The 130,042-nt window shown below is 42.3% G+C and overlaps 1 protein-coding gene across 4 annotated transcripts; it reads left to right on the top strand.

Moving 5' to 3' along the window:
- Positions 1 to 47,378: 47,378 nt before the first annotated feature.
- On the top strand, positions 47,379 to 126,293 carry Camsap2 (calmodulin regulated spectrin associated protein family member 2). 4 transcript variants are annotated; one of them, XM_029476035.2, is made up of 18 exons: positions 47,379 to 48,164; positions 66,194 to 66,453; positions 89,038 to 89,199; positions 95,582 to 95,665; positions 96,091 to 96,123; positions 99,987 to 100,128; positions 100,389 to 100,528; positions 106,422 to 106,515; positions 108,330 to 108,423; positions 110,409 to 110,443; positions 111,587 to 111,656; positions 111,962 to 114,155; positions 117,150 to 117,286; positions 117,731 to 117,951; positions 119,575 to 119,674; positions 120,597 to 120,712; positions 122,872 to 122,990; positions 123,409 to 126,293. In XM_029476035.2, the coding sequence occupies exons 1-18, from the start codon at positions 48,026 to 48,028 to the stop codon at positions 123,712 to 123,714; spliced, it is 4,446 nt and encodes a 1,481-aa protein (XP_029331895.1). In that variant the 5' UTR covers positions 47,379 to 48,025; the 3' UTR covers positions 123,715 to 126,293. The 4 variants fall into 4 exon arrangements, with proteins under 4 accessions (XP_029331895.1, XP_029331900.1, XP_021031633.1 ...); XM_029476040.2 differs by having other exon boundaries at positions 47,380 to 48,164; positions 119,602 to 119,674; XM_021175974.3 differs by lacking the exon at positions 96,091 to 96,123 and having other exon boundaries at positions 47,380 to 48,164; positions 119,602 to 119,674.
- Positions 126,294 to 130,042: the final 3,749 nt, after the last annotated feature.

The raw sequence follows: 130,042 nt of genomic DNA, 5'->3' as shown, positions 1-130,042 counted from the left end.
TGATCAAATGTGTTTCCTTTCGGCCTTTGCCCTGAAGCCCCTCAGTGTTCAGTGGAAACGGCAGTGGCCAGTGACATCATCTGTCTCACGGTCCTTCTCAGGCTCTGAGGCCTGACACGGCCTTCCCTGCCTTTGAACACAGCCTGCAGCCACATTTTACTTGGTTCCTTTTTTTCCACATTTGGTTAAATTTCTTTCTTTTTCATTTAAAAAAAAATATGCACGTCTTGCTGTGTATCCCAGGCTGTCCTCAAATGCTCATCCTGCTGCCACGGCCTCCCAAGTGCTGGAGTGACCTTGCAGCTCAGCGCCAGGTTGATTGCCAGGTTGTGCTGTTTCTTAAGTCTGAGTGGATTTATATTTCCTTTCGTTCATTGTCACATGAGGTTAGTGATTACTTTCAATTCAGCTCATTCTCTGCCTTTTCTTCCCCTGTCCATCTTGGAGGCCACAGTGCTTTGTTTGTATAGAATGTAATTATAGTCATTGTACATGTATGATATAATGAGTTTTTGTAGCGTGGTAAGGCTACTTGGTGTTATTACAATGCAAATGTTCATATCTCATTTCTATTTTACCATGTTATGTAAATAGTCTTACAATAAGACAGTTTGGGCTAGCGAGCTGGCTCAGCAGGTAAAGGTACTTGCTGCCAAGCCTGATGACATGAGTTTGAACCACAGAACCTACATGGAAGGAGAAACCTGATTCCTGCAACTCGTCCTCTGACCTCCACATGTGTGCTGTGACATATGCACACACATGTACACCCATACACTATGTATGTGTGTGTGCGTGTCTGTGTATGTATGTGTGTGTATATATACATATAAAAAAATAAAAAAATTAAGCTTCTTTATGATACATATTTTAATTCTTTTAACAGAATAGCTCTCAACTAGAGACAATTTTACTCCTAAGAGATCAAGTGCCGTTTGGAAATATCTACAGCATTAATTAATCAATTAATTAATTAATTCATTCATTCATTCACTTATCTTGAGTCAGAGGTTCACTATGCGGCCCAGGATGGGTTGCTCTTGAACTCAACAGTCCTCCTGCCTCAGCTATCTAAGAGCTGGGCTTAGAGGCATGAGTTATCATGTAGTCATCTGGGGTTAATACAACTAAAGAGAAACTATTGCTAGTCTTTCTTTTCAGACCATAATAAACATTTGAATTTTCTTTGAACCACCTTCAATTTCTTTTTTCTTTTTGAGTTTTTCGAGATAGGGTTTCTCTTTGTATCCCTGGCTGTTCTGGAACTCACTTTGTAGACCAGGCTGGCCTCAAACTCAGAAATCTGCCTGCTTCTGCCTCCTGAGTACTAGGATTAAAGGCATGCGCCACCATGCCCGGCGAACCACCTTCAAATTTACATTATGTGATTTAGATGTGAAGCTATGGGCCTGACCATTCCTAAGCCTGAAGGGCAGAGCACTTGACATTCCTCCAGGCTGTATACTTACTAAGGGATAATCTGAAGGGGCAGTCCTGCAGGAAAGCCCAAGCCATGGAACTCAGTGCACAGTGGAATGCACACGTTCTGAGTGCTGCACACATATAACCATCAGAGAGGCCAGGATTGAGAGCAAAGCACAGAAGCTGAGGGCCTGGGCTGGGAAGGAAGATCTGTCTGAATCGGAGCCACAGGATGAAAGTCACTGTGAATGGGAGGAGAGTTCCCAAAGCTCTGAGACCACTCAAACCATCACCATGGCCCACCAAAGAAAAGGTGCCGAGCAAGGCTTCCTAGGCCCCGTTGGTTACACTTTGGCCTCAGGATGCATATTTAAGATGACTCTGGTGATTTCTAAAATATCTTTTCAATGTTTGTTTACTTTTAACTTCCATTTGTCAATAATGCAGAGAGGTGACAACTCTTAAAGTCACAGGCTTGTGAGCAGATGCAAAATACCAGCAGCAGACTCAATAACAGGGATCGTTGTGGGTGGGGTTTGAGGTCTAAAGAAAAACTGGACTGGGCAGAGTCAGGAAGGGAACAATCTAGAAAAATCCCTGAGATGTACAAAGAGAAATTGGGGGTTCAGAATGGGTTAATGCTTGGGTTGGAAAAGTGCTCAGGGGTCTCAGTGCCTGATGGTGACTCTGTGCTATACAGCGCCTTACTCATGGAAGAATTTAATGCATGGTTTTTCTGATTTTTGATTAGCATTTTGCTTCTAACTACTGCTCTTAAATTCAAATTATAGCTTTTTGGAGGATACAAAAAGAAAAAAAGAAAAAGAAGAAGAAATATGCTGACGTTCGCATGAGATTAAATAACCATTCCTTTCTAAACCCGTAGATCCCGTCATGGGCTGGGTTTCTGTGCCAGGGCTGACATTTTCCATGCTTAGTATCTGCGTATAAACAATCACCTCGGAGAATTTGAGCAAACCCCTTTGGTTGGTTTGAGCTCTGTAAGGAATATGCAAAATATTCCATGAAATTCTGTTTCCCAGTGCGTTTTATATTCACATGGCTCATCAAGTCTTATTTTGTGCATTACCCATTTAGAACAAATCCATTCCCATCTGTATGGATATGGAAAATGATTAAAATATAGATATTAAAACAATATTAAATATCATTATATAATACATTACTTATATATTAAATAATGTTAAAGTACAAATATTAATTTCAACTTTGTGCAAGGGGAAGATGGCAGTTCAATGTCTCATATTCCATCCATTCCCACCCCTACCCCAAATCCATCTGCAGTGCCATTCAGGCTAAGGATGGCAAACCTGAACCTATGGTTCATACTGTGGGCAGAACAGAAGCCAAATTTCTGTAGGAGAGCTCCAGTGTAGACAGAAGTGGTAGCTGCTGGTGCTTTGACTCTCTATGGTTCAATGATGGCTAACCTGCCCAGGGTCTATCTGAAGCCTGTATGAGTATGCGTATGCTCCCTGACCCCCAGCTCTTGGCAAAGAAGCAAACTGAGGCCTGAGGACTCCCCTCTCTTTTTCCCTCTTCCTTCTTCAGATCTATCTGCCACCATAAAGACCAGGCTCCACTGTCCTTGCCACCTGTAGACCACTGCTGACATACGCTACTCCTAAAGTGTCCAAACAAGAGGGAGAGTGATGGGTCAGACAGCACAAGCCCCTTAGGCAAGCATTGCGGGAAGAGACAGGCAACACATTTACAGCAAGAGATACCCACAAGAACACTAAAGAGCCCAGAGCAGAGCGCATGAGGCTCCGGAGAGAAACATTAGTAAGAACACTAAAGAGCCCTGAGCACAGCTTAAGAAACTCTAGAGAGAATCAGTCGACACACTACATCACTCTGCTGATTCAAAGCTAGATATTAAATACAACCCACATTTGGAAGACAAGAGTTAGATTCTACCTCTGAAGGAGATGTTTGTAAATAACATTTAAGATATATGTAAATATATTTTAAGATCATCATCTAAAATAATACTAATAGCAATGCAAGAAAGCCCTAGTAACATTTCAATTAGGTTGATAAAGTTCAATATTGCTTTTCAGAGTTGGACAAATAAATTTAAAAGAAAAAAAATGGCTGGGAATACAGCTCAGTGACGTAATGTGTGCTTAGCATAAACAAGGCCCTGAGTTCTGGGTTCGATTGACAACACAAAAAGCAACAACCAAAAAAACAAACATAGAAGAAACAAAACAATATATTATACTTAACTACATATACACAAAATCTTACAACTCCCCAAAGACATATACATTCATTTTTAAAAACTTTTTATTGATTCTTTGTGAATTTCACATCATGTACCCCAATTCCACTTTTCTCCCCATCCTTTCGATATATCTGTTCTCTGCCCTTGCAACCTCCCCTCCAAAAGAAAATAAAAAATAAAACCAACAATAAAATATCTCATTCTGGAAACTGCACTGGGTCACAGTGTGTCACACAGTCTATCCCTCTGTCCACACATCTCTACCTGCAAATGAGTCATTGGTCTGGTTCGAGGCCCCTGGCTTCTGCTACACTATCAATACTAGATCCTTATAGGTTGCCCTGTGCCATGGGGATCCTGCACCTTGGGATCTGTAGGACTGGTTCCTTCACGGCTCCTACACTTCACAGATGGGGTAGATGCTGGGCTGGGCCAACTCAAAGCCCTAGATCTGGGCCTGGGTAGCAACTGAGTCGGTCTGCTCATCGGTTCTTCTGCAACCACAACATCAGAATTGCCCAGGCTAGTTCACCCAAAGCCAATGCCAGCAAGGGGAGGGCCAGCTTTCCCACTCTCACACCCTTGGCAACTCACCCTCCCCCAGGCGCCAGGACCAGATCTATTGTGCAAAGTCAATACCCAAAATTGAGTGCACATATGTATATGAACAATTACCAAACAAGGGCTGGGGAGATGGCTCAGCAGTTAAGAGCACTGGCTGCTCTCCCAGAGTTCCTGAGTTCAATTCCCAGCACCTGCATGACAGCTCACAACTCTCTGTAACTCTCGTTTTAGGGGATCTGATGCCTTCACACAGACATACATGCAGGCAAAACACCAGTGGACATTAAATAAATAAATCAACAAGCCAACAAAATTTCTGTTCACAACCACTCCAAAAATGAAGTGAGATAGTGAGATAGTGCTTAACAAGACTCACGCATCACCTTCACACTGATGCTGATGGGAGAGACCTAAGTAAGTAGGGAGACATACAGCACTCATTGGCTGGGAGACCAAAGTAAGAATGTTATTTTTTCCCAAACAATCTGCAGATTTAGTCGGGCAGTGGTGGTGTACGCCTTTAATTCCAGCACTCAGGAGGCAGAGGCAGGCGGATTTCTGAGTTCGAGGCCAGCCTGGTCTACAAAGTGAGTTCCAGGACAGCCAGGGCTACACAGAGAAACCCTGTCTCAGAAAAAAACAAAAACAAAAAACAAAAACCCAAAACAAACAAACAAACAAACAAAAACCAATCTGCAGATTTAGTTCAATTCCTATCAGAATGGAAAAGTATTTTTGAGGCATGGTTTAATATTATATTGAAAGGAATACATTCTAGAACAATTAAAATAATGTCTAGAAAGAAAAATGACACAGGAGGGATCACAGTGCCTGGCAGAGGGCCTCATACTGTACTTTGTGACAAGGGTATGGTGTTCATGGGAGGAGAGACAGAATGAGGAACCTACACGCGGAGCCATGCAAATGTACACTGGGATAACGGGAAGGCAGTGCTGTGGAGGAAGCTAAGCATTCGGTGGTGGGGTGGAGCAGGAGCAAGAGGAAAAGGGGAAAAAAGAAAACAAAAATGGACATAAATCTTACACTTTATGTAAAAAATCGTATCAATGGGTTGGAGGTTTAGCTGTAAATATAAACTTTTTGAAAAATTAGTGAGACATAGGAGTAGATAGAGTTCTTACATTTAATATTGAACTATTGGATCTCAAAAATCTGTGGAAAAGGATAAAAACTGATCAACTGCATCCCATAAAAATAAAAAATTTATTCTGCCAAAGACCACATGAAGAACAGAGAAAAGTCAAAGTCAGACTGAGAACAAAGACTTCCAAATTCCTAACCTGGCAAAGAATTAACATGTAGAATATAGAAAACTTCCCTTTACATCCAACAGTAAAAATCCAGGTAGAAAATAAGCAAAGACATATGTGTTCTGTTAAACAGACCGTGGGCAGCAAATAAGCAGGTGAAAAGTCAGGGAGGGAGCTCATTCCAGTACGCCTAGCACTCCAGGGGCCGAGGCATGAGGATTCCCATGAGACTGAGGCCAGTCTGTGCTGTGCCTGTATAATAAGTTTCAGCCTGGATTACAGAATTAGACCCTGTGTAAAACAAATATAATTCAAACGCTGGCAAAGGGAGGGAGAGAGAGAGAGAGAGAGAGAGAGAGAGAGAGAGAGAGAGAGAGAGAGAGAGAGAGAGAGAGGGGAGGGAGGGAGGGAAGGAAGGAAGGAAGGAAGGAAGGAAGGAAGGAAGGAAGGAAGGAAGGAAGGAAGGAAGGAAGGAAGGAAGGACCTATTGCTGGATTGCTGGTTTGAATGCAAAACAGTATAGCCACCCAGGAATGGATTTTCTTCCTTTCTTTTTCCCTTTCTTTCCCCTTTTGCTTATAAAACTAAACTTGCAATTACCATACACTAGTCAACTGTACTTTTGAACCTTTATTCTAGGGACTTGAAAAACGTACATGTTCACTCAAAAATCTGTAAGTGAATATTTATACCAGCTTTATCCCTAATGAACAAAACAACCCAAAACCTGTGTACAGCTAAGACAGCCGTCAACAGCTGAATGATGATGGAATAATACATGCCATCACTGTGGCATACCCAGCTATAAAAACAAAGAACAAACCTGCATGAATTACCAGGGAGTTTTGTAGAGGGAAAAAGCCAGCCGCCAAAGCTACATGTAATTCCATGTATTTGACACTTAAATGATACAACTTTAGAAGCAGAGAACAGATCATTGGGTGCTAGGGGCTAGGGCTCGGCATCTAGAAGGAGAGTCACCAGGGAAGAGCATCTTGGGGGAATCTTGTGGTGGGGGAAACTCTTGCGTCATCTTGATCATGGTGAGCACATGGTCCCACAGATGCAGCATCTGTGCAGCCAGATGGATGGGCACAAATGGATGCAAGGAAACTGGTACAGGTACAAAGTCAATATTCTCATGCCAGTGTGCATTGTAGCTGTACAATGTTACTATTGGGACAAATGGGTAAAGCATAAGCGATCTGTCCAATCTGTATCTTTTTGAGAGGGGATCTCATCTAGCTTAGGTGAATCACAAACTCCCTATGTGGCTGAGGGTGGCCTTGAACTTCTGATCTTAGTACCCTCACCTCCTAAATACTAGAATTACAGGCATGTACTGCCACTGGACTCAGCTTATGAAGTGCTGAGGATGGAAGCCAGGGCTTTGTACATAGTAGGTGCATAGTAAGCAAGCACTCTATCAACTGAGCTCCTCTGTCATCCTTTCTGTACTGCTTCTTGTGTGCCTGTGTGTGTGTCTGTCTCCACACAAAGCCTGGAACTCTGTGTGTGCATGTGTGTGTGGTATGTTATGTGTACGTGTATGTGAGAGAGAGAAAGAGAATGTGTGTGTGTGTGTGTGTGTCTGTCTGTCTGTCTGTCTGTCTCCAGGAAAAGCCTGGAACTCTGTGTGTGCATGTGTGTGTGTGTGGTAAGTTGTGTGTCTCTGTGTGAAAATGTGTGTGTATGTCTGTATGTGCATGTGTGTGTATGGTATGCTGTGTGTCCATATGTGTACTCTTGATTTGAGCGTGTATGTGTTAAGATAGAGTTCAGGTATGTGTATGCCACTGAGTATACATGGAGATCAGCTGACCAGTTTGCGTGTTGGTCCATTTGAGACAGGCTCTCTTGCTTACAGCTGTGTTGCGCAGCTGCTTCTGGGTTCCTTTGTTTCTTCTCTCTGTCCTGCCGTAGAACCACAGAGACAACAGATGCATAAGACTGTGTTCAGCTCTGCATGGATGCTGGAGATTTGAAGTCAGGTCTTCATGTTTGCACAGAGAGACCTTTACCTGCTGAGCCATTTGTACCTACAGAGAAATCCATCATTAATGCAATTAAAATTTTTATGAAAAACAAGAGTCTTGATTTTTTTCTCAAAATTTCAAGGACAACAACAATAACAACAATACCATCTCTTATCTCTTAGGAAAGATGAGCATCAGCCTCCCAACCCCCAAATTTTTGTTGTCTGGCATGCCTGGCTTTCATTTGAAAAAATAAATAGGTAGAACCTCTGCTATACTGTGGGAATCACAAAACAATAGCACCTGCCAAGACACAGGGTGTGTGGGGGCTGTGGCTAGAGAAATGCTCAAATGGTTAAAGCACTTGTTGCTCTTTTTTGTTTGTTTGTTTGTTTGTTTTGGATTTCTTTGGGCAGAGGGTTGAAACAGGATCTCACTGAGTAATCTTGGCTGGCCTGGAACTCACTTTGTAGATCAGCCTAGTCTTGAACTCACAGAGATCTGCCAGCCTCTGCTTCCCAAGTGCTGGGATGAAAGATGTGCACCACCATACCCAGCTACATTTATTGTTCTTATAGAGCACTGGGGTTTAGTTCTCAGAACCCACACAGTGACTCACCACCATCCAGAACTTTAGTTCCAGGGACTCTGACCTGTTCTGATTTCAACCAGCAGACGTGCATACAGGTAAAGCACTGATATAAAAATAAGATGAATAAATCTAAAAAAAACCTCTCCCAAAACATTAGACTACAAGACATGAATTCAAAGCATGTCTTTCAACTAAGGTAGGATCCCTAGATGCTAATTTTTCTTTTTAAAGTCACATTTGACAACATAAAGATGTAAAACTTTTGAACAGCAAACTGCAAACAAAAGATTCAAAGAAAATTTAGCAAAGAAATAAAGAAAGAAAGAAATAGAATATTCTCAGTGATTATAAAAGGAGAGCCTAGTGTCTGCACATGAAAACCCCCAAGTTAAAAGAAACCAAGAGGAGAGAGAGAGAGAAAGAAAATCAAGCAGAAGCTCTCAACACTTACAAGAAAGGACAAGCATCTACACACATAAAGAACAGCAACAATGGGAAAGGAGCCCGCACCAAAACGGTCAAACAGTAAATCAGGCAAACACTTACAGTGCCTGACAGCATAGGTACATTCTCCATACTAAGCATAGATCTCTAACAGAAAAGGAGTCCACGCATATCCTAAACCGGTCAGAGGCCATACCATCTCCAGAAGAGTCATAAATGCCACGGACCACGGGTAAATATGGTCAGACTTTCTGGTATTAGGAAAATATACCTTAAAACAATAAACTATACTATTTTGTCCATTAGACTGTAAAAAGAACAACAGTGACCATGTTGTTTGGAAATAGGAAGAAAAAGATAGCCATTAAGTATCTTTTTTGAGTTCTTTGGATAGGGATCCATTACTGTCTATTTAAAGCCACACACATGGCTTCAATGAATATGGTAATCTTTCTGGAAATCTGTTGCCTAGAAAGAAAAGTCCTGGGATCTATGTGTAATGCCATTTGGTACACTTTAGGTCTCAAAGAGACTCTGTCTCAGAAAACAAGGTGGCTGGCTTCTGAGGAATAGCATGTGAGGTTGGCCTCTGACCTTCACACACACACACACACACACACACGTAAACACACAGACACAATGCACCCACATAAACAAACATACGCTAACTTGTGCACACATGCACACACATTAATATTTTGTAAAATATAATCCAGTTTTTATAAATTATCAGTCATTTTTAACCTACATATCTGTTCATGGTTATAAATCTGGAGAACTATTTCAGATTGTATATACAAATTCTCTGCTCAAGAAGGGGGCGGGGTAAGTGAGGGGAACAGAAGAACAGGGAAGGAAAAGTAAATGATACAGAAAGATAGATTGGTGCTAGAGATGATAGTGGATGGACAGACTATAGGTAAACAGGCAAAACCAAATGAGCATGCCTAGGATATGTGGCATTAACTCTCGGGAAATACTGTGTGTGCATGTATGCATGTGTGTCTATGTATGAGAGAAACAAAGACATGGAGAAATCATAGAGTTATTTAGAACCAGGCATGCTGGCTCATGTCTGAAATTCCAACATTTGGGAGGTTGAGATAGAAGACTTGTAATGAGTTCAAAGCCAGCCTGGGATAACAGTAAGACCCTCTTTGTTACAAAGAGGAAGTTAAAGACATTATAGATCCACATTTACTATTTTCAGAGGTACTTATGATGCTCTGACAGGTGAAAAACTAAGTTAGGCTATACAGATTTGAACAGGAACACCTGTAAGAATGCTGGAAGTGGTATGTGGCACTCCAGCACTCCAGCATGCAGCAGGCTGAGGCAGGAGCATTGCAAGTTTCATGCAGGGCAACAAGAGAGACCCTGTCAAGAAAAGAAAGAGGGGAAAGGTAAGGAGAGAGGAGAAGGGAGAGTGTTAGACAGTATTAGAAAAAGACGAAATATTGCTACCCAGTACGGGATCTTCAGAAGCCTACATGAAGTATGGTTATATATGCCTATGATGACCAACAAACACGTCTCCAACGCATCTGAATGTGTATTTGAGTATTTAACAAGACATAGGAGCTAAAATGGAAAGACACTGAGGCAGCATGGAGAGGCAGCATGGAGAGGCAGCATGGAGAGGCAGCATGGAGAGGCAGCATGGAGAGGCAGCATGGAGAGGCAGCATGGAGAGGCAGCATGGAGAGGCAGCATGGAGAGGCAGCATGGAGAGGCAGTCTTGGCCTTGTCTTTCCATATACTTGTGCCGTGTTATTGCAGTTATTAATGGTAGCCTGTATTATTACCATGACATCTTTAAAAGTCGAATGTGGAGCCTCTGAGAGAAAGTCAGCCCACCCCTTTCCGCACTGTGATACCGGTGTGCATTCTAGCTGCACGGAGAGCACGTGCCACACACTCATTCTGAGGATAGCACCTAGGCATGATGGGCTTAAAAGAATGGACATTAGAAAAGAATGTAGCAGCATCCAAATTTGGGTGAAGAAATGTGCATTGAAACTTCTTGGGAAAATATTATATAGCAAGTGATAGAAAAGAAAACATGCCAGTGATCCCTAAGGCAGAGTTCAGAGAAAGGCTGACTCCACTCAATACGACTGGAAAGATGCTGTTCACAACAGAGGCAAAACCACAGCCTTTCAGGCCTAAGACCAAGACTCAACTCAGTTCAGGAAGCCAGAGAACCAGGCAGCAAGCCAAAGCTGCATTCAAGACGCGCTGCAAAGGCCTATGGGAAAGCAACCAGGGCCCCAGATCCACGGCAGAGATCTGCCCTCTCCCTAGCCTGTCTTCCTTCCCTTCCACAGATGCCTGTAGCCTCATCACAGGATGTAGAATGGGAGGTGTTTTCCCTCTCAAAACCTGAGCTTAAGCCTCAAAGCTGTGGACAATAGGTAACAAATGCCCCTAAGCCCAAAAGGAAGACCTAGAAACAGCCGTGGTGGCACTGAGAGTGATCGGTGCTATCACCATTTCCAGCTTCCGGAAGAAGAGATTCCACAATAAGATTCTTGGTAGCCAGAGAATTGTTGTGAGCAGGAAGCCTTATGTTTTCTATCACACCAAATCAAAGACTGCCTCTTTTGGAAGGGGACCAAGTGACCTGATTTAGACGTTGGCTCTGACTACAAGAAGGGAGGGCTGCTATCTTATTTTCCAGCTGGAAGCTGGATGCCCCACTACCACAATGAACCACATAAGCACTTGGAGCACAAAATGTTTCCAGGAAACTGGATCCTATGAGATGAAAGTAGAGGCTGAGAGCCTCCCTCCCTCAGCGCAGGGATGTTAGCTAGCCATGGAGGAAGAGGGTTCAGTGGGAACTGCTAACCTTTCCATCCAACAACAGAGTGTCCTGTATAAACTCTATAGACACAGTGGTGAGCCACTACAAGGGTCTGACTTGAAATCCTGCACCCCAAGAACCATTTGCATAGGTGAGGAGAGTCCCTCAGCCATGGGTGACACATCTGAGGACTGAGTCGAAGAGGCCAGGGACAGTATTATGTGGAACACGGAAGGGGTTAGCAAGTCTTTACCTCTATGTGGTGTGAAGCACAAGCATTCGAATGCCTGCCAAGCACTGGCTACCAAAGAAAACTACAGCCATGACCTTTGCCTCCGTCCCTCTCCACCACTGTCTCCAACCCTAAGGAGGCAATGAATGACAAGTGGCATGGGTTGGGGGTGGGGTGGAGCAGACCTCTTACCCAGTGCTGGTTCCAAACTCCTAGGTCTCGCCTTTGAGAGCAGTTTACATTGGAAGAAGGATCCTATCCTCTGATTTAACTTGGATCTAGGTGAACACCCTAAAATTGTTCTGAGAACTACAGATCTTGCTCAATAAAAGTAATCTAAGAAGCAGAGAGTAGTAATCTTATTTAGAGCATGCTTGATAGGAAGTGGTCAATAGAATTGCTTCCTAACCCTACAGGTGTCAGCCCCTCCAATGGTGGCGTTATTACCTACACTATCTTTTGCCTTGACCAGCACGAACTGTCCTTGACCACCTGGACCTGAGACACTCTTCAACTTTATTTCATACTTTCCCCTCCATTCCAACCAAACAGTACACGTGAGTCCCAGTGTTGGTGACATTTCCTCCTTTTGGAAAGAAAGCACTGCTGGCCGCCTTCCTGGGCCCTGCTCCGTCTAAACCCCACATCCTTCACAAAGCTTGACTAGCTGGCCGGGATTCATAGAACAAAATAATAATAAAAAAATACTGCTTTCTTCGCATATCATATTGCTGACTGACTGGCAATGTGACAATGTGTTCTACCCCACAACTACCTTTCAGCCACAATCCAATCGTCAGTTGAAGAATGTGTCCACCGCACGTCGCCTTTGTGTGTTGTGTTGGTCCTCACCTTCACACCTTGGCCTGTAGCTCAGCATGGGACCCCTAAGGACAACACGGTTAGCTTTCACCGCTCTCCGCATCCTGTTGCCAGTGGTGGATTCTGGGCAAGTGTTTGCTGTGGGTGTTTATGTTGCTGATGATTCTGGCTTTGCTCTTTTCTCCGTATCAATACCTCACTTCCTGTGGCCCCTCTCAGTGCTGATTGCCCATAAGTTGTCTTCTGGGTGACCTGGGAATGAGCTCCGAGCTGGCCGCTGGACCACGTTCTATGGACCAGGTTTCTAAAAGGGGTCTGTGCCACTTTCTCTATTTTTTTTTTTAAACGGGAGCAACAGTATGTTTTCCTCTGCACAATCACTAATTATATTAGCAGAGCCAAACAAGATGACGTTAATTATATTTCTCTGTAAATCTGATTATGTATCATTAGTGCTCTGCAGGATCATTTCTGGGGAGATACAGAAATAACTCATCTAAGAGGCTTCTCAAAGGACTTTCACTTTTATCCTCTTTTCAGTTTAGAAATGAAGATTTCAGTCCTGTAGGAATAGAATAGCCGGGCCACGTATCGATTGTAATTCATTTCAAGGATTTGGGTAACGTAAGAAAAATCTTACCTCATCGCTCACTCTCCAAAGGTTAAAAAAACGATGACAACCTATTTTCTGTTTCCCGACTCTCAGCTAGTCCCAAGGAGAAGCCCCCTGGGCCCTCCATCAGCCTCAGGTAGTTGAAGTAACAAGACTGACTGTCTGTTTTCAAGGAAATCCAAGTGTCCTATTTCATCTGGAGATGAATATGTGCAGAAGGGAGTTGAGATCATCTGGTGGGTTTTATTCACCATGCTAATTCCCTAAATGACCCAGCAAAGTCAACCCAGCAGTTAAATGACCTAACTCACCTGCCCGCATCTGACTGGGTTCGCTGATTCTGCAGATTCATCAACCAGGCCCCCACCTTCCCCCGGTTGCTTAAAAATAGAGCAAGGTAGCCAGAGTGTAACTGTTCTCCCACAAGGGGGGAGGAGATACTATTTTAAGAGACTTTGGGCTGGGGGTGTAGCTCAGTGGTCAGCTATGCTTGCCTGACTATGGGAGAGGCTAGATTTCGGAGACAAGGTTTAAAAGACAGCAAAAGCATGGCATTGACAGAGAGACTGCCAATGTAGGTGGTGCTTGCCTAGAATGTGCAAGGACACAGATTTGGCCACCAGCACTGCAAACACAATGACGATAACAAGAAACAAGAAACAAGACTGAGAGGGATGGCGGCAGAAGAGGCTGATAAAGCATTTGAACTATGGGACCAGTGAGAGGGCTGGGGGGGGGGGGGGAGATGGATCCCTGGAACCCACAGAAAAGTGAAAAGAGAGATTGCACCCCCAAAGTTGTCCTCTGATCCCCACGTGTGCACCACACACACGAACCATACCCATGAGTGTCCAGTCACATCACAAACTCATGTAATAATAATAATAATAAATTTCACTTTTTCTTTTTCTTTTTTCCCTTTTCCTTTTCTTTTCTTTTCCTTTCCTTTCTTTTCTTTCCTTTTGTTTTGTTTTGCTCTCTCTCTCTCTCTCTCTTGAGACAGGGTTTCTCTAAGTAGCCCTGGCTGTCTACTCTGTAGACCAGGCTGGCCTTAAACTCAGAAATCTATCTATCCCTGAGGACTGGGATTAAAGACATGTGCCATCACAGGGCAAACATTTATTTTCAACTTGTATTATTTTTGATGATGATGAGAGAGAGGGGGGGGGAGAGAGAGAGTTTGTGAATGTGTTTCTGAACATGGCTTCCTGCAGAACTTAGAGATGTTGGATCCCCTGGCATTGGAGTTACAGGTGGTTTTGAGCTGTCCTATGGAGGTGCTGAAAATCAAACTAGACCCTCTGCAAGAGCAGCACATGATCCTAACCACGGAGATGTCTCTCCAGCTTCTAAATAAATATGAAATTAAAAAATACTTTGCAGTGCCATGGAGGGAAACAGGTAATATTAGTACAAGTGGTGAGAAGATTGGAGTCTATTGTTCTTCCATGAACAATGCAGTTGGATGTCGTACTGGCCATGCTTCTTCTTGCTTGCTTTTAATGTAATATTGCATTCATTGTGGACAGAGACACCAAGGGTTTAGAGGACACTATTGTTCTTTACATGCTTTGACTCTAACAGATCAGGAGCCCAGTGGGATAAGAGGTCCTGGATTTTCTACACAGTGTCACCCCTGTTCTCTTCTATTATGCTAACCTGTTAGGTTTATGACTAAATAGTATTTACTGTTTGTGTCTTTGCAAATTCTTTTGCTTCATAAATTATTCTTTAATGAGAAGAAAAGTTTGCCCTAGAGAGTATTCCGATTTGGGATTCTTTGAGACTTTGGTCAAAATATTCAATGAAAAGAAAAGTGAGGGTATTGCATCTCTTTTGAGCTTTCCTGCCTTGAGTTGGGTCTCTCCTCAAGACCTTGACAGGCTGCATGGGATATCAGAGTTCACGAGATGGAGTCAGGAGAGGCAGCAAGCTCTAATCAAGCACGTGATTCTGAGCAGTCAACAATATCGGCCAAGCTGGACTGCGGTAACCACCCACATGAGGACTACTGGTGGGGTCTGTTAAAGAGGGCGATAGAAATCTAAATGGGAGGGTGTGTCTTAGTTAGGGTTTTACTGCTGTGAAGAGACACCATGACCAAAGCAGCTCTTACAAAGGAAAACATTCCATTGTGGCTGGTTTACAGTTTCAGAGGTTCACTCCCTTATCATCACGGCAGAAAGCATGACAGCATGACAGTGTGAAGGCAGATGAGGTATTGGAAGAGCTGAGAGTGCTACATCTCGATCCAAAGGCAGGGAGGAGGAAACTCGGCTCTGCACTGGGAGGAGCTTCAACATAGGACCTCAAAGCCCACCCCCATAGTGATGCACTTTCCTCCAACAAAGCCACACCTCCTAATAGTAGGACTTCCCATGACCAGACCTATTCAAACCACCAAAGAAGGCAATCTTCAGATGAATTAAACATATGTCTAAATATTTTTATCTATACTTACTTACCTACTTTTATAAACTCCTGAAAAAAATAAAATAAAATAAAATAAAGTAAAAAAAGAAACTCTTGCTCTTTTTTTTTTTTCTTTCTATCACACTTCACATTTTCTGACAGCTGTGGTGTGTTTTTCATACAGGCATTGCATCCCCCCAAAATTATCCCAGATTTAAAGAACCCACATTAATGACAGAGGGACTGGGTCTGGAATAGAGTGGTTCTTGTTATTTCGTCCTAATTTTATTCCACCCTTCCGTCTATTGGACCTGCTTTAGCAGCTAACTGCAGGACCAGTGGCAGTGGAAACACGACGCACAGGAACTTGAAGTCAGGGGCTCCTTTAGTTCCCTCTCCATTACTGTCACAGAATACTTGAGAAAGCAAGGAGGAAAGAGTCCGTGGTTTCTGTGAGGTTGCCTAGCTCACTACTGTGGCCCAGTGGCAGGCAGAACGCAATGGTAGACTGGTGGGCAGAGCCAATGGGCGGATAGCCGTGAATACCAGCCCTAAGAACACATCTCCAGTAACCTACTTCCCTAAGTCAGGTCCCGAGCCGCAGCTCCTACCACACCTCAAACAGTACAGTCTATTTATCCCCCAATCTGTGGATTAATCCATTGATTAGGTCATTGCCTCTCAATGATTGATTAACAAGTAGGACACCATACATTTAACACATGAGGCTTTGGGGGATACTTCCTACCCCAAACACGACAAGACTTCCATGTAGAAAAGAGACTGTTACAAAAGCAGTTCTGGACCTGTGCTATGGATGAACTGAGCAGGGAGTCCTGTCAGTTCTGGGATGACAGGGCCAGGGTAAAGCTGAAGTGTCTCACCTAAAACCTGCTGCTATACAATCAGTACTGCCCCACACGACTGTGCGGAGTGGGCACTGTCCCAGACAACTAGCTGTGCTGAGCGGGTAAGGCCCCAGGGCGGCGGTGCTGATCCGAGGTGGGGGTGGGATGGGGGTGAGATGGGGAGGGGCGGGGGGGGCTTCTTTTTGTTTGAAGACAGTGATGACTCAAGTTTCTGATATAGTGAACACTGGTGAAGAAGTGGATCTTGTGGATATCATTGTGATAAGGAGCTGTCAGCCTGCAGAGCTGATGCCTTCCCTTTTGTGAGGATGGAGAATAAAATCTTTAATTAATTGGGTTTTGGTGTTTTTTGTTTTTTTTTTTTTTGTAACTGATTCTCCTGTATTTGTATACAGTATTACATGGGAGTTTTGTTTTGTTTTTTCAAACTGTCTCAATTTGTCCTTTTGCTCATTAGAGTCTAATGGTTGGTGAAGTGCGGTTACCCGAAAGTGCAACCACAGCACAGAATCTTTCTAGATGCTTGGCTTCCACATTCCATGTGACTGCGTTTTTAAAGCTTAGCTGTTGGTTTATATTTACTGGAGTCTGTGGAGCAGAGTTCGTTGCTTTTAGGCCCCAGGAACAGACTTGTGGCAATCTCAGAAAAATGAACCCCCTGAACTTGTTTGGAGTTTGTTCAGATCCACAAGAAGACTTAGGGTCCAGCTTTGGAATTGGGTCACTATGGTGATTGGCTGGCAGTGCTGGGGTTGGGATCTTTGGCCATATGCATCCAAAAGCAAAGGCTCTTGGTCCCCGGCCTGCGAGGTGGCTCAGCAAAGACACTTGTGAAATGACGCACAAGCCTGACAACCCAAGTTCACTCCCTGAACCCACATAAAGGAGAAAGACGAAAACCAACTCCACAAACTACTCCTTTGACCTCCACACAGGTGTAGCCTATACACCCCTCCCTCTCCTGTGTCACCTACACACACAATGATAATTAATTCAATTTAAAATAAAACTAAAAAGTAGAAGAGAAGTTGGTCTATTGTGAATGGGAGAAAAACATGAAGCCAACATGAGGCCGTATGGTCCCTTTCCTTTCCTTTTCCCCTCCGCCCCCTTCTCTTCTTCTTTCTTTTCTGACAAGGTCTCATCTAGTCCAGGCTGCCTTCAAACTTACTGTGTTGCCAAGGATGGCCTTGAACTCTGACCCTACAGGACTATGTCACTATATCTAGTTTTATGGAACCTAGGGCTTTGTGCATGCTAGCATGCTCAGCAGGCACCCTACCAACTTAACAACTGAGATACATCCCCAACACACACACACACACACACACACACACACAAACACACATGCGCGTGCGCGCACACACGCACACACCCTCTGGGATCTCACGAAGTAGTTCAGGCTGTCTCAGAACATGTGTAGTCCAGGATGGCCTAAACTTAAAATCTCCCTGCTTTAGCCTCAGGGGTGAAAATATCACAGACAAAAGCTGGGATTACAAATGTGTGCTACATTTTCTGATTTCAAGTGTCTATTTTAAGTTCCTGTTTCCAGCCCTTTATGCTGCTTTATTATTGGATGTTCCTTATAATAAGTCTAATTGCAATACTTAAAATAAACCATCTATAATACATTTATTCAAGGTAGATTGAAGATGTTTTTAATTATTTAAACAATAAAACAGAGGCCTGGAGAAATGGCTCAGTGCAGAAAGACATTTGCCACCAAGCCTGATAGCGTGAGTTCCATCCCAGGGATGCACAGGATGGAAAGAGAGAACTAGCTCCTACAGCTTACCCTCTGACTTCCATTATTGTGCTTGGGCATGTGCACCCACCCTACTGACCATATTGAAAAAAATGTAATAGTTAAAAAAGATCCGCCTGGCAGTGGTGGCACACATCTTTAATCCCAGCATTCGGAAGGTAGGGGTAGGTAGATGTCTGAGATTGAGATCAGCCTGGTCTACACAGTGAGTTCCAAGACATCCAGGTTACACAGAGAAACCCTATCTAAAACAAAACAAAACAAACAATCAAAAATTTCAAATCAAAATAGACCTTCTTAAGAAAACTTAACACCATTGTGTCTGAGTAGTTAGCAACCAATTTCATCCAAGAATTACTTTAAAACTTTTCTGAAGTATTGTTACTCTAGAACTTTGAGCTCATTCAAGATTCTGGTAGGGGGCTGGAGAAGTGGCTCATAGGATAAGAGCACTGGTTGCTCTTCCAGAGGACCTGGGCTTGATTCCCAGCACCCACACGGTGGCTTCTAACAGTTTATAACTTCAGTTCCAGGAGATCTGTCACCCTCTTCTGGCCTCTGTGGGCATTGATTGCATTGGGTGTACAGACATGCAGTCAGGCAGAATGCCCTGACACACAAAGGATTAAAGAATAACACATATTTTAAAGAACTGAAAAAGAAAGAGAGATCTGGGTAGTCATGCTGTTTGGTAGGTAGTGTTGGCTATGGAAAGGAATGGATATAATCCATTATAATTAAACATACAAAATACTTCCCACAGAGTGCTTATACTCATGTCTCTCAAAAATAGTCTCCTCCGAATAGTCAATAGGAATAGTTATTGCAAATTGCCTTTAAAAGACTTTGGAATTTGGGGTTAACACTTGTCGTTGGTATTTAACTTCTAGGAATGAGTTATAGAACTCATCCTTAAGACACATTTCCTCAATGAGAACCTTCTCTTAGTTAGCATGGTAATTACCGACTTATTAAATTGCCTTGCCAGGGCTGGGGTATATACACCTCAGGGACAGAGCACTTGTCTAGCATGCATAGAGCCCAGGGTTCTAGTCCCAGAATAACAAACAAAACCCCAAACCAGATTTCCATGCCAAAACTATTAGGAGAAATATTTCCTATTGATTCTGATAAATGCTCTGAATTTGATTACAGAAATACTCTCACATCACTTACTTAATTTTTCAGTGTTTACGTTGAAGGGTTTTGTTTTTCCTCCCCACCCTTTGTAGAAGAACTCCGCATTAAATGAGTCTGACAGAACATTTGGTAGAATCTTCAGGCCACTTACGCAGCTTTTACCAGTTGCTGACTGTCAGTGCTGCCTGCCCACACGGCCGATGCCCTCAGAAGTGGCTGGTTCAGGATGCTACCCACGTTGTGAACTGTTCTTTGCTCAAATAAACTCTGCTCAACTTAATTTCACTAAAGTTTTTTGTCTAACACCCAAGACTGTGCTTTCTTTGAACTGTCACCCTCTTTGCTTCTTGAGAGGCAATAAAGACATTGTAGAGAGAGTACAGGCTCTGTTGCCGGGTGGCCCGACATTGAATACTGACTCCAAACCTTACCAGCTGTGGAAATCTTAGCAGGATTATTTAAACTTTTGTGTCTGTTCCATTACCTTCACTGTGGAAATAATAATCGTACCCAGCTCAGTACAGGGTCAGATTAATGCATGCAAAACACTTAAAAGAGTACTGGCTGGTATTCAGCAGCTGTGTTTGCAGTTATCAATCTATTAAATGCCTGGCTCATTTCTGAACTCTTGGTTTGGCCTTAGTTCTCCCTGCAGGCTTCTCTTGCTCCCAGCTCCTCAGCCTTTAGTCTCAGCAGTTCTCCTCATGACTTCTTACTTTCTACTCTCCCTGGGCAATGGGCAACAATTTACCTGCTGAAAGTTCCTTATGTTCAGCCACCTTCCTGAGCTTTTGACATAAGCTTGAGACTCACAATTTTAGCTGATTGGTAAATGGCCACATCTAGAAGTCTCCCAGGCACAAGCTTAAAACATAACAAAGCTAATTTCCCTCTTGCCTCCATCTTCCCAAATCTTCCCATGTGCCAAAAGCCAGTGGGAAACCATAGTAATAAGAATAGGTTGTTCTTCATCTACTGCTAACTGAAGAGGGTGTTGTAATGTTAACCAAGGTGGGCAGTGTTGTTCACATTTATAGGTAAAAATAGTTATCCTTTGCGAACTGTCTTTAAGGTTTTGGAACCAAATAGGAAGTTTCGAGAAAAGGTTGTGTGTGTGTGTGTGTGTGTGTGTGTGTGTGTGTGTGTGTGTGTGTGATGTATCTGTATGCATGCATTAGTCCAGAGAGTAGGGACTCTTCTATCTTCCCAATCATGACAGCTAAAGCTCATTATGCCTTCTGAATACAACAAAATCCAGAGAAGGACTTGGACAGAGTAGAGGGGGGCAAGCCTGTGCAACATACTGAACACAGAAAAGGACCCCTTTTCTTCCTCTTCCTCTTCTTCCTCTTCCTCTTCATCTTCTTCATCTTCTTTGTCTTCTTCTTTCTTCTTCCTCCTCTTCCTCTTCTTCCTCCTCTTCCTTCTCTTCCTCCTCCTCTTCTGCTCTGCTTCTTTCTTCAAGAAGTGGAAAGTCTAGAAAATGGAGGAGGAAGGGTCAAGCTATAAGGAAGTGTTGTGTGACACTATTCCTGTGGAACTGTGAACAAGAATCTACTCACTCCAAATAGGAAACTGATGGCAGGCCAACGTAAGGATACCACCAAAGTCCAACTTGGAGAGGAATTAGTTTTATTGGGGTTACTTACAGGACCCAGTGACAGCTGCATCACCAGAGTCTACCCCATAATGGACTCATAAAAACTGGAAACTTAAGAGTGTCTTGCACAGCCTGAAGGCAGCTCAAAAGGTTGGACTGAATGTTCTAGGCAGCTCAACTGTTCTCTTTTCCTGGTCTCTCTTTCTTCCAGATGGCTTGGTCTGAGCCTCTCCCAGGCAAATCAACTTGTCTCTGCAGTTCTTACAGCTTATAAATGCTCTGGGAAGGAGGAGCATAGTGAGTCTGCTTGGTTTCAGGGACTTCCTGAAGCTATTTTGTGTTATGTCTTGAGTTTAAGGAACTTCCTTGCAGGATGGAAGGTTCCACCACCCCTTTTGTTTCACCTTCTTATAAACATTCTATCTCAAAATATTTAATATTTCATCTCCCTGTAAACATTCTATGTCTTAAGGATTTTCATTCCAAAACGGAAGGTTTTAATCCAGGAAGAAAATGCTACATAACAGGAAGAGAGGTTAAAAGGGAACAAATACATGAAAGGAACAGATTGGATGCAGGAAACAGGAGAATATACCTGGTAGAACCACACAGTGGCATCTCAAGCCCTGACTGCCTATAAGAGGATAAGCAAACCTATGGGGAGGGGACCACACCCACTTTTCTACTTTCTAACTCTATGTGTCGTGTCCTAGATTTATCACTGGAGGCTTTGTATGGAGACCCTGGTAAACATTCTTCAAACTCCAATTTTAATTCAGTTTTAATTTAAAACAGTCAGCTATCCAGACACACTCTGGATAGATGAGGGAACCATCACCCTTCATCCTGAGTCACCAGCATCAGTGTCTGCTTGCCAACATGCCACCAAGGTGGAGCTGCAAGATCGCCTTCACGGAGGAGCTTTCCTGCAGCCTTTGGAGAAACAGCACCTACACTGGCAGGTTTCTGTGAAGTTACTTTCCCCAAACTCCTTGCTCCTACAAACTTACAGAAGCTTCAAGCTGTGCAAGAGTGGAGTTTGATATCCCCTCTCCTCAGCAGTCTTTGAAAACATTTCCTCCATGATTACAGTAATGGTGAGGTAAAAATGGCTCTTGTAGAGAAACAATCATGTAAACCCCTTAAAAGATTCCTTTCTGAGAGGAGTGTTTGATACACACACCTCTCTGGAACCAAACCAAACCAAACCAAGGACAAATCTGCCTCCTATATGAGATTACAGGCATGGGTTAAAGCACCACCTATCTCTCTTAAGGGTGCTTTTCTTGCCCCATCCACATCTAATGGTCCACAAAGTCCTAGCATTCTTCCCTAGAAATGTGCTCCCTCTTCCTCCACAACAGTAAGAGTCAGTGGTCCTCAGTTTCCTCTGTCTCTCTGTATTGGCCTAACATGGACCTCCTTGCTTTGAGAGGCAATACCTCACTACGCCATTTTCTCCTATGACCTCTGTTTCTAACACAGTCTTGTGAGAAGACATGTCTATGTTATCCCCTGGCTTCAACACACCCGGACCTCTCATCACTCTCACAAAGCTATTCTTCAGCTTACACTGGGAGTTCCCAGAACAGGAGCACATAGAGGACATTAGATGATTATAGTTGGTCCCAAGTATGGATTATTCCATTTCATAGTCATATTAACGTGTGTCGTTAAATCCACGCTTCAAAACCATAACTTCACGGCTATTACCACCCACAATGAAGCTAAGGCCACCAGCAGGGTGGTAAGCTGCTTATGCTGACGAGGAGAAAGGAAGGGTTCACTGTTTCTTATCCAGAAGCATTTGCTGCCACTCCTGAGAGACGGGCATGACAGCTTATGGCAAGCACAAAATGCCATTGTTCAAATTCTCTACAACACTGAGAGGCAGTGATGCCTGAGAACTGCTGTAACCTAATAATGAAAGTCATTAATCCTCAAATTTGGGTACAACTGGGAACCCTAAGAATGTTTGTTTGTTTGTTTGTTTGTTTTTTAAATCACCATTTAGGCTCTTGGTAGTAAAACTGTAATTCTTCATAGTCAAGAAAAGATATTCAGTGCAGAGGGGAGCTGACTCATCGGCAGGTCCATGCACAGAGAGCTGATAACTCCAGGGGTGGAGGTGGGTGCCTGGGGAAGTCTGAGACTGGAGCTTCATACGTAACTCTAAGTGTGTGTGTGTGTGTGTGTGTGTGTGTGTGTGTGTGTGTGTGTTGAGTGTCTAGAAGCAGGTCTCCTAAGGGGATTGACCAAAGGCAGAAAGAGATTATGCACACAGGTAACCATGCTTAAAACAAAAACAAAAACAAGAAACATCCAAGATTAAAAGAAGCCAAGGGTCATACATATCTGTCACCTCAACCCTTGGAAAGTGGAGGAAGGAAGGAAAAAGGCTGTGAGTTCATGGTCATCCTCACTATCTACTACAGTAAAGCCCAAGGCTAGTCTGAGTGTAGTGAGACAAGGAAGAGAGAGTACGTGTGTGTGTGTGTAAAAAAATTAGTGACCGAGTGGAAATAAAACAAATAAACAAAAACAAAGGCGGTAAGGGGAGAGAGTGAGAACATGGCTCACTCGTGAAGTGCTTGTTGTAAACCCAGGAGGAACTGAGCTTGGACCTCATAACTCTGGAAAGAGTGTCACTTGACATTATGCCTGTAACACAGGCACAGGAGAGTGTGGCTGACATAGGCAAATCATTAAATTTCACTTTCAGACAGTTTAGTGACAGATCCTGTCTCAATCAAAAAAAAAAGTTGCAGAGATTGAAGATAGACACCCAAAATTGACCTCCAGTCACCACATGGCATTCTGCGCTCACACCTGCACATACAGGCATACAAAACCACACTAACAAGTGCACACACAACATTGACAGACAAATACATACACACATACACAACATACACACAACAATGACACACACATATGTGCATACAATAAAAATAAAAATTGAAAAGCAATGAAGCAAACACAAACCAAGAATCAAGTATGGGAAGGAGAAATAGACCAGCAATAAAGAACACACACTGCTCTAGCAGATGACTCGTTCATCACTACTGCCTGTCACACCAGTGCCAGGGCATTCAGACACCCTTTACCTCTGTGAGCATCTGCATTTGTGTGTACATACCTCCCACAGAAGCACAACTAAAACCCCAATAAATCTTTAAAAATGACAAGGGAATACTAAGAACAGGTATATTCATCTCATTAAAATAGAGATTAAAAAGGAATTTTTTTCCTAGAAAAATACAACCAATATAAATGGAACCAAGAGAAATAAAAGGCTTGATTAGACTTTCAGCCATTAATAAATTGATTTAAATGTTTAAAATTCTTCTTACAAAACCACCAGTACAGGATGGTTTCACCAGAAACTTCTGCCAAACCTTCAGCAAGAAGATAATCCTATTTCATACAATTTGTTCCAGAGAGAAGAAGACAGAATGCCTTCCAACATAATTTGTGAAACTAGCATTATATTCATGCCACAATCAGACAAAGAAGCATATAAAGGAAGTTCACAGCTAACCTCATGTATAAACACACTGGAAAACACGTTTATGCATTAACATTCCACACCCAAGCTGATACCTCATAGTTAAAAGAAAACAAAAGGAATGTTTTTTAGAGTAGAAAGAAACTCCTTTAATCTGGAAATGTTGTCCTCCCAAGCCCTACACAGGCAAGATACTAATTATGAACTGTTACTCTTACTTTCTGTCAAGAGCAACCCATAGAAACTCGTTTTCCCCGCTTACAGTCATTCATTGAACAGAAAATTCAAGCCACACCAGGAAGATGAAGGAAAAAAGGAAAGACAGGAATGTGGAAGGCAGGAAAGGAAGGAAGAAAGACAAAGCTAGATTTGGGCTAGAGCGATGGATCAGTGGTTAAGAAAACTGGATGCTTTTCCAGAGGACCTGTGTTCAATTCCTAGCACCCACAGGGTGGTTCCCAATCATCTATAACTCAGGTCCCAGGGAATCTGAAGGCCTCTTCTGGTCTCTCACAGGACTTTACACCAGTGGCACAAAGACATACATGTAGGCAAAACACCCATATACATTAAATAAAATGAAAAAATATTTTAAAAAAAGAAAAGGCTGGGAAGATCGAGATTAAACTAGCAGCTCACAGGTGACCATTTTCTCACAGAGAATCTATAAATTCATAGATTATTTACAAACTGAGTCGTAGTTCTGTATGAATCATGAGTATCAAAATCCTTAAAACTTTTAGGAGCAGATCTTGCAGGAGAGGTCAAAGAACTTTTAGGGGAAAATATGGAAACACACACACACACACTAAATATGTGTAATTAAAAATTAGAAGAAAACCTCCATATGGGTGGTGACATACATGTGCAATTCCAGCCCTTAGGAGGAGGAGGGAGGAAGACCAACCTGGGTAACAAGAAACCTTGTCTCCAAAAAAAGAGCTGGAGAGTTGGCTCAGTGGCTAAGAGCATTTGTTCTTACGAAGACCTAAGTTCGGTTCCCAGCACTCACATGTAGGATTACTACATCCTCAGCACCGGGTACACATGTGGTGCACAGTCATAAATGCAGGCAAAACACTTGAACCCACAAAATAAAATAAATCGTGTATATATTTTTTTCAAAAAAAAGGTAATGGGAAAAATAAAAGACTAGAGAAATATAGAGAGAAATAAAGGGATATAGCTTGCTAATTAGAAAAGTCAGTATTGTTGTTAAATTGTAATTGTCTAACCTCATGAGTAACCTCATGTAATTGTCTAACCTTCCAAATTAATCTCTGAATTTGGAATTTGGTTAGTGAATTCTAAAATTTGCATGAAAAGGTGCTTTTGATAAAAATTCAAAGGCAAAAGGAGGCATATGGCCTTTCCCTGCAGCCCCGGGATTTGGGTAGCAGAGGCATCAGACCCATGAGCTTGTGGCTTGACTGGACTACATGCACAGACCACATCTTTAAAAAAAACAAAAACCAAAAAACTCACCCCCAGTAGATAAGCATAGCCCCCAGTTGAGGAATGGGGCCACCCACTCATCAAAAATTTTAACTCAGAATTGTTCCTGTCTAATGGAAACACAGGGACAAAGACTGGAGCAGAGACTGAAGGAAAGGCCATCCAGAGACCGCCCCGCCTTGGGATCCATCCCATCTGCAGACACCAACCCCCAACTTTATTGCTGATGCCAAGAAGTGCTTACAGACAGGAACCTAGTATGGCTGACCTCTGAGAGGCTCTGCCAGCCTCTGACTAAGACAGATGCAGACAGTCACAGCCAATCATCAGACTAAGCCCAGGAACCCCAATGGGAGAGTTAGGGGAAGGACTGAAGGAGCTGAAGTGGATGGCAACCCCATAGGAAGAACAAAATATCAACAAACCAGACCCCTCAGAGCTCCTAGGGACTAAACCACCAACCAAAGGGTATACATGGATGGGTCAATGGCTCCAGCTACATATGTAGCAGAGGATGGCTTTATCTGGCATCAGTGGGAGGAGAGGCCCTTGGTCCTGTGGAGGCTTGTTGCCCCAGCATAGGGGGATGCTAGAGGGCTGATGTGGGAATGTGTGGGTTGGGGAGCAGCCTCATAGAGGCAAAAGAGAGGGAGGATTGGGGGGTTTCTGGAGGGGAGGCCAGGAAGGGGACAACAATTGAAATGTAAATAAATAAAATAACCAATTAATACAAAAAATACAAAATATATAAAAAAAAGGCAAAGAATTTTTCTCTACCATGTGGGAAAACTTACTGGGAGGCTATAATACTTAAAGCCTGCAATATCGTGGGAACAGGAAATCAGATCAATAGCATCAAGGGTTGTAAAATAGGATAGACCATACATTAAAGGTACATCTACTTGACACGGAATTCAGCAGGAAAGGTAGCAGAACTGATTAATCATATTGGAAAGAAAAATGCACACCTATTCACACAATCCAGAGAGGAAACTTTTCTGGTAGAATGGAGATGACCCAGAAGAAGAATAGCAAGAGACATGGGCAGGAGGACTCACTAGTACAATACTCAACACAAAATGAAAACACACTTGTGATGGGAAAAATGTCAGTCATACGCAGAAATCATGTGATGATGCCAAGTCTCTGGGTTGGGGTGGACCAGGAGAAACTCCTACACTAACTGCTGGGACCTTGAATGAGACCAGTTGAGCTTGAGAGCAATTTAGCAACGTAAAGTTAGCTTGAAAACATGAATGCTCTTACCAACTCTTACACGTCTGAATAAATAGGACGTTACTTTTGCCACTGTTTACAACAGGGAAAACTTAGAAACCATCTAAGTTTATACTAATAGTAAAGTGGTCAAATGAGGGCGGGAAAGACTGTTGCAACTTTTTTTTTTCTCTCAGAATTGACACATTCTTTCCTTTGACTTGACACATTTCCACCCAGAAGGAGGTGGAGGCCCTTAAGACTCAGGAAACTAAAAGCCTTAAGAGGTATAAGCAGCTCAGAAAGTCGCCAAATCACACAAAGCAGGTCCCAAGCTTAGGAAGACAGTGAACTGATCTAGAAAGAGGACACTTCAGTGAACTGTCTTCAAGCTGGTGGGGGGCACCCCCAAAATGCACCTCTCTTAAGTTGTTGCTCAGCCTGGGATGGGCTTTTTGATGATGCAACCGCCTTTGAAGCAACCATGTTCCTATGCATAGTCCCTGTCTTAGTCAGGGTTTCTATTCCTGTGCAAACATCATGACCAAGAAGCAAGTTGGGGAGGAAAGGGTTTATTCGGCTTACACTTCTATACTGCTGTTCATCACCAAAGGAAGTCAGGACTGGAACTCAAGCAGGTCAGAAAGCAGGAGCTGATGCAGAAGCCATGGAGGGATGTTCTTTACTGGCTTACCTCCCCTGGCTTGCTCAGCTTGCTCTCTTATAGAACCCAAGACTACCAGTCCAGAGATGGTCCCACCCACAAGGGGCCTTTCCCCCTTGATCACTAATTGAGAAAATGCCTTACAGTTGGATCTCATGGAGGCATTTCCTCAACTGAAGCTCCTTTCTCTGTGATAACTCCAGCTGTGTCAAGTTGACACAAAAATAGCCAGTACAGTCCCCCATCATGCTCCTGCAAGCATGGTGACAAATTCATTGGCTCATCAAAGCTCTTTTTTTGCCTTGTCTGGTGTGAGGCAGTCACACAATTTATAGAAAATAATTCTACACAACACCAAGATGAACAAAGTTGAGCCAAATGTGTCAACACAGGCAAATCACAACCTGCATTGCAAATGCTATGGTATTATTAATGTGAGATTTGAAAACACACATCAGTAGGTTTTATTATAGTCATGTGTCCTAAAACTATAAAGCGAAGAAAAGAAAAAGACATCTGATATAAAACAGTGTTAGGTGGAGGATGAGCATAGCATGAAGATATGAATATTCATAACTCTTGAGTAACTCCCACATGTGCACGCACACAAATAGGGAGGTAAGAATATGTGCAGCTCAGTGGTAGAGCACATACACTTGAGGCCCTCCTCTCACTCCTAAAGGGTGTGTGTGTGTGTGCGTGTGTGTGTGTGTTTGTGTGTGTGTTGCTAAGATTAGAATCTAGGGCTTCATTCATTGCTCAGGGGTTCTACACTTCCACGTTACTCCATCATTGAGGGAAAGAGGCCAGTGGAGGAGCCCAATCAAGGTAGAGTCAAGAACTGACGCAGAGACCACAGAGGAATGCTGTGGACTGGCTTGCTTCCCTGGCTGGCCCCGTTACCTTTCCTATACAGACCATCTGCTCAGGGGTGAGACAGCCCACAGTGGACTGCCCCTTCTCCATCAACTAGCAATTCAAAAAGAATAAAAGAGACAATTAATGTCTTAGTTAATTAAGGGTTTCTATTGCTGTCATGAAACACAATGACCAAACAGGAAGTTGGGGAGAAGAGGGCTTATCTGGCTTATACTTCCACATTGTAGTCCATGATTGAGGAAAGCCAAGACAGGAACTCAAACACAGCAGGAACCTGGAGTCAGGAGTTGATGCAGACGCTGTGGTGAGTGCTGCTTATTGGTTCCTTCAGACTGCTTTCTCATAGAACCCAGGACCAGTAGCCAGGTGGTCTCTGATGAGCTTGTGTCAAATTGAGATAAAACTAGCCACTACAAGCACAATGCCCCAAGACATCCACACAGGCTGGCCTGCTGGAGGCAATTCCTCAAGTGAGGGTCTCTCTTACTACGTGTCCCTCGTTTGTACTAAGTGGGCAAACACTCACCAGCTCACCAGCCCCCAATATTTGAATTTTACCTTATAATATTATTTTCTGTAAGTTTGGAAAGGCATTTTAAATATAGTAAAAAAAAGTCCTGCTAAATCTATAACATCAAATAGTTACACGCATGTCAATATAATAATGACATGCTATGTGATGTTAGAAATATTTTACTATTTTGAACTAAGTATGTCTTGTGAAACATTGATTTAATAACAATGTTTTTTCCACAAGAAATGAAGAAAATATTTAAAGCTAAGCAGAGCTTTCTAGGATTGCTTTACAAGGGTAAAAGAATACAGACAGAAACGTTTAGGAACATGAGGGAATGAAGAAGAAAAGGTGAGGCAGGCTGCAGGGACAGCCTGTAACAGAGAGGAGGGTTGCTGTGGTCAGGGGCACACAGAAGCCGACAGGAAGAGGAAATGAGGAGAAAGAATTTGAGTACAGACCTACAAGGGAGGAAACCGGAACGTGCAGAAGCCGGACAATCCTTTATGCAGAAACAAGATTAAAAGGCAGACTCACGAGCGGAATGTGACTTAACTCCCTTAGACTGGAGGATTTTACAGTTTCTATTGTCTTCTACATGCTTATTTCAGAACGAGGAAACTGAGTCTGAGTTACCTACATTAACTGTGGTGAAGTGTAGACAGAAGATCAAATTCACATCGTCAGAGCACCTCAGAAAACTCCTACTCCACAGTATCCTCTCTGATCTCCTGCATCTCCACATGCTAAACTGGTGCGAGAGAGAACCATAAGACACCCAGCCAGGGCAGAAAACTGCACTTTTTCTTTCCCTTGTGTGTGGTTTGTGGATGGGATGGGATAGGATGGGATGGGATGGGATGGGATGGGATGGGATGGGATGGGATGGGATGGGATAGGATGGGATGGGATGGGATATGTGTGTGTATGGTATGGCTGTGGATCCCCAAATGTCATGGTACATGTCTGAAGATAAAGAACAGCTTCAGAGATGGTTCTCATCTTCCATCTTCTTTGATACAGGGTCTCTCTTGTTCATTTTTGCACAGTTTAAGTGAGCTTTCAGCAATTTCCCCATCGCTGCCTCCCTCAGGGGCACACTGTGACACCAGCTGTCATGAGGGTTTGGGGATCAGATCTCAGGTCTTTGTGCAACTTTTTACCTCCTGAGTCCCCTCCCCAGTCCTCTTCAAGGTTTTGAAGAAACAGGGCTTGTGTGGTGTGGGTTCTCTTCCTAGAAGTCGTTTAGTAGACTTGGTATTGGCAGCTAAAGTGGAGAGTTGAGAAGGAGAAATGTGAGACTTGTATATTAATCTACTCTTCAAACTCAGTTTGGTGCTGGGCCTTGTGAGCCTAGGTTCAGTTTTCTACTGAGTTATGCACACAGCCAGCCACGCATACTAATCCGCTGCTGAGAGGTTCTGATTTGTTTTTAACAGTCCCATTAACCATCACGTCACTGCCTTTATCCTCCCCCCCCCCGGCCCCCCAGTAGAGTGAATGCTAGCACATTCTAACAGCAATTTGGTTTCTCTTCTTTAGAAATGATATATGCCTGAAGAAAAAAATTACGAAGTTAAAGAAAACACAACCCAAATTGGTTGTAGGATGCAGGGAGCTTGAAATTAGTCGTATTAGACTGTAAATACAAATGTCTCCTGATTCATTCTGCTGGCTAGACCAAAGTTTGATTCCTAAGCAGTCTGGGCATCGGGAGACACCAGGTACCGGTTACCTTCCTTTCAACGGCTCTGAATTCTGACAGTGTTCCCTGACAGCTCCCCCGGCAGTTTCGTTGGCCACAGCCTGGAGCTTGAAGGCTGAGTAGACCCATGAATGCCGCTTTGTTTGGGCAGAGTCCTGCTACAGTGAGGGCATGGACCAGCCCAACACTTGCCATTTAAGCCTTCCTTTGCAGAGCTTTATAACTTGGCTGGAACGCCCAGTTTACCATGTGGCTTAGCGGCGAAGGATTACCGTTTACACTCTGAAAACAGATATACCAAGGGAGACAAACCAGACATTTGGGCTTCATTTTCTTCTTGTTTGTGTTCCCATTTTGGGGGTGGGGGACATTTTAAGAGTACTTTTAATGAGACATTTGATTCAAAACCATACCCTGGGCCAGGCTGCATTACGTAACATAGTTTTGCTCCTGTTCGGGATCTGGTAAGAGCTAACATTTGCTTGGAAAAAGTGAGGCAACTTGGTTTTAGACAATTTTTTCAAAGAGGTACCTGGGGTTCTGTTAACACGATTTAAAAAACATCTTGGGGTTTAAAAACATCACTTAATGTTCTAAGCTAAAAAAAATATATATTTTAAAAATAGCACAGACCCCTGTTTTTTAATTCCATAAAGCTGTAACTAACTACTGAAGTGCTGGAGGTCTCAGGATGAACAGCCTTGGAGGTCTCTTGGCTCACCCTTGAGCTTCCACTTGGCTTGCCCGTCTGTTGCAGAACTGTCCCTGGCATTGTTTGCTTGAGCCCTTTCTCCAGGCCCACAGAATGTCTGGAGAACAGGATTCAATGCTATGAGTTATGATTTTTTTTTGCAGCAATTTATCAGCTGGAGCAACACAGAGTCCAAATGAATTTTTTTTTTTCTAAATTGAATGCTGCTTTTAATTTTCCTCAAGAGCTTTTTAAATGAAGACATGGTGGGTATGTGTATATGTGTGTGTGTGCGTGTATGAGTGTGTGTGTGTGAGTATGTGTGTGTATGTGAGTGTGTGTCAGTGTGTGTGTGAGTGTGTGTGTGAGTGTGTGCGTGCGTGCCTTGTGTGTGTATGTGCGTGTGTGTGTGTGTGTGCGTGTATGAGTGTGTGTGTGTGAGTGTGTGTATGTGAGTGTGTGTGTGTGAGTGTGTGTGTGAGTGTGTGTGTGAGTGTGTGTGTGCGTGCCTGTGTGTGTGTATGTGCGTGTGTGTGTGTGCGTGTATGAGTGTGTGTGTGTGAGTGTGTGTGTGTATGTACGTGTGTGTGTGTGAGAGTGTGTGTGCGTGCCTGTGTGTGTGTATGTGCGTGTGTGTGTGCGTGTATGAGTGTGTGTGTGTGAGTGTGTGTGTATGTGTGAGTGTGTGTGTGTGTGTGTGAGAGTGTGTGTGTGTGTGAGTGTGTATGTGCGTGTGTGTGTGTGTGTGTGTGAGTGTGTGTGTGTGTGAGTGTGTGGGCACATGTACTCATGCACACAAATTTGAAGGCCTGAAGAAGACCTGAGTTGTCTTCTATTGCTCTCTGCCTTATTGCCTGGGTCCCATGCTGAACTGAAGCCTTCCATTATAGCAAGGCTGGCTGGCCCGTGAGATGCCAGGACGCTCCTGCCTGCCTCAGTACTGGGGATAGAAGCACACACAGCTATGTGTAACCTTTTGTGTGGATGCTGGGAATTTAAAACCAGGTCATGACGTTTGCACAGCAAGGATTCTTCCTCTCCGAGTCATGTCCCCAGTCTCGGCACTGTTTATGCCTGGGTGTTTGGTGTGTGTGTACAGGGGACAGAATCCGGGGTCTTGAGCATGAACAAGGGCACCATCACTGAGCTAAATAAACCCTTAACCCCTTGGCACTCCTTTAAGAAATGGAATGTTTAATTCCTGCCAGGTGCTGTTCATTCAGTACTCCAATTAAAAACTAAGCATTGGATGAGGCTTTTACAGGTTGTTCTTTTTTATTTCTAGGACTGGGGATTGAATGCAGAATTTCACACCTACTAGACCAGTGGTTCTCAACCTTCCTAATGCTATACCTTTAATGCAGTTCCCCATGTTGTGGTGAGCCCCAATCATAAAATTATGTTCATTACTACTTTATAATTGTAATTTTGCGGCTGTTATGAATCAGAGTGTAAATATTTTTAGAGATAGAGGTTTGCCAGAGGGGTTTGGGACCCACACATGGAGAACTGCTGTGCTAGACAAATGTCCTACCACAGAGCTCTATCTTTAGCCTACAATTAGTTTTTGTGTTTTAGGAGAGATAGCCATATGGAGAGCCCATGAAGTCCAGATAAAACACACTCGACCTGGGGAGTTTATGGCTTTATCACATGCAATTATGCCATAAAATGATATGCAATCCGTTAGAAATACATTGGAAGTGTTAAGTGCGAAATAATTTATTGACTGAAATGAATTGCCCGAGATAGGACACGAACTGAAACTGGTGACCCTTCATGAATGATTGCTGAGATATGTACCCCCCCCAAAAAAAAGAGTTAAAAAGTGATTAAAACCCATTATTTGTGGAGCCACAAGAATAAATGTTAAGGCAAAGATATTGCATACACTACCAAGATCCTTTTCTTTTGGAAATACCTGACTGGCAGGTACAATGGACAGTTCTGTAAGAAACATTGCCATGGTAATGCAAATGTTTGGGAAAGCAATACAAATAGTCCCTATTTGACTGTTTTTAGCAGTTTGTCTCATCTCTGTCAGCAATCTTGGCAAAAGACATGAGGCCTTGATGATACATTCTTTTTGTTTGGTTCATTAATAAAAACAACAACCTATAATTGGACTACTCATAGTTGTTTCATTTTGTGGTTGATTTTAAATGCTTCCTAAACCTCCACTGTGCAATTGACATTTCCAGAATATTATTAACATATTAATAATAGTAACCATTATATTAATAATGTAACCAATATAATTGTATTAATTAGTAATATTGTTAATTATTATGTTAATATGATTTTCTCTTTTTAATTTACATTTCAAATGTTATCCCCTTTCCCGGTTTGCCCTCTTATCCCATCTCCCTCCCCGTTTCTATGAGGGTGTTCCCCCACCCACTCCTGCCTCCCTGCCCAGGCATTCCCCTGTGGGGCATAGAGCCTTCACAGGACCAGAGGTCTCTCCTCACATTGATGCCTAGCAAGGCCATCTTCTGCTACATATGCGGCTGGAGCCATGGGTCACTCCATGTGTCTATGGGTCCCTTTTTGGTTAGTGATTTAGTTCCTGGGAGCTCTGGGAGGGTCTGGTCGGTTACTATATTAATATGATTACTATATTTCCAGTTTTTTCAGAATCCGTGTGCTGTCCATCCACAGTGGGCACAAAAAAAGAATGGACAGGCTGCAGTCATCTGGGCACCGGACATCCTCCAGGCCCATGTGTTCAAGGCTTAGTCTTGAGATCTTGCAGTTGGGAAGAGGTGAAACTGTCAGAAGGGGCCTCCTCATGGGAGGTCATTGAGAGATGTCCTTGCGGGGTGGTGGCAGTGGGCACCTCTCTTTTGCTTCCTTGCTTCTGGTGATTTTGCTCCACCACATGCCCCTTCTATGTGTGCTATTTTGCCACAGGCCCAAAATCAACAAGGTCATCAAATCATGGAGAAAAGCATCCAGAGCTATAGGACAAGCTCTTTTCCCTTTAAAAGTGTATTTAACATGGGAAGATTGGGAGTGGGTGGAGAACATCTGTCATATAAACGCATCATAGAATTGGAAGAACCTGGTTAATAACATACTCATCAAAGCTGTTTCCTTTGGACCAAATAATCCAGAATATTTCCTACAGTCATTTTTTTTCTTCCCCTGAAGTGAGGGTGTGAAGGTTATGTGTGTAGGGTATGAGGGTGTGTGGGAATGCTAAGCAAATGTTCTACCCCTGCGTTACACTCTCCAGCCTTTCCTATGCTACTCTATATTGATATTAGATTAAGCAAAGGAAGCAGAAAGTTGCGGGGGAGAGAGACTGAGACAGACACAGAGAGAGACAGGGTAAGGGCAGGGAAGGAGAGGAAGGAGATCAGAAAGAGTTGCTGAGCGAGCAGAACAGTAACTCAAAAGGCGCACTTGCGTTGTCATTGATGGGAGAGCACAACTCAGGTATCTCCAGAAAACTCTCTTCTGACCCTGCCTTCTGGCTTACTGCTTTAGTCTCTTTATTAGTCATCTATTGCTCCATAACAGATTCACCCCAGCAATCACTCACAGTTTTTGTGGGTTGAGAGTCCAGGAGCAGATTAGTTAAATCACCAGGGTCCAATCTCACAGGAGGCAGTAGAGTAAACTGCTGCCCTCTGAAGACCCAACAAAGACAAACAGATTTACTCATCACATGACTGTTGGCAGGCAGCCTCATTTCTTCACCAAGTGTGCCCCATGATGACTGCTGAGTATCCTTCCAATACAACAGCAGGATTGCCCTAAGGGAGACTGATTTGAGAGATCCAGGAGGAAGCGAAAATGCTTTTTACAGCCCATCTCTAGTGGCTATGTCATGAACACTGTCCTTAAGCATCTTTCTGAATCTTTGAGACTGCATCTTTTGGTACAGCCTACACTCAAGGCAGAGACTCAGCCTCTACCCTTTTAAGGGAGTATCAAAGTCCTTGTGGTCCTAATTCAACCTGTCACTTCACTAACTCATCCTAAGCTTGCCAAAATATTCAGCTCTCCATTCTCTTGTGGGATAAAGAAGCAGATTAAAGTTATCACATCAGCTTTTATCCTAGCAATCTTCTATATAATGCATAATGAAAATTACTGGCAAAAAATTTCCTTTCATAAAAGCAAAAAAGCAAGCATGGCTTAAGCAGCACACAGCAAACACTGTAATAGATGAAAAAGTCATTTTGCCCTAGAGAACCACTCTTTAAAAAAAAAGGATGTTATAAAAATGTAACTCAAGAAAACTAAACTTATTTTTAAAAAAAATAATGGCCACAAAGAAAAACTTATAATAGTAGAAGCTCTTATGAAGATTCAATGCAAAGGACACCGCTGTGTAATAGAAACCAAGGTCAGAAGTAGCAGAAGGGGATTGCAACCCCATAAGAAGAACAGTATCAACCAACCAGACCACCCAGAGCTCCCAGGGACTAAACCACCAACCAAAGAGAAACTTGGAGGGAGCCATGGCTCCAGCTACATATGTAGCAGAGGATGGCTTTATCTGGCATCAATGGGAGGGGAGGTCCTTGTCCTGTGGAGGCTTGATGCCCCAGCATAGGGGTATGCTAGAGTGGTGAGGCAGGAGTGGTTGGGTGGGTAGAGGAGCACCCTCATAGAGGCTAAGGGAATAGGGGATGGGATGGGGCGTTTGTGGAGGGAAAACCCAGAAGGGGGATATCATTTGAAACAGACAAACAAACAAACAAACAAACAAGAAGTCAAGGTCAGAGGGCAGGGTCACTGGTTGAGAGCACTTACTGTTCTTGCATAGTACCCAACTTCAGTTCCTAGTACCCACATCTGTCAGCTCCCAGCTTCCTGCAACTCCAGGCCAGGGAGATCTGACGTTACTGCCTTCCGTGGCCACTCATGAGCACACACCCATATCCCGACAAAGGCAGAATTAAAAATAACAAACCTTTTTATAAAAAAATTAAACCTCTCCTGTTATTTCACCTGGAAAAAAATTAATACCAATATAGATATAGAGAGAGTCTCAGTAAATCAGCAAAAGAAATAGAAAAAGGGGGGAGTTTAATTGCAGAATAGAAGAAAAAAGATCTATCAATTTAACAATACTTTGAAAACACCATCTCCACAATCAACTTTGTTAGGACAACTTTGATTAAAATCTTGTGTCAGTGACCTGGAGCAAAACTCCTTAAGATTAGAACCCAGGTATCTAAGTGTCAGTGGAAACAAAATGTTTGCAACAGTACTCTTGTTCATTCACATGTGTATATAAATAGGGTAGAAGGTTTCTGGAGGAAATGTTTTCTAAGGATGAAATTTAGAATAGAAACTGTTGAAGAACAGATTGACAAGGAGGCCAGCTCAGTGGTAAAATGCTTGCCTCCCATACTTAGGCACCCAAGTTCTACCCCCAGCATAAACAAAAAGAGAAATTGGTTTTTCACTTGACTCTCAAAAGATAAGAACAACATAAATTAAGTTGATAATTATAATTTGTCTTTCACAAATCAATATGAAAAGATGAAGATTCTAACTAAAAAATTAATGAACCTTCTAACTGAAAAATAAGAAATTGATTTCATATGAGAAAAAGGCAAATAAAATTATGAAGAAATCTTTAATACAGCTAGTTAGCAATTAAAAAATATAAGTAAAAATATGGACTCAGCTGGGCAGTGGTGGTGCATGCCTTTAATCCCAGCACTTGGGAGGCAGTGGCAGGCGGATTTCTGAGTTCAAGGCCAGCCTGGTCTACAAAGTGAGTTCCAGGACAGCCAGGGCTACACAGAGAAACCCTGTGTAGAAACCCTGTCTTGAAAACAAACAAACAAACAAACAAACAAAAACAAAACAAAATGGACTCTTACAAATTACTGTTGTATATAAAACTGGTGCAACCAATATTTTTCTTTTGTTTTTGTTTCTGAGCCAGGGTTTCTCTTGTACCCTGGATGTCCTTATACTTGTTTGATAGACCAGGCTTCTCAGCCTCAAACTCAGGGATTCAACTGCCTCTGCCCCAGTGCTGGAATGAAAGGCGTGTGCCATTATGCCCTGTTCTTTCTATAAAGCTGAAGACAGGGATGAGTCAGTGATTTTTATTCCCAAATTTATCCACATCTGAGACTAATAAGCAAAGTAGGCACAGATGTAACAGATGAGTGTGTAAGGGTGTTCCTTATAACACACACTCATAAAAATGAAATTAGAGAAGTATCAAAATATATGTTAACTAAAAACTTGGTTATAGTAAAAAAAAAAGATACATTTACACAATCAAATCTTATTATGCATTAAATTGGTGTTTCAGAGAGATGTTTACTCTTATCAAAGATATCACTGTCCCTTCTTATGTGAAATGGAGTGTTTGGTATGATAGAATCTCAGTGCAAACAGAAATGGAAGGACATACAAAAAATACCCAACACCCCTGGGTAATGAAGCCACAGGCCTTTGGTCCTTTCACTTTCCTGTAGTTTCTGCATCAAGTAATTCAGTATGGATTGTTGTCATCATGAGAATAGAAGTTGAATTGTAAGTATAAACATTCTCCACTGTAACCAGGCTTACTGTTCTAGGTTTACTTTTTTTTTTTTCTTTTCTGGACTTTATACAGAAGTCTTTTAAGTTGTTTATATGGCTTTCCCTCTTCCTCATTGAAAAAAATATATACTTACTGGGCAATATTTAAATACAGGTCATAGTTCTTGTGTATCCACACCTCTGCTCCCATTCTGGTTCCTCCCTCCCCCTACAAAATTGACTGAAACATCTATGTGGCTTATACAAAGTAAACAGTAAATCTCATTTTCAACAAAGTAAACAGTTACGCAACACACAGGAATAAGCCCAGGTGAGCCCCCGTAGGTGACATTCACGCACAGGCTTGCTAGACAAGAGTGGTGATGTTGCCTTTTGCAGACAGTCAGGCAACTATTAGTTTTTACTTCTATTTATAAATGAATAAAATGTCACCAGTTTTACTTACAAGTGGCATTTATTATCCTGAATGTGCTCATTTAATTTAATCTAACAAATGCTCCACAGTGCCAAAGAAAATCTGCTTAAGCTGATCTCTAATGGATTAACAAAAGCACTCAGGGATTTTCTGCTATTTTAAAGGAACCTCTTTAGTTTGGGAATGGAAAGGGCTACCTCTGCACATCTTTAACCCTCTAGGCATTTTATTGCTTTGCTATTCTTGCTAATTCCAGCTTGTATTTTGAGCAATATAAAAGCAAAGTATTTCTCAAAGTTATCTAATTTCTCTGAGTGGTCTACGTCCTGTAAAGAGTTATCATTTCAGGGGCCAGGAGCTTTTGTCTTGTCAAATTTCCTCTTCTAGTTTTCCCCAAGGCCTTTAAATGGACAGCAGAAGACATTAAACAGGAAGTTACATTCCTCTGATCTCGAAAATTAGGAGGAAAAGAACCAACGACAAACGGAAGTCAGGAGATGGAAGGCTAATGTTTTCTTTCTGTGAATTCCAAATTCTTCTGGTATCCTAGTTTAAAGATCAAACACTACAAAGAAGTGTAGTGTATCTTTCCAGCTGGACGGAACAACATGAGCATTTCCTATGATCCGCTGATGGTTCAAATTCTATTTTAAAAGAGGTCGACAAATATTTACGCATAATTTTCACTCTTGCCTTTAAAAGGGGATTTGATTTGTATTTTGAGACACCAAAAGTAGAGAAAAACTCAGCTCTTGTGTTATGACTTGGTCCAGTAGCAACATGTTAGGAATCATTACAATAACAATTTCCATAGCAAACACACATAATTGATTTTTGCTTTGCGTTTCTGGAGGCAATAGGGGCTACTTTTGTTTACAATTAATAAGCAGTATGCCATCTGGTTCATTTACTAGATTACTGGCTTCTGAGGTCTCACAAAGTAATCAAGTTTGTGAACGAATGACTGAACCAACTGGAGAGGACGGAACTTTGTCAATCATTTTGTTTTATGAAATGAGGACAGACTACAGTTGAACCATTATCTATAACTACTATTATTTCACAAGAAATGGATATTTTAATGAGAACCACTCATTTTTAATTCCCACATAAGTCAGCTATATTATCACAGTACAGAAATGTTAACAAACATCTGGGGGTCCTTATGAATTTTGTAACTTCCAAGACCTCCCTGAGTCTTGTAAATTTTACTTAATAATTTGTTGACTTATTTATTGGCAAGTGTTAGGCAAGTGTTATTTATTCCCAAGTGTTAGGAGCCTCCTTCTACCATTTACTGATGGAATGTTTCAATTAAGGAGAGCTACATGACATTTATATATGCTCTACTTCATGGCCCTAGAATGTATGTTAGCATATATTTTGTTGTCTTTGATCTTTTCTTTCATTAATGCCTTCATTTATTCAACAAATAGTTCCTATGGCTTGTTATATATTAGGCATCGCTGAAGATTATTAAGTAGAATAAGATCATCTCCATCTTTGGCAAGAGGTGTTGTGTGTGTGTGTGCACATGTATATATGTGTGTGCTTGTGTATGTGTTTATGTATGTGGTGTATGTGTGAGTATGTGTGTATATGTGAGTGTGTGTATGTGTGTATTTGTATGCATGTGTATATACATAGTAGGTGTGTATATGTGTGTATCTATGTTTGTGTTTGTGTGTGTATGTGTTTATGTGTGTGTGCAAGTGTGTATGCATGTGTGTTTGTATGTGCATTGCATAAGAGAACACTGGCGACAAAAGCCAAGGGCAGGATCAAGAAAGTGTCATGGAAGAGGTGTGGCTGAAGTTGACTACTGGAAGATGGAAAGATTTTGATAGCTCACACTCTCCAAGGCATCACTGAGATTAGGCAAATCAGTAAGTCTTGGAATGATTGACTATATCCGAGGTTTTGAGGATAGTTTGCCTTTGTATGTACAGGCAAGTTTTGAAGAAGGCAAAGACACACCATCTTGTAGAGGAACCTCAAAGTCAAGACACATGTTTAGAACTTTGTCTGCTAGGGAGCAGGTAGGAAATTCTGGAACGAGATACCAGGGGACAAAGGTTTGAGAACTGGTGCTGCTGTCCTCATAAAATCTTGAGGAATGTCTCAATCCTTGCAACCCTGCATCTCCCGTCTACACGATGAGGCTAATGGCTACACTGTGTGATAGTTTATGATCGAGCTGGTTGAGAGTCGGAATGCAAAAGGCCTGACGCGCATACCTAAACTCACTGAGGTTTGCTGACACTTCAGGATGAGGAAGATTAGGGGCTAGCCTGTGACTGCGAGAGAGATGGACTGAGAGTGAAAGCAAAAGGGAAGACTTCAGGAATGGAAGAGGGTAGGTAGAAGTGAGAGATGACTTTTTAAAGATGTATTCTTCTGTCTGTCTGTCTGACTGACTGACTGACTGTCTCTGTCTCTGTCTCTGTCTCTGTCTCTGTCTCTGTGTGTGTGTGTGTGTGTGTGTGTGTGTGTGTGTGTGTGTGTGTGTGTGTGTGTGTGCATGTATAGACCATGCTGGGAAGTGAACTCCTACCCTCTGCAACAAGAGTCTTTAATCTTAATGAGCCATCTCTCCAGCCCTGAAGCAGAAGATATTTGAATTGCTTCGATGGTGTGGGATGAGAAAGGAGGAGGCTGGAGGAGAGAGAACACATTTTAAACAAACACAGCATCATTAGCAGAGTTGAAAAGCCAAGTTAGAGGCCCATTTTATTTTATTTTATTTTACTTTATTTTTTTAAAAACCTTGTTGAATTTGAAGTCCTAGGGCTATTGTTGATAAACATGTGCAGCATTCTTAAGAAGTTAAAATAGGGATCAGGAGCTGAGATGCACATCAGCAAATTGTGTAGGAAGAATGGACTGTGAAGATGTCATTTGGAAAAACTCTGTGGTGGCATACACATATAGCCCCAGCAATGAAAGGAGGGACAGGACTGAGAGTTCAGGGATAACCTGGGCTACATAGAGAGACCCTGTTTCAAATTTTCCCACCCTAATACAGGTCACTGTGATACCAAGGGAGAGAGAAAAAGAGGGAAGAGGAGAAGGAGGAAGAGGAAGAGGAAGAGGAAGAGGAAGAGGAAGAGGAAGAGGAAGAGGAAGAGGAAGAGGAAGAGGAGGAGGCAAACAAAGATTGAGTTTTGGGCAATTCCTCAACAGAGCCAAGGAACAAATGAAGGGGGTCAGAAGGGCAGAGGGAGGGAATTGAGAAGTGAGAGAACCAGGTGCTGAGTGGAGAGCCACAGAGCCTGTCAGGAGACAGGTTTCAGAACAAAGGGACATTCATCAGTCCTGCATGCCACAGAAGTCAAGGGAACAAGAGCACAGAGTCACACCAAGATGTGCTGGCTTGTGGGGGCAGTCTCTGCAGTGTGACAAGAGCAGGAGACACATTCCCAAGAAGCAGGGAAGGGTTAGCTCAAAGAAATGATTAGTTATTTTGGATAAAGATGCATACGGATTAAAACAAAGCAAAAGCAATCAAAAAGTGGTGCCCTCTTCTCCTTTAACACTTTGTGTATCAGTGAACTATCCAGGCTGTTTCGTATATTTGTTCTGCAGTGTTGGGGGTTAAACCTTAAGCCTCTTGCAGGCTAGAAGCAAGTATTACCACTGAACTATATCCTTGGCTTAAAAAAAGAAAGTATGTGTGTATATATGTATATAGAATGTGCCATCATCCTAAGGTGTGTGTGTGTGTGTAGAATGTGCCATCATCCTAAGGTGTGTGTGTGTGTAGAATGCGCCATCATCCTAAGGTGTGTGTGTGTGTGTGTGTGTGTGTGTGTGTGTGTGTGTGTGTGTGTGTATGTATATAGAATGTGCTATCATCTTAAGGTTGTTCCATATCTTTCTCCTTCTACTTGAGGATCTGGTGTTTTAGCGATCTCTCAGTATGCTGCAACAGACCCCTCCATGTACCATTTCTTATCGATCTCTACTAGTGGACATTTGACTTTTTCCCATTAAATTGATAAAAAAAGAAAACTCTTCCCAGTTAAAAAGAAGCCACGCTAGAGCTCTGACCCTTGTTGCCTGCTGCAGACTTTGAGGATGTGTTGACTAAACTCCAGGGGATTCTGTGTTTATCCAACAGCAGTTGCATTCATGTGCCTCTCTCCAGCATTCTTCCCTTTTGCACTTGCATCTCTAGCTTGGCTGGAGGCTCCTAGTTCCTGCTCTCTAATCTCCCTTAAACTTTCTGCACCATAAAGCTTGGCTGGAAGTAACTGCAGCTCTAAAGATTCAAAGCGTGGATGCCAGGCACATGACTGGTTTGACCTTCATTTGTAATCTGGGAAGATATATAGATGCTGTCTCCATGGTAACTGTTGACACAGGGGGTTCCTTAGATGTTGCCTGGGCCCACCTACTTTTATAGCAGTGAAAATCTGAAAGCAGAGGAACTGTTCGGGCAATCACACAGCACAAATAAAGAGCAGTGCTGGCCTGGGGCTTTACTTGTAGCCCCAAACACTCTTACTTGCCTTCAATGGTGTTTAAAGATGATGGCCACTTGACTTGTTACCAGTGACTCAGGGAAGTTGGTCTGCATAAGGAATAAATAATTTGTTATAGGATCTGTGGAACTCCAGTGCTGGACCTGGGAACCTGGAGGTAGGTTTCTCCCTTCTGTGCAGACACTGATTCATGGTGTGGCTCTGGGAAGTTCTGTGGCCTCTGTATGTTCCTGTCATTCCACACACACACTAGAACTGTTGTCAAGATTAATGAGGTAATTCTTGTAAAAGTTTGTTAGTTCTTTAGATGAGAGCCACAGCTGCATCTAGAGATGATGCATGGCAGATGCCTCTGTCTCACGCTGGCTTTTCAGAGGCAGTTAAACAGCCAACTAAACCCATTTATATCATCGATTAGCTAAGAAATCCCTCACATCCCTTTACTTGGTGTGTGTGTGTGTGTGTGTGTGTGTGTGTGTGTGTGTGTGTGTGCTTGTGGTAGAACCTAGGAGCCTGTGCATATTGAGTGATCTACCACTGAGTTGTATCTCTAATCCCTATTCTTTTTTTTTCTTTTAATAAAAATTGTATTTACTTAGAAGCATTCAGAATGTCAACAAAACAGCCACATTTTTTTCAACTACAGAGTGGTATTCAGTTAACAGAATCCCTATTCTTAACCTAGATGATCCAGTTTATTTATAACCTAGCTCCTAAGTTTCAACAACCTAAGGTCTTCTAGTTACTTAAGCCTTCCCAGTGGTTTCATCTACCTAATGGGGATAGTAGGGCTGTGATGAGATTAAATAAGTTAATGTATGTAGAGCCCAGTCTGGTGCACCCACGTGCCCTGTAGCTAGCTGCTTCTCTGTAACTATGAATGGATATATGGATATGATTGAGATCTCTCTCTCTTTCTCTCTCTCATGATTTAAAATATTTCTCCCTCTCCTCTCTGTCTCTGTCTCTCTCTGTCTCTTTGATTCTTCCTCTCCCCTCCTTCTTGTCCTCTCCCACCCTCTCCTTTCCTTTTGAAGAGAATGGTCTTGTGTGACCCTGGCTGGTCTTAACCTCATACCTCTCCCAGGATAGTCTTGAACACCTGACCTTCTTATCTACACTTCCCAAGGGCTGGGATTCCTCGTGTGCTCCCCCAGATCCAATGCTGAAGGTCAAATCCAGAGCTTCTTATGTGCTAGGAAGTCAACTGAGCGAGACAACAGTGAGGTTTTCTGTGGGGGAAATAACAAGACTGTTAACCTCTGGTGACACAGACCTGGCAATGAAGAAAGCCAGGCTGTTAGATCCTACAGGCTCCATGTTTCCATTAAGAATTTGGTGTCAGCCAAGTGGTGGTGGTGCATGCCTTTAGATCCAGCACTCAAGAGGCAGAGGCAGGGGGAATCTCTGTGAGTTTGAGGTTAGTCTGGTCTACAGAGTGAGTCCCAGCATAGGCAGAGCCACACAGAGAAACCCTGTCTTGAATAACCAAAATAAACAAACAAAAAATTTTGGTGTCATTGTCTCCTCCTTGTTTTCTTTCTTTTCCTTTTTGTTTTTCTTGTTTCTGAGATGGGTCTCATGTAGCTCAGGCTGGCCTTGAACTTGTTATGTAGCCTAGGATGGTATTGAACTCCTGGTCTTTCTGTCTTAATCTCCTAAGCGCAATGCTGGAATTGTGAGCCTGTGCCAGCGTGCCCAGTTTAGGAGGCCGCTTCTTCAGCTGTCTTGTTCAATATGGACTCCTCAGCACTTGGGAGCTCCATCAGTAGGGGCTGATGAGTGAATGAATACACTTCTACATCTGTTCAAAGACAGAGCTTGACGATGACCACAAGGAAAGAAGTCTGCTTGGCGTTTCAGGATTTCCAGGAAACTGGAAAGGGAGCAAGATAGAGAAGGGAGCTGTGTGTGCATGGCAATCAGAGCCTAGGTGGACTGACACCCCAGACCTGGAGGTAAAAAGCAGAAGGCATCTATGCAGCTGGAAGAGCAGGCCCAAAGAATCGCCTGGCTTTGGTTTTTGCTTCAAACAAAGTCAGTTGTCTTCAGAAGGTAGAGGACAGCATTTCTTCTTGACAGCGATAGTCCACAGAGACTTCCAGCCTTAAAAGGGATCATTCTGAAGGTGTCACAAAGAACACCCTATTAGAGTGTCTGCCGCCCTGAAAATGAATCCTCCCTCTTTGTACTCAGGGTGTTTCCCTGTTAATAACAGGCTCCAACTATGACCCCAAGTTGTTTCACAGCCTCCCTCAAAGTAAAAGCTGCTCATTGTTCCCAAGGTGCCCTCCCTCCTCATTGCTAAACACACTCCTTCCCAATTGGGGTCATAGTAATGCTATCCTTAATAAAGCTTCACCGTTGTATGTCGTATCGAGGGACAAGCCAGAGCAACTGCCTTTGTCTCTTCTCTTCCTCATGTAGTCTATTGAGGTTGAAACAGTTTTCAATGAGATTTGACACACATTTGAGAATGCTGCCTGAGCACAGTGCTGGGCTAGAGCACAGGTAACACAAAGCCTGCTTGCTGCCCTCGAGAATCTTCCATTTGCTTGTGGATTCACATAACAGACATAATATTTCAGTATCACTTTCTAATTTTTCTAGCCCATAGATTTCTCTTAACTTGGTATGTATGTGCTGGAATCCTGTTGAAGTTGGATTCAAGAACATTATATTGGACAGCAGTCTCTAAGACATCTTCCAAGTATCCTACCCATATATTTTTGCTGTGATTATTTTTTTTTTGTCTTTTACAGCATGTACCTTATTTATGATATGTTCTCTTTATTTGTATATGTGCTAGCCCCTATTCAGAGAGGGAGCAGGAACCCAGAAGAGTGCCCCAGGAGTGGAGACAGAAGACCTGGGTTTGAGTTTGAAGCCAGACTCCAATACAAATGGAAGGAGAAATCTCGGTCACGGCACCTGGTCTCTCTGATCCTCAGTCCTACAGCTAGAACGGGAAGACAATTAGTGCTTAGCTCATCAAATAAATATGGAAACTAGTTACCATTTGAATGCGCTTTGACAACCAGTATTTACATGTTAATACACTAATTTTTCAAAGGGCCTTGCCCATGAGAAAAACCCTATTAATATTAATTGAATTACTAAAAAATATGCCAATCACCCAATGGCATATTATTTCTAGTGACTTTTTTCCTGCCTGGCATTGTTAGTGGGGCTTATCTATAATGCCTTATTGGGTTCAGGGAGGAGTGTTTCTGGGGATTAAACAGAAATCAAAAGGGAGGGGCTTGCTACTGGAGCTGCCCTTTTCGATAGTAGGGATCAAAACGCCTCCCCTCACGTTTCATATGTCTCCCATCTTAACGGCTGATGATAATCGGGAGGCCCTAGTCATACAAAGTAAGATAGTTCTGGGTTCAGACTGTGACTGTGCCTTTACTATATGCAATTTAAGAGGCTTTTCTGACTCTTAGCTCTCTCATCTGTAAAATGAAAACAACACAGGATTACATAAATTAAAATCAGATGTGTTAAAACAAGAAGTGGGGACTTAGAAAGTTAACCAAACTCAGTGTTAACTACAGTAACATTCTCCCTTTGACCCTAGACATTGGCAGAGCAATACTGTGAGGTTTAGCATCATATAGGTGTCAGAGACAGGGCAAGTCAGCTTGAAAGCTAAAGACAGTCGGTGGTTGGAATGCAGTGTGACAAGTTATGACATAAAGGACATACATTGCTCTGGAATCAGTTCTGCATGGGAAGTTGGCAGTATCAGGGAAGGCTTTCTGGAGGGAGTGACTACTGTGGACAGAGACCACAGAGACAGGCAGCGCACAGGTCTGAGAAAGCATACCCATGTGGGGGAACAGAGAGGGTTCTGGCAAGACGAACTGTGACAAATCATAATTGTGTGGATGTTCTTTGTGGAAGGGTTTATGTTTCTTTCTACGAGGAAACAGAAGGTAAAACAAACAAACAAACAAAAAAATCAAACCTGATCCTTCACTTAGAAAACTTAAGTGGGGAGTATCAAGTTAAAACGTCATGACGTGAAATGTATACAGCTTTGGAGAGTTTAAACCTGACCTTCAACCCTGGTTAAACCCCATGGGTGACTTAAGATACTGCATCTCTCCATAATTTCGTGGTCAACCAGCTGTATCACCTCTCTCAGGGTTACTGCAAGGATTAAATGGGTGTGCAAGGCAAGTTCTCAGCAATACGCGTGTGACATAAGCAGCATTTGAAACAAATATCAATTCTCTTGACTGAACCACCTGTAGCGGGAGGAGAAAAGCCTCTCCCCTCCCTTTCTTTCCTTCCCTCATCCAGCAGTGTCGGCGGCAGCAGCCCAAAGCTGCGGATGTACAGAACGTCCACTCCAGCCGGCACTCTGCTGATTAATGGATAGGGGCGCGGAGCCCGTCGCGGGCGGCAGAGAGGCTGGGCATGCTCAGTGCGCACGGCGGCGCAAGACAGCGGCGGGGGCGGGGCCGGGCGCGCCAGGCGCATGCTCAGTGTTCCCATCTGCTCTTTCCATCCAGTGCCGCAGCCGGAAAACCGCAGCGACGGCGGCGGCGGCGGCTCAAGGGGAGCGAGGCGTCCGGCCACGGGAGGGGTAGCGGAAAATACGAGGACAAGCCCGATAAGGCAGGAGCCGAGGGCCCGTGATTTGATTTGCGGCCTTCTCCAGGCCGCTGCCTTGGCCCTGAGCTGCGCCGAGGAGGCGGGCGGCGGCGATCGGAGCGCCGGAGAAGCGCCGGGCCGCGGGCGGCTCGCGCGCTGCAGCGATTCTGACGTTTTCCGCGGCGGGTCCCGCGGCCCGAGGGGCGGCCGTGAGTGAGGCGGGGCGTGCGCGCTCCGCCATGGCGGGGACACTGTCCGCGACGTGATCGTCCAGGCTGCCCCCGCCCGAGCATTCCGGGCCCTCTCAGCCGCCACCCTCCTGCGAGCCCGTGTGACTAAACGGAGACAAAGGGGAGGCGGCGGGGCAGACCCGGGCCGGAGCGAGCGCGGCCGGGTGCCGCCTCACGTCTATGCCCGGGGCCGCGGCGGCTCCCGCGGGCGGCGGACTCGCGACGAGCACAGCTGAGCTTTTCCGTGCCCGGCGCCCGGGAGGGCCGCGACCGGCGCGGACGATCTGAACTCCTCTCTCCGCCACACCATGTGAAGGCCGTCGTCCCTCCATCCCAACCAGCCGCCGTGAAAGATGGGGGATGCTGCAGACCCGCGGGAGATGAGAAGGACGTTCATTGTTCCAGCCATCAAACCCTTTGACCACTATGACTTCTCCAGGGCCAAAATCGCCTGCAATCTGGCCTGGCTGGTGGCCAAAGCCTTTGGGACAGGTAAGTGGTGTCGTCCCTTTCCTCTTCCTCCCGATGCTGTCCACATCCCAGTTTTTGTTCCTGATTCCAGCCCCCCTCCCCCATGTGTATCTTCCGGTACAGGTTTAGGGAGATGACGGGAGACGAGCTCTAGGAGAAAGAAAGAAGGCAGGTTTGGTCTTAAATGAGGTGCCCTTGACTGACGCGGGAGGGGTTGACCGGGCTCCTTTTATTGAATAGCGTGTGTCTAAATTCCGCGAGCAAATTACCGTGTTTTCCCAAAATGGCTTTAATGTGTGGTGTTTTCCTTATTATCTTGGATACGTTTCCCTTTCGGTCATAATTGTGGTTACCATACAAGAAATCTGAGCTTATTACTGGAAGAAGGTGGGGTACTATATTGATCTTGACATTTGTAATGGTGGTTGCTAGTCAGGCTATGTAGGATGAAAGGTGGTCACTGTTGAAGTGCAGTATCTTTTGTAGGCATTCCTTACTCCTCTCACAGCCTTTCATACACATTTCAAATTCGCGTTAAGCCACCCATTAAAACCACTTTTAGTTTTCTGACTGGATAGTGCTTTTTCACTTAATGTCACTGAGGCAAATTGCCTTTTCCAAATGGATTTTGACGTCATAAAATCAGATAAACAACCCCTCCTTCCTTTGAGTTTTTCTTTTTTGAAGTAGAAGTGTTTTTTTTTGGGGGGGGGGGCGCTTGGGGCGGGGATGTGTTGTTGACATAGAAATCCTGTAGTACAGCAGTAATTAAACACTCCCTCTCTGACCCAGCCTTTGCAGAATAACAGGAAAGGGGCCTCCTGCTGTCATTCCTCAGCTCTTGCTTTAGGAACCCTTGTTGTGGAATGCTTTAAAAAAAATTACAGAAGTTCCTCCATGCTTGCAAAATTGTCTCCGGGTTGTTTGTGGGGGATGACTGATTTCTTGTTTTAGGACTGTGAAAATATGTGGCTAAGTGGTTTAATCCAGCTTTATTGTTTAACTGTATACATAGGCAAGTGTTTACAGAGCTTGTATATCTAGGCTAAAGACTAGATGAATCTCCCCCCCCCCCCGCCCCACCACTGTCAGTAAAAGTATTTGAAGTCATTTAGAAGAAATTTTTATGTTTATGTCTGTCTTAATTTTATTTTCCTATACTTTGATAGAGAGCTGACATCAGGAATGAATGGTTTTTTGAACTAATTTAAATTTTAAGTGGAAAACAATAATAGGAAGCACAGATAATACTTTTTAAAATTTCGATATAAAGAATGGGAAGCAGTATCCTAACTATCCACTTGGAGAACAAATGGGGCTCTCTAAGTGTATAGAGAACGGGGAAATTGACACAGTTTCCTGTGTGGAAGCTGGAAGACAGAGGAAACCAAAGGCATTTCTTACCATCTGAAACGGAGAGGGCGCTTAAAGTGCAGAGGTGAATGTATTGCTGTTCATTCTCACAGAGGCTTCTGAGCAGAAACGCCCTACTTTCTGGATGTGTGTCAGGCTGGTCACTGGATTCTGGAGTGCTTGAACACACTTGAGAAGAAAGAAAGTAAGGGTGTATACTATCAGTGGGATCCGACTTCTTCCAGGCCCTCTGTGGCCCTTGGCATTGTTTTAGGTTAGGATCCACTCTGATGGCAGTGTGCTCTGCATTAAAGCAGGAGGGAGCCAGGGCAGCAATTGGCCCGGAGAAAAGATCTAAGTAAGTCCTTAAGAGAGTGACAAATTGAAACAGTCTTTAAAATGACTCTGTGTGTGTGTGTGTGTGTGTGTGTGTGTGTGTGTGTGTGTGTGTGTGTGTTTTCTGAGAGGGTCTCACTGTGTGTGTTCAGCTGACCTGGTACTTGATATAAAGTCCAAACTGGCCTCAAACTCAAAGCAATCCTCTGCCTTAGTGCTAGGATTAGAAATGTATGCCACCATGTTCCACGTTTGCTTTGCTTTACTGAGAGTCTTTTTTTTTTTTTAAATGATTTACTTACTTTTATTTTATGTGCATTGGTGTTTTGCCTGTATGTGTGTCTGAGGGAGGGTGTGGGATCTCCTGGACCAGACGGTACAGTTGTAAGCTGCCATGTGGGTGCTGTGAATTGAGCCCTGGTCCTCTGTGAGAGTAGTCAAGTGTTCTTAACCACTGAGCGTTCCCTCCAGCACCCTTTGGCAATCTTTAAAACATGTAACATAAACTTGTTTTCTCTTATTCAAAATGTTAACCCAGCTTTTTAGGATAATGTTGTTGTTAGAAATAGTTTGTTGTCTCATGTATTATTTATATATTGTGTGTGCTCGGGTGTGTCCTTGCTCCCTCTTCCTCACCCATGAGAGGACAACTTGCTGGAGTTGGTTCTCTCTTTCCCATGTGGATTCCAGGGCTAAGACTCATGTTGTCAGTCTTGGTGGCAAGGGCTTATAATTTGAGCAATCTTACGGGTCCCTTTCTAACTTGATACACAAAAAATGATCAGTTTTAGAGCTGTATGTTGGAAAAGCAATTTATAGTGGTTAACGCACAGTCAATTGTGGGCAAAGAATAAATTAATTGAATTGTAACTCCAACAAGACACTAGCATCTAGAAAGCAGATACGAGGTATTTGTGTGAATAATATTCTTGTTCTGAAAAGTAGTCCAAAGGCCTCATCTTTGGAGTAGGATGTGTTTTCATTAGTTTTTAGTTTTTGAAAGGCAGTGTCTCATGGGATCTAGACTACTAGCCTTGGCTTCACCGTATAACCAAGAATTACACTGAACTCTGCTCCTCCTACCTCAGTTTCTAGAGTGTGCTGGAGATTACGGGCTCCAGTCTTAACAGTTTATTTTCTCAAAGAATGCCTCTATGCTTTTGTGTAAATGAAGAATAAGTTTGTGTAGATGAATTTACAGCAGCAATAGGTGTTCTGGTTGTAAAAGAGGAGGTTAAATTGCCTGATAACCTTTATTGTGTTTGAAGACTTAACACATTCAAGCAGCCATATAATTGAAATTGCCTTAAGTGTTTTGTTCCTTTAAATCTTCCAACTGATGGGTATAGAATCTCTTGGAATGGTTTTTTTTTTTCTGCTCCCTACCCCTCTGTGTGTGTGTGAGAGAGAGAGAGAGAGAGACAGAGACAGAGACAGAGACAGAGAGACAGACTCATGATATAGCCCTGGCTGATCTTAAACTCACAGTGTAGACCAGACTAGCCTGGACCTCACAGACTCTTCTGCTTCTACTTCCTAAGTGCTGGGACTGAAGGTATACACCACTGTGCCTGGCGGGCGTGTGTGTGTGTGTGTGTGTGTGTGTATGTGTGTGTGTGTGTGTTTTGATACAGATTCTTGCTGTGTAGTTCTAGCTTAGAATTCATGTGAGTCCTATTTGGCCTCTTGACTGCTGAGATTGCACAGGTGAGCCTTGATGCCCACCTTAAGGCTCATTTTGCAGTGTCAATTTATCATGTTAACTTTAGTAGCTAAATTTTCATTGTGTTTGTTTCATGTGTACATGCGACTTTGCCTCTTTTCCATCCCTTTGGCACATAGGCAGAATCACTCTGCTTTTTGAGACAAGTTTTCTCATCGAACCTGCAGTTTTGCAGTCACTCAGATCCTCAGGCTTGTTCAACAAGCACTTTTACTTAAACAGAGCCGTCCTCCCAGCCCCTCTTTTCCTTATTCCATCTAGTTAGTGGTATCAGATCATTTACTGGTGGAAGTATACTTTGTTACATTTCTGTTACTTACCAGCAGATATTGTTAAAATCCTATAGAAGTCCTGACTCTCAGATATTTACAGGGATTGTTAGAGCATTGGGTAGCCATGAGGTGAAAAAAAGACATGGGGCAAAGGCTGTTTGGGACATTATTGCAAGAGTTTGGACAAGAGGTGATGAGGACTCAGGTGGGGTGGATATAATAATAAACCTGCTGTATTACTGGGCACTTACTGTTTGTCACACACGTCACACATAGTATCTTATTTTAATTCTCATGACGGCCTTAAGAGGCGGAAACTGTTAATCATCCCAGTCTACAGGGTTCAGGAGCTCATCCAGAGGCATCAGAGTAATGGGACTGGGGTCAGAACCGGGAAGTCTGGCTTGTGCGTGCACTCTTAATACTTAAGAACTACTTTACATGTGCCAAAGGGATGGAAATGAGGCAAGTGGCAGACGAAATCCAATCCTTAGGATTTCTTGAAGACTGAATTTGGGATAAGTGGGTGACTGCTTTGAGGAGTATAAATGAGGATATGGCCGGCCACCTGAGGAATCAGAGGAAGTGAAACTTGGGGACTTCGTGACTAGGAAGGTAGATTGTGATACCAGTTAATGGAGAGGAAGATGGTTTTACCTTCTTTTAGTTTTTTAAGTTTTATTTATTTATTATGTGTACAGCGTTCTGCTTGCGTGTATGCCTGCAGTCCAGAAGAGGGCACCAGATCTCTTTATAGATGGTTATGAGCCACCATGTGGTTGCTGGGAATTGAACTTGGGACCTCTAGAAGAGCACCCAGTGGTCTTAACCTGGAGAGCCATCTCTCCAGCCCCTGTGTTTTTATGTTCTCGAGCTTAGTGTAAGTCCAAGTATGTTTTCTGGGAAGTCCAATAAAGTAGATAGTCACAAATAAAGATAAGACTGCTAAGACTGCAGTATGGCTCAAGCTGGGTCTAGAAATAACAGTTTGCTGTTCTGTGGATAGCAACATATAAATAAGGTTATGTGTGAGGAGATGTAATTGTGGAGGACAAGGAAAAAGTTGAGGACAATTTAGGAGAGTGAGTGCTTAAAAGGAGGCAGAGGCAGAGAGAGGCAGAGAGAGGCAGAGGCAGGGCAATCAGTTAAGGACCGTATTGTTGAAGTATATAGGCCATTGAGATGGCTGAGCAGGTAAAGGCCCTCAATTTAAGTCCTAACAACTTGAGTTTGGTCTGTAGGAACTACACGGTAGGAGCAGATAACTGACTCTGGTAAGTCCTTCTGTGACTTTCACAGCCACACATAAGCCTCCCCCGCCCCAAATAAATAAGTAAGTAAATGACCGAATAAATGTTCAAATATTTTAGAAGAAAAGATACTAACCCTGAAGTCCTGGGAAGAAAGGTGGTTTGACAAACTGGTTTTAAGCTAAAGTGAAAGTCTAGCTGCAGTATAGTCATGATAAGAGCCGTACAATGAGAATAGTGACTCAGAGCATCTTATGTAAAATTGTTTTGTTTAGTTCTGAGAACAACTCTATTGAGCAGATAGGTTATTTCTTCACCTAAGTCTCTGTCAGGGTTTCCCAACTGTAGACCTATTTATTGGTCAGATAATTCTTTGTTCAATCAGTGTCCTCAGTTCTTGTTCAAATGCTGAAAGTATTCTCTGCACCTGCTGGAAAGTCGGAACACGCTGTCAGGTTTACATTAAGGTGCAAATGATGTCCACATTGAAAGCAAGAGGTTAGGAAGTATAGTCCCTACCCCCCCCCCTTTTTTTGTTAATAAAAGAAGAAACAGGCATGGAGAAGCTCATTACATTATCTTTGGCCATCCAGATAAATCTAGTGAAAATTTTCCTTTTTTTTTTTGTTCTGTGCAAGGTCATAGCATCAGACATCATTTCCAGAAGCTCTCATGCAGTACTCCTTTAAAAAGCTGAAGGGTGTATTTTATGTTACATGCATATCACCATTAAAAAATGAAATATTGGAAATAGCATAGAAAATGGGTTTGAGTAGGACTAAAAGTTATGACGGGATCCATTGGATGTTAGAGCTGGTGAGTACAGACAGATGGGGGGAATCCATGGATGTTAGAGCTGGTGAGTATAGACAGATGAGGGGAATCCATGGATGTTAGAGCTGGTGAGTACAGACAGATGGGGGGAATCCGTGGATGTTAGAGCTGGTGAGTACAGACAGATGGGGGGAATCTATGGATGTTAGAGCTGGTGAGTACAGACAGATGGGGGGAATCCATGGATGTTAGAGCTGGTGAGTACAGACAGATGGGGGGAATCCGTGGATGTTAGAGCTGGTGAGTACAGACAGATGAGGGGAATCCATGGATGTTAGAGCTGGTGAGTACAGACAGATGGGGGGAATCCATGGATGCTAGAGCTGGTGAGTACAGACAGATGGGGGGAATCCATGGATGTTAGGGCTGGTGAGTACAGACAGATGGGGGGAATCCATGGATGTTAGAGCTGGTGAGTACAGACAGATGGGGGGAATCCGTGGATGTTAGAGCTGGTGAGTACAGACAGATGGGGGAATCCATGGATGTTAGGGCTGGTGAGTACAGACAGATGGGGGGAATCCATGGATGTTAGAGCTGGTGAGTACAGAGAGATGGGGGGAATCCATGGATGTTAGGGCTGGTGAGTACAGACAGATGGGGGGAATTCATGGATGTTAGGGCTGGTGAGTATAGACAGATGGGGGAAATCCATGGATGTTAGAGCTGGTGAGTACAGACAGATGGGGGGAATCCATGGATGTTAGAGCTGGTGAGTATAGACAGATGGGGGGAATCCATGGATGCTAGAGCTGGTGAGTATAGACAGATGGGGGGAAATCCATGGATGTTAGGGCTGGTGAGTACAGACAGATGCGGGGAATCGGTGGATGCTAGAGCTGGTGAGTACAGACAGATGGGGGGAATCCATGGATGTTAGGGCTGGTGAGTACAGACAGATGCGGGGAATCGGTGGATGCTAGAGCTGGTGAGTACAGACAGTTGAGACTAGGTTGGAAGTGGATAGGAGGTAATTTCGTTTTTTGGTTAATGGAAAACCCAATTCAAACTGGTTGACAATAAAGAGGATTTATTGGTTTATAAAACTGCGAGGGTCCTAAAGTAGGAGGGATTTGGATTTGAATTGAGTGGGTGCTTAATTTGTTTTAATTATTTTTCCTTGATTCTTTTAGCTGTACCTTTCATCAGGGGAAGATCTCATAGCTATAGCTATAGGTGGTCCAGGCCTCAGCCAGAAACCTCAGAGCCCTTTCCTGATTATTACGTGAAAGTTCTGCAGTCTTTTCTTGCCTTTTTCTTAAAACCATTTGATGGTATCTCATCTATGCATAGTAACAGTAAACTCATTACCTCTGAAGTCATGAACTTGTGGCCAGTCTTGATCCCTCTGGAAACACTTGCACCCCACCAAGCGTTTGAAGCAAATCTCAGATACTGCTTTATCTGTCACATTCTCACTGTAATGTCACCGTCTCACTGCTGGCACCACAGGCCCCACCCCATAGCCGAGCATTAGCATCTCTTACTGTTTCATACATTCTTTAATTTTTATTTTTTGGTTTTTTCAAGGCAGGGTTTCTCTGTGTAGCCATGGTTGCCCTGGAACTCACTCTGTAGACCAGGCTGACCTTGAACTCAGAAATCTGCCTGCCTCTGCCTCTGCCTCCCAAGTACTGGGATTAAAGGCATGTGCCACCACTGCCCAGCTTTTGTTGGGATCTGCGAAAGGTCCCCGTGGTTTAAGTTTCTTTGTTTTTGTTTTTTAAATATATAGACTCTCCTTTGTCTCATTTTGTCTTTCTTGCAATTTGCTTGTTGGAAAAAGGACACCGTTCAACGGAATTTCTTGGGTTTCAGCTGTACTACTCCTGAAAATGAACCCAAAGACCTCGTTATCCTCCACGGAGGCACTGGCATATCCATGTTTATTACTTATGAGAGTAGGGAAAGGGACGCACCCTAAATGTTCATCAACAGACGGGTGCTGATGACAGTGTGGTGCCCGTACACAGTGGGATGTTACTCAACTTTAGCAGAAAGGAGTCATGAAGTTGGTAAAGAACGAATGGGTAAGTCTGGAAAGTATAATATTAAGTGCAGTCACTTAGACTCAGGAAAACACACAACTCATTCTTTTACATATCTAAATCCTGGCCTATAATGTATACATGCATACATGTAAAAATAACCCCCCCCATATATATATATATATATGTAAATGTGGGAGGAGCCTAAAAGTCTGGAAAGGAGTCCAAGAGAGGGTAATAATATTAGATGATGAGGAAGGAAGGATGGTGTGCGGGACACATGGGATATGAAAGGTGAAAAGAGTTTCGTAGGAAGCTACAGTCGGGAACAGGCTAGCTCGGAGGTCAGGGTGGATGAAGAATGGAGAGCCTCAAGAGCATGTCATTCTAAGAGTTGTAATGGTGTTTAACACGGTACATGCTGATGAGAAGTAGTTTTGGATTTTGTTGTTTCGAGACAGTCTTATGCATCCCAGTCTGGCCGTGTACATCCGTAGCCAGGGATGGCCTTTAGCTCCTGGTTCTCCTGCTACCTGCCAGGTCAGAGCTTGGTAGGCATGTGCCACTCCACCTGGCTTAGTGAAATGCTTTAGTCTTCAAATCTCCAAAATTATTTAACACGTTTCTTTTTGTCTTCTTTGTTTCTAAGTTGATAATTAGATTTAATGAATTGATTACATTGAGATTTCTTTTTAATGGTATACTGTGTAGGTGAGTTCTGTGTAACAGGTGACACTTCATATCTGGCTATGATTCTGTCATGATATCTTCTTTTGTTCATTGGGATGCTCCTTTCAAAATAAACGTGTATGTGTTGTTCGGTTGCCCCGGGTGCTGTGTGGGAAATAACCCTCACACATTAATAACCTCTAAGCACACACCGGACAGCCCACCCCAGAGGTGTGGGAACAGAAAGCAGACAGAGTGACTTGAAACGCTTACCTCTCATGACTTGTTAAATCAATTTACAGGAAGAAGCAAAGGGAAAAAGACGCGCTAGTGAATATACTAAGGACAAGGTGGAGGCAGGAAGGGCCACATTTCAAATTCTGTTAGAGACCATATTTCTATGCCCATCTTTTCTGCCACGTTAGCTTTTCCTGCTGTTGGTATGGGGATCAGGACAAGAAGTGAAATTCCAAGGAGCCCCTTAGGGAGGCAAAGGCAAATGAGACCTGGAATGAGCATGCCTGCCACAGTTGAAGCTTGCCAGTAAGCTTAATGAAGTCATGGATTGTGTGTTCATTGGGTAGCAAACGTATAGGCCAAAATGGGCATCATTGCTGGGTGACTGGATTAAGGACTCATGAATTTTGATCTTTATAGACCTTTTCTCTCTGCATATTTGCTGTGTCATAAATATTAAGTACCATGTATGTGTATATATCTGTAGCGTGACTATTCAGTATCTAGTTGCTTCATGAACATGAGGGCATCTTTATTTTTTCCATTCTCTCTGTTTGTTAGACCTATACTCTTAACAACTCCAGTACATTCTATTACGTCGCTGCTCACTGACCTTTCTCTTACTTGAAATATCTTAACACAGTTTACTTATGTTTTACAAACTGCAAATGCACTCATGGTTTATAATAGAATCCAACAGTCTTAAAAGTAAAGGCACATTGAGATATAGGGAAGGCGGGATAAATGGTACATTCTTTCCTTTTTTTTTTTTTTTTTTTAAAAGGGGGGGGGGATTGGACCAAGTTGAATGAATCACTGGCCCCTGGGAATCTAAATGGGTATAAAGACTAGGAAGAAAGAGCACTGCAGCATGGATGACCAGAATGTGCAAAGACTCTGAGTGCGGCTGGCAGAGGTGCCATCATTCTCCTCCTGCAGGCAGAGGAGGGATTTTAATTCTTACAGAAGAAAAAATAACTGAAAATCCTTGGGATGGATGGGGGTCTGTGCCATGAATTTGCTTATGTGAAATAAGCAGTTCGACTAGAGAGAATGACTTAATTTTAAATTTTATTTTAATTAATTAAAATGTGTGTGTGAGTGTTCATGTGCTTATGTGCAGGTGCTTTCACAGAGGTCAGTATTACGTGTCTTGCTCTATTGTGCTTCATCTTATTTTTAAAGACAGGCTCTGAACCTGGAGCTCGATGCTTTGGCTATGTTGGCTTGACACCAAACCCCCCAGGACCCATCTGTCTCCTCCCTACTCACCCTCCCCCACCCCGCCCCAAGCACTGGGGTTAGAGGTGTATGCTGTCATGCTCTGCTTTTTATACAGGTGCTGGGATGTGAACTCGGGTTCCTTTGCTTGCATGGCAAACATTTTACTCACTGAGCTATTACTGTCTCAGCCCCAAGTAGGTATGCTTGGAGGGAGGGCTTTAGAGTGAAGATGGAAAGACAAACTAGCGATAAATGTAGAATTGAGATGAACAGTGCTGATCACATGGACCAGAGAGAGATGTTAGCTGACATGGACTGGCTTCTGAATGTTTTTGAGGGCTGAAAGGGAAATAATAATGACAACCTCCTAGGTTTCTGGTGTGTAAGGTTAGGTAAATACTGTAGTTCATTGGTGTGTGAGACTCTGGAAGGTCTCCCTTCGCCTCCCTCTACACAACTACATGTATACATTATTTCTGTATATGTGTTGTACCTGTATAGATGAATATAGATACAAATATATGTGACCTTTGTATTTGACTATGTACTTGGCATTGTACCCCAATTTGCACCTAAATATTTTGCTGTATTTTTAAAGGTAAGTGATTTCTGTTAGGTAATCTCCATTAAGAGAACAGGAAATTAACTATGATATATTTTCTAGTGCACGGCTCATGTTCAGTTTTTGTTTCAGTGTTAATTATTTCTATTTTTTTCTCATTGCAGGATCAAATTCAGGATCATGCATTGTATTTAGTGTGTTTAAATTCACGTTTAATCTTTAATAGTTCTGTAGTTTGTCATGACATGACCATTTGGAAGCCACAAGCACTGAGCTACTGCTGAGCTGAGCTTCCAGCTTTTTCCTTAGACTATATGCTAGTCCTTGCCAAACTACATACGATGTGTGCCTGATAAAAGCAGCCAGATTTCTATGGGAGTTGACTGGCTCACTTCTTCCTGTGTGTTGCTCCTCAGAGCTCTGGAATGCTGGCCTTCCCTCAGCAGATGTCTCCCTCCACCTTGGTTCTGAGTGACCAGAATGGTGATGAGGTCCTGGCATGGGCTCTGGCTGTGGCCCAGTACAGGAGTGCCTGGACTGGACAAACAGGGCACAGAGATCTCCCTCAGTTAAGCTGATAGAAATGCAGTACTTCTGTCCTCCTTGACTTTCTTTCTCACCTTCTTTTCTCTTCATACATCCCTCTTACAGTTCCCACCACCACCAGAGACACCTGTCTCTCCTACAGAAGATGTGTCCTGTTCCTCTTTTCGTAGAACTGTCTTTGCATTCCACAGGACCCTTGGCAAGGGTGTCTCAGCACTTGAAGACAAACCAAATAACCCTAAAGGAACCATGTTCACATAGAAGAAATTTTCCTTACCCACTACTTTCTTCTCAAGGTCATATCGACTTGACAGCCTCTCCTCTGTGGTGACGCCAGGAAGGTTTGTGGGTTGGGGGAGAGAAGCGGTCGCTCCTTTTTCCATTATCCCCCAGTACGTGAACCTCCAGTGTTGATGGCTTTTATTAAAATGCACTTTTATCTTGGAAAAAAATGGGTCACTTAATTACAGAATGTCTCTGAACTTGGATTTATCTAATGTAATGATTGAAGTTAATACAAATCTGGCAGAACTACCACAAAGACATATGTGTTATCTGTAAATCAGATCACGTGACATGTGGTGTTTGTTAGGATCATCTGCCGGCTTCCTCCATTATAAAACGATTCTTTACATTTTTAAATAAAAGACTTAGTTTTCTTTTATATGTATGAGTGTCTTGCCTGCATGGATGTCTGTACACCATGCATGTGCCTGTTAGCAGAAGAGGGTAAGAGGATGCTGGATCCCCGGGAAGTGGGATTGCAGATGATTGTGAGCGTCCATGTGAACACTGAAATTCAACCCAGGTCTCCTGCAAAAACCGCCTATGCTTTTAACCACTGAGTCATCTTTCCAGCCCCACTTGTTTTTCTCCTCATTTTTAGTCAATAATTCATAGTCAATAATTCTCCTCATTTTTAGTCAATAATTCATAGGGATTCATCGTAACCTTGCACCTACTATTTTAGCATCAAGTACTGATTTTGCCTGAATCTATTATAACTGTTGATTATTGCCATCATTTCTCCTCATTTATTAGTTGTTACTCTGTTACAAGGAATATAATCAATTACATTACTTTGTTGTTAGGCATTTTATTGTAACTCAAGTTGCCCTAGGTTTAGCCAGTAGGATTCCTTTCTGTCTGGATCCTATGTCCCTTGACATAACTGCATCATGTACAGCATCTCCTTCCCACCTGGCATTCATGCTCACACATACTTATTACCTGTGTGTGCACGAAGATGTCCTAAGCTAGCCTGCACTTTATCTGTACCAGGTTTTGATGGGAAAATACTAAATACTAAGAAACTATATTTATTGTTTGTGGAATGTTAATTTAGCAGAAAGCCAATACACAGAACATATAGCTACATGTTTCTTTCTCCATGTTTAATCCTTTACCATTTCATACAACACCAAAGTTCCTTCTAGTCTTCATCATATTGTAACCCCTTGGTCATGGAGAAACCTGCCTCCTGCTGTGAGTTTGAGGTTTCTCTGTGGTATCGAAGTGAATTAAGTGTGCTGATGTGAAAATAAGGATCTGGTGTGTGAGAGACCTCAGGTCTCAGGGTAATGGAAGCGGGAGGGGGGACTTAAGCTTGAGAATGTACCGCTTGAGCACAGCATGCACACAGCACTCGCACATTGCTTGGTAGTAAAGTTCAGAGAAGGAAGGACTTTTTAATGGACGCCGTCTGTGTTTAGAGGATGCACTTTATTTTAGTAACTTGTCAAGTGCCTGTTCTATGTCATAGTTCTGTGCACTAGTGACACAGGACATTAGAGTGGGAGTAGGCAGAAAGTGTGATGTAAAATGTTAGGGGATAATTAAAATTGCTAAACTCCGACTTTGGGGAGTTGGCTCTTAATGGTCACCCTGTTGGGGCAGGTACTCTCTCGTTCCTGCCACTTTCCTCAGGCTAGCTGGCTTATGAACTTCTGGCCTCTTCTCCCATCTCTGCCTCCTATCTTGTCTTAGAAGTCCTGCGGTTACAGATCAGACTCAGGTTGTCAGGATTAGCCGCCAGCCGCTTACTCACCGAACTGTCTTCCCAGCTTTTTAAAATATTCTTTAATTGTAGCTTTCTTAGATTCCTGGTGCTGTGATTCTCTCTCCTATTATGGCTGCTTTTTTATGTTTTTCAGGTCAGAGTTTGTCTTACCTTTAATCGAGGTAAGACATTTGTATATTTAAAAATTTGTATATTCAGTGTTTGCAATTATTTTAGAAACTTTTTTTAAGATTTGAAAAGTAAGGCATTCTCTTCCTCTCCTGCCTCTCACTGCTGTGAGAAGTTTGCTCCTCTTGCATTGCATCAGTGCAGTGAGATCAGCAGCTGCCCTGGCTGCTCCCCTGCTGCCTCAGCAACTGTCCTACTGCGGCCGGCCACTGGGCTCAAGCACGGCCAGTACTCATGAGTCGCAAAACCTAGTCCAGTCAGGGCAGTGCTAACATGTTTGACATAGTGCTGCTAAAGACCAAGCACATGAGCAAACCTTGTCTCACATCCTTTGCAGCTACCTCTCATGGTGCTATCTCACTTAGCTGTTCTATAATTATGATTGGTTTTGCTTTTATTCTTGAGTTCAGAAAAGAATGAAACATTCTACCTGTTTTGCCCACTTCTTTTCTAATATGTTGTTTCTGTTCATTTTTCAAAAAATAATTACATTTTGAAAAATAAAACATAGTTCATTATAATCTGTTTTGAGTCTTTTTGTTGTTGTTGTTGTTTTTGAGACAGGGTTTCAGACAGGGTTTCTCTGTATAGCTCTGGCTGTCCTGGAACTCACTTTGTAGACCAGGCTGGCCTCAAACTCAGAAATCCACCTGCCTCTGCCTCCCGAGTGCTGGGATTAAAGGCGTGCACCACCACGCCTGGCTTGAGTCTATTCTTAAGAATAACTTTGAGGGTTTGTTTTAGATGGTGTGGTGGTACAACACTTGTCATCCCAGAACTTAGGATACTCTGATTACTGTCACCTCCCACTCTCTTTGAAACCCCAGTCATTCTGACCTCTTACCCACAATCCTTCTGACTTCTTACCCACAATCCTTCTGAACTCCTGCCCACCCCTCTTCCTATGAGTTTTTTGCTCCCATTCATTTTGTTGGATGACTTGGTGAGTTTAACCAGGACCATGTGTGTGACCAGGGGTTTTGAGCTATTTATTGGAACCTCATGGGCTGACTTAGTGGCATATACAACTAGAGGCAATGTCTGTTCTCCCAGAATCTATGAGTAGCCAAGGAGGGGAGGGCCCTATGAGATAAATGGCTTACTGTTACAGGCCCAGTCTTGTGTAGGCTCACTGCAGGCAGCTCCAGCTGTGGTGAGAACATGATTGCATTGGCTCTGTTATGCCTGGAAGATGGCTTTCACAACCCTACGTCCTGTCTTCCAGCGCTTCCACCTTTTCACCCCTTCTGCGATGTTTCTCAAACCTGAGCAGTGGTTCCTAACCTGTGGATTGAGACTCCTTGGAGAGGGGTTCAACAACCCTTTCACTGGGGTCGCCCGAGACCGTTGGAAACAGAAATACTTATGATTCACAACAGTAGCAAACTGTAGTTACGAAGTAGCAGTGAAAATAATTTTTGGTTGAGGGTCACCACAACATGAGGAACTGTATTAAAGGGTCACAGCAGAAGGCTGAGAGGCACTGCCTTAGAGGGTCCGAATGTCTTTTGGGCTGAACCAGTTTGAGCACCATCACCTGGAGCACCTGTCTCTGTACTGACTGCTGTTCATTGTAAAGAGCTTCCCTGATTGAGGCTGAAGGCAGCCTGTGGGTGTAAACAGGTGTCATGAAAGCAGCACGGGACCTGACAATTTGTGTGTATTCTTTAAGGGATTGAAAAATACTTTATAATCATATTTGAGGTAATCTTTGTTTTTGTTTTTGTTTTTCCGAGATAGGGTTTCTCTGTGTAGCCCTGGCTGTCTTGCCCCAAGACATGCCATAAATAAGAAATCTAGCTCTAAATAGAAAATAGGCTAAAAAAATAGCTTTGATATTCCAAGATCAAAAGGATGGAAGGTGGAAGATGCAAGGCCTAGTGGCTATGTTTATTTTCAGGCTTACCAGAAACCTCAGTTGTAAAAGTCTCCCTTGAAAACAGCTCTGGTACAAAGAAAAGGGAAGCATTTAGAATAAACCAAAGACTGCTTCAAACGAAGGCAGGTGTGGTGGCACACACCTTTGAACCCTGTGCTTGGGAGGCAGAGCAGGGGATCTCTGACTTCAAGGCCACCCTGGACTATAAAACTTACTAGGTTTTAGCCTATTACCTATTTAGAGCTAGATTTCTGTATTTATAGCTGCATGTCTTGGGCAAGATAGCTTCTTAAGTTTATCTGTTGAACACATATAAAAAGGTTGTTAGGATTCATGCTTAGAGCAATGCCTGACACAGACAATGTACTTAGGAAGTGTAAGTATTTACTTGTGTTATTTAATCTGTACATTATCTACTTACCTGGTTCACTAAGATTTTCACTGTGTATGAAAATGTATGAGTGGATGTGAAACCATAAAGTAAACGTTACATGGATGTTTAGATACATATGTGTACCGGCTAGTTTATGTCAACTTGACCAAGCTAGAGTAATTTGGGAAGCAGGAACCTCAGTTGAGAAATGTCTCCACCAGATTGACCTGGCAAGTCTGTGGTGCATTTTCTTGATGGATGATTAATGTAGGAAGGCCAAGCTCACTACTATCCATGTGCTGATGGTCCTAGGTGCTCTAAGAAAACAAGCTAGGCAAACTGTGAGGAGCAGGCTAGTAGGCAGCACTCCTCCATGGCCTGTGCATCAGTTCCTTCATCTAGGTTCCTGCCTTGACTTCCCTCAATGATGATCAGTAGTATAGAACTGAAGACTGAAATAAACCCTTTCCTCCCCAAACTGCCTTTGAGCCTTCTATCACAGCACAGAACCCTAAGATTGTAAGGCAGATAAGCTTGCAATCCTGGTCACTCACTCTTGTTTGTTTGTTTGTTTTTGCATTGGCCAGTGTTTAGATGTCAAGATTACCTATGTTAGTAATTTTTACTGCTATTATAGGAAATAAAATATCCATTCATATATTTCATAACAATTGTTTTAGTATGTTTTTCTTTTTTTCTTTTTTTTTATAATAGTTTTTCTTTAATAGTTTTTCTGCTATGTTAGTAGCTTATGTTTAGGTACTCTGATACTAAAATATAGTACCACCACTGAAGTCTGAAGTTTACAATACTGAGGCTTATGTTGAATTTAAATTTGCCTCACTATTGGGTGAACAATGCAGCTAGGAAGGAGGTGCTTTCAGTTATTAAACGTGAATGATATTTTTAGATGTCTCCAAAATCTCAAATTTATAGATTTGCTCTGACCTCTTTCTGAGTCCTATATTTTCTGCTGCTCGCTGGGTATTTCTATTTGGATATTTTTGCTGTTGTTTCAAACTTAACATGTCTAAAACTGAGCTTACCCTTCGTTCCAGAATTAGTGCGGCTTCTGAGTCTCAGTTTTCTATAATACTATTACCATGCTTTCTGTATTGGTTACTGTCTTAGTTTAGGTTTTATTGCTGTGAAGAGACAACATGACCATGGCAACTCTTATAAAGGGAAATATTTAATTGGGTCTGGCTTACAGTTTCAGAGGTTCAGTCCTTTATCATCATGGCAGGAAGTGTGGCAGTGTTCAGGCAGGCACGGTGCTGGAGGAGCTGAGGTTTATGTCTTGATCATCATCAGCAGAGACTGTATTACACACTGGGTGCTGCCTGAACATAGAGACCTCACCCACCTCCACAGTGACACACTTTCTTCAACAAAGCAACTTCTACTTCAACAAGGACACCTCCTAATAGTGTCACTCCCTGTGGCCTAGCATTCAGACACAGGGCCCATTCCTACTCACACCACCAGTTACTTTTCTGTTGCTGCAGTAAAACATGGTATGCTTCCAGATGGGTAAGAGTTTATCACAGCAAGGAGGCACGGCAGCAAGAGGCAGGCCTGGCAGTAGGGACAGGAAGCTGAGCACTCAAGTCTTGAATCCCCAGCACAAAGCAGAGAACAAACTGGATGTAGGGAGGCCTTTTTCTCTTAAAGCCTGTCCCAGTGGCATACTTCCTTCAACAAGGCTGTACCTTTTAAACATGCCACCAGCTGGGACCAAGGGGTCAGAATCTATGGAGGGCATTCTCAATCAAGCCACTACACTTACGTATAACCTCGATTTCATCATCTCTGATTTTTACCTTGATCTCTGCTGTATGCCTGGGTACTTTCTGATTGTTTTTAGCAATATGATGTCTTCTGTGTACTCACTACGGGCTTCAAATTTATTTCCTTATCCATGTAAAGTAATGTTCCATCAATCTATGATTTTTATAGTCATCAGTATTGATTGAAAGGTTTTAAACAGAAGATCTTATCTAAATAATAGTTGTAACTATTATTAGATTAAAATTAACTATTAGTATTATTAACAGTTCCCCTCAGTAACTTCAGTAGTCTCAGCAAAAAGGGACAAAGACTGGTTGGTTGCAGGGGCTGGGGCCTTAAGGAAGAAGGACCAGATTAATTAGGCAGTCTCAGTTCTTTCATGCAGTAGCTGTAAAGCTTTGGGCAAAGGATTTCTCCTGTCAGATGATATCGGCAGCAAGCGGTCTTTATAGATGGAGCAGGTGCATTTCCTGACTGACTGACTGACTGTAGCTAGTCACTGGCAGGTTTAAGAGCCTACTTGAGACACTGAATTGGGGGGGCACACCTTCATGGGTCACCACACTCTGAAGACTTTCTCCTTGTTCGCTTTTCCTGTTGTATACCTCACAGCCATATCTTCTATAAAGGAAATTTATATCTTTCCTTTTATATCTTAAACCTAGGTAGAAAAATAGACAAACAAAACTATCATCTTGCCTGTTAAAGGAATATTGATATTTTTAGAAAGAATCTCAAGGTCTGTAGTAATATTTTAAATGATATGGGGTTTTTTAGATAGAAATTTTACAAAAATATGAAAAATTGTTTTCTTAACCTTTATAGAAAATGTGCCCGAGGAGCTTGGCGAACCATTTTACACAGACCAGTATGACCAGGAGCACATCAAACCCCCTGTCGTTAACCTGCTTCTGTCAGCCGAGCTGTACTGTCGAGCTGGAAGTCTCATCCTCAAGAGCGATGCTGCAAAGCCCCTCCTGGGCCATGATGCTGTGATCCAGGCATTAGCACAGAAAGGCTTGTATGTCACTGACCAGGAGAAACTGGTAACTGAAAGAGACCTCCACAAGAAGCCCATACAGATGGTAAGGCTTTGCATACCTGAGGTTATTATGACTTGAAATGCATACATTAGTGAATTGTACTATAAAATAGAAGGAAGTAATGTTTGAAATACTTTATGGCATCTGCATCTACACCTAGAGTTTAAAAGTCATCATTTATTTCTAAGTAAAGGAAGATTTTGACAAACCATTTTGGAATATTTGTTTCCATCTAATACCTAGAAGAAACAATTATATAAATTCAAACTATTATGAAATAATTTTACTTTATTTAAAAATTTCCAGTCTTAGAGATTAGCTATAAGAAGTGGAAAATGTATCCTTGACTATTTTTGTAAGGCAAGAATTTGGATTTCTAAATTTTTCTGTATTGGTGAGGGGCTATAGCTAAATATTAGAATGTTTGCCTGGCACTTAAAGGCCTTGCCTGGGTTTCATTCCCAGAGCAACATAAAACTAACATGTAAGGTGCTGGAGAAAATAGCCCACACATGTGAGTGCTTGCTCTGTGTGAGTGCTTGCTCTGTGTGAGTGCTTGCTCTGTGTGAGTGCTTGCTCTGTGCGAGTGCTTGCTCTGTGCGAGTGCTTGCTCTGTGCGAGTGCTTGCTCTGTGCGAGTGCTTGCTCTGTGCGAGTGCTTGCTCTGTGCGAGTGCTTGCTCTGTGCGAGGGCTTGCTCTGTGCGAGGGCTTGCTCTGTGCGAGGGCTTGCTCTGTGCGAGTGCTTGCTCTGTGCGAGTGCTTGCTCTGTGCGAGTGCTTGCTCTGTGCGAGTGCTTGCTCTGTGCGGGTGCTTGCTCTGTGCGGGTGCTTGCTCTGTGCGGGTGCTTGCTCTGTGCGGGTGCTTGCTCTGTGCGGGTGCTTGCTCTGTGCGGGTGCTTGCTCTGTGCGGGTGCTTGCTCTGTGCGGGTGCTTGCTCTGTGCGGGTGCTTGCTCTGTGCGGGTGCTTGCTCTGTGCGGGTGCTTGCTCTGTGCGGGTGCTTGCTCTGTGCGGGTGCTTGCTCTGTGTGGGTGCTTGCTCTGTGCGGAGGCTTGCTCTGTGCGAGTGCTTGCTGTGTGCGAGTGCTTGCTGTGTGCGAGTGCTTGCTCTGTGCGAGGGCTTGCTCTGTGCGAGGGCTTGCTCTGTGTGAGGCTTGCTCTGTGCGAGTGCTTGCTGTGTGCGAGGCTTGCTCTGTGCGAGTGCTTGCTCTGTGCGAGTGCTTGCTCTGTGCGAGTGCTTGCTCTGAGCAAGCATGAGAAGCAGAGTTTGGATCCCAGCAGCCATGTTAAAGGCCAGGCATTGTCCTCTGCAGGTCTGTGACTGTCATTGCGGGGACAGTCAGGAGGGTTGCTGGTGCTTGCTGGGTTAATAGCCTAGCCAAAACAGAGCTAAGTGAGACACCCTGCCTCAGAGGAGGGAGGGTGTTAGATGTGGATGCCTAACATCCTACTTTGGCTTCCACGTGTGTACACCTATGCATATATACATATGCACACATGAAAATAATATTTAAATGTGTAATGGGGCTAGAGAGATGGCTCAGCGGATAAGAGCACTGGCTGGAGCCAAATCCAAGAGGACCCAGGTTTGGTCCTTAGCCCCAACATAGCAGCTCACAACTTTCTGCGGCTCTAGTTCCGGGGGATCTCACACCCTCACACAGACATATACGTGGTATGCACCAGTGCAAATTAAAAAAACTGTAATGGAAAAATTGGAAAAAATGACAAATAGAAGCATTTATGTGTTTCAGTCATGGCAAAACTCTTGCACATTAGATATTTTAGCTTATTTAACAACCATTAACTCATTTCTTGTACAACATACATATAGAAGGTTTCTAAGTGGGTCTGGGATAAGTATGCAGGGAGTCATAGATAATTTGAAGACATAAATCTAAATACATTTATTAAATCTAAGTACATTTTCCAAAATACATGTATCATCAAGAATGTTACTAAAAAGCAGGCCTTGTGAAATGGCTCAGTGGGTAAGAGTTCAAATCCGCAGCACCGACATCAAACAAGCCAGGTGCGATCATGTAACCTGTAACCTAACAGCCTGGGGTGTGGGCCCAGCACAGCTCTGGGCCTACTGCCCCAGCCGTGCTCCCACCTCAGGGCAAGGCTGTGTGGAGGAGTGAGAGTGATGGAGCCGAGCCCCAACCCATCCTGTGGCCTCTGTGTGCACACAAGGGGACACACCCACACATACACAATGATAAAAGGAAGAAAGCCGTGTTGTATAAATTATTTTTCATGAGAATAGGAGTCTTGGGCTGAAGGACATGTATTTAGAAGGGTGTATTTTAAGACTCAGGAAGAGGAAACACAGTCACCAAGGCTGGTACTATCTGGAAATGATTTTGCACTCACTCTTTCTGCTATTATCTCTCTTTAAAACCCTCACTTTAATCCTCTAAGGAACTGAGAACAACTTCTCAAGGGTAACGGCATTCAGTGTATAATAAATAAGGTAGACTGAGCATATTGATCTTCTCTCATGTAAGAGATTTTCAGTTCTCACTGATGGTGTCAGACTCACATGGTTACCCTGACATGTGGACATATGCACACACGTGTATGCATGTCATGTGTAAAGCATTCACTAGCTCTAGGGATAATTAAATTCTGCTTGTGAATATGCCACATTTAGCTCTTCAGGGTTTACTGTCTTTGTTGGATTCAGATGGCAGCAACAGCCACTTATAGTTGGGAGTTTCAAGGTTGCATAGGTAGTTAGGAGCACACGGCAGAGTCTGAAGCAGCACTTGGTTAGGACGCGGGTAGGTATGGCTGGGTAACCCCATGTTCTTAGCACCGCTCACTGTCTCAGTCCCCCTTAATAAGGAGGCAGACGGACCACACTTTGCACAGTCTTCCTAGTGTGGTTGGTATGTGTGAAGATATACTAGGAAGGCACTTGGAGACTAAGTTACAGATAAGGAGTTTGGTGGGTAGCCAATTGCATTACTTAGGTTTCTTTCATCCCGTAAAGCCTGCTGATAACTTTGAATGTTTAATATTTAAAGACTAATTTAAATAACATAGTTTTCCCTGTTTTTCTGGCTCTGACTTGTAGTTTGTTAAAACTTGAGATTAGACTATATCACCTTAACCCTTTGCAGTGTCATATTTACTGACCAGTATTTTAATCATATACTTCAAGTTTTTGTCAGAATTAAAGATTTTTCAATTGTAACTTTTATTTTCATTGCTATTGTAATATTACACTACTCTTTTAAAAGCCTATATGAGAACGTTTCACTAGTAGAATTTTGTTTAAAACCTTTTTAAATGTGAAATAGGAGTTATTTAAAATACCAGTTGCGGGGCCAGGTGTGGTGGTGCATGCCTTTTATCCCAGCACTCGGGAGGCAGAGGCAGGCGGATTTCTGAGTTCGAGGCCAGCCTGGTCTACAGAGTGAGTTCCAGGACAGCCAGGGCTATACAGAGAAACCCTGTCTGAAAAAAACAAAACAAAACAAAACAAAAAAATTACCAGTTGTTCTTTGCCTTGCTTTTAAGAGGTATTGTCTAAATAGTGCTTTGACTCAGCTTGCATGTATTGATACCGGATTCTACAGCTTTGCAATTCTGAATAAGCTGAGTGGGTTTGAGTATCTTTTATTTCTGTGTGCTGCCTCATAGCTTTGGGGGCCGGGGAAGATAATAGTAGCAGAAGTATTATCTTGACTTTTTAAGAGATAGAGCTCTTTCTGATTCTTTTTTTAAAAAAGACTTTATATTTTGTATACGAGTGTTTTGCCCACATGTATATGTGTTCATCATGTTCATGCCTGGTGCCTATAGAGGCCAGAAGTAGGCACTGGGTTTCCTGAGATTGGAGTTACAGATGCCTAGGCTAAGGGAGGCCAGCCATGCAGGTGCTTGGGGCCATGGTGCTCTGTAGAGTAGCCAGTGCTCCTGACAGACAGCCACCTCTCCAGCCCCTTCATTCTTTATTATTATTATTGTTGTTGTTGTTGTTGTTGTTGTTACTAAAGTCTAAGACAATATAAAAGTTGAAGAACTAAATGATTATTCTTCCCTGGTTTTGGCTCTTCCTTCTAACTGTTGGTTGTTAGAGCCTCACACTAGACTGCATCAGCCTCCCTGCAGTTGTATCTAGTGTGAAAATATTCATCAGATGTTAACCTTAGTTTCTTCTGGGAAATGGGGTTAAGATGGGGTGAGAGAGCTCCAGAGTTTTATGTTGCAGCCGTACCACCAGCGAGGGCTCATCAGTGCTGAGTGTCTTACCTAAGCGTGCCCTGCTCTGCGGTAAATCTGCCAGTTAGAATCTGGACAGAGCTGCTGTTTTCTAAAGCACATTTGCACACTTGTAGTTTTTTACTTTTATTTTTGTTTTTGTTTGTTTGAGATGGGATCTCTACATAGCCCTGGCTGTCCTAGAATTCACTGTGTAGACCAGGCTGGTCTTGAACTCACAGAGATCCACCTGTCTCAGCCTCTGAATACTGGAATTAAAGACTTGTGCCACCACACCTAGCCAGTTTTTAGAATTACATGTACCCAGGTATCATCTAGACTAGAGACTGTGAGGGATCAAACTCTCGGTTGTGAATTAATTTCTTAATTTCCAGCCATATTTGTGCATATATGTAGGGAAAAATTTGATGGGACTGGAGAGATGGCTCAGTGGTTAAGAGCACTAACTGCTTTTCCAGAGGTCTGAGTTCAGCTCCCAGCAACCACATGGTGGCTCACAACTATCTGTAATGGGATCCAGTGCCCTCTTCTGGTATGTCTGAAAGAGAGCTACAGTGTACTGTATTTTATATACATAAAATAAATTTTAAAAAATGACATCCATAAAACTCTAAATAAATGTACATATGTATATAATGGAATGAGGTCAATTTTTAAATAGGACTTCTATAACAATGTTTGTTGTTTAATCAGATTTTGTTTAGGAACAAACATTATTATATAAATCAAGGTATTTAATTTATTTTCCCTGTTTTTCATTTTATTATATTTCAAAGACTCAACCTCATGTTTTCTAGAGTACCCACAAACTTCTGATCCTTCTGCATACAGCTCCCTGGTGCTGGATCACAGATAACAACCACCTCACCTGGCTTGTCAGTGGTGGGCATCAAATCAGGGTCTTCCTGAATGTTAGGCAAGCATTCTCCCATCTGAGCTACATTCCCAGCCCCTAGATCTTATATTGATGAGTATAAAAATGAGTAATAATGGAAAGGAGAAGTAGCTTTTTCTGTTTACTTAGTGGTAATTAAAATGGGATGATCTGTCATTGATAAGTAAGGCATCAAATGCTCTCTTCTGGGGGGCTGGAGAGATGGCTCAGCGGTTAAGAGCACTGACTGGTTCTGAGTCAACCAGTCCCATCAACCACATAACCATTTGTAATGGGATCCAGTGCCACCTTCTGGTGTGTCTGAAGACAGCAACAGTGTACTCATACACATAGAAAAAAATTAATCTTTATAAAAATGTTGTCTTCTGAAATGCTAAAACTCTTATAAGGAAAGCTTTATTTATTTACTTGATAATATTTACTTAAAATGTTTTTAGTGGGAGGGCGGGCGGGCAGAGTCTTGCTACCTAGCCCAAGCTGGTCAAAAATTATCTTAAATGATCTTTAATGATCTTTAATGATCTCAGAGCAATCCTCCTGCCTCAAACTTTTTGAATTCTGGAATTATAGGTGTAAACCACTATTTAGCACTCTTGCACACTGTTTTATTATATTACATCCTCAAGGCAGGGTCAGTGAGTTTGTAGCTAGAACACAGAAAGACCGTGGAAATATCTTACCCTCCAAAAGGTTATCTCCATACATAAAGAAGTGGGCTTTTTAAAAATCATGTTTTTTAAAAATCAAGCACTGACCACTGAGAGATCATCTTCATTTGAATAATGAGCTTAAAAAACTTAGGAAAACACTGGGGCAAATCACCCAGTCAGTTGGCAGGAAATGTGTGCTCAGAACTCTGTGTCTAAGCAGTAGACCCTGGGAACCACAAGGTCAATAGAATCATCTCTGTTGGTCCCAGGAAAAGCAGCATAGGATAGGTTAAGTAAGAAGATGGGTGAACATGGTGACTGAATTGACGGAAGTATCTTGTTTATGACAACTTAAAGTGTGACCACATATGGGTCATACATACAGTACACAGTTAGATTGAAGAGACGGGAGTTGAAAGTGACAAGATCATGGAATAAATTATCATAGTTGTCTTTATATTCCTTTCCCCCCCCCACCCCCACCCACCCCGTGTGTGTGTGTGTGTGTGTGTGTGTGTGTGTGTGTGTGTGTGTCTTAGGTCTTTCTGATATTCCTGCATCTGCTTTTCTGTTTTCTTCCCAAACTCCTTGGTAGCTCTTTCTGTTTGTTTGTTCATTTGTTTGCTATGTACCATGCATTATGCTTATACTTCACACACCTGTGCTCATGTAACGTGCGGCTCTTAACAATCGTGTTCTCCTGAGAAAGAGACAGGCTTTGAGAATGTCATAACAGATCACAAGGACAGGACTGTGGTGACAAGAGACGAAGGTCTCACTGCTGCACCTACTAGTATTACAGTAGTAGTGAAGTGAGGAGGAGGCCATAGCTTCTTATCAAGGTTTTATCAAAATGCATTTCAGATGTATGAACAGAACTCGGCTCTAATTTTATTTTTAAACTTTTTTGTTTGTTTATGATTTTCATTTTTCTGTGTATGAGTGTGTGCTTGTGTGTATATGCACTTTGTGGTTGCAGTAGCTATGGAGGCCGCATGTGTAAGTGCTAGGAACCAAACTCAGGGCGGCTGCAAGAGCAGAGTTGGTGCTCTTAACACAGAGCCGCCTCTCTAGCCTCTGGTAGCTGTTTTTAAACAGAGTCCTCTCCCTTTATGCTAGATCTCACTCTTCTGGTTTCTGCTTATTGTACACCTAATTTAAATTCTCCTTTTTTTCTGGGTAGCATATTATATATGCCTTTGTTTTTTTAAAAAAAATTATGTTATTGGGGCTGGAGAGATACTGCAATAGATAATGTGCTCACTGTATGTTTTAAGGATGTAGAGGCAATAAACCCAGTCCTCCTCTTGGGCCAAGTTATTGTTTTTTATTGTTTGTGTACGTGAGTGTGTGTGTGTATGTTTGTGTGCACACACACATGTGTGCTTGTGTGCGTGTGTATGATGGAGATGGGGAGAAAAGGACATGAGATTGAATAGTTGTGGAGGTCAGAGGACAGGCTGTAGTGTTGTTTTTCTCCTTCTACCTTTATGTAGAAGGAAATCTACCAGGTAGTCAGGTTTGTATGGCAAGCCCTTGACCTACTGAACCATCTTGCCAGCCTTACAAGTTTTGAAATGTGCGAAGGAGTTTACTAGATAGGGAAATGAAGGGTGTGATGTTGATAATGTATGTGGGAATATAAGGCAGTGCTGAGTTGTAGCTTTAGCATCACGTCCATACTGGGAGATGGCAGGAAGTTATACTTCAGGATCGATGGACACAGCACCTGGCCGTGAGAAATGTGACGTTCTGGAAGTGAGGAAGAATCACACAGAATAGAGGTTTAACCCCACAGAGTGTATAATCAGTTTGTGTTTCAGAAAGTCACTTTGCTGGTACAGTGGAACAAATGTCACTTGGGAGTTTGAAATTGCTGGGGCCTGAACTACAGGAGCTGGAGAACTGCTTTGGGGCAGGGCTTGTTTTCTGCATTACTAAGGAGTGTGCTTAGGGTCTAGGCTAGTGGGAGATTTACTATATTCGGCCTCTACAAGAAGGCTTTCTTAAGGTCTGTGGGATGGAGCTGAATTTTTTATTTCTCAGAGTTGGGAAATAAAAAAGAGAAGTTAGAAAAAGAGACAGGACTAGGGAAAAAAACAGCCAGTATGTCACCTTTGATTAGTTAATTGGTATTTAAAAATTAGAAGTTAGGGGGCAAAGAGCCCCTTAGTTTTACTATTTTGGACTCTAGGATGAGATATTGTTTACTCTTAGCCCCTTTCCCCATGTGAGTCTGTGTGTCTGTCTGTGTCTGTCCGTGTCTGTGACTTCTTTGGCCTCATGTGGAAGTCAGAAGTCAGTCTCATGATGTCCTTTCTCTTTGGAGGTGGAGTTATAGAGCCGCTGGCTGGCAAGCAGGTACCCAGAACTTGGCCTGCCTCTGTTCCCCTTGAGCTGGGATTACAGATCCTTATGACTGTGCCCAGCTTTTCACTCTTAAAAATTGCTATTTTGTTATTTTATGTATGTGGGTGTTTCTCCTGCTTGTACATCTGCACCATATGCATATGTGTTTCCCATAGGCCAGGAGAGTTCTGTATGCCCTCTTTTTTTAACTTAAAAAATTGTTTAAAAAAAAGGTAAGCTCCCTAGTAGATTTCATCTTATTCCTATAGAATGAAGCTAAAGTAAAGTCCTCAAGAAAACCCAGAGGTCCGCAGCCGTCCCACCCCGCTGAGTGACCCTGGACTGCTGTTACGTAGACTCCCTTCTGTGAAGACAGGGCTGTGGGTCCTGATTATCACCATGTTCTTAGTGCCTAGCCAAGGAGATGCAAAATCAGCAAACATTTGATATATTAGTGAGTTTTTAAGAATTAAATACATTTGGCAAGATCATGTCACTTTTCCAACAAACAAACAAAAGGATGCAGACTTGCTGTGCTCTGTTAGGCTTGGGCTCAGAGCTCAAAGGTTTCTGGTTTGCTGAGGTAAAGGATTAGAGCCCCTGTCTTTGTTAGGGTTTCTGTTCTTGTGAAGAGATGCTATGACCACAGCAACTCTTATAAAAGAAAACATTTAATTGGGGCTGGCTTACAAGTTCATAGTTTAGACAGTTACTGTCATGGCAGAAAGCATGGTAGTGTGAAGACGTGGTGCTGGACAAGGAGCTGAGAGTTCTACATCTGCATTGGCAGGCAGCACTGAGAGCAAGATGCTGGGCATGGCCTGGGCTTTTAAAACCTCAAAGCCTACCCCTAGTGACACACTTCCTCTAAGAAGGCCACACCTACTCCAACAAGGCCACATTTTTTAATCCTTTAATGCCACTCCCTGTGCACCTGTTGGGCCATTTTCATTCAGACCTCAACAGCTCCCTATTGCTGTTTGTCTCTGTAGCTTCTGAAATCAGTGTATAGTGATCCTTCAGTCCTCCTTTTCACACAAAGCTCGTGGGAGACAAGCCTCTCTACTTGCTAGGCTTTTAGGGGACAGCCACAGTGACGTCACAGTGTCACTCCATCTTGTCTTCTGATAAAGCTGATGCCACACAGCCACCTGGAAAAGATTATCAGGCAAGCTTCCCCTCAGAGTTTCTGCAGGTTCACAGCAGCGTTCTCGGGTGCTTATTTTGAGATAATAAAATACAGTTTAGTGTACCTTTGGAACTTGTTTTAGATTTTGAAGTTTGAGACACAATTTTTGGCTTAGAAGCAAGTATTCTAGGAAAACTTACAAATTTGGAAAACTATAAAAACCAGACATTTAGAAATACAACATACATAACTGGTTGCAATGCAGTAGGCATGCCATCTTGTGCAGGGAGAGAACGTGGGTGCCATTTTCCGCTGAGGGCCCAGGTAGCAGCAGTTAGCTGAGCAGTGCTGGATACTCCTGAGCTGCTGTGTGTAAGCTGTCATAAACAGAAGCTTGCTCAGCTCACTTGAGTATATTCTTGAAAACACACGCTCTTCACTTAAGCTGTGACTTGTTAAATGCAATTTACTCTCAGGAGCTTTTAATGGAGCCCCTGGTTCGTGGTCTTGATGGTTAGTTTTTCCTGTTAACATGTTAACATATCTGATTGGTTCATTGGAATTTCATTAATTCCTTAAAGTCTTAATTATTAAAAGATTAACACTAAGTCTAAAGAGTACTTTTAGATTTTATTTCTCACTTAGACTGTACTCCTCTGCAATAAGCTTCTGTCAGTGTTGCAAACATAAAACCAAACTGACTGTAAACCTATACAAATGTTCCTTGAGAAACTTTTAGATTACTTTGAGATATTTTTTATTTGAAATTTTGTGATGAGAAATTAAATGTTTATTCACATTTGAAAAATTGTTCTGAATCGATACATAGTACCTGTACATATTTGTGGGATAAGCATGCCATTTCGATATATAAACACAATGTATAATTACAGGTTCATAATAATTGCATACCTGTTGCTCCAGACATTCGTCATTCCTTTATGGTAGGAAAATTAACATCCCTTTACTGACTCCCCCTGCCCTCCCCTCCCCCCACATACACATACTTCTTTTTTAGTATGTGTGTGTAATGTGTGTGTTCTTATCTGTAAATGTGTGGGCACCTGTGTGGGTGGGTGGGTACCAGAGGATGCGTTTACATGTGGAGGCCTGAGGTGGATAGGAATCGCCATTCTTCCACTGTCTTCAATAAGGCAGATCTCTCAGTTAAACCCAGAGGTCTCTGGGCTGGCCTTATAGATTGCTTGCTCTGGGGATTTTTCTGTTCCTACTTTGTAAGGCTAGAATTGTAGACATGCATCCACAGCCGTCTGTCATTTTCATGGTTCTTGCGGTCCTAACTGGATGGAGAATTTAACGATCCCGTTCTACTAGCTGTCTAGAGATACTCAGAGTCAGTCAGTCAGTTCACTGTGCTATTATAGAGCATGGAGTTTTCCTCTTATCCACATGAGCCTCTGTACCCAGTAGAGCTCTTCCATTTTCCCTCCCGACACTCCTCCTAGGCTCTGACAGTCATTCCGAGTGCTACACTTTAATGTTTTATTTTTTGGCGTGACAAAACTATCCTGTATCAGTTTGTCCAGAGAGTCTTGCAGTCTGTAATGCAAACCATTCACCTTTGTTATTCTCTGTCAAAATTGTTATTTCAGTTTCTTTACATTTCCATATACACTTACAACAGCTTTTCACACAGGCACACAGCTAGGCCCCACTTGTACACTAAAGAAAAACCAACAAAGAATAATACTGTCTGTCTGTAGGACTTTTGAATATGTCCTTTCTTTTTGCAGTCTGCTAAGAAGTTTGTGTATATGAATCATAAGTAGATGTTTTTTTTTCAAGTGTTTTTCCTTTTGTTGAGATAATCACATGGGTTTCCTTACTTATCTTGTTAATATGTGAACTGTTTTTCAAATATTAACAATCTTAGATGTTACCTTGTCTGGTCCTGATATGTTAGCCTCCCTTCCATACATACACACACACACACACACACATGTATACACATGCACACACACACACACACATGTGAATGATTTCATTCATTCATTCAGTGGGGGTGGCAGGGAGGGAGAAAGAGAGATGGTGAGAGAGAGAGAGGAGAGAGGTTGCAGTGTCCCTTTGTGGGTCTTCAGTGGCAGTTGTTCTAGTGAAGTGTGTGTATATGTGTGAGAGAGCTCTCTCAACCTTATCCCTTCCTTCCTTCCTTCATCCTTCATTTCCTTACACATGTTTTTGTTTATTAGGGCTTGACAGAAATGACACCATTATGACTGACAACTTTCACCTTTCCTTCTTTTGGTGAAGATTGTCTCGGAAAGAATCACTGATCAATAATTTTGATTGAACCTTGGTGCTGAGCTGTTCTATTATATGGCTCACATTCAGGGGAAGTGATTTTTGAGTAGACACCAGCAGCAAAACTCCCTCCGATCATGTTCAGGAAGCAGGAGGGTTCAGGAGCAGTAGTTTACAGATTGGGTCTGCCCGGTGTTCACTGTTCCGTCCAGTGGTTTTCCTTTCCCATTGACATCCACTATCACCTGCAGGGCTGGGCCAGCATGGCTTTTAGTGGTTTTACTTCTGCAGAGTTTTGAGAGGGAATAGGGATGCAAACGTTTAAAAGGAACTTATGTGTACTGGCTAGTTTTGTGTCAACTTGACACAGGCTGGAGTTATCACAGAGAAAGGAGCTTCAGTTGAGAAAATGCCTCCATGAGATCCAACTGTAAGGCATTTTCTCAATTAGTGATCAAGGGGGAAAGGCCCCTTGTGGGTGGGACCATCTCTGGGCTGGTAGTCTTGGATTCTATAAGAGAGCAGGCTGGGCAAGCCAGTAAAGAACATCCCTCCATGGCCTGTGCATCAGCTCCTGCTCCCTGACCTATCTGAGTTCCAGTCCTGACTTCCTTTGGTGATGAACAGCAGCATGGAAGTGTAAGCCGAATAAACCCTTTCCTCCCCAACTTGCTTCTTGGTCATGATGTTTGTGCAGGAATAGAAATCCTGACTAAGACAAATTGGTACCAGCAGAGTGGGGTATTCCTGTGACAACCTGACCATGTTTTGGGGAGGACTGTGGAAGGACTTTGGAACTTTGGGCTTGAAGATCCATTCGTTGTTAAGAGCTCTGTCAGATGTTGTGTAGGAGCTTGGAAGATAATGCTGAGAACAGTGCAAAAGATGGAGGCCTGGTTTGTGAAATTTCAGAGGGAAAATTAAAGACTCTCTTCAGGGCCATTGCTGTTTTTATTGTGAAGTTTTTGTAGTTCTGGTTAGTTGGGGCTGAAGAATCAGCTGTGATTAACAAGATACCAGAACTACTAAAGCAAAAACTTTGCATTACTGGGACTATTGATGCTGGTTAGCTGGTGCTAAGAAATTAGCGGTGATTAAGAAGAGACCAGCATCGTTGAGGTGACATCTTCTGGGAAGTGTTTTCTGAAAGCACAAAGAGGCTGTGTTCCAGAGATAGGCAAGGTTGTACTCCTTCTGCAGTGGAACTTGGTAATGTGTAAGGGTCACCCAGGTGGTACTGGTTTTGAAGGCATGAAGGGGTCACACAGCAGCTCAGGCTCGGCACTGTGAGAGGCCATGGAAGGCCATTGGTGAAGGTGCAGCCTCAGTTGCAATTGACGGCCCAGGACTGAAGGGGTCATGCAGTGTTTTGGAGATGCCAGTACCATGAGATGACCACCAAGAGCAGCAGCAGTGGAGTACAGGCATCTGGAGCCTAGAGGATGACATGTGTGCTACAAAGGGCATGGCTGGAGAAGTGACCCAAGCCCTTGGAGGAGCCCAGAAGATCGTGAGTTGGATCCCAGACATTGGACGGTTGGAGATTGATTTTTGCTTTTGATTGTGACTGTGCCCTGATATTTTCCCTCTTGAAGGAAGAAAATATTTTAGTGGAGCCCACAGTTAAGAGACTTTTAATTGAAAAAAGACTTTGGATTTTAAAAGAGATGGATATTTTAAAGAGATTGAAATTTTAAGAATATGTAAAGACTGTGGGACGTTTAAAGTTATTTAGACCTTGGGGATGAATAAGAATGTAAGAGTTGAGGCTTACTAGTGATGTGTTTGTGTGTCAAGTTGACAAGGGGTCAATTGTACTGGCTAGTTTTGTGTCAACTTGACACAGCTGGAGTTATCACAGAGAAAGGAGCTTCAGTTGAGGAAATGCCTCCATGAGATCCAACTGTAAGGCGTTTTCTCAATTAGTGATCAAGGTGGGAGGGCCCCTTGTGGGTGGGACCATCTCTGGGCTGGTAGTCTTGGATTCTATAAGAGAGCAGGCTGGGCAAGCCAGTAAAGAACATCCCTCCATGGCCTGTGCATCAGCTCCTGCTCCCTGACCTATCTGAGTTCCAGTCCTGACTTCCTTTGGTGATGAACAGCAGCATGGAAGTGTAAGCCGAATAAACCCTTTCCTCCCCAACTTGCTTCTTGGTCATGATGTTTGTGCAGGAATAGAAATCCTGACTAAGACATTATGTTAACAAAAAGAAAGACTAGTAAGAGCATGTCTTAGTCAGGGTCTCTATTCCTGCACAAACATCATGACCAAGAAGCAAAGTTGGGGAGGAAAGGGTTTATTCAGTTTACATTTCCACATTGCTGTTCATCACTAAAGGAAGTCAGGACTGGAACTCAAGCAGGTCAGGAAGCAGGAGCTGATGCAGAGCCCATGGAGGGATGTTCTTTCTTGGCTTGCTTCCCCTGGCTTGCTCAGCCTGCTCTCTTATAGAACCAAGACTACCAGCCCAGAGATGGTCCCACCCACAAGGGGCCCTCCCACCTTGATCACTAATTGAGAAAACGCCTTACAGTTGGATCTCATGGAGGCATTTCCTCAACTGAAGGTCCTTTCTCTGTGATAACTCCAGCTGTGTCAAGTTGACACAAAACTAGCCGGTACAGAGCATAACAAAGCAACTTTCTTACTAGCTTTGGGTCATGAGTCTCGGTGTGTATGGGCAACTAGGTGAGCCCGGTTGCATCTGTTTAGCCCACTTCCTTACTGAAGTTTATTCAGATGCAGTATGTAGTATTGGGACACAGATATTTTCTATTTAGCCACTATGTAGTCTGGATCAGCTTGTCTTCTAGTACCCATGCCTATATGGAACCAGAGTTAAAGTAGAGGGTGAGAGGTCACCTCTACAGAGTGAACAAACTGTTCCATTAAGATTGTTACTAAAGTTGCGTAGTGGACTAAAGGATGCCTTGGGCTGAGTTGGATAGTTGCTCACTCTAGCTATTGGTTGCGAAGCAAGTGTTGGTGAGTACTTTGTATAGTTCTTCCTGAATTCGATTGTGAAAATACATTCAGCAGGGAAGATAGTGGATAACAAAAGGAGTAGTTTGAATAAATTCTGATTAAAGCCTAGTAATTGACAAGACTAGTCAGTTATTTTCATAGTATACACCCACTTGTGATTGACAGCCCCATGCCTTCAAACTTTAGGAATTGTCAGGTAATCTTTCACACATTCACACTAATGAAAGGTCTGCAGTGTGCCTTGAGAGCATGCTACCTCATACGTCTCTGTAGATAAGATGGGTGGTCACCTGTAAACATCTAAGTTACTTCTAGGTCAGAAAGGCCTAATTCACACCTAGAAGTGTACGCGTCACACATTGGAGTTATGCTATTAAATTAAAAGGGAAAATTGTTAAGAGGACGACACAAAGGAATTGGGGGAGGTGAGGCTGCATCAGGGAGGAGGTGGGGAGAAATAGGATCAAAATACATTGTATGAGGTTCTGAGCGTTAATACAAATGTGTGCTTTAAAGAAGTCATTTCAGAGCTCTAACCCTGAGGAAGTTAGTGAAAATTGTCTAGCAGTTTTAAAGCACTTTCATCAAAGCAGCTTTATAGATTTTTGGGAAAAACAGTTGTGAATGGTTTGGGCATTGAATGACCCCAAGAGGTCTGTGTGTTAAAAGTGATCCCTAAGGTGACAGTGTTGAGAGGAGTTTTCAGGTCATTGGGAGGGAACAGTAAAACTCCAGTAACCTCCTCGACTCTCCTGCCATGAGGGTGAGGGTGTTCTGTCACAGCTCCTGCCATGACTTGCTGCCAGTGCCATAGGCCAGTGGCAGACCAAAGCCTTCAGAACTGTGAGCCAAAGAAAACCCTTTCTTCTCGTACAGCAACTGTCTTGGGTGCTCATTAAAGTAATAAATTGTCAGGGCAGTCAGCCATGTAATCAGAGGAATAATGAAAAGACTTTGGTGGTGACCCGAGCCTGCAATCCTGGCATTCTGGAGGCATCCTCAGTACTTGGCCAGCCTTGGATACTTAACAGGACCTGTCTCACAAAATGAAACACAAATAGACTTGAAAAACAAATAAATTCAAGAAAAACATTTAAGTTCTTCAAGATTGAAAGTTAAAGCCTAGTAAAAAGATATCACAAATCATAAGAACTTACTTCAGCAAATCATAAATGCTTGTTTTCCTAGGCTCATTGCCAAAGGTAAAGGCAGTCCTCTTCAGAGTGATAGCTTCTCTATGGGGAACCATGTGGCCATGTAAACAACCTGGGTTTCCTACCGGATAGAGAGGCACTTGGGTTTAATTAAACACTGGACTGTATGTCCAAGGTTATGAACACATAACATACTATAGAAGTATAGTATTTTATTTGTAGCTCCCAAGCTTGTCTTCTTTGCAGAGTTTAAGAAGCCAGGCATACTTGGCAAATGCACTCCTAAGTATATTTTTCCACTGACGTTTCAGTGTTTTAGCTTATTTAGAAATGATTCAAATATCTTATGAATCACCTACATAACATACAATGAAAACAGCTTAATGTTCAAAGGATACGTTTATTTGAGAGTGACCGCTCATATAGTTAGGCATGAGATCCTCTCTGCTCACACAGTCTGCTGGCATCCATCTGTCCATCTATCCTGTCAGAGGAAACTAGTGTCATCTCACATAAGGAACACGTGTTTATCCTAAGCAAGGTCTGAGTGACTAAGGCCTAAGAACATAGACTCGGGTTGCCATAACTAACATGTTCTATTGTGGAAACAGTTTCATGAAATTTATTGCTATAAAACAAAAGAGAAGTCATAAATCGCAGCATTTACCATGTATAGTAGGTAGACAGGTAATAGCAAAATGGGGGCAAGTTTTAGTTATTATCTAAACACATTGTTAGCTTGTGAGTTAGTTTCATGTATAACTAACTACAAGGTTGTTTTCTCCAACAAAGAGAAAGGAAGCGGGTTGGTTAGAAAAGGAACTAATGACAGTCCAAAATAATTTGGCTCCAGATCTGTAACATTATAACTTCTCACAATTACAGATTTGTCAGTCGTCCTTGTGGAATTTTCTACAGGAGTGTGTGGCTTTTTCCCCCTGAGAGTTTGCAGTTCATTTTTATTCTGACACCTTCTGTAACCTCTAACACTTTTCTTTTAAAATTAGCTTAGATTAATTGTACAAAGCAGTGGGTTTTCATTATGACATTCTCTACTCTTACATACATATAATGTACTTAGATCAGCTTCCCCAAGCCATCCCCTCACCCCACCCTCCCCTGTCTACATCCTAATGGTTCCCTTTTTACTTTTTATGTTTCCAGTTTTCTTGCAAATGACAATTCATTCTTTATGCCTGAATAAAATATATGTGTGTGTGTGTGTGTGTGTACATTTTTCTTGATCCATTGGTTCTCCCCAGGCCAGTTGTGTAATGTGACTGTTGTGAGTAGGTATGACAGCACCTCCAGAGGAAAGTGACTCTTGACTCTCTTTGGTGTACCCCAAAGTGGTGTGGGGTTTAGTTTTCATTTGTTGAGGAACCTCCTGTGGCGGTTTGAGTGAGAATGGTGCCTGTAGGCTTATGCTTGAATGCTTGGTCCACATTTAGTGGAACTCTATGGGGAAACTTTGGAGGTGTGACGTTGTTGAAGGAGGTGTCACTGAGGGTGGGCTAATGCTTTCTGCTATGAGTTGCCTTGGTAATAGTGTCTCTTCACAGCAATAGAATAGTAACTGAGATATCTCCAAACTGAATTTTTATAGTACCTAGAACTAGTTCACATTCTTACCACTGTGCTATGAGTTCCCTCCTTCCACACACCCCTCCATGGCCTTGCTACACTTGATTTTTGATGTTATGTATCCTGCCTGGGATGAAATGAACTATAGCTGTACCTTGATTTTCATTTTCCTAATGACTAAAGATGTTGGACACATTTTCATGTGTGTATGTGCTATTCATACTTATTAGTTTTAAAAGTGTCTGATTCATTAGCCCATTTGTTGAGTGAATTATTTGCTCCTTTGATGTGTGACTTTTTTGAGATGCTTATTATATTCTGGCTATTAATTGTCTGTCAGGCGAGTGTCTAGCAAAGACCTCCTGCTCTGTGTGCTCTCCTCTCTTCACTCTGGCAGTTTATGTCTTTGCTCTACGGAAGTACAGAAGCTTTTTAATTCGACGCATTCATGTCTTTGAACTCCTGCTTTTATTTCCAGAGCTTTTGGAGTCATTCTGAAAGGTGTCTCTCAGGTTTAGATGTTGAAGTGTCTCCCCTAGTTTCAGGTCAGCACTGGGGCTTGGTCTTTTCAGCTACTCTAGTTTCCTCTCCCACATGTGCACATCTGCTCTACCAGCAGCACTGTTTACAAGGCTGGCTTGTCCCTCACCTTTCGGCCTCATTACTAGGAATCAGGTGGCTGCACAGGTGCAGGTCTGCTTCTAGGCTTTCTGAGCTGTTCTGCCGGCCGATGCCTGGTTTGTGTTACTGCTGAGCCTCTGTAGTGCCATTTGAAGTCAGGTAGTGAGTACCTGCAGCGTTCCTCTTCGTTGCTCATGGTTGCATTGATTATTCTGGGTCTTTTGTATTTTGCTGTGAGATGTAGAATTTTCTCTTCTTGTGGAGAGTGCTGTGAAGGTTTTGAAGAGGATTGCATTGCATATGAAGATAGCTTTTGCTAATAAGCTAGTCACAGTGTTAATTCTGCCAGCCTCTGAGCACATGGTCTTCTGCCTTCTAGTGTCTTCCACACGTATTTAATATCTTGGTTGTGGGAGTTGTTTTGTGAGGTTATTGTTTCCCCTCACTTCTGTTTCACTGACTTCGTTATTGCCGATGGAGTTTATTCAGAGCTGAGAATCCTCAGGTGGACTCTCTGAAGTCTTAACTATAGGATCAGGCACCATTCCTACAGGGATGTTTGATCTCTTCCTCTCCTGGTTCCATCCCTCTTATTTGTTTTTTGACTGACAACACTGCTTTGGCTAAGCTTTCAGTACCTGCTGCAGAAGATTTGGAGTGGATGTTCTTTGCTCAATCCTTATTTCAGGGAATAATAAGCTTTCAGGTTTTCCTCATTGGTTCTGATCTGGCTGTCACTCTGTCCTCCGTACCTGTATTATGTGGAAGTGTGACCCTTCTAGCTTAGCTTTATTGTTGTCATTAAAGGGATGTTGAATTTTGTTAAAAGACTTCCTTTTGCATCTATTGAGATGATTATGCGGTTTCTGCTCCTGTCTGTCTGTGTGCTGTTTATTGGCTGCACATATTGAACCATTGTATTTCTCATTTTTAAAAAATCAGCTGGTCATGGCATAATGTCTTTTAAAAATATGTCCTAACAATGTCTTAGTTAGGGTTTCATTACTGTGAAGAGACACCATGACCATGGAAACCCATATAAAGGAAAACATTTAATTGGGGCTGCCTGACAGTTCTGAGAGTCCATTATTGTTATGGTGAAAAGCATGGTGGTGCACAGGCAGACATGGTGCTGGAGAGGGAGCTGAGAGTTCTACATCTGGGTTGGCAGACAGCAGGAAGAGAGTGTCTCTGAGCCTGGCTTGAGCATCTGAAGCCTCAAAGCCCTACCCCAGTGACACATTTCTAACAAGATCACACCTCCTGATAGTGCCATTCCTGTAGTGGGGGCCGTTTTCATTCAGATCTCCACAAGCACTATTCTTGATATGCACTACATTACTTGTTTTTCAGTTCTGGGATTGACTCCAGGGCCTCGGTCATACTAAGCAAGTGTACGCTGAACGACATCCCTGGGCTTTTTGAGACAGGGCTCTGTGTAGCTCAGTCTAGCTTTGAACCTGCACTGCTCTTCATCTGTGCTCTGGGATGTGCGGTGCATCTCACCTTGCTCAGCAAGTCCTTTAGTCTTTGATGTACAAACTATGCTACACTGCTCCCACTACCTGATTTGGCAGCTTAGGGCATTGGAGCACAATAGCACTAGGGATTTGTTGGAGCTCATTTAATTAACCTAGGATTTAAGACCAGAAATTTTATCATCTTTTGATGACGTTGGTCATATTTAGAAAAGATGCTTTTTAAACTTATTGCCTTTTAAACTACATGCTGTATTAATTTGACTGCTGGTACACAGTTTCTTTATATGTCTATCTAGAATAGCCACATTAAACATTTTTCATTTACCATTTAAGGTTAAGTATGAACCATGATAGCAAACCTTTAATATATGTGAAGTATTAATTACAAATTGGGATTAACTCTTTAAAAGAAAGTCTGTATGTGCCATTTCAGTAGAATGACTCAAGTACTTCCTGTTTATAATCGAAGTCTTAGTTCCCTCCTCTGCCCCTTTAAAGGGCTTGGGCTTAGTAGGTATAGGCACTGTATGGGATTGAGATCAGTGTTGATGTTAGGAATTTCTCTCTTAGTTATGTAGCCTTGACACTTTGTTTGTGACCTTCTTACAACACTTAGGAACTCTTCATGTCTGAGTTTTCAAGGATTTGTGTTATGCGTGTGTGTGGCACAAATAAGTATGTGGGTGCTTGTACTCATGAGTGCAAGTCTGGAAACCAGAGGACACACTCTGCCTTATTCCCTAGATACAGGGTCTTTTACTGAACTGGAAGCAAGCTAGCTGTTCCAGACAGGACCCGCCTGTCTCCATTCTCCCAGTGCTGGGGTTTTGGGTGTGTGGTCATGTCTAGCTTCTTATGTGGGTGATGTGGATTCAAATTCAGATCCTTGTGCACACACACCAACAGCTCTTACTCACTGGACTGTCTCTCCAGCCCCAAAGCTCTTCATTTCTCACACATAATGTGTAACTTATTTTTGCCTAGACTCTTACTAGTTGAAGGTAATAAAAATCCACTCCTTGTAATGCAGATACAGAGCCTGCTGTTGGCCTTTGGGTGATACTTCAGCTTTCACCAAAATCAAGGACCGTGGAGCCCAGCATCCTTTTCCCTTTTAGTAAGCTGCACGTGGAGCTTGCCTGAGTTTGTTGGGTTTTGGGTTTTGGTTTTTTGGTTTTTGGTTTTTTGGTTTTTCGAGACAGCCCTTGCTCTCCTGGAACTCACTCTGTAGACCAGGCTGGCCTCAAACTCAGAAATCCGCCTGCCTCTGCCTCTGCCTCCCAAGTGCTGGGATTAAAGGCGTGCACCACCACTGCCTGGCGCCTGAGTTTGTTTTTGTTTTTCATAACCAGTATTTTTTGCTCTTACTCCTAAATACCGAATTTCACTCTGCCACCTAGTGTCCTCAGGAGGGAACTTTGCTTCTACTGTAGTACTGGGAGTATAGGTTGGCATTAAGTCTGCAAGAATGGTGTGTGGTTGTCTTCTGCCTGCTTTGCCTGCCTGCTGTGTAACTGCAGATCCATTACATAGGGTTTTTTCCCCCTGTAAAATACTTACAGTAGTGCTTAACTCAAAGGCTGTTATATTAAATGAGTTTACTAAAACTCCTGAAAGCAGTAAACAGTACGAGCTGAACAGAGCACGGTTTGGAACAGCGCTAACTGTTGATATCAATCTGACTAATGTGTTTAGATAACAAACTAAGTGTCCTTTACTTGAGACCATAAAAGCTCTACCTTTGGCCTTGAGGGTTTTTTTTAATGTGATCTTTTCTTTGTCATATACATATATATGTGTATGTATATATACACACACATATATATGTATATATATATACTTTGTGTTACATTATTCATAACTTACCCCATCTCATAAAGTGAAAGTATGAAAAATGCTGTTTCTTCTTAGTTTCTTCTATCAGGGAATTGGACTGTTTTAAAACTACTTAAGTAATTATACTTTGTGTTTAGTATCCCAACTCTTGGCATAAACTGTAGATTTAATGTGTGTTTTTGCATGCTGTATAAGGTACTTTTATTCATTGGTTTTTATTTCCCATTTCATATATATGACGTATTAATATAGAGAACATTATTGCATGTTTTATTTTTTACTAATTTTATTATATACGTTTCATATACTGTAAAGTAGCCAAATCTAACCACAATTACTCATTGTGGGACATTTATATTTCACTTTTGATATAAAATACTAAAGTGATTTCTTTTTGGAGTTAACAACGTCGTACCCAGTATATGATGAACTCTTTACAAATAAATGAAAAAGATAATGTCCCAAAGGAAGAAACACGCAAAAGATATAATGGGCGTTCTTGAAGACGAAATGCAGATAGTTGCTAACCACATAAAAGCATGCCCAGCAACAATCAGATAATTATAGAGTCAGACAAGTGGGAGAGTTTCTTAGCGTTTCATGTAGATGGAGAAAGTAAATATTAAAAATGTAGAAATATGATGATAACATTCTTAGTGGGATGTAAGACTGGTGTAACTTACCTACCAGAACTTAAATGGATTGGACCCAGTAGCCCCACTGGAAGTAATTATCCCATAGAGGACAGTGCTGCAGCACTGTTTGTAAAGCCAAAGATAAGAGACATTGTGAACATTATACTCAGCTAGTATATATTAACCTTAATTTTTTAAGAATACAAACCAAACCGAAGGCACCACTGGGAAGCAGAAGAGTCCTCATTTATATGCTTTTGTAGTATTTGTAGTTTTAAAAACCATCATATAACAGATTCATATATTTAAAAAAAGAAGGATAAAAAGGCCTATGGAATTACTGGAAGTCCTGTGCCATAGGGAGTTAGATGAGAAAGAATTTGGAAGCAAGAGAATCAGTTACACGTTTTTTGTTGTTGCTTATTCAGAAGTGGAACTTTGTAGTCTGAATTGAAGGTGTACCTTTTAAAGTTCGAACTTTAAAATTATACTACATGGGTTTGAAAATGAGGTTTTTCAGAGATGATGCTGGGGTTTGTAAACTTCATTGCAGGTGATACACAAGTGATTGATTATAATGTTAAAAAGAGAAAAGAGGAGAAGAGGCTTTGAATAGATACTGAGCATCTTAGCATAGATCTTCAGTGAGTAATCAAATGAGTCTGGTCCTGTTGGTTATCTCAGCATGCTTTGTGCTATCTTAACACCTGTCTGTAGTCTGGCTTTACTGTTGTTTTTAAGAAAATGCTAATATGTTACAATGAAGCAATTTTCTAAGTGTAATCTTGAAATTGTTTGTGTTTTTCTATTTTCAGAGTGCACATTTGGCTATGATTGATACTCTAATGATGGCTTACACTGTAGAGATGATCAGCATAGAAAAAGTAATTGCATGTGCTCAGCAGTATTCAGCTTTTTTTCAAGCCACAGATCTGCCCTATGATATTGAGGATGCTGTCATGTACTGGATAAATAAGGTAGGCTTGTACTTGATTGGATTATGGTTCTAAGAACAGAAAACTGAAATCCTTGCTTGCACATTGTTCTTGCCTGGCTCTTTGTCTTAAATCAAAGTATAAGCTAAAGTTGTACGATTTACTTGAAATAATTTACTTTTAAAAATATAAAAGCTGAACACAGTGGTGGCTCAGATCTGTAACCTCATCACCTGTGAGGCTGAAGTGGGAGAGTCATTGAGTTCAAGGCCAGATTGGGCCGTACGGAGACCTGGTCTTAAATGAAAGTGTTGCAGTGATAAAGCAGTTCTATATACCTAAGAGTATCTGTAGTTTTACTTATTCTTAATAATGGCTACTCAGGGCTAATCAAGCTTGTACCAGATTAGTACAAAACTCAGGGCACTGCACTCACTATAGGCCACAGAGTGAGCAGGAACTACTCTTGGCTGGCATAATTCTCACACATTTTGGATTGGGAGAGTCTTAGATTTGTTTAACCAAATTAGACAAAAATCATATTGATCATGGATTCATTTTCTTGGAGATTTTTATGGTCTGTGCTTTGAACTGGTTACGTTCTTAATTTATTGCTCTCCTTGTCTTTTGAGTACGTAATTCTTCCTGACCTACATCCATGCATTCTGTTTTGAGGTAAGGTCTCACTGTGTGCACCTAACTGACCTGAAGCTTGTAGAGATCCTCTTGCCTCTGTCTCCCAGGTGCTGGGATTACAGGCTTGTGCCACCAGATGCAGGTGGCTCTACTTTCATTCAGTTGTCATTGCAGAGAAAATTAAACTAGATCTGTGGACAGGCACCGAACAAATGTGAACTTACATCTTGAGGTGTCTGGGCTCCCTTTGCTTGCATGAGCTTGTCATGGGCTAAACTGGGCTGGAGAGATAGATGGCTTAGGACGTACAACACTTGCTGCATAAGCATCAATCCACAGTTCAGATCTTCTGAAGCTGCAAAGAACTGGCAGCCTAGCTGTAGTCTCAGTGCTTGGAAGCAGTGACGGGTCCTGTGAGGTCCTGAGTACTGTGGCCGTATCACACCCAGATGGCAGCATTTCACAGCGGTCTTCCCCTCCTCCAGCTCTTGCTTCTATCCCATTTTCTGAGATGTTCCCTGAACCTTTCGGGGCAGGGAGTTAAAGAGATGTCCCATTTAGGGATGAACACACAACAATCACTTATTAACTCCAGTCTCTGCTTCAATGCTGCCCACACAGAAAGGAGCATCTCTGACCAAGGTGGAAAGCAGCATAGACCTGTGAGAATAAACCTAAGTGTTTAAAAGGCAGTTTGACAGGTGACCTGCTGGGCAGGTATGCCCACGGATGCAATAGTGGCATGGCAGTCATGGATGGGATTTGATGGCTACTCATAGGAGGAGGGAATTCATGCCTGGTAATGTAAACTTGGGCCAGAAGCCTGTGGCTGGGGTGGCCGTATGCCTAAGTGGAAGCACTGTTGCTTCAGTAAGTGCTCGTGGCGGAGGAGAAAATTAACTCCAGCAAGGCGTCCACTTAGCACCACAGGGAGCCAGCCCAGGGTGTGCACATGGCCAATGATATTGAACACCTTTAAAAATGTCTATAACCATTTGTACGTCTTCTTCTGAGAACTCTGTAGTTCCATAGCCCTCTCTCTCAAGCCCCTCTGTTAATGTGGACAGCTGTTGGATTTCCTCAAAAGCTTTTTCGGTACCTGTGGAGATGACCATGTAATTCAGTCCTTGAGTCCATTTATGTAATTTATAACATTTATTAATTTACCTATATTGATCCATCTATGTATCTCTGGAATAAAGCCATCTTGATCATAGTTATGATCTTTTTTAATGTTCTTGAGCTGAGTTTGCAAATATTTTGTTGAGAACTTTTGTAACTATATTCATCAGGAGTTTGGTTTGTAATTTTCTTTTCTGTTGTTGCATCTGTTGTCTGTTTTGAATGTCAGAGTAGTATTAGCTTTGTAAAAAGAGTTTAGCCATGTTTCTTCCTTTTCTGTTTTATGGAGTAGTTTGAGAAGTATTAAGTTCGCTTCTTCTCTGAGACTCTGATAAGTATCAACAGTGAATCCATCTGGTCCTGGACTATATATATATATATATATATATATATATATATATATTTTTTTTTTTAAATCTGAGATATTTTTCACTGCTGCTTCAGCCTCACCACTGTTAGCTCTTTTATAATTGTTTATCTCATTCTGATTTGATTTTGGTAGGTCATGTGCACCTAGAAATTCATCCATTTATTTTAGATTTCAGTTTAATGAGAACATGGTTTTAGATAAGACCTAAGGATTTTCTGAATTCCATTGGCATCTGTTACAATGTCTCCCTTTTCATCTCTAGTTTTATTAATTTGTGTCTTCTCTTCCTCGTGGCTAGTCTGGCTGAGTTTGTCTTGTTTGTCCTTCCAAAGGACCAACTCTGCACTTCCTTCATCTTTGCTCTTTTTGTTTGGTGTTTTCATTTCTTTCCTCCTGCCCTGACATTACTGCTATCTGCCCAAATACTGAGTTAGGATGTGGCTTGTCTTTCTTTTTCCAGAGATTTAAGGAATATCATTAAGACATTTATTTGTGATCTCTCTGACTTGGAGACATAAGTCATTCCCACCACCCCCTCACTCCACCCCCCAGGACTGCGGTCACTGCTTTCTGTAGATTTGGGTATGTTTAATTCATTGTCATTTGGTTCTAGGCTTTTTTCCCCCTTGGTTTCTTTTAGGTCTCCTTCCTCAGTCAGTTCTGTTTGGCTTAATCTCTCCATGAGCTCTAGAGGCTGTAGGGCTCATAGCCTTAGTACATTGTGATAAGGTAGAATACAAGGAATTATTTCAGTTTTCAGATATTTGTTGATTTGTTCTGTGTCCTGATGTATGATACATTCTAAAAGAAAATCCCATGGACTGCTGGAAAAATATATATATACTTTGCCATGTATGCATGGAATATTCTGAATATACATCTCAAATCCATTTGATCTGTGGAACATCATTCAGATGTTTTTCTGTTGATTCTTTTTGCCAAGATAACCTGTCTGTTGGTGAAAGTAGGTGCTGAAGTCAACCACTGCTGTGCTGGGTTAATTTGTGACTTTTCACTCATCTACTAATGTTTGCTTTATGAAAATTGCATGTACCTACGTAACTTCCTCTTGTTTCTTTAACCAGTTTGAAGTGACCCCCCCCAAAAAAAAAAAAAAGTTTTGGTTTGAATTCTGTTTTGTCAAAAACAGCAGCACCTGCTTGTTCCTTGGGTCTGTTGGCTTGGAATGTCTTTTTCCATCCTATCACTCCAAAGGCAGTGATCCTCAAAGGGTTGAGACCCCTTTGGTGGGCATGTATCTAATAGGTATTTACATTACTATTCATAGCAGAAGCAAAATTACAGTTATAAGGTAGCAACAACATAATTTTATGGGTGGGGGGGGTCACCACAACGTGAGGAACTGTTTTAAGTGTCGTTAGGAAGGCTGAGAACTGATGTTCTAAAGTAGTGCCTACTTTATCATGAGTAGTGGTCTTGCTTTGCTTTGCTTTGCTTTGGGTTTTTTTTCGACACAGGATTTCTCTGTGTCTCCCTGGCTGTCCTAGAACTCCCTCTGTAAATCAGACTGTTCTTGAGCACACAGATCTACTGCCTTAGGCTCCTGAGTGCTGGGATCAGAGGCACATGCCAGCACTGCCCTGTGAGGCGTGTTTCTTGGAGGTGACAAGTACATGATTTCTGCTGTTTGATACACTGTGCTGTGTATGTATTTGTCTTTCAAGTGTGAAGGTGAGACTTAATAGTCAGAGTTATTATTGTAAAATTGTATATTGATTCCTGCCATTAGTCTTTTTATTATGGAAATTTTTTATCTTCGCTTCAGTTGTGACAAGTAGCTTTGCTGGCACAGTGCTCTGGACTGGCTATAGTAGTTCTCCTTCAGAACTTGAAATACATCACTCCAAACCCCACTGAACTTCCTGTAGACATTACTAATTGGTTAACTGTCTCTTGTCACTCTCTCATCTCCATTCATACCCTCCTGAAATTGTTTCTTTTGGTCAGTTAAAATCTCCATGGTTAGTTAAAATCTCCATGCTGACAAATCCAGTACTTCCCCCCCCCCCAAATTAAACTCAGCCCTCTCTAGAAGCACACACTATCATTCTAAAATTTCCATGGAAACCCGCGGTATTTATACCGAACACTCCACTATTTGATGGAATTTGAACACCAACTTGCCTGTCCTGTGGTAGCAGCTTCTTTGACCTTCCAGCAGGTGTTCCCTCCATTGGGTCTGTGGGTTCTTTTTAAAGTATACATAATTCAAGGTGTAGCCAAAAATTTGAGGCTGAATTATCAGTAGACTGGTGGTTCTCAAGCTATGGGTTTCAACCCCTTTGAGTCACGTATCAGATATCCTGCATACCAGATGTTTATATTACAATTCATAACTAGTAAAATTACAGTTAGGAAGTAGCAACAAAATAATTTTACGGTTTGGGGCCACCATAACCTGACGAACTTTGTTAAAGGGTCCGAGCATTAGGAAGGTTGAGAACCACCAGTGTAGACTTTGGTCTTCCTTAACCATGACCCTGTTCTTCCCAGGATGCTCTCCCACACATGTACCACTCTAATAGTGTCAGACTGCTCTTCAAGCCCGTGAGCGAGCTTCTCTGCTTAAGTTCTAGTCACTCTTTCCTGTATCAATTGTAAGGAGGCCCCGTGTCCTGTTTCATTTCTGTTGCTGTGATAAAAGACCCTGACAAAAGGTAACTTAGAGAGCAAGGGGCTTATTTCAGCTATGTTATAGTTCCTCATTGTGGGGAAATCAAGGAAGGGATAGTCAGTCACATCATACCCATAGTCAGGAGCACAGAGAAATGAGTGCATACTGCATGCTTGTTTGTGCTGTACTCAGTGTCTCCACTCTTACAGTTCACCCACACCCACACACCCCCATACACAGCACTTTCCCACCATCACACCACCAACCTCCTGTCAGTGGTGCACCCTCAAGTGGGCTATATCTTCCCACATCAGTTACGACAGTCTCCTGTAGACATGTCCACTCAGTGGAGATAGTTACTCTCTGAGATTCTTCCCAGATGACTATAGGCTGAGTCACCCATAGGAACATAAATACAGTCCACCGTGTTCATTTCTTCCTAAGGCTGAGTCCTTTCCTCCTCCCGCTTGTTTTTGTTTACCTTTACAGGGTTCTTACACACCTGCATGCATAAATTACATATTTGGTGCTATGGATGGAGCGCAGGGTCTCACACGTGATGCCTCATGCGCGACCATTGAGCTCTACATGGACATTGCTGCTTGTGTTCTGTACAGAATTTACAGTTGTCATTGCAGATGGGCTTTGTGTGTTGAATGCCTAGTAGTACAGTACATGTTAAAGTATAATAAGCTCTTACTTACGCTGTATATCCGGAGCTGTAACAAAAACTGGAACAGTTTCTGATGGACTGTAGGTGCTCAATCTACTGTGTAATTTATGGAACTGAGTTTAGAGTTTTAGATAAGTTCCATGTAGGGTACTGTTTTCTAGTTGTAGAAATGGTATTTTATTTGAGTGTTACTTGTACTTTGCGGGACAGTGAGTGTGGGGGGAAGGAGGAATGGGAGAAAACCTGCGACCCACCAGAGTTTTGGTGCTCTGAGCGAGTGGGTGGATGTGGAAGGACTGCAGCATGCTTTCCATGCCGCCCCAGGTGGGTGTCTGGCTGTAGGAAGCCATGGATCCTAGCTCAGTGGCTGGTGGACAGGGGCAGTCCTAGGTACCAGGTTCTTAGCCTCAGGCATCCCAGACACCACTGGACACCGTGGAAGAGCTGAGAACAGAATAGGGCCTCAGGGTGGTTCATTAGTACTGGGGCTAAAGGGAAGAGAGGGCAGGGGGAGAGGGGAGCACTGGGTTAGAGCTTAAAGGTTAGAGCTTAAAGAGAGCGAGGAGGGTAGCCCCTCTTATAGTGGGCTGGGCTATCTTACTGTTGCCAGGTAACTGTGGGGTGGAGCATATCTGGCTATAGTCAGGTAAGTGTGGGGGTGTAGTCTAGCCAGAATGCCAGAAGCTTGGGACATTATCTGCATGACTGATAGTCACACACCTCTCCTGTGGGGGCTGTCAGGGCAGTAACTTCAACAGGAGCCAGGTCTCCAGGAGACATGATTGAACACCTTCCGTCCTGCGTAGGTGGAAATCACCACCCATTGGGTCCAATCCCCCCACCCCAGGCCCCCCGGGGGTTCAAGACCTGTACTCGACTGGAGATTAGACTGCACAGTCCACTGCCCCACAGTACTTGGTATTGGGAATCTAACTGTGATTTTATTGCTATATTTTAATGAAATTCAAGATGATTTTTACATTTTAAGGTAAATGAACACTTGAAAGACATAATGGAACAAGAACAAAAATCTAAAGAGCACCATCCAGCTGAAGCTCCAGGAGGCCAAAAGGTATGCACTGCAATATGACATGTATTATGATGATATATCATATATTTTATAGATGCTAGAAATTATCCTAGGAGATACAAAATAAACAATCACTAATGATTAAATTGTACTGAGACTAGAAACTTATGAATTTAGTGTTTAAAGAGTAAAACATAAATTCTGTAGGATACCGTGAGATAGCAGAATTATTAACATTTAGATTCCCAGTCATGTCAGCTACATTGCTGTTGGCTTTATGTTGCTGTTATTGGAGTGAATGTTTTCCCTTCAGAAAGCCTATTGCCTTCTTAGAGTCGGTGCACGACTGTCTGAGACTCTAACCTTAGAATCCTTTTACTTTAACAATACGGGTTTATCTTTAAGTGATTCTGAGTGGCCTTTCCTTACCTCCTGCCTCTCTGTCTTCCTCCATGCTTCCTCTGAAGTCTCCTTCCAAATGGTTTTGGAAACTGGTTCCAGTAAGTTTTCCTCACTACTTCGATTTTTCTCTCCAGATTGTAATGGTATTGGTGGTATTATTCATAGCTTGCTGCTATCGTCATTTCATATAGATCTGTTTGTCACTAAGTAGAGGGATCAGGATTTTTTTGTTTGTTTGTTTGTTTTGTTTGTTTGCAACAGGGTTTCTCTGTGTAGCCCTGGCTGTCCTGGAACTCACTCTATAGACCAGGCTGGCCTCAAACTCAGAAATTCCCCTGCCTCTGCCTCCCAAGTGCTGGGATTAAAGGCGTGCGGCACCATGCCCAGCAAGTGATCAGTTTTTAAGATATGTTCATAATATAAAATAAAAAATAATGGGTCGAGTCAGTTTTAAGGACACTTTAAAGAATAAGCACATTTGCTCACCACAACATTCACAGACCATTATTACTAATGCAAGTATGGAGACAAAATCTTGCTACTAGTAAAGACTTTCATAAAAGTGAATTTGAATAATCTTGTCAGTTGCCTGAATGTTTAAATTATTTTTGGCAAAACAATTTTCTTATTATCCTATATAAAAACAACACTTTACTGTTTGATAAAAATTAAAAGCTTATCTGTGTCCCCACCAGTATTGCACTTACACTGTATAAACTCTTGAGTTGACCTATGATTGATATTTCAAGGTTAAGTGTGAGCAGTTAAAGTATTCTAAGACCTCTTAGGCACCGTCCTGATAAAAACATACAGCCTAGTGAGCTAGAGAGTTAGCTCAGCAGTTAAGAGTACTGGCTACTCTTTATAGGGATGTGGGTTCAATTCCCAGCACTTACAGAGCAGCTAACAATTAATCCATAGCTCTTGTCCCAGGGGATCCAGTGGCCTCTACTGACATCTGCAGGCACTAGGCATGCAAGTGGTTCGCCACTTGCATATATATAACATGCATATATATGAATATACACATGTGTATATTATATGTTATATTTAATTATGTTATATGTAATTAAAATTATATATACGTATATAATGTTAAAAATCACCATTTTTAATCATTGATTTAAAATATGGTTAAATCCCTTTGAATGCCAGATTTTTAAGTTTGTAAAAAGACTATGAAATATTTTTGTGCAGTGAATTTATAAAAATGGGCTTCCTGAGTTTGCATAAGTCAGGTACAGTGGTAATATACCTGTAGTGTCCGCACTTGGGAGGCAGAAGCAGGAGAATCAGAAGTTCACAATCGCCCGGCAGCGGTGGTGGCACACGCCTTTAATCCCAGCACTCGGGAGGCAGAGGCAGGCGGATTTCTGAGTTCAAGGCCAGCCTGGTCTACAGAGTGAGTTCCAGGACAGCCAGGGCTACACAGAGAAACCCTGTCTCAAAAACACCCCCCAAAAAAGTTCACAATCATCCTTGACTATGTAGTGAGTTCAAGGCCAGCCTGGGATGCAATACAAAACACAAGGCATATTCAGTATTTAAAGGTTCCATGTAACTCGTGGAATACAAATAAACTTACCTTGGAATTGTACAAACCTCACATTAAAGTTTGTTTGCTCAGTGTGGATTTTTATTGGGTATAATCTGTAGGAAATGCTTTGGCCTGCCATATATAATTGCCACTCCAATAGGGCTTTATTGTCAGCACATGCACACACACACTTCTCATCCATACATGCTGCTAATTGCCAGAGGGAGTAGAATACATCAAACCAGTTTTGCTTGCGGTGCTAAGTTGGTTCACTATGGCTGTCGTGCTAGATAACTAGAGAAAAAGAAGGCAGGGCTGGAGCAGAGCTTACCACTGGCTGATTTTCTTTCTTCTTTTTCTTCTCTCCTCTCTTTTTTGAATGATCTCACAGCAACAATGAAGGATTTTAGGGATGATAAAAAAGTCAGTAGTCAAAGAGTCTAGGTTAGGCTATGCAAGGTGTCTCACAGCTGTGACATCAGCGTTTCGAAGCCAAGGCCAGGAGATTGAGATTGAGGGGCAGTTTAGGCTGCATAGACATAGTACCATGGCCCCCAGAATGAAGAGAATGGAGAAGTGGATCTATGTGAGAGATTTGCACATGGAAATAATTGTTTTCTGAAATATAGATGATGTATGAGTTAGGGATATAATGTCTGCCTTGCACTCCTCCAGCTTTTTTTTTTTTTTCCAAGAAGCAGAAATATGCGCCTTTTCTTCATTGATGATACGTTTTCTGGAGTATGCCATTTAAAAGAATCGAGTTGCACCTTCATGTGTTAAGTGTTTTGTTCAATAAATTTGAAATTTTCTGTTTTTGTTCCCACAAGCATTTTTCACAATTGTATTTTAATTATAAATTGCTGAGGTGACAGTTTAGATAAAATTGAAGAAAAAATTAATTTGTTCTTTTCTTTAAAAGACACCTACAGCTGGAGGGTGGCTCAGCAGTTCAGAGCACTTGCTACTCTTGCAGAGGACCCACGTTCTGTTCCCTGAACCCACATGGTGGCTCAGAACCCTCTGTGACTCAGGTTCAGAGCATCTGACCCACTCTAGCTTTCATGGATACAAGGCACACATATGGTGTATATATTTACATGGCGCTATACATAAAATAAACCTTTTTGTAAATGACTACTAAATATCAGTAGCCTATGTAAAAAAGTTCATACTTATTGTTAATGTAAAGTTTTATGTAGCATTAGTAAATTGTAAGCATTATTCTTTTTGGCTTTAGGAAAGCTTCTAGTTAATAACGGCCAGCCTGTACTGATTGCTTCTGTGTGCCCAGGAGTGTACATAGCACTGTGTGTCTGTCTTTTTAAGTCCCCCAGCAGTACTGCAAAGTAGGTTTTACTGTCCCCATTTTACAGATGAGGAAAATGACAAGTGAGTGTTTAGGTAACTTGTCCAAAGTCAGAGCTAGTAAGTGGCAGAACCAGGATGCAAATGCAAGTAATATGGCTCAAGAGATTTTCTCTTAACTTTTTATAGCATTTTATAGAACTCATTTTTAGAGATCTGTGTTAACATTTTTATTTTATTATTTTGGTTTTTTTTTTTTTTATATACAAGGTTTCCCTGCATAGCCCTGGCTGTCCTGCAACTCATTCTGTAGACATCTGCCTGCCCTGCCTTAACATCTTTATTGAGCCACATAAAGTTATTTTTAGAAAGCAAAGATTTATTTTTCTAAGGGAGCCCAACCCTACCACTTGGCTCTGTCACTGGTTCTGAGGTCTGGTGCCCTGGACATTCAGATGGGAGTCAGAACAGACTGCTTTGGGGCTCCTTTGTAAATAGTATTTTTTGCCACTCACCAATTTTGATAGCTCTTATAGTAATTATTTTTTTCTCAAATGATACCTTTGTTCTTCAAAAGCTAAAAAGTCTTTGTGTGAGAACTTTTAGGTTTTCCTCTAATATTAAGTAAATGAAAATTTAATCAGTAAATGAACAAAACTGATTTAAATGCAAAGTGTTCAGATCTGTTTTGTGGTAGTGTAACTATTGTAAAGTAAATGCCATGTGATATTATTGCTAAAATGTTATCTTAAGTTTATAGATTTGAAATTACTAGACTTTAATCCCAGAACTCAGGAGGCAGGGGTAGGTGGATTTCTGAGTTTGAGGCCAGCCTGGTCTACAGAGTGAGTTCCAGGACAGCCAGGACTATACAGAGAAACCCTGTCTCATAAAACCAAAAACAGAGAAAGAAATTAGTGTTATTGCTATAAATTTAACCTTGGTAATATATAGTATTGTTGCCCTCTCCCCACAAAAAAGCTGTGTAGTTGGGAATTCTTCTTTCTCCTGTTTATATCTTCTAATGTGACTAAGAACTAGAATCTACAGTTCTGGTTTTGTCTGCTTGTTTTCCTTGAATTGTGTAGTATTTATTTAGAACTCTTTCTGTCGTAGGCTCGTTACAGGAAGGAACAAACACTGCTTAAGCAACTGCCTTGCATTCCATTGGTGGAAAACTTGTTGAAGGACGGGACCGACGGCTGTGCGCTAGCTGCCCTCATTCACTTCTACTGCCCTGCTGTTGTCCGGCTAGAGGGTAGGTGTTTCAGGGAGGGATTCTAAAGTGTGGGCAGATGGCAAAAAATATTTAAACCGTAATATTTAATAACTAATGAAGGTGTTTTAAAGGGAACATTTAAGTATAATTCTGAGAAAACGTTGAGAACTTTCTGTCTAATGGCTATTAGTTATAAATACATGTTTGTTAAACACATTTTACATACTTATGTATTTGTACTGTCAATAGTTATGAAGCATTCATGGCTAACCCAAAGCCATCCCCTTTTCTATTTGAAGATATTTGTTTGAAAGAAACTATGTCTTTGGCTGACAGTCTGTACAATCTACAGCTGATTCAGGAATTTTGCCAAGAATACTTAAACCATTGCTGCCATTTCAGCTTGGAAGATATGCTTTATGCTGCTTCATCCATAAAGGTAAGTTCAATCATTCTCGCTTGCCTTTTGTTAAAGTTTGAAAGCTGTTGCAACAAACTGGGGTCTCAGTGGTACCACAGGAGCCAGATTGGGTCTCCTGAAGGACTAGCAATAGAAGGGGGGAAGGGAAGTGGGGTGGGAAGAGCTGGAGTTCAAGGCCAGCCTGAGGTTGTACTGAGTCTGAGGCCAGCCAGGAAATCCAGCAGAGTCTAGCTCCAAAAAGAATTGAATATAAAACAAAAGTTACAAAATAACTTTATCAGTGAGGAATTGGGGGAGGGGGATGCTTTTTCTTCTTTAAATTTAATCCGTTGTTAGCTACAAGTCTTGTACATTGTAAAGGCAAACAAAAAGTTGTCTATAAAATTGATCTGTTGTTTTAGTGTGGGCAGAGTAGAGTATGACCCATTAAATGGTTTTTGATCATAGGTAAATGTAACAAAAGATGAGACTCTTCCTTTAAAAGCAAGCTGTGCGGGGGTGTATGCCAGTAATTCCAGCGTTCTGAAAAATGATGGTGAGGCTTGAGTTAGGTTGATGCCTGAGGCTGTAATGAAACACCCTTCTAACAAAGCACAGTAATGAGCCTTGCTTTTTCTTGAAGGAGTTTTAATTAGAGAATCAAATGAAAAGCTTTGGTGTGCATGTGTATTTGTGTGTGTGTGTGTGTGTGTGTGTGTGTGTGTGTGTGTGCGTGCGCGTGTGTGTAGAATTACAGATAGGACCACTACTCCTTGCTTTTCTGGAGATGCTGGGGGTGTCAGGCTTGGGTCTATTCTCCCGCAGCCAAGCCGTCTCTAGCCTCTCTGGTGTATTTTAATCAGATGTCAATGTGCTTTTTGCTCAGGGTTGCTTTGCCTCTTCAGGGCTTGGGGCTTCCAGGTGAATTTCAGGATTGTGTTTTCTAGTTCTGTAATTTTGATGGGAATTACATTGAATCTGCAGATCACGGCAGTAATTTGGTCATTGTAACAATATTAATTTTGTCAGTCCATGTGCTGCTTCTGTTTCAAAGCTTTAGGAATAAATGGTCTTATATATTTAGTTTGACTTAGAGGTTTGACTTAGAGGTAAGTTTTCTGCTGAGCTAGTCAGAGTTCCAGTGCTAGTCGTACTTGGAAGTGCTCAAGAGCTCCTCTCATGATGATGCTCCTGTCTCTTACACTTGAATTCGTAGTCTCTAGTATCTCCTCTTTTTCCTTTGTCCATTTCAGGATCTCCAAAGGCAGAAAGTAGAGCCAATGATAAAAGCATTTCCAAATGGGGCAGTAGTCGCAGTGACTCATGGTCACTCCCTACTCTGACACATCAAATGGAAAACCTTGATTAATCAATTCTGAAGGTTTACCTACACCGTTACTAACTATATCTTACTAATGACTTTTCTAGCATATGTCACCAAGTATAAGTACAACTTCTATAATGTGAAAAGTGGTCAGACACCTAAGATGTATTTGTTTTATACATTAGTTTGGTGTAGACTAAGTTTGGTAGTGTTCCTTCCTGTCCATTTTGGAGAACAGAACAGAATATAGACTTTCAGTAAACCATTAATCCTGACATTTAGAACCTTATAAGCATAGCCACGAGGTTGAATGCAGAGCTCTATCTTAAGGCTCTAAGCGCGAGAGAGGTTGCTTGGTGCATGTTGCTCGGCACCTCATTCTCACTTTAACTTTTAATAGTGGACAATGAGCACTGCCCTTTCCTCTTATAGAAATACAGGTCGGGATCAGACTGCTTATAGGGCTGTTGGACATTGCCTGAGCAAGTGCCTGTACTGGATCCTAAGTACCACCCAAAAGAGCATCAGAAGGTCTGGCTGTGTCCTAGATAGAGCCTAGCACTCCCTTGCAGTGCACTTGGCAAACTGTTATTTAGAGGGCAGGGGAGGCCATCGAAAGGCATGTAAAGGATTGCTTATGATGGTGAAAAGTTAGAAATTATCCATTGTAGTGGGGGCATACATTTAAGTGTTTGGTAATATAAGTGAGCCATTGAAAGGGAGGTAGTTGAGAGTTTGTTGTTTTTACTGAAACAAAGTTCCTAAGAAATTGTTAACTCAGGGTAAAGTTACAAAAAGTATTTTACTTCTCCTTTTCTCTCTGTCTGTCTCTGTCTCTCTCTCTCTCTCTCTCTCTCTCTCTCTCTCTCTCTCTCTCTCTCTCTCTCTCTCTCTCTGTGTGTATTTTAAACCTGAGAAAGGTTTTCTCAGGTTTTTTTTTTTCAGGGCTTTTTTTTTTTCTTCAGGGCTAGGGATTAAACTCAGGACCACTGACCCATATTCCCAGCCATTCCCTAAATGATTCATTGTAATAATTATTTACATGTTTTATTAACTATTTGTAAGTAGTGTAGAGGTGATTTTAACTGTCTTGTCGGCACTGGAGAGATGGCTCAGCTGGTAATGGCTCATACTACTAAACCCAACACCCTGAATTTTGTCCCAGGACTCACACTGTTGGGGGAGAGAACCAGCACCCCATGGAAGGGTTCGGATGGGTTCTATGCATGTACTGCAAAGCTTACATAGGGACTTAGGCATCCATCAATCTGTGGTGTCTGTATGGGCCCTGGAACCAACTGCACACAGATGCTGAGGGGCACATTATAGAGTCAGGAAAAGGATGATTAGGGTAACTATAAAACAAACGTAATTTTTCTGAATGTGGTGTTGGATATTGGTGAAGGTGTGAAGATTTGCGAGACTTCTCCAGTCTTGGTAACTTCTCTGGCACCCTCCTGGCTTCCATTGGCATCTGCACTCACATGCACAAACCCTCGTGCAGGCACATGCTTCATATATTTAAAAAGTAGGCCAGGGTTGGTGGCGCACACCTCTAACCCCAGCACTCAGGAAAATAAAGACAGGATGATCTCTGGGAGTTACAGGCCAGTCTGATCTACACTGCCAGTTATACATCAGCCAGGGCTACATAGGGAGAATCTGACTAAAAAATAAATGGAAAGACGATTTTAAATTATTGTGCCATTTCTGGAATATGACCAGTTTATTGTCATTTAATTATAATTTTATAATGAAATAATCTCCAGTTTAATTACTAGAAAAAATATTTCTACAATTCTGCCATCTTGTGGCCAATTATTGCCATTATGTTATTAGGACAATTCTTACCAAGGTCCTTAAAATAAATACTCATTTTCTTTTTTTTTTTTTTGATTTTTAATATTTTTATTACATATTTTCCTCAATTACATTTCCAATGCTATCCCAAAAGTCCCCCATAGCGCCCCCCACTTCCCTACCCACCCATTCCCATTCTTTTGGCCCTGGCATTCCCCTATATTGGGGCATATAAAGTTTGCAAGTCCAATGGGCCTCTCTTTCCATTGATGGCCGACTAGGCCATCTTTCGATACATATGCAGCTAGAGACAAGAGCTCCGGGGTTCTGGTTAGTACATCATGTTGTTCCGACAATAGGGTTGCAGATCCCTTTAGCTCCTTGGGTACTTTCTCTAGCTTCTCCATTGGGAGCCCTGTGATACATCCAATAGCTGACTGTGAACATCCACTCCTGTGTTTGCTAGGCCCCGGCATCGTCTCACAAGAGACAGCTATATTTGGGTCCTTTCAGCAAAATCTTGCTAGTGTATGCAATGGTGTCAGCGTTTAGAAGCTGCTTATGGGATGGATCCCTGGATACGGCAGTCTCTAAATGGTCCATCCTTTCATCACAGCTCCGAACTTTGTCTCTGTAACTCCTTCCATGGGTGTTTTGTTCCCAATTCTAAGAAGGTGCACAGTGTCCACACTTTGGTCTTCATTCTTCTTGAGTTTCATGCGTTTATCAAATTGTATCTTATATCTTGGGTATCCTAAGTTTTGGGCTAATATCCACTTATCAGTGAATACATATTGTGTGAGTTCTTTTGTGATTGTGTTATTTCACTCAAGATGATGCCCTCCAGGTCAAATACTCATTTTCTATCAACTCCTTTTCTATAATTACTGCACATTTAAGGGGTGTTTTTTCAAAAGATAAAGTCAGCTTCTAGTTAACAGTAGTAGTAGAGTAGAGCCTACTACCAGTACTTACAAAGTTTACCCTTTGGCTGTAAAGGGTGGACTGTAAAGATTATAAAGCAGCGTATGGTCGTTACAAGCTTAATGTGGCAGTTGACCTTCTGTAGCTGTAACAGGCATCTGGGTAAAGGACTAAGGAAGGATTTGTTTCTGCTTAGTTTCGGAAGTTTTGATCCATGCACAGCTAGCTCTGTTTTTTCTCAGCCTTTGGTTGAGGTGGGCCATCATGGTGAAGAAGACATGGTGGATCAAAGCTGTTTCTTGTGATGAACAAAAAGCAGAGTGCACCTAAGCTAGCTGGTTCTGGAGGAGTGGCCCAGCTCAGTGTGAGACTGGACTGGTTCAGCAAAAGGACGAGGAGAAGTGTGGGTTAGTATGAGTCTGATCTTAAGGAATTTCATCAGAAGGTCCAAGTGTAGGGGTGAGGAGAAATAAGAGGGTGATTAACTGAGAGAAGGTCTTATTTTTCAGTGGAAGAAAGTTAAAAGGAAGGGTAAGTCGTGAGTATAATTAGGCTTGCAGAGCCTATGAGAAGGCAGGCAGGGGTGAGTCCACAGTGTAAGGGACTGAAACATTCTCTTTTTAAAAGAAAGGACAAACGTCAATAGCTTCAAATAATAGCTGTTTATGTGTAAGCATTTGGCTGTTCTGGGAATCCACAGTGAAAACAAACACTGAAAGTAAAGTAAAAGCTCAGTGGGGTCCTGTCTTGTGCTCCATGTCCCCACAGTGCCCCACCGCACACGTCCATAGCCACTGTGATGTCTGGGAAAGTGTCAGAGACCTTTTTGGTCCCCTGTTTTTCCAGTCTTTGTTTTATTCCTGGCAGTCACAGTTGCTCAAATCAGAGACTTGGAGATGTCCTTGGTTCCTTTGGTCTCTGGAGCCATAAGATGGCAGATGAATATGAATGTTACCAGCTTAAATATGAAAAAACCCAGGCAATAAAATCTAAGGAATCCTGTTCATGTTAGCGCCTTGAGGATTGTTCAAAATTAGCAAATATGTGGAAGGCAAGACATCAGAAAACACCCACATTTCCAGTGATAATAACCATAATGAGGAAAACGGGTTTCGTATAGTGCTATTTTTAGAAATACGTTAAATACCTAAAATTGAAGTTATTCTTTATATATATTTTAACATATAAGCCTAATTCTAGTACAGTAGGACACATCTTTAACACCACTGCTCAGGTTTAAGACTGTTTCAAAAAAAACAAAAACCCCTAAATCATATAAATATATGTACATAGTTATATGTATAATTCTATAGAAGCATGCTTTTGAGAACTCCTTTAAGCCATTTAAAGAATTATTTGCATTTTCAAGTAAGTAATAAAAGATTGTTATCCTTAATGTTTTCAAAATTAGAAGCATTAAATGATAAAAGCAGTGTTTTTATATATTTCAAGATTATTTTAGTCATAATAATATATAGAGTTTATTATTACTTAGCATGTGGATAACTGTTGGATTTAACATTATCAAACATTTGGATCCAATATTTAAGTTACATACTTTTTCTAGAAAAATCACGTTTTTAAATGGCAAATGCTTTGTGCTATGTGTTTATGTTCATCCTGGAAGAAGGGACGTTTGTTATCACAGAGATGTATATAGGGAGAGACTGCAATGTCTGGAAGCTTTGTATCAGAGGCCTGGACATGTGTGGTTACAAGTTCTACTTGCTCCAGCTTTAATACAACATAGTGAACATTTTTAAATAACAAGTGCGTAGAATTCAAACGTATATTTGAGAAGGTAAAGCATAACTTTTTCACTATTACATGATTGGTTTTACCTAATGCAGGGCTTCTTTTAATTTTCTCAACTCTCTTATATAGAGTAATTATTTGGTGTTCATGGCAGAACTCTTCTGGTGGTTTGAAGTTGTGAAGCCTTCATTTGTGCAGCCTCGTGTTGTCCGTCCACAAGGAGGTAATCTATCTTGGTCATTTTTAATGTAGAAAAATGGAAGGTTTATATATTTCATTTGGTTTTGAGTTTTTGTTGTTTGTTTGTTTGTTTTAAGACAGGGTTTCTGTTTGTTTGTGTGTTTGTGTGTTTATGTGTTCTGAGACAGGGTTTCTTTAGTAGCACTGGTTGTCCTGGAAGAAGCTCTGTAGACTGGGCTGGGCTCAAACTCACGGAGATCCTCCTGCCTCTGCCTCCTGAGTACTGAGATTAAAGGTGTGAGCCATTATCGCCCAGCTCCTCTGGTTATTTTTTTTTTAGATAGAAACTTGTTATTATTTTAGATTCCAGCTATTATCCTTGATTTAAAAAAAATCTAATGTTTTAGTAGTCAAGGCAGGAATCAGAATATTATTATCTGCAGGAATCAGAATAAAATAGCCCTGTATTTGGTATCTTACAGCACAGAGCTCTCAGGGCCAAGTGGGCACCATCTTGCCATCCATACCTTTAATCCCTTTATTCCGATCTGCAGTTTTTATTTCTTACTTGATTCTTTGTTTTTAACATCCTGTTACCCAAACTCCACTCCATTAAGACTTGAATTTTCTTTTAAACAATGAAATACTTTGTGGTTATATTTTTTAAACTAGTAGCCTTTGTTATTACAATATAATTATGATAAAGACTGAATTGCTGGCAAAGGCTGGGAGCACAGCTCAATGGTGGAGTACTTGCCTAGCTTCCATACAGCCCTGGGTTCAAACTTCAGCTCTGCCAGAAAGCAAAAATAAATAAATAAATAAAGTAAAAGGAATTCCTTCTGGGTTTTTTGTAGAGCAAATGCTGTGTATGGCACAGTAAAGCTGGCTTTCATTTTTGAAATCAGACATACATTTCTGTATGTCTGATTTCAGCAAAAACGACTCTACGTTTAGCGTTTCTTCTAAACTTAGAACTTTCTTCCAGCTAAAATTATGGGGCTAGTTCTTTCTGCTACAAAGGGGGTTGTAAAGTAGCAAAAGAAACGTATTGTGGTGGTGGTAGGTAGACCTTACTTTATAAACTCTGCTGCCCGCAGGCCCCATGATGGGCAGCACGAGATAGCATGTATGTGATCTGACTTGGGAGCTCAAAGCCATTGAAAGGAGGTTCTAAATAGTGAGCTTGTTAGATAAGAATACCTCCCTGAAAGAAGTTTAGAGCCTTAAGGCTACTGTCACTTACCTTAATGATTATCATAACCAGTGTCTATACAATATTTTGCAGTTAGTGTGACTTTCACGTGCATTGCCTTTTGTGCCCGTGTCTGTGGAGCCCAGCACTCAGCAGTAATAGCAGCTTTTGCATCAAACATCACTCAAAACTAAGTTGTTCCCCTCAGATTACTTACAAGTGTATGTAAGCCAGATAGAGTGAAGGTTTCTCAGTGAAATTCTGACCGTCTTTAGTTAACTACAAACACACCAGCGATTCATAAAAAGCAAAATTGAAACCTACCTCATGTCTCTAAAATTCTGTGAAAACTTTCCTTGTCGGGCTTATCCTTGTCTTGAATACCTGTATTTATTTTATGATACCTATCCCACTAACCTTAAAGTGGATTTTTTAAGAGTCTGATTATATCAAGAAATTCTTTGACCTTTTGGAGATGATTTAAGGATACATTTATATTAGAAAGAGTTATGGGGAATAGAAGGGAAGGTTAAATGTTTGCTTGTGGCTCAGATGCCTGCCGTGGTGTTAGGAATCCATTGACGATACAGTGGCTCAGATGCCTGCAGTGCTGTTAGGAATCCATTGACGATACAGTTTTGAAGTTTCATCTTTTATTTTAGCTGAGCCTGCAAAAGACGTGCCATCGGTTCCTGTCTTAAATGCTGCCAAAAGAAACATCCCGGATAGTTCATCTAGTTCTGACTTCTCCTCCAGGTAGTCCACAGTGACTTCACTATTCCTGTTATTTACTAATGAAATCAAATAATACCTTGTCATAAAAAAGTTTTTAAGTTTTATAGTTAGATTTGTAAATTAACTTACAAGTAACTTATGCTACTAAGGCCTAGTTTAATTTAAATATAATTGGAATTTCTACTGAAATGAGTGTTTACATGAATAGGTTTTTAATGAACCAACACTGAAAAGTGGAGGATAATAATCTAAGTTCCAAATTAGGAAACTCAAGTTAAGCCTTGCTGCTGCCTTACTCCTGTAAGTGAGAATATTTAATATCCAGTTATTAATAGTGAGAGATATATCTAGTAGGTGACTCTTAGGCCTCATGGAACTTTTAGAATTATATCTGGATTGTTACATTTTTAAGCACATTTTCTTATGTCTGTGACATGTGTGGAGGTCAGATGACAGTTTGTAGGAGTCGGCTCTCTCCTATGCTGTATCCCGGGAGTAAGCTCAGGTCATCAGGCTTGACGAGTCCCTTTATCTGCTGAGCTGTCTTGCTGGCCCTGGATTTGTAGATTTCCTATTATTCAAAACTCTTTGAAACAGGTGTTCTCCACTTCTATTTGTTGCTGTAATAAAACACCATCTCTGTGCTGTCCACCTTCTACTCAGAAGTGACCAGTGAGCTTTAAGAATGTGTCATTCAGTCATGATTGGGACGAGGACCCTGAATGAACAGTCTCCCCATCCCTGGCCATGAAAAAATACAGCTTAGGTCCTATGGAGACTCATCCCTTTTACTTAGATACCCTAGTGGCTATTTTCTCTCTCTCTTCTAGGAGAACCCCAATAACCAGGTAGATTCCAAATCCTCTCCCTTGAGGAGTTCCTGTCTACTGTCATCCTAGGCTCCTAGGCCCTCTAATGTCTGTAAGTCTCCATGTGATCCTTTGTAGAACTTTTGAGGAAGGAGTTGATTAATTTTTCCACTCCCTGGGAATAATTTGGTCACATCTATAGATGTTACTGTTTCTAAATGAAAGGTCTTATGAGTAAAAAGGAGGCAGTCGCAGCAGAAGACAGCCAGCAGCTCTCCCACCTGCCCGGCTCCTACTTGATTCTAGAGTATCACAACGTCAAAATCCTCGGTGCAAGTCTGAAACTGAGATGGTTACCCAGCTCGTACTGCATGGTTAGCCGTTAACTGGGGAAGAAGAAAAGCACAAACACAGTTTAATAACCAGCTTACTGGTATTCAGGATCACCCTCTCTGGTCATAGAGTAAGGAAGAGTATAAACTATGGAGTGTATCTCAGAAATCGGACTATCACAGGCATGCTCGGGAACTGTGTGTTCATTGATAGGCCTAACAGTGAGTACAGGTAAACCGAGAAGACAAGCTGCACATAATTAGGAGGAAGAATCAGAGACCCCAGGTAGCATTTGGTGTGGACAGAGGCAGTTCTTCAGATTGAGCTTTCATAAGCGGTAAAGGCACAGCCTTGAGAGCGCCCTCCAAGTCTCAGTTTGTCTGAGCTGAGGGACAGTGTGACCTGAGCTGCTGAAGCTTCTGCCTCTTATCCCCATTCCCATCACTGGGCGATGAGGATATGTACCCCACTTGACACCAGCGGAACATGGTGCCTTAGAGCTTCAAAGGAGGACTTAAAGTATACCTTGATCTGGCCAGTTATCACTATTACGTGAGAAGCAGACTTGTCAGTTTCCTTGGACTGAGTACAGTAGGGCAGAGTGAGGTCAGAACAGGAAAGGTCTACAGACAGATGCTGTGCTGAAAGGCTTGTCAGGATTATCTGGGATTTTATTGTACAGAAGTTTTTGGAGATTCAAATTTCCCCCAAATACTGCAAATTAATGTTTTTTTTTTTAAATTTCATTGTTTATTAAAAGGTATGTGTTGTGTGGGGGGTGTAAAAGAGAGAAAGAGAATGTATTAGATATTACGTGGGACACTGGGAAGGAGCTCTGTTTACTGTCTCCTCATTGCCTTTTAGATATACACGACCGCAGACTCATTCTTCAGCCTCAGGTAATGTATTTCAGAAAGCCTATTGAGGAAAATGCTATGTTAAGTAGGCTAATTTGGAAATAAATTAGAATAAATATGAAAAATATCTAGCTTTTTTTTCTGAAAACTATCTGTTACATATGTGATAGGTGATCTGTAGCTCCATGCCTGCTTTCTTTCCCTTTTTTTGCGGTATTATGAACTAAACCAAGAGCTTTGTGTATCACATGCTAGGCAACTGCAGTACCAGTGGGCTGTGTCTCTATTCCTTGTGCTTGCTTTTGTTTTGTTTTTTAGAGACAAGGTCTCACATAGCCCAGACTGGCCTCAAACTCTTTATATAGCCAGAGTTGACTGTGAACTTCTGATGTTCCTGTCTTGCTTTGTAAGTGCTGGGAATGCAGGCATGTGCCACCGTGTCCAGCTAACAGAGGTGTGCCACCATGTCCAGCTAACAGAAGTGTGCCACCATGCCCTGTTTGTATTTTTCTTGTATTTTTCTAGCTTTGTGGTATCCAAGCTAGTCTTAAACTACTAACCCTCCTGCCCCAATCTCCCAAGTACTAGTATTATTACTATGTGCCACTACACTTAATGTATGGGTTTCTTTGTTAATAAAAAAAATTCTTGGGGCTGCAGATATGGCTCAGAGGTTAAGAGCACTGTCTGTGGGTGGGAGAGTATGGGGGACTTTTGGGATAGCATTGGAAATGTAAATGAAGAAAATACCTAATAAAAAGTATTAAAAAAAAAAAAAAGAGCACTGTCTGCTCTTCGAGAGGTCAATCCCCGGCAACCATATGGTGGCTCACAACCATCTATAATGAGTTCTGATACCCTCTTTTGGCCTGCAAACATTTATACAGGTAAAACACTATATACATAATAAATAAAAATTAAAATTCTTTATATGTATATACTTATTTTGGCAGGGAGGTAGTTTACTGAGGATTAAACATAGAGCCTCTCTTGCTAGTTGTATTAGCTATAGATTTCGTATAAACTTAAAAAAAAGTTTATACGAAAACTCCCATAAACTTAAAAAAAAAAAAGGAATTATTTACTTTTGTTTGTGTTATTGCAACTGTGGTTCCACCTTTTAGTGCCATGAATGACTTCTCAAATATGTCTAATATATGAGTTTCCCTTTTTTTGCATTTGAAGGAGGAATTAGAAGGTCTTCATCTATGTCTTACGTTGATGGCTTCATAGGAACATGGCCTAAAGAGAAAAGGTAAGCACGAAGTTTGGTAAGCACGTTACCAAAAATGCCAGCTTCATCTCCCTCTGCTTTGATGCTGTAGTTAGTCAGCTTGCCCAAGCATGATTTCAGCTAGGACCTAAATTTGAAAAGGGCAGCATGGGGGTCACAGAGGTGAGAGGGATGAACTGAAAGGAGATGAAGCAGCCCAGCTCACCGTGGGGTCGGCAGGCCGTGAACAGTGAAGGAAGGACAGACTTCCAAACTGCTCCATGCTATGTTTACAGTCGTTTCTTTCCTGCAGATTCTTAAACGTTTTGTCTTCTCGTCTTTTTCAGAACATCAGTGCATGGTGTTTCATTTGACATTTCTTTTGATAAGGAAGACAGTGCGCAGAGCTCCACTCCAAACCGGGGAATCATCCGCTCTGTTAGCAATGAAGGGCTCACTCTCAACAACAGCCGTGCATCCAAGCACATTAGGAAAAATCTGTCCTTCAAGCCAGTGAACGGAGAAGAGGAGGAGAGCATTGAGGAAGAGCTTCATGTCGACCGTCATGGTGACCTCCAATCATCCATGCCTCTCAACACGAATGAACTGAACTCTAATGAGAATACTCACTACAAGCTTCCAAATGGGGCTTTACAAAACAGAGTGCTTCTAGACGAGTTCGGGAATCAGATAGAAACGCCAAGCATTGAAGAAGCGTTACAGATAATCCACGATACTGAAAGACCTCCTCATACGCCACAGCCAGATCAGATCGCTAATGGCTTCTTTCTTCATGGTCAAGATCTGAGTATCCTGAATTCAAATATCAAGCTAAACCAGTCCAGTCCTGATAACATAACTGACACGAAAGGTGCCTTGAGTCCCATAACAGACACTACAGAAGTCGACACTGGAATTCACGTCCCTTCAGAAGACATTCCGGAGACCATGGACGAAGACTCCTCCTTGAGAGATTATACTGTTAGCTTAGACTCCGACATGGATGATGCATCTAAGCTTCTTCAGGACTATGATCTAAGAGCCAGCAACCCCAGGGAAGCCCTGAGTCCTTGCCCAAGCACCATCAGCACCAAGTCTCAGCCCGGGAGCAGTGCCTCCTCTAGCTCTGGGGTGAAGATGACCAGCTTTGCTGAGCAGAAGTTCAGGAAGCTGAATCACACTGATGGGAAAAGTAGTGGGAGCAGCTCACAGAAAACGACACCAGAAGGCTCCGAACTGAATATTCCTCACGTAGTGTCTTGGGCTCAAATTCCAGAGGAAGCCGGTGTTGCCCCAGGTCGGGACACAACACAGCTGTTGGCTTCTGAGATGGTTCACCTTAGGATGAGGCTGGAGGAAAAGAGACGTGCTATAGAAGCCCAGAAGAAGAAGATGGAAGCCGCTTTTACCAAACAGAGGCAGAAAATGGGAAGGACAGCGTTCCTGACTGTAGTGAAGAAGAAAGGGGAAGGGATTTCCCCTCTTCGAGAGGAAGCAGCAGGTGCAGAAGACGAGAAAGTATACACGGACCGAGCAAAGGAAAGGGAGTCACAGAAAATGGATGGACAGAGGAGCAAGTCCTTGGCAGACATAAAAGAGAGCATGGAGACCCCTCCAGGCAGATGGCTGAAGTCGCCAACCACGCCCGTTGATCCTGAGAAGCAGTGGAACCTGACGAGCCCTTCAGAAGAGACTTTAAATGAAGGAGAAATCTTAGAGTATACAAAGTCCATTGAGAAGCTGAACTCATCCCTGCACTTTCTACAACAAGAAATGCAGCGCTTGTCCCTTCAGCAGGAGATGTTAATGCAGATGAGAGAGCAGCAGTCCTGGGTGATTTCACCTCCACAACCCTCTCCACAGAAGCAGATCCGTGATTTTAAACCTAGACAGGCAGGCCTGTCATCAGCTGCTGCACCATTCTCTTCAGACTCCCCACGCCCAACTCATCCATCCCCACAGTCTTCCACCAGGAAGAGTGCATCTTTTTCTGTTAAAAATCAAAGGACTCCAAGGCCAAATGAATTAAAAATAACTCCTTTGAACCGAACCTTGACACCGCCTCGGTCTGTGGATAGTCTTCCTCGGCTAAGGAGGTTTTCCCCAAGTCAGGTGCCCATTCAGACACGGTCATTCGTATGCTTTGGTGATGATGGAGAGCCCCAAAAAGAGCCCAAACAGAAAGAGGAGATTAAAAAGGAGCCCTCAGAGTGCAAAGGGACTTTGGGACCTTGTGACCGTAATCCTGGGGAGAAGGAGATTAAACCTGTTGAATCAACAGTGTCTGAGGTGTTGTCACAGCCTATCACAGAGACTGTGTGTGTGACACCAAATGAGGACCAACTGAGCCAGCCCACAGAGCCACCTCCTAAGCCTGTTTTCCCACCTACTGCTCCTAAAAATGTCAATCTGATTGAAGTTTCTCTGTCTGATTTAAAACCCCCTGAAAAGGCTGATGTGTCTGCTGAGAAGTTGGATGGAGAGAGTGATAAGGAACAGTTTGACGATGAGCAGAAAGTATGCTGTGGCTTCTTCTTTAAGGTAATACTAATGACATCGTTTTGAGCCTCTTCCTAGGATGGGTCCTAGGAAATTTTCTAAGTTGATACATTTATTTCTTCAGTAACAATATCATTGATTACAAGACAGCCATTATTCCTGAAATGTGTCTAGGCAAACCAGGCCTTGGACTACAGAAGTACTAAGTACTGGCTCCTGAAACCATATTCCAGTGTGGACTCAGAGCTGCACTCTTCCACCACAGTCATGCCATCATGCCTGTAGTTAAATCATATTAGATGGTTTCCTTTCTCCCGTTCTCACTTTTATTGATGCTCTTTTAGGAATTCGTCCATTTCCAATAGGTAAAAAATGCTCAAATTGCATTGTATTTAAGTATGTTAAGGTTTTAACATTTTCTATCAACTTAAATTTTACAGACTTTTTATCAACTTGAGTTTTACAGACTTATCAGATAGGATCTTATAAAGTGAAATGTTTTAAAAGGATGTAGTAGTTTGATGTTATCATTGAGACACAGCTTCTCTTTTGCTGCAGTTCTGGGAACCAAAGCCAATGCTTTGCATACTGAACAGAGCTCTGCCAATAGCTATACTGTCCACCCCTGAAAAAACTCTAGAAACAGTTTTTAAAAAGACGTATACACGATCCATGGGCTGTGGTGTTACCTACTTATGCTCTGCAGGGTGGACTGCAGTTTGCCTTTCTGTAACTAGAAATGTATGTTTCAGTTTGTTGTTGGTAAGGCACTAAAGCCAGGTGATCGCTAATCCTGTGTCTGAACAGATTAGGAATATCAGTTTTAATCTTGCTATCACTGTTAGATTACAGCAGTTAAACAGTACTTCAGCCAAACAAGTGGCAGAGCCGGGACAGTATTACTTCCCGATAGTGAAGAGCTTAGGCTTTGAACACAGTATAGTAAAGCTTTTCTCCAGCTCGTTAGCCGACCGCCACATGCAAGAGGATGGTTTTCAGGTTCACACTCCTTCCCTCTGACTCAGCGGCTCTTGCCTCTGGCCTGTGATGCTCAGGGTAGATTTAGGAAAAGTGCCCCGAGCAGCCACAGCTTGAGACCTTAACATAGGTGACATGTGCAGCAGTGGTGGGGAGAAACAAGCATACCGACTGCTGAGACAGTGGGGTTGCTTGTTCTATTGTGATTTGTTTTAAATTTTAGCTCAGGATGCCTGTCCCTTAGGCCTCTGTCAGCATTTAGAAATTTGGATGTAAGTCGTGTTGTGTCTGCTAATCATGTAGAAGTATTGTTTTTAAATAGACGACTACTAACACATAGCAAAGTTATATGTGTAGGTTTAGAGACCTTTGCTACCATTTTTCCTTGCTCAGAAAGGAAACATGGGGCAGGAGCATCCCCAGTGTAATCTGGGCCTCCATGCATCTGCACTCCCTTCCATCCTGTTGATTCTATCTCCTGGACATGGGTCCCTAGCCTCTACTCACACCATCCTGTTCTTTACACTACTGTCTCCATGAGCCTGGCTCCACTGGAGACACCTTATTTATATTAAGTATGGTTCTGAATAGTAAACCTATGTCCTCCAGCGTTCTGGGCAAGTGTTTATAAAGTCCAAACCTTAGCCCAACTCAGGGACTTGGGCAGAATAACCCAGACCTACTTGTTTAGACTCTTGTTGTATCTTCTAGATTGTTCCTTAACTGTTTCCTCTAAGACTGTCCATGCTTCCTTGATTAATATCCCCACAGTGTCCCTGTGGGGTCCTGAGTATACTGACATCCATAGTTTAAGTTTCCCTCTTTTTCTTTTTTTTCTCACTTAGACTGTGAACATGCAGGGACACTGTTCTTTTTACCGAAAGCATAGCATAGTATGTGTGGTTGGTTAGCTAGATGCAGAAATGCATGTTTAAGCTGATGGATTTGATGTACCTTCAGACTTTTTCTGTTCACCATAGAATCTGTCTCTGGGCTCCCAGGCAAAAAGAGACAAAAGTCTTTTTTCCCTGTGTGCTTGGAAACCTGTAATGTGCAGCACTTGATGCCAATGCATCAGTCACTAGAACATAAGCGTCCTCAAGCAGTCATTAAGACAGTGAACCAGCACTAGGACGTGCTAGTTACTACGTGCTTGGATTGTAAGCACTGCACCGTAGAGGCAGGCATTCTGGGAACTGCCTGCCTTCAGTCAGTCCAGGAGGTTTACAGATGGTGACAAACTCTGAGAATGACAGAATTTCAGAAAAGGGAATTATGCCTAGGTCTTCTTCCAAGTGACCTGTCAGTCAAACTGTAAGTACCTCAGCTTAAAAAACAAAAACTAAGCTGGAGACAAGCAAACGCAACATTTATGTGACGTGACATTTGCTGGAGAGTTTTGGAATGCTTTTTATCTGATTTTTCATTATAATTTCAATGTGATTTTTTATAATGGGAGCCAAACTCTGCTATTGTAGGTTGTTTGTTAGGATGGAACCAAGTTATGTGGGGGCCAGTGCAGTGACTCAGTGGGGAAGACACTTGCTGGGAAGCCTGACAGTCTGAGTTTGATCCCTGGGACCAGCATTGTAGAGGAAGAGAACCAGCTTTTGCAGGTTGTATTCCGACTGCCGTGTGGGTACCATGTATGAATGCATGGGCACACAGGTCACAGATTGTAACTGATGTACACAGTTGTTTTCAGGCCATGAGGTGGCCACCAGGTAAAGGCTGTTAACACCAGGCCTGAAGGCCTGACTGAGTTCAGGCCTGAGATCCACTTGGTGAAGGGGAGAACAGACTCCTGCAAGTTACCTGCCAACCTCCACACATGCACCGTAGCAGGTGTGTGCACAGGTACACAAACTAAAACAGTAAGAAAGCACTTGTCTCTTCTTTTTTCTTTTCATGGCTGTTAAGGTTAGGATTTCTTAACATTTTGTGAATCATGTCCACATTTGGCAGGGTTGTAATTAGTTCAGCTTTCAGATAAAAGAGTAACGATAGGATGTGGCTATGATAAACTAGAATCTAAATGTTTACTCTTTTTGTTCTTAGGATGATCAAAAGGCAGAGAATGATATGGCAATGAAGCGAGCAGCTTTGCTGGAGAAACGGCTAAGAAGAGAGAAAGAGACCCAGCTTCGGAAGCAGCAGCTGGAAGCAGAGATGGAGCATAAGAAAGAGGAGACGAGGTGAGGAGGATGCTGCACTGATCTGCACTGAGACTCAGGCTCTTTAGAGAGAACTGCAAGTGTGCCTTCAGGGCAGGCAGTGTTCTGTCAGCTCTGGAGCGACAGGAGTCTTCAGGAACATTGTGGGGGACAAAAAGGAGCGAGACCATTGTTGACTAGGGGCGGTTTTAGAAGTTCAAACTATTCTTTTTGCTTGTCAGAGTAAAGGAGTGTTAACTTTAAAAGTTAATACTAATGTTTAAATACCATTAATTTAAATAACTGAGAAACACATACAGAGAGAGGAAAATGACCAAAATTTTAAATTTTCTCAAGGACATTTTAATCCAACTATGTTTTCCCCCAAGGTTCTGAAATATTTTCCTCCCTTCAACCATGTAACTCTTTCCAGTGTCGTTTGTATTTGGTATACAAAATAACCAATTTGGCCATTTGGTTTCTTAGACGAAAAACTGAAGAAGAACGTCAGAAGAAAGAAGATGAGCGAGCACGGAGAGAGTTTATCAGGCAGGAATACATGAGGAGGAAACAGCTGAAGCTGATGGAAGACATGGATACAGTAATCAAGCCTCGACCTCAGGCGGCTAAACAGAAAAAACAGCGGCCGAAATCCATTCACAGAGATCATATTGAATCTCCCAAAACACCGATCAAAGGCCCTCCAGGTAACCCCAGTTATTTCTGAGGAGTCTGTTCATAAACACCAGCTTGGCTTGGTGTGCTCACTTGACAGTGCTTTGGTAATACTGACGTGGACAACGGTTTGAGATGATGCATGGTCTTATTGGAAACCAAAATAAGCTAAGGAAATTTGTATTTAATCGAGGTGCATTGTGTGTGCATGCATATATCCAGTAAATCCAGTGTGAATGCTAAATGTGAATCTGCAGATGTAGCAACCTTCCTTCCCCCTAAGACAAGGGCTCATACAGCGGAGGCTAACCACAAACGCACCACAAACGTTATAACCGAGGATAACCTTGAACTTCTCATCCTCCTACCTCTGCCCCGTAAGTGCTGGAATTACAGGCATGAACTACCTCTTCCTTCTAATGCAGTGTTGGGGATTGGCTCCAGGGCTTTGTGCTTGATGGGCAAGTAGTATTCAACAACCACACTATGTCCCCAAGGCTTTCACTACTGTTTACAAACATAAATGAGGAGACAGGTGATGTGCATGCTCGGTGTAAGAAGCATCCCTGTACTTCTGTCTAGGCCCTTCCTGTGAGGTTTAAGGGCTCTGCCATTGACCATTTCTTGAGACATTGATATCCAGACAGTAAAGAACATCAGGTCAAGACTGCAAAGGTCCTCCTTTAAGGTACAAATAGCCAAAAATCCAAAATTATAATTTCTTGGAGTTGAAAAATTCAAAATACATAATTTTTAGCCATTTTATTTAATATAGTGCCATGGAAAATTTCCGAGAATTTCTACAGTTAGAGCTGAAGATTAAAAAAGTAGAGGCCTTGCCTAATATTCTTGAGACTCTAGATTTTATCCCTATCACTCCAAAAACTAAGAATTTCTAAAGTTACTCTGGATTGTGGGTGGAGGGGGTAACCTAAAATTGACCAAGCAGTGAAGCTTGGCTTCTGTGCTTGCTCTTCAGCACAAGCTGGCCTCCAGCTAGCAACTCAGCGTCAGTATTCCAAATGCTGAGGCTATAGGGATGAGCCTGGTTTGTTTGGTGAGACTCTTTGATTTATAACATTGGCTGATGTGCGAGGAGATGGCTAGGACTAGGGGGATAACTCAGTGGCTAGGAGCACTTGCTGCTCTTGCCAAGGACTAGGGTTTGGTTCCCAGCACCCACATAATAGTTCACAACCAGTGGTTCATAATTCCAGGGGATCCGGCACGGTCTTCTAGTCTCCATGGACACCAGGTATACAGGCAGTGCATATACATACATGCAGGCAAAATTTAAGAAAAGAAAAATCAAAACTAAAAATTGTTGGAAGAAATTTGTAAGCTAATTTTGCACGGAGGAATTAAATATTGCAAAGTATATTGGGGTGTTTGTTTGTTTGTTTTTTTAAAAACCTGGTTAGGGTATCAGGTCTCCTGACCACTTTACTTTGGAAACAGCACGTTAGTTTTATTGTTGCCTAAAACTTGATTCTTAGTTAAAGTTGTGGATATATGCATGCAACCTACTGTGTGCTTTGATTCAGAGTAAAGAAAGGAGGAAATGACAAAAGCCCAATTATCATTGCTGGTGTTATCTAATGAACAGACTCTTTCCTAGTTTCTTCTTTTACAGTTCCAATTTTGTTTTTGTTCAGGATCACGAATTTCTCGTGTTTTTTCAGTCTCTAGCCTCTCTTTGGCATCGCTGAACACAGGTGATAGCGAGAGTGTTCATTCAGGCAAGAGGACGCCAAGGTAAGCCCAGAGCTTTTGGATGTTTTTCACAGGAAAGAATGTGGTACTTGCAATTATATAAAAATGTAAATAAAAATTATTTATTTTATAATAAGTGAAACATCACAAATTTTTAGCTTTGCTGATCTAAGAGTTTCTGTTAAAATGATATGAGGTGGGGCCACTAAGATGGCTCAGTAGGTCCCGGCATCTGCCGCCATGCCTGATAACCTGAGTTTAGTCTCGGGGACCCACATGGTGAAAGGAGAGAAATGACTTCAGCAAGTCACCCTCAAATCTTCTGCATGACATTGTATGCACATGCGCACGCGCGCGCACACACATTGTATAGTTATTAATTATGATATAATTATAATGACTTACTTATCAGTGCTCTTTTAGAATTTGAATTAATGTTAATACTTTTATAAGCTATAAACACTAATAGTGTTTTATACAATAGTTGCTAATATGACTATGATTAAATAATAGAGAAAAATAAAATCTTCCTTCCCATTGAAGACAATGACATTAGAATAATCCCAAAGTCACTTGCTTATTTGAATGTAACATTTTGGAGCATTTGTATCTAAGTCACAGATATAAGGACCCATGTCTTTTTTCTCTAGCATATAGATTTGAAAGATCAGTGTCACCTTGAATTAGAAGACACACATCAAAAAAGAGTGCTTCTGGTACCCAGGAGCTCAGTGTGCACACTGTCTCACCAGTCCCTTGTACTAGTCTTCAGTTTTCATATAGAAAGAGTTCATCCCAACAGATATTTACAGTGTGCCTACCATGGCCATAAAGAAGAGGCGGTATTAGCACTACCTCATTTCTAAAGCTCTAGGTTGGTTTGGTTGATACAGTCACATGCATCCGCAGGAGCTCAAAGATGCTTTTTTCTGAGACATAAAATGTAAGGATATTCATTGTTTAGGTCAGAGTCTGTAGAAGGCTTCTTGTCTCCAAGTCGTTGTGGCAGTCGGAATGGCGAGAAGGACTGGGAAAACGCATCCACAACTTCTTCGGTGGCTTCCGGCACAGAGTACACAGGTCAGTGTGAGCATCCAGGGGAGATTCTGAGTTACCTCGCTAACGAGAACAGGCATGGGGCAGGTGGTGCAGGTTTGCATCACAAACACAAGCGTGTGGTACAGTAAGGAGAGGGGTCACTGTGAGGTGCGAGCCTTTCAGTGATGCAGCCCCACTGAAGGAGGCAGTGACTCGCCCCTGGTGAGTAAGGTAGGTCTCTAAATAGAACTAAAGATAGAACTTAGATGCCAGCTGCCTATACTCCTGGCCACTTCAAAGAAACCTTAGAGAAGTCTCATCAACAAAATATGTTCCTCATGACTATGTGAAGGAAGTCCATAAGGACTTCATAACTCTCCCTAACATCAAGACTTCGGTTATAGTCAGCCTAGTAACTTAATGAGACTCTGTCTCAAAATAAAAACAATAAAGCTTATTGGGGGAGTGTTTGCCTAATTTGCATGAAGGCTGAGCACCAACATAATGATGACAATGATATCAAGGGAGCCTAAAGGTAAGGGCATCAAATCTAGGAGGTGTCATCCTCACTGTCCCTGCTCCCTCCAGCTCCTCTTCCAGCCTCTGTGGGTGGGCAGCACTGACCAAAGCCAGACTAGAGTCTAGAAAGTGAGAGTACAGCTAAAGACCCAGAGCAGAGGCCAGAGTGAGGAGATGGGCACCTGTGTGCGTTGAAGGACAGGAAGGATACGGGGTGGGGACAGCAGGAGGAGGAGATGGTCCCATGCACCTGAGACTCCTTACCATACCCTCAGTAGCCAAGAACCAGTTCGAAATTGTATTTACTTTCTGGCTTCCCCCTTCCCCTCTCTATTCTTTAGCTGCTTAGTACAACTTCCTACGGTCTATCTGACAGCCTCTCTCTCTCTCTCTCTCTCTCTCTCTCTCTCTCTCTCTCTCTCTCTCTCTCTCTCTCTCTCCCTCCCTCCCTCCCTCCCTCCCTCCCTCCCCCTCTCTCTCTCTCATTTATTCCATGTGTATGAGTCTTTTGCCCATGTGCATGTCTGCTTTCCACTTGCATACCTGGTATCTGCATCAGGAAGAGATCAGATCCGCTGGGGCTAGAGTTAGAGATGGTTAGGACCCACTCTGTGGGTGCTGGGAATCAAACCCAGGTGCTGTGGAAGAGCCAGCAGCCAGTGCCACCTCTCCAGCCCCAGTCTGACAGCTTTTAGTGTGAGACTGGACAATATTTCCATGTTGCTCCCTCTGCCTTTGTAAAGTTGAACAACCTGGAAAGAAAAACTGTTCTTCTTCATTTTTGTGTGCACATGCAGAACCAGAAGAGAACCAGTATATGCAGGTGGCGCTGCCTTTGGAGTTTTAAACAGGGTCTTGTTAGATATCCGGGGCTAGCCTTGAACTACCTGCTTTCTGAATACTGGTGTTAAAGGCATATGCCATCACATCCAGCTGTGGGTTTTTGAAACAGGGTTTCATTTGCCTGTCTCCACCTCACTAATACTTTTTTTTTTTTTTTTAAATAGAGTGTGGGTCCTAGGGGGTTGAACTGACATCCTTGTGCTTGCAAGAAAAATGCTGACTGACTGAGCTATCTTCCAAGACTACCTTCTGGCCTTTTACAAGCTAAAGCCAAGTATGGTGGCTTCCAATGGTCACCTGAAGAGGGTGACCATGAGTTTGAGGCCAGCCTGGACTTAAAGTAATGTGAGTCAGTCTCAAGAAAGCTAAAGTAAACTAAGGGTTACTCTTGGGCCCGTTATGCTTTAATCTGACGAGTAAGTAATCCAGCCAGACGGGGACGATTAAGGAGACAGTGTAACAGGTACAAGCAATATCTTATTTCTAACACTGCCTTCATGGGACAGCAGCAAAAGGCCACAAGAATATCCTCCAAATGTGTCCTGTGTGAATAAAACCATGTTGTGGCTAGAGTGTAGCCACACCTAAGGGCTGGACATGGTGGTGCGCATCTTTAATCCCAACACTTGGGAGGCAGAGGCAGGCAAATCTCTGTGAGTTTGAGACCAGCCTGGTCTAGCTGGGGAGTTCCAGGACAGTCAAGGCTATTGATCCTCCTTCCAATCAGAGCTCAGTTCTCACTTGGAGTGTCAGCAGTGTGGCAGCTCCAGCATGGAAAACTAACAGTGTTTCTGTCTTAGAAATGTTATTTCTATAACTGTTGTAAATGTTTCCTGCAGGACCAAAGCTTTACAAGGAACCTAGTGCAAAATCCAATAAACACATAATACAGAATGCTTTAGCTCATTGCTGTTTGGCTGGAAAAGTAAATGAAGGTCAGAAGAAAAAAATACTAGAGGTAAGCGTGCTCTCACGGAAGTTACATCTAGGAGCATTTCCTGAGAAGCCTCAGGAGTCTCCTGCATGGATGGGGGAAGGGGAAGTGCTGTGACAAGCCGCTAGAGTTTGGCACCATGAGAAGGGTCTGCAGTGATGTGTGTTAGTGTTAGATGGAGTTACTCTACTCTCAAGAGTTCTGGAAGACTTACAGTTTAATTAAAAGCCATGGAGAGACTTTAAAATGTGTCAGTAGTGTACGGTGGCTGAGCACCTACTTAGCATGTGTAGGCGATCCTGATAATGCCAAAATACTAATAGAAAGTTTGGTTTTAGACTTTGTCATAAGTTTTAACCAAGAAATATTAACAAGTATATATAAACATTTAGTAAAATGTTAGAGCTTCATTGTTATCTTGTTTTTGTTTTCTGTTCTAAAGGAAATGGAGAAGTCAGATGCCAACAACTTCTTAATCTTGTTCCGGGATTCAGGCTGCCAGTTCAGGTCTCTGTATACTTACTGCCCAGAAACTGAAGAAATCAATAAACTGACTGGGATAGGTCCTAAATCTATCACTAAAAAGATGATTGAGGGACTTTACAAGTACAATTCTGACAGAAAACAGTTTAGCCACATACCTGCTAAAACTTTATCTGCTAGCGTGGATGCTATTACCATTCATAGCCATTTATGGCAGACCAAGAGACCAGTAACCCCAAAAAAACTCTTACCCACTAAAGCATAGGCAGCAGGAGATGCTCGCTTCAGAACCTTTGTGGTAAATTTGTACTTCATCTTTCCTGCCTATAGAAAACCTTTCTAATTGCCAACAAGATTTTTATCAATTAAAACTGGACCTTAACTCTGTTGTTGTGAACAACTGGAATGTAATCACAGTGTTTGGAATGCCGACGGTTCTTACTAGGTGATAAGTCCACGCGATGAAGGAAATGCTTTGATTCACAGGCGGAGATTTGTATGTTAGCAGGCTCACCTGCCTGTGTTAGAGGCCGTGCAGCACTGAATTCTCATGGACACAGCGGGCCATAGGCTTGAGGTGTGGCTAGATGGCAATTATGTGATGTATTCTTTTTGCCCCTGTACTGTGTGTGCACATCTTCAAATGGTTTTGTTGTTGTTGTCGTTCCTGTTCCCTCTCCTGCAATTATTCTAAGCTGCCTTTGTGTTTGTTTTATGTGGAGATCATGAAAGTAGAAAGTTCCCGTTGAAAAGTAACTTGCACCTTTCATATGATGTTAAGAGAAACACTAGTGTTAGTTTTACAGTAGCCCTCGTGTTCTGACGGTGTTACAGTGTTTGCAAGAATCCTTCTAAGTATTTACATTCTGTATTTATTACTCACACAAGTATTAACTTTTCTCTATTAGTAAGGAGGTGTTTAAAAGCTGCTGCTGGGCCCCCTGCAAACCACACAAGCTAACCCAGCACATGCTGAAAGAGGCTGCTGATGAAATCAGTGCTGGCCGTCTCTACACCACTTCTGCCAACTCAGAATAAATCAGATTGTACTTTTAACAACAACAAAGCACTTTGTATTGCGTTTAAAGTGCGTCACTGTATAAGCTGGCAGAAGTGAGTGAGTGACACGTGAGTGCTGCCTTTCTATATGAAAGCATACAGCTTCCTGGCAGCTCAGGAGGCCTTTATATTTATAACCGATAGGGAAATTATATTTAGGTTTTTAAACATGCACAAAGGGCTACATTTTGATTTGAAAGTAGCTTCCTGTTATTTTACTTATACTGGGTTTTCTTTCCTTTGAATCCTTTTCCAGTGGAGCAGCTTAGATCAGGGCACACTTGACATCTCCTCTCCATGATCTTTCTTCTTCAGCAAGCATACCAGAGGGTTAGTTGGGGGAAAATTTCATTCTCAGGAAAAGACTTGAATGATTGATTGTGTGGCCCTTTTATGTTTCAGTGTTGTGACAACGGTGTACACTAGTGGGGAAGACATTGTTTATAAGTGAGAGAGTAGTTTGTTTTCTTTCATGGGATATAGAGATGAAATATGTACATTTCTCTAATTAAGTTGTTTAGAGAGGGAACTCGTGTCTCATGTATTTACTTATTTAAAAAGAAGAATGGAATGGGAAGTCCCTCAGCTGTACTTTTCTATTATAAAGCCTTTAGGGATCAGTGCATCTGGGTTTTCAACATTTTCTCAAATGCTGTCAATATTTTACTGTAATTTATGTTCTTATATTTATGTATATTTGTTAAAACTGTAAAAAAAATTTTCACAGATTTTTTTCCAATACCTGTGCAAAATGTATGTGTAGCTCAAGACTATTGTGATCTACTGCTTGCATGTGAGAGAGCAGGGTATGTAACTCTTATATTTTAAATGTATACATACTGTGTATATATAAATATTAAAAATGGGAAATTTCACATTTTACCTTTCAGACACCAATTTTTATCACAATTAAAAGGAAATGGGCAAAGACATCCTTATGATAAGACTAGTTTAAGAGTTATAAACAAACTTAATCAAAACAAAGTGAATTATAGACAAAGGAATTTAATAAGCATTTTCTACTACTAACCAAGGTCTTTTCCCTATCAAAGCAGCCTCCTTGCTGTCACCTGAGTATTGAATAAAGAAAAGTCAGGTGCAGGACATTGAGAGAACTAATGAACACTGACCTCGCCTGTCTTCGTTCTTACATCTGTATATCCAGCAACTGAGCAGAATGTCTAGTGTCTAAAGGTGTGATGTGAATATTGCCACAAAGTTCATTGCTCTCAGTATAAGATTTTACTTTATTAATGCAAGAGGAATACAGATATATTTCTTTAGTCTGCAGATTTTTTTTATTATGGTGCAGCTTTTTAAATTATGTTTTAAAATTATACAAATGAAAAGATGCCATTCCATAAAGTTTGGAGATTTCCATCAACCTTACTGAAACACAAGCGTTGTCATCGTTGGAGGTCAAATTACCATGGTAACTACTCAGTTAAATTTGCCAAATCCTTGTCATGGTAACCAGTGTGACCTGTCAACTCCTGCTACTTACCACAACTTGTAAAGTTTTCCTCTCAGTTTCTCAGCTTTGTTTAGGAGGACTATTGTTTGTATCTGGCTGCTCACAGCCAGAGTCTCCTTCTTTGATGGGACTCATGGACACTGTTGGGCGATGTGCAGTGTGTAGTGTGCTTCCTGTCCACTCCTGAGCGCTGCAGATGATCCGTCAGGCTTGCTCGTTCCTGGGAGTTACAGTGTAGTTCCCCTTTCATTTGAATAAAAGCATGGCACCAACTGACGCTGATTCTTCAATAAAGTGTGTGTTGTCTTGTCTTGTGTTTGATAACGTTATTTGGACTCAGGAGAATAAATACATCATGAAATTTTCCTGTCAGCCTAGGTTTAAATTTAGTAATTGAATATTTACCTAAGTTATTTTTAATATTAAATTATGGTTGAGTGCCTTTTGAGGTGGCCTTACGATGTTGCTAAGTTTCTGTGCTTTGCTCCGACTCTCACATGTTTATGTTCCTTATACACAATTACACTGTCTCTAGTGAGTTGAGAATTGTGAGGTGTGAGTACCACTGCATCTTCAGTGTGGCTCTGAGCCCCTCTACACAGTGGCCAGTTCTGTACCATTCTCTAGCTGTCACTTGTGCTCAGTTTATTTGGATGAAGGCATGAAATAAATCCTGATAGCCAAAACAACCCTCATACATAACTGTGTGCTCAGACACTGCCTGAGCCGCACTCTTTTGTAAGATGCTCAGTCCTCAGCCAAGTGGTTGTGGTGCACATCTTACTCCCAGCACTTAGGCGGTAGAAAGCAGGCAGATCTCTCGAAAAACCAAAAGATAAACAAAAAAAAGACACTCAGTCCTCAGAGTACAACTATACTTCCATAAGTCTCCAGTATTTTAATTTTCCAAAATAAAAACATTTGATCCTAAAAACTGAGTGTATCAGCAGAGGGAGGAATATCCATAAACTATGATGCTTTCCCTTCCCCTGGCTAATAAACACTGGGTGAACGCTGCTGGGGTCGAGGAAAATGCCCCACAGCAGACAGGAGCATCTTTACTACTAACCCCTATACAGAGATAATGAAGGAAAGCTGATAAATCAAAGAGCCTCAATCCTATGACCAGGAATTAGAAAAAACATTCTGAAATGAGTGAAATCCCATCATCCCATAGAAATAGTGCTACCTAAAACCAGGGCTGTGCTTTCAGAACAAGGGTTTCTTTTTAAAAAGAAATCAGTTTTTTGTGGGGTTTGTATAAATCGATGGAGTTTGAATCATCTCATGTTTGCACCTTTGGGCATCTAGGCTTCTCAAAAGCACCTCAGCAGTGCAGTGCGGTGCTTAGACACCAAAACTTAGTGTCACTGTTGCACATGAGTATTGACCAGTGTTTTCTATTTGTGTTACAGAAGGATAGGAAGTTACTGAAGAGATGGCTCAGTGGTCTGTATGTACTCTGGTTACAGGGGAGCTGATGTATTCTGGCCTCTAGACACCAAAAGTACCTGCCAGTTGGTAAATGAGTCAACTAAAGAGACAGTTGTCAAAAATAGAGTGGCCAGTACAAGTATTTACAATCCTTATCCAGGGAACTGCAAATGAAGACTAAGATCCCCTCTCGTGAATTCACAGTGGCTGTCATTGAAAGGCACATTACAAATGCTAGGCTAGAACCTCCAGAGTCTCTTTCTTCCTTTCCTACTAATGGAAGAACCTTGATCCCAGGCAGTAACCAGAACCTACCTGGTGTGTTCCTTGTCCTCAGTGCCACTGGCTCATGCCAGGCATGGGTCTCCCTCCACACTCTACTCACCTAAGCACCAGTTTCATCGTGTCATCCCACTGGTCAAAACCTTGCTGGACTTGGTAAACATCACTTCCCACAGTGGGCCCCACAGGCTCACCGAGCTCACTTTTTAGCATGGCTGAAGCAGATTGATTTGTAGACACACCAAAACAGAAAACTAAGACATTGCAAGCTATCAAAACTGGCTGGGGTTGGGGGGGGGGGTCTAACTATATGGACTTCTCTGTAGTTTCCTGTTCAGCATTGTATTTTAAACTACATGGAGAACTGCAGTGGAGGTGGTCATCTTATCTCACTGCTTGGAGCCACAGAATTTTCGTTAGCTCACACACATCTTCAGAAACCCTTAAACTTGCTTTGGCCTTGACACATGGCAGGATGTCACAATCTGCATTTTATCACGGTTACTAGTACAGGATGACTTCTCTCTAATGCATGCGCCCTGCTTGAGAGGAAGCCCCCTAAGTCCCATTCTCTGTGTTAAGTTCCCTGATACCACAATCCTTGCCCAGAAGCAGGCAGGGGCTGTTTACAAAGTCAGTCTGAACGGAAAGTGACTTTAGAATTGGTTTCATTGCATGGCAGAATCACAGCACTGGGGAGGGTCAGCCCTTTTAGGTCACTCTTGCTGTGAATAGCTAGAAATCTGCACTAAAATGTGAAATCACTGAGAAGTGATGGCAGGCAGGTAGATGGGAGGGCAGAATACTTACCATTAAATGTTATTTCCTTTCCAAACAAATTCTGGGGGCATTTTTACATGGAGGGACTTCCCTGTTGCTTGTCTTTAAATTTTCTGGTGAGTTTGTTTAAACCTTTTTTTTTTTTTTTTTTTTAAGTTTTAACCTTACCAGAAACCACTTTTTTGAAAGCTACATTCCTCCCTAGATCTCCAGTTCTGTTCCTACTCTCCTCCCCCATGCCCTCCAAGGGCCACCAAAGAAATACAGGTATATCTAGCCCTGGGACAATTATACAGCTTCAGGCCACAAGGCTTTCACATTGATTCATCCCCTAAGCTAGAGCCCAGTGCTCCTGTTTGACTCAAGATAGTGTCCATTCCCAGCTACCCCACATTTAGTACCTGAAAGTATCTAAAATAATTGAATATCTAAGATGCTTAGTATGAGGGTGGTTGTGTGTGTATGTGTGTGTGTGTGTGTGTGTGTGTGTGTGTTCATGCACATGTATGCCAGCCATCTCTCAGTGCAGGACCAGGGTGGCTACTATTGATTCCCTGTGCCCCTCAGTACATGCTCACACCTACAAAGGACCAACCCCAATAGAGGAAGAGGATTCCTCATTCCCAGTTCAAGCTGCATCATTGGCATAAAAACACATGATAGGGTTTTACTTGTTTTAACTCGATCTTAAGATTCAAATTCTAACTTCCCCAGTCAACTGCCTGGCAGAGTGGGGAAGAGCTGTGGTTTTAATGATTCTACCAGTTTATCATCTAACATTGGCCCCGAGGGATTCGTCATCAGAGTGACACCAGGTCCTAGGATTTGTGGTGGTCGAGTCTTGATTTCTGGATGAGGTGTCTCTGTAGATTCCATACATAACCCAGCTGCTGTGTGCAAGGCAAATTCTCTCCTGGAAAGAAGTAGCACTCAGCAGAACAGCTGTGGAAAGGGCACCTGGAGAAGACACCACCAAGCCATATAGCAGGCTCACGACCACCTGTAGCTCTAGGTCCAGGGGGTCCAACACCTGGCCTCCATGGGCACCAGGCACACAGGACACATAAAGGCATTCTTATACCTGTAAGTCTTTAAGAACAATAGCCATAGAACTCAATGTTCACACATCATGTGTTAACTGTTACGGTTGCTGTGACAAAGTATCTGACGGCAACTTAAAGGAGAAAAGATTTATTTTGGGCTCTCAATTTGAGAGGGTTCAGTCCAGTGCAGCCCAAGAGACTGTGATGGAATTCACACAGGTTGGGGTGGGGTTGGCCTATACAAGGTCTTCCCCTCTTACAGCTCTGCATCTACTAACTACATCCTGTGTCCAGAAGGTTCCACAGCATTCCAAGACAAGACCACTAGCTGGAGACCCAAGTATGTACATGTGCCTGTGAGGGACACTTTACATTCCAAACCATAGCACATGCACACAGAGAGTAACATTTTAAACTGAAGATGACAACAGCAAGAAGCTGTAAGATTAAAAACTTTAAGATAGCTGAGAAAAAGTCTGGAAAAATATCAGAACTGAATGTGATCATGATTCATTCTAAGT

The sequence above is a fragment of the Mus caroli genome, unplaced genomic scaffold, assembly GCF_978045245.1.
Source record: "Mus caroli unplaced genomic scaffold, Mus_caroli_1 scaffold_1, whole genome shotgun sequence".
NCBI lineage: Eukaryota > Metazoa > Chordata > Mammalia > Rodentia > Muridae > Mus > Mus caroli.
Note: the sequence above shows the minus strand (reverse complement) of the source record. Positions and strands in the feature narration are given on the sequence as shown.

Coding starts and splice junctions, on each gene's coding strand:
- Camsap2 (XM_029476035.2), top strand. CDS start 48,026: ATGGGGGATGCTGCAGACCCGCGGGAGATGAGAAGGACGTTCATTGTT. Junction 89,200..95,581: donor TCATGTACTGGATAAATAAG/GTAGGCTTGTAC, acceptor TTACATTTTAAG/GTAAATGAACACTTGAAAGA. Junction 120,713..122,871: donor TTCCGGCACAGAGTACACAG/GTCAGTGTGAGC, acceptor TGTTTCCTGCAG/GACCAAAGCTTTACAAGGAA.